Source organism: Sphaeramia orbicularis, chromosome 13 (assembly GCF_902148855.1).
Source record: "Sphaeramia orbicularis chromosome 13, fSphaOr1.1, whole genome shotgun sequence".
Taxonomy (NCBI): Eukaryota; Metazoa; Chordata; class Actinopteri; order Kurtiformes; family Apogonidae; genus Sphaeramia; species Sphaeramia orbicularis.
The window spans coordinates 23,298,321-23,426,423 of NC_043969.1; the positions used below are offsets into that span (position 1 = coordinate 23,298,321).

The 128,103-nt window shown below is 36.9% G+C and overlaps 5 protein-coding genes and 1 long non-coding RNA gene across 11 annotated transcripts in view; 4 read left to right on the top strand and 2 right to left on the bottom strand.

Moving 5' to 3' along the window:
- Nucleotides 1–21,914, top strand: part of LOC115431351 (uncharacterized protein C14orf132) — a 33,504-nt gene extending 11,590 nt beyond the window's left edge. The window contains exons 1-2 of one of the 2 annotated variants that reach the window (XR_003937085.1): nucleotides 9,543–9,754; nucleotides 17,883–18,006. Coding sequence is in view for 1 of the 2 variants with exons in the window: in XM_030151636.1 (XP_030007496.1) it covers nucleotides 17,883–18,101 (219 nt within the window). In the remaining variant the exon portion in view is untranslated. Of the gene's footprint in view, nucleotides 1–9,542; nucleotides 9,755–17,882 lie in introns of those variants that run through there. The other variant, XM_030151636.1, reaches the window with a different exon arrangement.
- A 12,458-nt stretch (nucleotides 21,915–34,372) lies between these two features.
- LOC115432257 (HHIP-like protein 1) lies at nucleotides 34,373–60,910 on the top strand. The gene is made up of 15 exons (XM_030153154.1): nucleotides 34,373–34,660; nucleotides 34,884–35,701; nucleotides 45,627–45,891; nucleotides 46,948–47,227; nucleotides 47,309–47,434; nucleotides 48,844–48,987; nucleotides 50,488–50,600; nucleotides 50,842–50,982; nucleotides 51,929–52,003; nucleotides 52,294–52,420; nucleotides 52,827–52,972; nucleotides 54,427–54,508; nucleotides 55,484–55,566; nucleotides 56,106–56,426; nucleotides 59,912–60,910. The coding sequence occupies exons 2-15, from the start codon at nucleotides 35,390–35,392 to the stop codon at nucleotides 60,646–60,648; spliced, it is 2,952 nt and encodes a 983-aa protein (XP_030009014.1). The 5' UTR covers nucleotides 34,373–34,660; nucleotides 34,884–35,389; the 3' UTR covers nucleotides 60,649–60,910.
- A 10,002-nt stretch (nucleotides 60,911–70,912) lies between these two features.
- On the top strand, nucleotides 70,913–86,798 carry LOC115431254 (uncharacterized). 2 transcript variants are annotated; one of them, XR_003937061.1, is made up of 4 exons: nucleotides 70,913–71,042; nucleotides 71,552–71,755; nucleotides 72,741–73,924; nucleotides 81,901–86,798. It is a non-coding gene; the product is annotated as an uncharacterized LOC115431254 (long non-coding RNA). The 2 variants fall into 2 exon arrangements; XR_003937060.1 differs by having other exon boundaries at nucleotides 71,552–73,924.
- A 9,011-nt stretch (nucleotides 86,799–95,809) lies between these two features.
- bloc1s3 (biogenesis of lysosomal organelles complex-1, subunit 3) lies at nucleotides 95,810–98,624 on the bottom strand. Of its 2 annotated transcripts, none has more exons than XM_030151494.1 (5): nucleotides 98,559–98,624; nucleotides 98,213–98,331; nucleotides 96,591–96,777; nucleotides 96,230–96,330; nucleotides 95,810–96,109 (listed from the first exon to the last, which is right to left on the bottom strand). In XM_030151494.1, the coding sequence occupies exons 2-5, from the start codon at nucleotides 98,327–98,329 to the stop codon at nucleotides 95,924–95,926; spliced, it is 591 nt and encodes a 196-aa protein (XP_030007354.1). In that variant the 5' UTR covers nucleotides 98,330–98,331; nucleotides 98,559–98,624; the 3' UTR covers nucleotides 95,810–95,923. The 2 variants fall into 2 exon arrangements, with proteins under 2 accessions (XP_030007354.1, XP_030007355.1); XM_030151495.1 differs by lacking the exon at nucleotides 98,559–98,624 and adding an exon at nucleotides 98,490–98,519.
- Nucleotides 98,625–98,840: 216 nt separating this feature from the next.
- Nucleotides 98,841–103,068, top strand: trappc6bl (trafficking protein particle complex subunit 6B, like). 2 transcript variants are annotated; one of them, XM_030151496.1, is made up of 7 exons: nucleotides 98,841–98,963; nucleotides 99,266–99,363; nucleotides 99,650–99,717; nucleotides 99,817–99,934; nucleotides 100,047–100,130; nucleotides 100,301–100,394; nucleotides 100,536–103,068. In XM_030151496.1, exons 2-7 carry the CDS (start codon nucleotides 99,268–99,270, stop codon nucleotides 100,565–100,567), a joined length of 492 nt encoding a protein of 163 aa, XP_030007356.1. In that variant the 5' UTR covers nucleotides 98,841–98,963; nucleotides 99,266–99,267; the 3' UTR covers nucleotides 100,568–103,068. The 2 variants fall into 2 exon arrangements, with proteins under 2 accessions (XP_030007356.1, XP_030007357.1); XM_030151497.1 differs by lacking the exon at nucleotides 98,841–98,963 and having other exon boundaries at nucleotides 98,982–99,363.
- Nucleotides 103,069–108,927: 5,859 nt separating this feature from the next.
- On the bottom strand, nucleotides 108,928–112,257 carry LOC115432161 (mRNA decay activator protein ZFP36L1). 2 transcript variants are annotated; one of them, XM_030153006.1, is made up of 2 exons: nucleotides 112,086–112,257; nucleotides 108,928–110,973 (listed from the first exon to the last, which is right to left on the bottom strand). In XM_030153006.1, exons 1-2 carry the CDS (start codon nucleotides 112,137–112,139, stop codon nucleotides 109,723–109,725), a joined length of 1,305 nt encoding a protein of 434 aa, XP_030008866.1. In that variant the 5' UTR covers nucleotides 112,140–112,257; the 3' UTR covers nucleotides 108,928–109,722. The 2 variants fall into 2 exon arrangements, with proteins under 2 accessions (XP_030008866.1, XP_030008865.1); XM_030153005.1 differs by having other exon boundaries at nucleotides 108,928–110,976.
- Nucleotides 112,258–128,103: the final 15,846 nt, after the last annotated feature.

Sequence of the window (128,103 nt, forward strand, 5' to 3'; positions counted from 1 at the left end):
GACGTTAATAAGACGGACGTTGTTTGGCCCCTAGGAACTACGGTAGTTCTAAAACACTTACACTAGCTCTGTCTGTCTGTCTGTCTGTCATGCACGCTGTATCATAGAGGAATAAATAGAACGTTGAACGTATGTAAAGTTTCACTTTCATTTCACGACAGCGTTCGTTATGTTAGTTATGGACCGCACCCCCAGGTATGTAACTGCACTCCCCCCTACCCCCCGGCCCCGACAAAAAAAAAAAATCCCCTGTGCACACAGGCACACACAAATACACTGTGTTCTAAACAGCTTGTTCTCTGTCCTAAAATTAATTATTTGGTTCATTGTGTTGTAAATGTTTCTCTTCAGTTTGTTTAAACAGAATACCAGTTTACCCTCTTGTTAATGTTGCACTTCATGTGGAATTTTTTTGTTATTTTTATGCAGAATGTGAACTGACAGAACTGTGATTAGATTTTTCTTGTTTGTTCAAAACTACCTTTCAGGGAAAAGTGTAATACTAATGTTTAAAATACATTTAGTAATATTAATAATTTATTTTATTTTCTATTTGACTTGTAGCAGCAGAATTATATTATTCCTGTTTTTCTATATTCTATTGTCTCCAAAAATTGGGGGAAAAATGTTAAAAAATTCATAAATGCATTAATAGACATTTTGAGGGGTTTTCTTTCTTCCGGTACCGAACGGAAAAAAAACAAACAAACCGTGGCTTTGAAAACCGAAAACGTACCGAACCGAAAATTTTGTATGTATATACATTTTGCAAAATATTTGTATTTATTTGGACATGAATCATGCAGGATGTTAGAACGTAAATTAACTGAATAGTAAAAGCAAAGGGCAGCTTCTCTGCAAGTACATACACCATCACACACTAACAGAGGGTCAGACCTGAAAACATTTCTTCAGAAGTGTAAAGATGATCAGTTTTTCTGTGTTTTTACAGTAATGTGTGACCAGATTCCAGTGACAACTTGCAACAGTTAATCTTTTGATAAGACTTGTGATGTTGTATCAGTTGGTTTGGTCTTATTTTTCAGAATCACCATAAATGAGTCAGTCTGTATGTGAATGCTACTAAGTATCTGCAAATCCATCTTTGCACCTTAGAGTATGTGTATTTATATTTCTGCATATGTGTGCTCATGAGGCGTGAAGGGTCTTACAAATGCTGGATAAGGTCGCTTAATGATGTCAGTGAAAGCTGTTCTTTGCTCGTCTGTCAGGCTTTGATGCCTCCAGCAGAAATAACTAAAGATCAACCAGCCATGGAGAACAGGCTTCACTCTGTGTCTGTCTCTTTTTCTTTTTCTTCTTCTTCTGTCTTTGCCACTTTCTCCCATGTAACCTCCAGCCTGGACACCACCGTCTTCTCCCACTCATCCTCTTTTCTCTCTTTCTTTTTTGCAGTTATTTCACTTCTTGTCATGAATTCAGTCATCCTAAGTTCCCTCAGGAGATTTTGCAGCAGCAGCAGTATTTTCTTTTCATCACACAGCTCAATAACTTGGAAATTATTGAAATTATTTTCAGCTGGTTTTATGTTTCCATTCACTGTAGTTGGTGTCTATTATTTCAGGCTAAAATCTTCGTCTCATGAGAGTCATTTGAGATGAAGTCAGTCAAACTTTCTTTTATTCAAAACCAAACCATACTGCTATGAGGAGACAGTGTCTGCAGATCTCACCATATTATAGTTTATAGATACAGTGAAATTATTTAAATGAATTCCCTGTTAAAACACTTTAATACTATGTAAATGTTTTTCAATTTAGTGTCACGCTCTTTTTAGGCTGTGTTCCATTTTAATGCTAATCTGAAAATAGAGGCAGTGACTGATAAATTAAACTTAGACATGAAAAAGTTTTTTAAAACTTATACATTTGATAAATTAAATCAAGAAAATATGATCCTTACATGAGCTGGTGACCTGCTGAGGGTGTACCGTCAGCCAGTGTCACCTGGGGGGTTTACTCCAGCTTCTCCACAGCCCTACAAAGTATTAACAGGTTATGGAAAAATGAATGAATGAACACATGATCTTTACATGACTGAAAATCACCAACAGTTTAACATATAGGCTACTTTAAACCACTAAAGATGGTCTTGTTTGACTGATTACCTCCGCCAAGGAGGTTATGTTTTTGCCGGCGTTGGTTTGTCTGTCTGTCTGTCCGTGTGCAAGATAACTCAAAAAGTTATGGACGGATTTGAATGAAAATTTCAGGAAATGTTGATACTGGCACCAGGAACAAATGATCAAATTTTGGTGGTGATCGGGGGGGGCACACTGATCTGCCTTGGCAGAGGTCTGCGCTCTCTGAGTGCTTTTCTAGTTATCACTGTCTTGGTTTTCCAAACACAAATAGGATGCCAGTTCATGAATGTGAGGTAAACTTTCAACAGCTGTATGTTGTATTTCTACTTTAAAATACTCAAAAAGTACTTAATAGTATCATTGGAGTCTTCAAAAAATGAATTGTCATGACTTTATCGAGATGTGTACTGAATTCATTAACAACCACTAGGAGTGTGTATTGGCAAGAATGTGGTGATACGATACAAATCACAATACCAGGATCACGATGCAATATATCACGATATATCATGATACTGTTAAAAAGGCAATTTTTTTGTTTGTTTCTTTTTTAAAAATTGATTATTTCCTTGAAGAATTGAATCACACCAGAAATATGCACAAATACTAAACTTTTTTTTTTTTATTTTTTTTTTTATCAGAACAGGATCTAATGCTATATCACAAAATTTTCCCGTGTTAAAACTTAAATTCTGTTTTACAGACATTACAGTTTAAGATCCTGTTCAAATGTTCATATTCTATTAGTTCAGAACTAACATCAGAACATTATTTTTGTGCAATCCCAACAAAGGAACTAACATTATTTAATAAAAGAGAAAAACAAAAAAAAATTAAAATGAACCTCCACAATAACTGCATTTTAATAAATGCCTAACACCTAAAAATATCAATACAGTACTTTATAATATCGATACAGTATTGTGAAATGAAATATCGCAATATTCTGCAGAAATTATATTTTCTTCCACCCGTAACAACCACTGGCCAACATTCATGTTACTGTGAATGTATGGGACCACTGGAGGGAGTAATAGCCCCCCCCCCCATCCCAATGGTGATGAAAACTAACATCAAGGCTGAGTTGGGGATAACTGATAATAAACAACTTTTATAATTAAGAAAGTGACACCGTGATAAAAGCTAGAAGTGCGGTAATTGGACAGAGCTTTAAATGAAAAACATGGAGTTTGATGCTGAAATCAAAGTGTTTAACTATGACATATTAACATATACATAAAGTTATGATGTGATATTATTACCTATAAGTTCAAACTAAACTGTGACAGTTCTGACCTTATTCTGAAAAGATCTTTAGTTCAGCTATTGATAACACAAACTTTACAGAAACTGAGGTGAATATGTAGTTTGACTGTCGTTGTTTTCTGCATGAACTTCAATGTAAACTATCAGCTGACACAGCACATGAAGATTATAATATTAAGAGGAAAATGTGATCATTCCACATTACAGCTGTGTGTAAATAATGAGTTTCAGATTTAGTCAGTGAGTGACACAATCTGTTCAGACGTAGCATTAATTCATTAATTCATTGGTGGTTTTGGTGGCTGTTCTGACCCACCCCCCCCCCCCCCCCCCGCTGTCGATAGCTGTAAATATTAACACTACATATAGCCACTTGAACTAACCCACATCAGGATACTCCTTTACTTTTGTTGACAACAGAATTGTATTTTCCATGGTTTAGTTCTTCATTAAATGGTTTTAGGTCCAATCCCAATTCACCCCTTGGCCCTCCCCCTCACCCCTACCCCTTGGCCCTTGCACTTGGCACTACCCCTTGAAACGGAGCTGCAATGGGTAGGGGTTGAAACATTCCCCTATGAAATGGGACAACCCTTTACGACCTGTTACGTCATCAGCAGTCATCGATGCCGCTATTAACAGATGCGACAACTTTGTTTCCGAAAGAATTCCCCATGCCATCAGCAGCTGTAATTGTCTCTGTTCCACGGGCTTTGGTCATGTTTTTGCGGCTATCAACTATAAACTGCAGAAATGCGATCTATAACACATTGAAATGGCTTTAAACTGTCGATCAAATGATTAAGTTGTTTACGAAGAAAATACATACATTTGTGTGTTTCTTTCATCACACTGCTGCACTTTTTTGGTGTGTTTACCTCCATCTTGCCAATGATTCAAACAGAATTATGGGAAATTTCTCCTAGCCCTCTGTTCATGGTGTGGTCCTGGGAAATCTCCATTTTGAGTGCTATTCAGTCCTCCGCCTTAGCCCTTCCCCTCCGTCTAATTGAGAATCAGGACAACACTACCCCTTCACGTGTACACGAAAAACGGAGGGGGAGGGGTAAGGGGGAGGGCCAAGGGGTGAGTTGGGGTTCAGCCTTAGTTTAATTGAAGTTGAATATGATCATAGTGAGGACATAGTTTATCTAAGTGGGTTAAAACAGAGGATAGTTTCTTCAGTAATCCTTCAGTTCTGCTGTTTGGGCTGGTGTAGGATAGATCATCGGACCCCCACAGCGCCCCACACTGCATATTGTGTTGAGGCAGGACCCCCTGGAGGAGGGATAAGAAAATATAAGATACTGCTCTGTATATGAGAGTGATGGGACGGATGTACATGTACATCTACATCATGTCAGATCATAAAGTCCACAGATGCATAGCTGGAGAGAAACTAGTCATTTTAATGCTATTTCCTTTTCTTCGTCTCCTTTTTATACTTTATTTCCATTCACCTTCTCTTTGTCTTCCTTCTGTCTCTTGCCATGACAGATGTTGCAGAAAAAAGCAGAACAGCTGGATGCTTTAGGGCTGTTTATTCACCCTTTCCTTCTCCTCTGTCACCCCCCTCTTTTCTTTCATCCTTGTTTTTCTGTTAAAGCGGTCACAGATGGAGACCCAAATTTCAAGCCTTGAATTTTTAATTCAAGTTCATATGCAGATATAATCCCCCTCACTCCCTCTGTTAAGTTTATATGTATATGTATTGTAGACAGGATGCATAAGGGTGAAATATTCCCAAAGCCCAGGAGGAAACTTCACGTCAAGATCTACACTAATAGCTTGTGAAACAAATGCATCATAAATCATAAGCGAGTTTTGGCCTTTTTTACCCCCGCCCCCCCATCCTTGGCTAATTATGAGGGAGTTATTTTTTCTTTGCCCCAAATCCCCTTATTCCACTCAAGTTCTCCTCATGTTAAATAACCCCAGGCCTCCAGTGTGTCATTGAGAGTGTGTTTGCGGTGATTGATAAATATGCTGCGTCTGTATACACATGTATTTGTTCCTTGTGTGTATGTGTGAGTGTGCGTGTTCACCAGAGGCAAGTTCCAAATCTCATCTGAACTTAGAAGACAATTATGTAACTTATTACACCACCACTTTCCTGGACACACACACACACACACACACACACACACACACACACACACACAGTTACATGAAAACTCAAGCCCTTCTCACACATACAGCAGGAAAACACAGAGAAATGAATGCAAACGCATACACACACTGATACCCAGACAAAGAGTGCACACTCATGCCTCGTCCCCACAGGACAGACACTCACAGATGGGCACAGGAAACAGTCGCATCTGCCAACTTATTTTACACAAAAGTGAAGTTGTGCTTTGGATATACGTCATGTAGCAACAGTTTCTCATTTTCTGAGATTTGGAGGATTGAAGCTATACATTAAATAGTTTTTAATCTCATAAATCCTACAGCACTGCACACTACACCAGGATGTCCTGTGGATCCAAACTGTAGTGGTGGTAGAGGGGGGAGCAAAGAGGCAATAACAGAAGGGTCCACAGAGGTAGAGAGTCAGAGGAGGTAGATTTTAGCTGATGATAGGAATATGTAGGAAAAATTAAAAAAAAAAAAAAAAAAAAGGAAAAAATTGACATAACCCTGATGCTCTAAGTCAGTGGTTCCCAACCTTTTTTGGCTCGTGACCTCATTTTAACATCACAAATTTCTGGTGACCTCAGACATTCAAAACAAATACTTTTTTTGCTAAAATTAATTTGTTTTTGATCATGTAATACTTTGCTATACTATGTTGCAAATAAACGTTAATTTTAGATGACATTTAGTCTATATAATGTATATTATTATGGACGAAGGCAGAAAAGCCAGGTGTAGATTACTGCACAAAGTGAGAATTTTATTTTCCTTCCAATCCAGCTTGAATTTATAAGGCTGCAAATTAATACTGAAAAAACAACTCAAACTATGAATTATGAAAGAGCTGCAGCATCTGAAACTGACCACAATGAACATTTGAAAGATAAACAGAACCACAGTGCTTCAGTTTCAGAGTTTGTCATGTCTTTTATGTAGTGTGATTGTCTCTCTCAACTCACCATGTATTATTTTTTATCAGTAAGTTTTTATTTTTATTTTATCAATTACTAGAAATTCCAGGCGACCCCACGTGGGGTCCCAACCCCAAGGTTGAAAAACACTGCTCTCAGTGCATTAGACCTCTTCTCTCTTTTTATTCCATTCTATAGACCACAGTAGTTCTTGAGGTCATGACTGGCAAATGTGTTCAATCCTAATGTCTTATTTTTTTCTAAACGTGTGACTTTTTTTATGCAGAAACAATTTGCCCAAATCCTATGATTTTTAGGGATTCCTTAACCAAACACAAACTGCCTCAAGAACAACATGAAACAGAGTAAAATCAGGTCTAAAAACGTCAGAATCTGAAAATACATCCTCCGTCTGTGGCTTCATCCTCTGGTCAAAATCACAAGACTAAATATGAATCTATGTAGATGACCTCAAGCATTTCTACACTGCTGTGGAAAAGAGAAGACACTTTTGCAACATTAGAGCAGTAAAGTCACGTTGAATTGCATCTGATTGGTGAAAGCTAATTACAGCTGCCAGTCATGTATTTAACCCCTTGTCTATCTGAAAATACCTGTCATCCGCCAAAATCTGCATCACAAAAAGAGTCTACAGAAGGGAGGAGAGTTCTTATTTACTCAACGATACAAAATAAAATATGCAAAGATGTAATTACTGAATTTGTGCTCAATAACACCAAAATATTATCAAGAGCTATGGTGTTAATAGAATAGAATGGAACAGAATAGACTTTACTGTCATTACACCAGTTGTGTAATGAAATTGCAGGTGGTCTCTGCCAGTGACAGTGCACTTACATCTAAATAACACAATAAGATACAGACACATATTAACAAATATAAGATATAATGTAGTGTGCAATCTGAATATGTGCAAATAAGAGATACACTGTATGAAAGGGTAGAGTTCAGAATATTAAAAGTAGAATAGTGTAAATTTAACAAAGTATTAAACATTAAACAGTGTAAATAGTGCAAAAATTATAAAGTATTAAACAGTGTAAATAGTGCAAAAATTATAAAGTATTAAACAGTGTAAATAGTGCAAATGTTACAAAGTATTAAACAGTGTCAATAGTGCAAATGTAACAAAGTATTAAACAGTGTAAATAGTGCAAATGTAACAAAGTATTAAACATTAAACAGTGTAAATAGTGCAAAAATTATAAAGTATTAAACAGTGTAAATAGTGCAAATGTTACAAAGTATTAAACAGTGTCAATAGTGCAAATGTAACAAAGTATTAAACATTAAACAGTGTAAATAGTGCAAATGTTACAAAGTATTAAACATTAAACAGTGTAAATAGTGCAAATGTAACAAAGTGTTAAACATTAAACAGTGTAAATAGTGCAAATGTAACAAAGTATTAAACAGTGTAAATAGTGCAAATGTAACAAAGTATTAAACAGTGTAAATAGTGCAAATGTAACAAAGTATTAAACATTAAACAGTGTAAATAGTGCAAATGTAACAAAGTATTAAACAGTGTAAATAGTGCAAATGTAACAAAGTATTAAACATTAAACAGTGTAAATAGTGCAAATGTAACAAAGTATTAAACATTAAACAGTGTAAATAGTGCAAATGTAACAAAGTATTAAACAGTGTAAATAGTGCAAATGTAACAAAGTATTAAACAGTGTAAATAGTGCAAATGTAACAGGATAGTGAACAGTGTGAATGCAGATGTAACAGAATATAAGTAAAAATGACATGTTAAAACAGCTTTTTCTGCAGTGATACAATCAAACATGAGGCACAAAACACGGAGACACATGTTCACACGTTAACCTGTGCATAGGCATTCATCCATACATACAGATGCATGCTATTAATATTTGTCCTGGCATACATGCGCACCAAGGGTCTTAACATACACGCATATACGCAGGTGCACCATCAAGTACACGTATAATTGCGTGTCAGAGCCACAAACACACTCGGGAAGCCTGGCTTTTGATTGTGTGACATGTGTGACATTACCTGCATACCCACAGTCCCCGGTGCAGATGCAGAAACACTGACTGTCCTGATGATTCAGCAGAATGAGTCAAACTCTATGTAAACAGGACTCACAGTGTTTTAAGTTCAAGGATTTTGGTTGTCTTTTTGGATTTCCAGTATCATTATTCCACAGTGTTTGCTTTGTTGGGTTTGTTGCGGAAAGATAAGCTTCAGAGAGGCATATTTTTATTAGATTTATGATGATTATTTTCCTGTTTGCTGGATTACCTTTTTCTCTGTCAGGCTTCATTTACCAAAATCTGTTTAACCCTTTCATGCACACTGGTCACTACAGTGGACAGCTATTCTACAGCTGTTCTCTTGTATACTCATGGATTTTGTTGTTCTTTTCGTTGTTGTTGTTGTTGTTTTTTACACATATCTTTATTAAAGTTTTAAGACACTACATATCTTTTCTGGCATGAATTGGTAACATTATGTAGATCTCTCCTGAGCATAAAGCCCGAGAATCACAAGCCCTCCCCATAGTTTTCACACAATTTATCAGTAAATACATATTTCTGTGCGTCAAAAATTAAATGTGTGGTGTCCAGCTGAGTGGACGTTTTTGCAACTTCATGAAAAATAGGTTCATAAGATTTTTTTTTTTCATTATTATTTTTTTTTATGTATTTTTATTTTTTATTTAATTATTATTGTTATTTTTTTAAATTATTATTATTTATTTTTCAGAAGAAAATTTTTAATTGCATTGTTTTTTTTTCATGCCTAAAGAGGAATAAAAATACTCAGGAAAAAATTTTGATCAAGGTTCTCATAATTCGTGCATGAAAGGGCTAAACAAGTTACATTTAGTGAGTGTTTTGTTCTTAAAAATTAATTGAAAACATGTCATTGCTGATACAAATTTGGTGTTTCTTTGACAAACTGGATTCATACGCAGTCTAACTGACTATAAACATCCTGCTCAGCTGTTACACAGATGAAAGCATTACCTTGACCCCCCCCCCCCCCCCTTTATCACACATTCACGAAGTACTCTTGTCATAGTCCAACACATGTCTATGCTGTGTTCTTTCAGTCTCACATATACACACTCAGCAGGATCTCTAAATCTGTCTCTCACATGCTCTCTCTCTCTCTCTCTCTCCCTCTCTCTCTCTCAGTACATCTCTGCTGTCTCTATCATTACGGTCTCAGTCTCTCTCCTTCTCTCTCTTTCTGGATGTGTTCAGTCTAAGTCAGAGTATAGGACGGGACAGACAGGCAAACCAAAACTGACTGTTTCTTCATCCACGGCCGGCTGTAGGTACTGTACACTTCTGTTTTTACTACTTTTTCTCCATGTTTCTCTTCATCCTTAGTTTACTCTGTTTCATATTATGTCTGAATATCAACACCTTTTCTCTGAGTTACACTAATGACAATGAGGCACTTAAGTGAAATGTTGAAATTATTTTATTTGGAAAAATAAAATAGAAATATAGGTAATGTTAGCATTTGATGTGAATACAATGTGGCATAAATGCTGACAAATCCTAAATGAGAGACTCATCCGATCTTTAACTATTCCGCACTTCCCATCTGTCCTGTCTGTTTTTTAGGGCAAAAATTAGATGCTTGTTTTTTTTTTCTTTTTGGGAATCATTGTACAGCTCTCCTTTTTGAGGTTTTATTACATGTGTGTTTTGATGTTGGTGATAATGGTTATTAAACTAGTCAAATTACTAGCCCACCATGAGCAACCTGAAGTGACTTATTGTTCAGTTCTTTATTTTTGTAATTTGTAAGTGTTTGGCTTGTTGTTGAAATAGAATCTGACCATTAATAGTATCTGACTACACTTTGATCTTCTTAATCATGTGCATGTATTCATCAAAAAACGTAAAATATTGCAAAGAAATGACTTATTACTTGGAATGTTTGTCATTCTACAAAGTTCATCGCATTAATTATAGGTCTTGAAAAACATTTTTAAAGTGAACAGAAACTGTAGATATAATAAATCTGAGAAGCTGTTGTAGGACTTACTCCAAGTTCTGTTTCTTTCTGAGTTCTGATGGACAGATTCTGTATGAACAGATTGCTGCTTTTCGTCCCAGCTTAGTGTGTGATAGTCAGTGCAGTGATTGCAAGTGCGTGCACATGTTTGAGTCTGGGAGAATAATCACTTGGAGACAGTTGGTGTGTAATCAGCGAACAGACGGGTGAAGTGATTTAAGAGGAACATCCGAGAAGTAGCCTAGTTAATGTAAAGTTAATAAGCAACAATATACAAGTGGTTTTTGATGACCTGTGAGTAGGGATGCAACGATATGAAAATTTCATATCACAGTTACTGTGACCAAAATTATCATGGTTATCATTATTATCGCGGTATTATTGAAATTGTGCTCAAAATGTTCAGGAAGTACTGATACACACACGGAAATAATTTAACTGAGTTGTATTAAAAACAAAAAAATAAAAAAATAAAAAAATAATTGGCACAATGTACCTTCTCTTGGCAGAAACGTTCAAGTATTAACCCTTAGTGGTCTGAGCCTATTTTGGCCATTTTCAGTACTTTTGATTTTGCCTTTATATATTATATAAACAAATGTTTACTATACCCATGTTTGGGATCTTTTTTTTCAGCACAACTTCATCTAGCTCATCTGTCTATTATTTTTTCACTTTAACCTACTATATGAACATAAAAGGCCAGAAAACACACACACACACAAAAATATTAAATCCGATTGGAAAAATGTATATAATATATTGCATAAATAACACAAAGATGTTTAACAAACCTTTTCAAAGACTTTAAAAGTGAATATTGGTTCCAAATATCAGGTATATAAAATTAAAATTGTAATAAATTAAAACTATACTCAAATATTTGACATAAAAGCATAGCTTTACATATGGTTTTTCCCCTTAAAAGTGTGATAATCAAACACGGTTATCATGATAATTAGAATTTTAACGGTAATACTAACCGTCTGCAATTTTACCGCGGTTTATCGTTGTACCGGTAATCGTTACATCCCCACCTGTGAGTTGTTTTTATGACTTAATTTCTCTTTTGTCGTCTGTGAATGGATCATAACCATGCTTGAAAAACTGATCTGCACAACTTCATCATCAAATGTTAAGAGTGAGTGAAATAAATGTGCTGTAATTATTAGGATAATGGATGACAGTATGTAAAAGTCACTCTTAGCCAGTGATGATCTGAGTAATTCTTAAATCATTTGGTTTAAATCTGATCGATAAATTGTAGGAAAATAATCTCTATGAATCAACTCTTGTGGGAGCCGCTGTACATGATTATATGATTAACATGTTTTTTGGTTATACTCACCAAACCTCATTATTACTTTTATTTAATTTAATCATTTTATGGTGTTGTTACATCATATTATTACTATTGTATTCCATGTCTGTTGCTCTGTCTTGCACCAGTTACCTTCAGCATAAAATTGTGTACATTTGTAAAAATTACTCGAGCATATAATGAAGATTAAGCCTCATCAGTCAGAATGCGACCTACACTTTATATCAGTTTCAGTTCCCACTTTCTGTCCAGTATCAAATCGTTGGCTTCCTGATAAAACCTGCTAAGTGACATTTTTGGTTGGGAATAAAAACCTGCTATCTCCCCTGTTATAAGCTTTAAATTTCAGTCTCCTGTGAAAGTTGTTGACATTCCATCAGAAGTACCAACATTAACCCTTTCATGCATAGGTCACTCCAGTGGACAGTTCCTCTCCAGCTGTTCTCTTGTATTTTAACGGGTTTTGATGTTTTAGTTCCATATCAGCCAACACAGTGAACACTTACGCACCATCCCATACACTGACATTCATACCATTACTGTAACTTTGCTGTTCTTGATAAACCTGATCTGCACTAACATGTTTGAGTGTAAATCAGTTGTTATTTGTTAGACAAGAAGGTTTTTTTTTGCATATTATCTCCATGAAGTGAGTAATTACTGGCATTAGAATATGTTAAAATATGAGAAGACATCAGATTAGCAGCATTAAAAATGTTTTTATTTCATTGTTTTCATATCACTTTCTGATATTTGGTTTTAAACACGTTTCTTTACTTCAAAAATTAAATGCATGGATATTTGTGTAACTCCATAGAAAAAAAAAAAACTCGATCGCATTGTTTTTTTCATGCCTAAGGAGGATTAAAAACACTGAAGAAAAAAATCTTGACTGAGGTTCTCACAATTCATACATGAGAGGGTTAAAGGAACAGATCTTTTTCGTCTTATTTCAGTTTCCTGTTATATAAACAGTTTTTTGTTTCTCCTGTAAAATTTGCCAAAAGTCACATAGCAGGTTTTATCAGGAAGCCGACGATATAGAATTTAACATTTTACTTCAGACAGTGTGGTTCTTAAAAACCAGCACATAAAAAGTACAAGTAAAAACTCATCTCATCTCTGAAGTTTTTTTTTTTTTTGTACCTCTCAGGCATGTGGCATAATAACTCTTACTCATACTAACTCATATGCTCACGCTCACTGCTGTTGTTGCTCATGACCTTTTGGTTGTGTTTTACTACACAGACACTGCTCAGAGGCAGGAACTTTTCAATGAGAAGGCAAACAAGTTGAGCTCTCTGAAGATTTTTTTTTTTTTATTCACTCTGTGGTTGTGTCATCTCTAAATGACTATAAAGTCAGTCACTTGAAAAAAAACCCTCAGAGGAAGATTGAATTAAATATAGATCTTAAATGGCTGATGCGCGAGCTCTTAAAGGTTTCTCATAAATTATGCCGCTGTATCTTAACAGTGGCGATGAGAAAAGGAACGAAAAGGCGCACACAAACAATAGTTGTCGGTGTTATGTGATGAGATGAGACGGCTGTGCATGAATAATGAAGCATAATGGAAATTATCATAGTACCATACATTAGCGGTATGTATTATCCTATATATCAATATGATGAACTGGGAGCTCAGGTTTACAGTACTGTTTTAGTATTACAGTATTTATCAGTAGTTCCTTTTTTACATTTTGTCTGTATTGATGTATTAACTGTTCTTAGCCCATTTTCCTGTAATGTACACTTGTGCACTTTTATTTCTCATTTGTAAATTATTAGACCACCCTTGTTTTCTTCAATTTCTTGTTCATTTTAATGCCTGGTACAACTAAAGGTACATTTGTTTGGACAAATATAATTATAACAAAAGTATCTCATGAGAGTTTAATTTCAGAGCTGTTATCTAGCTATTTTCGATATTTTCTTGATAATAACCAAAATCACTTAAGTTCTTACATCAATATCTATGGCATTGTACTGCCAAAAACAGTGCTTTTAGGCATTCCATGTTTTCTTTTCTGTCTGTTTTAGTCACATGATACACACAGGAGTTAGAACTTGATTGCATAACCATTGTTTTTGAGGACTTTTGATGGTCTAATCATTTTTTTTCCGTGACTGTATGTCCAGGTCATTGCTCTAGTACACAGGTGTCAAACATGCGGCCCAGGGGCCAAATCCGGCCCGCCAAAGGGTTCAATCCTGCCCCTTGGATGAATTTGTGAAATGCAAAAATTGCAGTGAAGATATTAACAATCAAGGATGTTAAAATCATTTTAGGTCAATTCAGTCTAAAGTGGATCAGACTGGTAAAATACTATCATAATAACCTTTAAATAATGAAAACTGTAAATTTGTCTCTTTGTTTTAGTGTAAAAAAAAGTAAAATTACATAAAAATATTGACATTTACAGACTAGCCTTTTACAAAAAATATGAATTACTTAAATGTCTTAAGAGAGGTATGTGGATTTTTAACAATATTCTCCCTGTTATTTAATGTTTTGTGTATTTGTAGATCCACTGTGATCTCTAAGTTGTGATTCACATGTATAAATGATAAACTAAGGCAAAATATTGTGAACATTGCACTTATTTTACTAAAGAATTTTCAGGTTGTTCATATTTGTTCATGTTATGTTCAAGTACAATTCGTAGATGTAAACATTTTCATTACGGAATTTACTTTTTTCACTCCAAAGTCCTTATCCTATTATTTATATTATTTTACTGGTCCGGCCCACTTAGACTGTATGTGGCCCCTGAACTAAAATGAGTCTGACACCCTTGCTCTAGTAGGAACTTACTTGAAGAGCCTTTTTAGGTCCAATAAAACATCTTTAGAGCTGTTTTCATAATGCAGCTTCTGTAAATGCTTTAAATACTGTAATAGATGGTAGGATTTGAAATTAATGAGTATAAAGATGCAGATTTTACTAAAACCAGTGAGTGGGGTTCTCCTTCTGTTTAAACTGTTGTCTAAACCAACATGTGAACTGCAGTTAATGAACCTTAATGAGGCCTATTTTGCTTTTTTACCCTAGAATGAGCAGAAATCACTGTTAAGGAGCTAACATGCTAAAACACCTCCAAGTGAAAAGGTCAAACTCAGCTGAACCTCTCAGCTGTCAGAGTAGAAGATGGAGTTATTAATGGGTGCTGAGCTGTTGGTTTATATCAGTGCACAGCGGATTAATTTTTTATCTAATTCAGGGGTGTCAAACTCATTTTGGTTCAGGGGCCATATTTAGCCCAATTTGATCTCAAGTGGGCCAGACCAGTAAAATAATGACTTAATAACCTATAAATAATGACAAATCCAAGTTTTTCATTTTTTTTTTTTAAGTACAAAAAAACCCCCAATTAAATGATGAAACTATTTACATTTTACAAAAAAGATGTGAATAACCTGAAAAAACAGAAATGTCATTTGAAAAAATAGTGCAATTTTAACAATATTATACCTCGACTTAGTATTTATACATGTACATTAAACACAATGTTACATAAAGATTTGGTAACAGGCAGAATATTGTTAAAATTTTGGAGTTTGGAACTAAATTTGAACAATTTCTACAATATTACGTCTCTTATTATTAACACAACTACAGATCACAGTGGATCCATAAATGCAGGAAACATTTAGTAACAGGCAGGATATTGTTCAAATTGCACATTTCGGGTTGTTCATATTTATTTATTTTTATGTATTTATTTGCATTTTATTGTGAAAAAAATAGTTTTGTAAATGTAAATATTTTCACAGTGTAATATTTTTTTCACTAAAAATTTTTCCACATAATTTTTCACAAAGAAAATTTGTTGTTGTTATTATTTATGGGTTATTGTGTTGTTATTTTTACTGGAGATCACATTGGTCTGTATGTGGAACCTGAACCAAAATGATTTGGACAACCTGGACTGTTCAGGTTAATTTTTGCACTTTCATCCAGTGGGCCGGAATGGAACCTTTGGCGGGCCAGATTTGGCCCCCGGGCCGCATGTTTGACACCTGTGATCTAATTGTAAGAGACATAGCCAGTCATACTTATGTTTTGTCTGTGTTTTGTTGTGAAAGTGTGAAAAGTGCAGTAGTTTATAAGTATCTCCAGTTTCTCCACCACACGTCTGTGAGTCTCTAACACAGGTGTCACACCTCGAGCACTGAAAACACGGGGCGGTTCATTTTCTGGAGGTGTAAAAATCTGTCTGTGTGAGAAAAAAACAGAGGTAGAGTGTGTTAGAGGCAGAGTTGTGTTATTAATTACCAGAAACAGCGTTGTCCCTATTGATGACATCTCTTTTCTGTCTCTGAAAACCCCCTGAGACACACTGATCCAGCTGAGACAGGAATTGGGATTCATTTCCCGCTTCACTAATTTTTTGTCCCTCACAAGCTCTATATGTGTAAGGTATCGTCTTCCTGCCGCTGTTTGTGTGGCATGTGTCAGACGCTGTGGGTCCACCTGGGAATAAACTCCTATGAGATGCTGATTTCTCCTCACTGTACAGTACAGCTGTCCTGATACCAGACACAGCTGTGCAGTTTAACCTCCTGAACAGAACATGTTATTGTTCACCCATGCCATTCCTTTTCATTGTAATATTCAGTCTTATGGGGTGTAACACTTCACAAGTAATCAGATTCAGATCAGCACTGTAATTACAGAGGGAAAACATATCTTATGTACAGTAACTTCTGTCCTTTCCAAACTGTCGGCAGCAAAGACATTGTTAAATCACTTGTAAAGTTCATGAGGTTGATTTGTTTTGTCATAACTGACCATATGGAGAAACGGTAGGCCGAACAGGAAAAGGACTGTTTAGTCTTTTACTAATTACTGATCTTAATCCACTCAGTGCTACTTTTAAGGTAGTTCCCAAATGAATTTTGTCAATATTTAACCTTTCTTAAGTGATTTATCACCATTTATTATAACATTATCCTCTGTATTTTGTATTTTTCACTCAAAATCAGGTATTTTCCATTAATTTACTGATCATGTAGATGTTCATTAAAGCTCAGATTGAAGTTGAGGGTTATTATATTAAAAACAGAGAAAACTGAAGAAAAAGTGACTTTTGCAGTAAAATGTACCATTAACTGAACATAAACCAAGTGTGTCCATCCACTGTCATTGATCCAACTCCACTTTTTACTGGTGAATCAATGCTGTAGAAGATGATGGTGTTTCCATGTTCACTACGGAGCCTCTGAACATCCAAACTGGTCACATCCTCTTGAGACCCAGCAGTGCATTTTTGTCCTCAGTAGTGGACTAGAGTTTCACAGCTTTACTTAAAAAAAAAAGACCACTGAAAAGGACATTATATATATAGAAAAAAAATTAATAAAAAATGTATCTGAAAAAACTGTTGCATCATCCTGTTTCCAATTAAGGCAATTATTTAATGTAAAATGGCAAAAATGTTTACTTACTGGGTCTCAGGAGGATATTTGATGACCATGAAAAGATGACAAACTGCATTTTACACTGAAGATATTAATAATCAAGGACACTGAAATCATTTTTGGTCAATTCAATCTAAAGTGGATCAGACTTGTAAAATATTATCATGATAACATATACATGCATGCATACATATATATATATTCTGCCTGTTACTAAATCTTTAAGCTGTGATGCATATATATAAATGATCAACTTAGGTGTAAAATTGTTAACATTGCACTTTTTTTCTCAAGAATTTTCAGGTTGTTCATATTTGTTCATGTTGTGTTCAAGTACAGTTGGTAGGTGTAAACACTTTCATCATGGAATTTTACTTTTTTCACTCAAAAACATACAGAAAACTTTAGAGTTGACATTATTTATCAGTTCTTATCCTATTATTTATATCATTTTACTGGTCCGGCCCACTTTAGCTCATATTAGGCTGTATGTGGCCCCTGAACTGAAATGACTTTGACACCCCTGGAATAATGGATCACCAGAGATTAAACATTTAAGATCAGTAGATGGTTTTGCTCAGTGGTGGTTGTTTGGGTCTTTATGGGTTAATTATCTGCCTTACTTCTTACGTCACATTAAGGAGAAAGGGTGTATTTTAATTAATTTCTTTATTCTTTTTCTCTCTTCTGACAGCATTTTCCGGTTGTGGGCGGGGCCTTCATGGATTCTCCATACAATGGCAACACGTCCCTGCAGACGTCCACCTCCAACCTCAACGCTGGCTACTCTCGACCCTCAGAAGCAGAGGATGATGGGAAAGTATCCAGTGATACCATTTGGCTGTGGATCGCTGTGCTCGCCACCATCGGCAACATTGTTGTGGTGGCGGTGGTTTGTGCCTGTGCCTTCTGACGACATCGAAGAGTGGAACAAAAATACTGCTGGTGCCGGATACTGGAGAACCATGTACATCCTAAACATATATATTTTTCTTCAGAAATTCTAAAAAAGAGCCTTATTTATAGACTGATGACCAAGGACTTGTAAAATGTCAGCAGTTGTTTTTAAAGGGAATTTGCATGGGATTCCTTTATCTACCATTTGACATTTTTAACAAAACTGACTTAGAAATAACTCTACTAGCAAAGCAGTATTAATTGCTATTCCAGATGCAGCTACATTAAAGGGTTTATGCATTATACATAAATAAAACAGATGGAGAACTGACCAAACTCAGATGTAAATTGCTTATTGCACATTATAACGTTTTACTAAAAAAGCAACACAAATATTCACCAGTTTAGAAGAACCAAATCCAACCTGCAAATTACCTTGAAACACATGACAATCCTGCTAGAAATACTGTATCATCGCATCTTGTGTGAGTTTAATTTACAGTGTGCTTCCCTTTTTCTTTAACCTGTCTGGAGATTTCATTAACAAACTTTTCCATCACACACAGACAGAAGCTGTAGAAGCCAGAGTAGTTTTTAGATAACTTATCAATAATTATTTTATAATTAAATGGATTAATAATTCAAGACAATTACATTTTTATTCAGCGTTTATTCTTTTTAAGCAGTAACACTCAGACCACAGGGGCTAATTTAAAATGAGCTTGTCCTCCGGTATGAACCCACTGCAGGTCTAAAATGGGTCACTGGAGAGTTTATTTTAGCCGTCGTATGAAAAGATTATTAAAATTGTTTCACTGGTCCCCCAGCAAAAATACAGAATTCATTCTTTTTGGACTCAAGGCAAAACAAAAAAACTCTGTGGCCTTGACATAGTAGTTCTATGCTTCCCAGTGGTCAGCTGATTATGCAAAAGCCAAGCTGGTATTACGTAAACCCCTTCAGCCCTGGTTACACCACAGGCTCCGCAGAGGTCAGCATCAGAGCTACAAGGATTAGGTAAGATCACAGCCTGATCTCTTTGTGGGATCAGAAGCCAGAAAGTGATCCTGTGTTGAATGACAGTAAGATTTAATGCAAAGTGGGGCCAGAGATTTGATCCCTGACAGCCAGAGTCCTAATGATCCTTGATCTATAGCAGTGAACTCCCATCTGTGTTCACTTTGAGATTATTTCTTCCCATGCTATTTTTTTTCTTGTTGGTTCTTTCATCTTAGAACCTACTTGAATTAAAAGGCCAAAAATACCCGTTAAAATGGTCCCTCATCATGACTATTCAACTTTTTTCTTTTTTTTTTCCCCATTTCTAACTTAGTTGATGCCTCAGCAAATTCTAGTCTTCCAGTGTCTGCAAATATAATAGGTAATTTAAAAACTCCACTTCATCTGACACGCATGTCTTGCCCTGGAAGAAATGTTTGCACCCTTGAAACGCCCAGAGGAAACAAACCCCATTTAAAAAAAAAAAAAAAAAGAAAAAAAAAAAGGCAAGGCTGGGCAAGGATTGAGCAGTGATTTGTTGAAATTTAACAAGCAGGGGAGGTCACGCAGGGGCATCACTTCCAGTCAGGGATACTTTTTCCACATTGTAAGAATAAATACCTCATTAAAAAGTGGAGTTCCATTTGCTTTCATCTTCCCTCAAATCACTGGGAGATTGTTATGACTTGGAGACCTCATGAAGCTGATAGGGAGGAGGCAAATGTGTTTAACAGGATAAGGACATACAGTGGTGTGTGACGGAAAAGAGGCTGTATGAGGTCAGAAGAGGAGAAGAAAGTAAAGAAAAGACTACAGACTCGAGGTGCTACATGTGTCGTTTCATTGCAGGAAAACAGAAATTAAACCTTTGTGGACATTCATAAAACCTTTAAGTGTATATAACATTTTACAACTCTATTAGTAGTCCTAGGATGCCGTTCTTTAAGCGTAGATGAACTTAATACATTTTTCTTCATTATGTGGATTCAGCTCAGTCTATTCAGAGTGGAACAGGAAGTCAGGTTCTCCTACTGCACATGTGCGTTTCTACACATGCATGCGTTTGCACATGCATGTGTCACTAACTCTCAGTTCATCTCATCTGTGTGAAATACGTCATCGTGCTGTCACTCCTCTGCAGAGTAATGAGCTGTAACACGCCTCTCATTTCCCATCCGGAGCTTCCGACCGTTTTTTTTTTTTTTTTTCCTTCTTTTACTAGATGTCCCAGAGGGAAGTGTATCCCCGTTGGCTACTGGAGCAGTCAGAGCGGATTGGATCTTTGTGGTTGACTTAGAATTAACTTTAGCCATCAAACACAAAGATAAATCCTAAAGGCATAGACAGAAAAAAAAAAGGAATTTACATCATTAGTCATCAGGGAAGAGGGGTAATGAGTGACACATATGAGGAAAAAATATAAAAGAGGAAGAGGAAGAGGCAGAGAGGAGATGAGTATCCTTAGTAGTACTGTTACTTAACACAATGACAGAGAAAACCAATGTACAGGAGATGACAAGAGAGATGGAACATGAGTTAGAGGGACCAGAGAGGAAAAGAATCACAAAACAGGAGGGAAATTTAAGACTACTGATGTAACATCAGGAATAGAGGATTAATTAGTCATCGCTTTTTCCACAGATGTCAGAAAGTTAAAATGTCTGGAGGAGATATGCTTAAACAGAACATAGAGATGGGGAAAAAAATGAGGTATTTGTAGGCAGATATTAAAAGACGTACATTCCTAAACCATAACAATGACTTGATTTCTTATTGTTGTTTGTTACAAGGGAGAATTAGGACCATGATAATAAATAAAAAATATAAAACTTCAAGAAGAAATCAGAGAAAAGAGAATATAGTTGTATATAACTTTTTTTTATGAGATCAATCTGTAAAAATCTTTCCAACTTTACCGAAGTACTTTGTTAGTTATAAAACATGAACCAACACTGAGGTATAATTTAAGTAGCTCCATTACATTTCTCATTTTAATGCAAGTAACAGACAGATCATCAAATGTTTACCCTTCTTTATGGGGCTTTTCTCATGAAATTATGACTTTTTCTTGAAATATTATGACTATTCTCAGATAATTATGTCTGTTTTCTCAAAAACCTATAATGTCATACTTGTAACACACTTGAAAAAACAAAGAAAGAAAAGAATATAACTTTATTCTCTTAAAATGATGTTTTTTTTTAATATGTGGCCCTGATTCTCCTTTGTAGTTCCTTGCAGTTACATTTGTTATACTTTGAACAATCTAAAATGCGATGTTATGGCTCAGAGACAATACTGCAATATAATTGTTATTTTTGATTATTTGTTGTGTACAACATATCAAAAATCCAACACTGATCACACATCATTCATGTGATGTAGTGTGTTTTTTGGATCTTCATGTGGTCAGTTGAGGCTCAGGTGTCCATTATTTAACAGGTGTCCCTCTCTGATGTCATTCCTACCATCCAATCAGCAGCCAGTTTCTGTCGGAGTGTGGACTTGTAAACCAATAGAACATCCTCACTGTGTTTGTGACTCTAAAACTCTATGGACTTCATGAAGAAGAAGGCATGTAAACTTTGGAGAGGACAATCTGTCCAAACCTCCTCCCAGATACTGTATAAAACCCTTTGTTCCACCAAAACCTGTCACATGGAGGTGAAGGATGACGCCTCCATCCGGCACCTGTTACAAAACCAACACCGTTCCAACAGGAGGTGAGACGTAAGGCAGGCTTTGCTGATGTGGAAAGACTTCATGTTTATCATTTTGGCTCTTCCATTAACTTATTGTTGTTACAAAAATAAAAGTGGAGGTTGAACTTGACTGTACTGTTGTCTATATTTCAATAATTAGAATTTACTTTATTTGGTTTTCCGTCAGGAAGATCATACATTATATATCTACCTTGTTCACTGATTTTTTTTTTTTCTCACATTATCTGGAATTAATTTATAACTAAGGCTGTCAAAATTAACACATTAGCACAGATTAATTCATCATTACGATTAATCTGATTAAAATTTTTAACACCATTAACCCATCCAGTAGTGACAGGCAGCAAAACCAACCCAGAAAGATGGAAGATGCTAAATAGCATGTTGGTCCTCTGGATGAAAATATGAGGACAAAAAAACCAATATGGAACAGACGACCAACATAAAGCATTATGGACACTCTGCAGGAAGTAGTTTTCTTTTCACTGAAGCACTTCCAGTTTAACCCTATAACGCCAAATGTATCATATTTGATGCATGAGTTTTGAAGCCCTCTACATGATCAGTGTGATTTTTTTTCTTGAAAAACCTGATGTATACAATTAGATACATGCAATACACAGATAATCCACCAGGGGGGAGGAATTCCAGTGACACTAAAAGATTATCATTAATAAGGAAGGAGGCAGAACTTTGCCAATTTTGAAAAGGAATTACCAATTTGTTAGACATGTTTGTGTTTATTATGTTTTTGTTTGTTTAAAAATAATAATATTCAAGCGTTGAGACCTGATGTATCAAATATAATACAAAATTGAAACTCATACATGAAAAGTGATATTTGAAAAAAATGTTTTGGTAGTTCAGAAGGACCAATAAAGGCTCCAGTTTCAAAGAACTGGATTTTCTGTCAATGCTTTAATGGTTTAGACTTTACAGGGTTAAAATACCACATTAACGCAAAGCATACATTAGTCTGGGATTCTGCTAGCACTTCGGCTAACGTGTTGCCCAGCTTTCAACAAACACGTTTAGTGCATCTATATTCACTTCTTTCTTGAGTCTGTTTGTTCAAGCAAAATGAAACGCAATTAATATAAATTAAAAATTAAAGATATTTAATTGTGACTAACCAAAATTAACCCACAGCAACCTTGTGATTAATCTGATTAAAAATTTTAATCACTTGACACCACTAATTATAACATGACTCACAGATCACATAAAAGGACCTGTTTGCTTCTGTTATTTTTAGTTACAATCGCACAGAGTTTAAGGAAATTAAACATTGGTAGACTACTCCAAAACACTACAAAAATAAGCCTCATTAGTGCAACAAGCCTCATTAGTGCAACTAAAAGTAAAGAATCTAAAACTGTAGAACTTCTAAATGCTTAAAGTCAGTAGTTTACACAAATTTAGAAAAAAAGTGGTCCACACTAGATGTGAACCCAAGATGGCAGTATAACAAACTAAATGATCCCGACAGAAAGGAGTTCATCACTGTTTTTCTCTGACTCTGAAGTTGCTCTAATCCTGGATCAGCTTGTTGGAGGTCAAGGTTTTTCAGGCGTGTACTTCTCTCTTTATGATTAAACACGATTCCTGTCCTCATCAGCTCCTTTGTCATATAAATAATATTCTTTATAATTAAAACATTGAGGTTCATTCACAGTGTAAAAGCTCTACAGTCTGAATCATCTTCTCTCACATGGGCTTCTGTCCTCATGTGAGGAAACAAAATCCACATTCTGAAACCCCACTGACCTCACAAGACCTACAACAAAGCATCTTTCCTCAGTCCTTTCTCCACTGATCTTGTTTATTCTTTTTGACTTCCCTTCATTCCGTTGAAACCATGAATATGAAGCGCAGAATATCTCAGCAAGTACAAAGAAACACATAAATTTCACCGGACAGAATAACCAAAGGAAGCAGGACCTCATCTTGTCATTCTCCACAGGACAGAGGACACAACAGCCTGAAGCAGAGACACTGCAACGCAACAGAATCAACTCCACTATTGTTTCTGCCTGGTTGGTTGTTGGGGATCATGCAGACACTATGTAGACAAAAGTATTGGGACACATTGTACTCAAGTGTTACACTGCAAACAAGGGGTTTAGATCCAAAGTAATACTGGCAAATGTCATACATGATATATTTAATTTGCAATAAATACTGTTGCAATCATATAATGGTTATTTTAACCCTTTCATGCACAGTGGTCACTACAGTGGACAGCTATTCTCCAGCTGTTCTCTTGTATATTCATGGGTTTGGTTGTTTTAGTTCCATATCAGCCAACACTGTGGACACTTATTCCATAAACTGCAATTCATACATTACTGTAACTTTGCTGTTCTTGATAAACCTGATCTGCAGTGACACGTTTTAGTGTAAATCAATTGTTAATTGTTATTAGACTGTAATTAATTGGTGTTTGGGTTTTTTTTAACAAAAGTTTTTTTTTTGTTTCTTTTTTGCATATCATCTTCATAAAGTGAAAAATAAAGTGAAAAAAAAAAGTGAAAACATCAGATTAGCAGCATTTAAAATGTTTTTATTGCATAGTTTTCCATATCGCTTTATGATATTTGGATTTAAATACATGCTTCTTTGCTTCAAAATTAAATGTATGGTGTCCGGTTGAGTGGACATTTTTGTAACTCCTTTAAAAAAAAAAAAGAAAAAACTTGATTGCATTGTTTTTTCATACTTTGAGAGAAATAAAAACACTCAGGAAAAATATCTTGACTAATGTTCTCATAATTTATGCATGAAAAGGTTAAATGTTCTACCTCTAGATTTCTGAAACATGTCAAATTTTGATCATTAATAGTCATTTTAAGCCAAAAGTAACCGCCTGGTTTCTTTAATTCTCACTCAGAAAGACAAATCAGTCTTTACACCTAAAAGAAGTATTGATTTGACATTTATCAAGATAATTAATAGACATGAATGGTTTTTATCATGTTAATATCTCAGATCAACATGAATGGGAAGTCCTATTAGCTGTGGGTTTGACGTGTCTTAGTATTTATGTCCATATAATGTATAAGGCGTACTGGAGGGGAAATATGAATTAGAATTAGACCGTCTTACCATGCGCTTATTCATAATTCTCCATGTGACGATCCCTTTCCTTCAATAGAAACATCCCTATTCAGAAATTGTGAGCAACACAAACTATATGGAGCTACAAATATCTGCATATGTGCACAAACCACCTACAATACAATGAGCGTGTGAAAAACAATGACAGTAAAGCTAAGAAATAAATGTAACAGTAATAAGACATGACATGATTTAATTTTCCCTTAAATTTCCTTCTTGATGGAGTATTTACATTTCAGTTATTTGCATTTTAGTAGGAAAATTACATACCTGGATTTATTACTTAATTATTTCAGGGAACTTTTTGTTTGTTTGGTATATGACTTTTTTTTCTTATGTCTTTTTAGGTTTTATTTTTGAATCGTTTTTATTGGATGTACTCATCTTTTACTACATTACATTCAAAGGGTGTAAATGTAGACCTTTCCTACTGTACAAAAGAGTTTCTGTATTATAAATAAATGAACTGACAATGTTATGGTTGTCTGTGCCCTTACTAAGCACCAAGTGTGCCTTTTTCGCACACTTGTGGAATGATGTCAAAAATATTTTCATAGTTTGTTTTTAATTCTTTTACACTTTTTTCTATTTCATCAACTTGAGTCATAAATAAAAATACCAAATACTAAATAACTGTCACATTTTTTAACCCTTTAAATGCTGTGTTTGTAATGTAAACAAACCATTTCTTTGGATGCAAAAAACAAAAAACAAATGTTTTTTTCAATATACTACATAAAAAGTGGATCACATATTATTTGATTTTTGCAGCCTGGCATATGTCAGTGATTAACAGCAACATTGGATAATTTGCATTATTATTTTTGGCGCCAGGTCAAATGAACAATAATACTAGCATCTGTCAGTAAGTGTGTGTAAAACGCACACCTATAAATCAAACTATTAAATATTATATATTGATTTATTTTTCTGCTCTAATTTGATTTGATTTTTGTAAATCCAGGTCAGCCCTAATCATACATATCAAATGGAAGAAATAGTGCATTTTAGGCACACTTGGGAGACAGATGCTAGTCTGGTAATTTTATTTAGTTTACAATGTGCAAATTTTAGTTGGTGGCCAGAATTTTAAAGATTATGCAAAAATGAAAAACTCTGAATTCTAACCTTTTTTAAATTGTGAAAAATAATATGAAGTTTTTTAAAACGAAGTGCAAAGTGTGCCTAAAAGGCGCACCCAGATACCGGAGGATTAAAAACATTTCTCTGCCTTTAGAGTATAGTGATTATAAAGCATCACTCACATGTTTTGCTATAAACTTTTATACCCGTGTCATTTTATGTAAGGTGATTCAGTTTTGCTGCTTGTGTTCCATTTTTTAATAGGTGCTGATTTTAAGTAAGAGATTGAACCATGTAAAATCCCTTTGGTGGAATCAGGGAAGACAATACATGTAGAGAAGACAGTGCAGTAAATCACAGATGACAATTACTGTCATATTATACAGATACATTCATATAATTGCTCTATTATTCTGACACTGACTAAATGTGAATTAATGGTAATGTGGCTTCATCTTCATTCAGAATAATAACACTGGTCTGCTTTGTTATAAAAAGAGCCCATTACTTAATAATGATAATTACATAATGAGAAATATTTCTGCCACCATATTATTTAAAGGTTTATTATGTAACCTCAAGGAAACCCTTGTTCCTACTGCCCCCGGTGGCTGTTAAGTGAACTGCAGCAGCGTCCTGTTCATTACAGTGACATGAGGTTTACACGAAAAACCAGAAGTGCAATACTTATAATGATGGCAAAAGAATATAGTAAAACACTGTGTTATGAAGTAGACTGGAACCTATAGATTAAAATGAAGTTTAACATTAGATTTTGTTTAAGGATGAGCTGTTACTAACTATAGTTTGGCTGATTCATAGACGTCAGTTGTGGTTTATATCAAGGTTATAATAGTTTTGGATTTTTCAATATAATTTAGTTTTATTTAGTTTTCACTTTTTTTTCTGTAATTCAGTTAGTTTTAATTTGTTTTTAGAGCAGGTTTGCTAGTTTTTATTAGGTTAGTTTTTTTTCTATATGCTTAGTTTTAGTATTAGTTTTAGTATTTTCGTATCTTTTATCTTCCTCGCTGTCATACTCATAGAAATCCCATATAAGACTCTGCTGTTTTCTCCGAACTTTAGTCTCCATGTTGCAGGTAGAGTGGGGATGAGAGGCCAACTCTGAACGACAAGTGACAAGAAGTGACGGACTGTGAAGTACCGTTTAGTGCCACCAGTTAAAATCGCTTGAGCAAAATAAATCAATTTCAGATCAATCCGACGCTGAAAAAGACGAAAACGAAGGGAATTTTATCCATCATTTTTGTACGTTTTAGTTAGTTTTATAAGCACACAATACAGTTTCAGGTATATTATTCAGTTATATTTTTTCTTTTAATAACTGTTTTCATTTATTTCAGTTCACAAAAATGTTTTTTCAGTTCTAGTTTTTGTCATTTCGTCAACAATAATAACCTTAGTTTATATCATCAGTCGCTGTTGTTTTTCTGGAGACATGTTGGAAAGTGAGTAGAGATAAACAAGATGAATCATAACAGTGTTGTTTAACCACATGGCATATTATTAAGTGTGCACAAATCATCACTGACATGATAATTTCAATGACAAGTCTCATTTTGCTCCAACTATGCACTAACATTTCAGCAAAAATAACACTTTCAGCCCAGTTTTCCCCCTGACACTGGTCACTTGACTTGTGTTTTTTTGTGCTTACTTGGGGTTTCTGTCAAAGCCTGTGTTGCACTGGAAGCTGGTTGTTGAGCAGATTACAGTACAGTAGCTGCTCTACACTGTGTTTGCCACTGGCATTTAGGCAAGATGTCACATCCTTTAGTTGATCCTGAGGAATGTGACCCAAGTTCACTGCATAGAAATCATCCCACAGGCTCAGAGGCGATGCAGCAAATAGGAGAGGGATAACTGTTTTAATTCATATTATGATCCATTCATTAATTGGAATTAGAAAAAGGGATTTAGGAAGTGACATTAAACACTTGTAACATGAAAAAAATATTGAAGTTACTGATTTTTTCTTTTTTTTAATGTGTGTCATTATTGTGCTATACGATAGCAATAAGAAAACACTCAGCATGTAAAGATGTTGATGTTCATCACTTACAGAATGGAAATATATACTTAATAATATAACAAAATAATAATTAATAAGGTGAGGCTTCATTTCCCTCATTTTAATTCATCATTTCTCCAATTTTTCCATCTTTTTTCAGTTCTATTTTGCTCCAAATGTTCCCTGTTTGATTCTAGTTGCCAGCTTCCTACTTCATGGAATATGCAGTGATGCAATCTTTGTGTGTATGTGTGAGTTTTGCATGTTAGTACTGCAGGCCACTCCAGACACCCCATCTGTAGTCCTGCCAGGCACGGCTGTCTGTGGGGAGATGACGGATCCGCAAACACACATTAATGCAAGCATGCAAACACAACTCGCACACATTTACACAAGAAGCATCTGATATTATTCAACATGTGATACCTTATTTTTATTTCAAATGTCAGTATGTAATAATGAAATAACACCAGGTTGTCATAATTGCTTATTCTGTTGCTGAAATCGAAGAACATTATCTTCACTATCTGGTTGAAACTAACAAACAGGGTTGATTCTTAGAGATGACATTAAATGAAAAGGAAAGAGATCATCCTCTGCATTTGCGCAAACAAAAGATAGCCACCCTCAGGAGGTCATCACAAACTGTACCGAATCTAATCTCCCAAATGGAAAAGTTATCACTGGAAAACACTGAAGATCGAATATCTTTTAGCAGGGGAAAAAATGTTGGCCAAAAGATAAAGTTAGAATGCCAAAATCTGCCTAAAAATTCATTCATCCAAGTTAATTTGCAGAAAGGAAAAGAAATCCAGACATTCTTTTGGAGGTACAGGCTGTCTCAGGCTGTTTAGAGATCAGACGAAAAGTGAAAAGTTGACATTTAACCTAGTTTAAGTCAGCACCAGGTCAAGGACGGGGAAGAGGATGATAGAGGAGCAAGCGAAAGATTAATACTGTTAATTAAGAATGATTCCAACAGATATTACGATGATCAGACTCTTAGAATTCAGTTTTATCTAAAAGGACGGCTTGACCCACCAGAGATAAACCAGCTGCTTCTAGAATCTGTTTGGTTTCCTAGTTTCATCACACACACAATGAAAATAAAGGCTTTTCTACTGTCTGACTGTTGTAAATATGCATATAGTCTGTATAATATTTTATTACTATTATTATTTTTTTTATTTATATGGTTTGCTTTTGCACTTTGGCATCTTGTTTTTGCACTATTCTTATACATGTACACTTTTTTCTTGCACTTTATTCTGTTGCTGCCTTGATCATTGAATTTCCCCATTGTGGGATCAATAAAGTCTATTCTATTCTATTCTATTCTATTCTATTCTGTTTGACATTTTTGGGAAACACAGCTGAGGATACTATGACTGTGAAGGGAAATACCTAATAAATGAATACAATATTAAGTCAATTTTAATTCAATAATTGTGCAGTAAATATTCTCTAATCAATTGAAATTAAGTACATGTATATTAGTATGGCTTCTATTAGCGTTATGAACTTTTAATAGTGCAATGTGACTATTTTTCAGAGCCTGTGCCTCATGTGTTTTGTCTATTTCACACACACACTCACTGTTTGTAAGCTGCAGTGGTCACAAAGCCACAAAGATGTCTATATATGGTGTGAAAAGGGAAGAAGAAAACAATGATGTAAACGTGGCTCTCTAAGCCTCAGTTTTCCTTGGCATCTGACTTTTTTGTTTTACCTTAAAGCGTGTGCTATTTGTGCACTGGTATATTTTACTGTTTTTTCCTTCAACTGTGCAAATTGGGGAAATTATGCAGTGAGCAGTCAAGGTAAACAGACCGAGCCCCTGTTCCACACCTACGGGTGTACAGGCACTGGAACAGCTCAGATTTGTAGGTAAAAGTGATTAAAAACAAACATTCACATTCACCAGGATTATTTGTTTGATTCTAACCATTTTCTTGTATTAACGTGAGATGGAGTTGCAGTGTTGTCCATTCAAGGCTTATTAAGCATTACATTTATTGACATTCATAATAGTGAAGTCTATGTCTAGTGGAAATTGCAATGCAGTGTTTGCAATGTTACTCACACAAAGCCAGTTGTTGTTTCTTAACCCATAAAGACCCAAACATCCATCACCGACCTAAACCATCTACTGATGTAACTGTTTAATACCTGTTAATCGATTAATCCTATCAGTCCATGTATTGATAAATATGCTGTAATTATTTATTTTAGAAAATTGTTGAACTGTTGATGTTTGTTTGTATGACTGTACTACCATGACCATATTGTTGTGCATAATTCAATTACTGCGTTATGTATTAGTTGTGGGTTGAATGCTAAATTAGGAAAAATTTATTGTTACCTCCGCCAAGGAGGTTATGTTTTTGCCAGGGTTTGTTTGTTTGTTTGTCTGTTTGTTTGTCTGTTTGTTTGTCTGTCCGTTAGTGTGCAACATAACTCAAAAAGTTATGGACAGATTTGGATGAAATTTTCAGGGTTTGTTGGAAATGGGATAAGGAAGAAATGATTAAATTTTGGTGGTGATCGGGGGTGGGGGGGGCCCACGGGGGGCGCCACTGATCAGCCTTGGCGGAGGTCTGCGCTCTCCGAGTGCTTCTAGTTTGATTCATGTATTAAGCTAGTGATTAAGATGTAAAAGCACTTGAGGGGTATGATTAAATAAGCTTATACTTCTTCCTACTCCTTTTTGACCATGCACATTCAAACACGTACTTGAAGATAGATTCTGTACATTTAAATGCTATTTTGTTTTTGTCTTATTTTGCTTTTTTTTTTGTTTTATTTAGTTTTTTTGCATGTTCTAAACTAGAAGCACTCGGAGAGCGCAGACCTCCGCCAAGGCTGATCAGTGGCGCCCCCCGTGGGCCCCCCCACCCCCGATCACCACCAAAATTTAATCATTTCTTCCTTATCCCATTTCCAACAAACTCTGAAAATTTCATCCAAATCTGTCCATAACTTTTTGAGTTATGTTGCACACTAACGGACAGACAAACAGACAAACAAACAAACAGACAAACAAACAAACAAACCCTGGCAAAAACATAACCTCCTTGGCGGAGGTAATAAATAGATAAATAAATGTAAATAACTGGTGTAAAATACAGTTTGTCATCTTTTCATGGTCATCAGATATGACCCATTTGGACGTTCAGAAGCTCCGTAGTGAACGTGGAAACACCGTCATCTTCTACAACATTGATTCACTAGTAAAACCCATGGAGTTTCATCAATGGCAGTGGATGGAGACACTTGGCTTATGTTCAGCTAATGTTAGATTTAACTGAAAAGTCACTTTTTCTGCAGTTTTTGATATAATAACCCTCAACTTTAACCTGAGCTTTTATGAACATCTACATGATCAGTAAATTAAATATAGCAAAATACTTGATTTATACTGAAAAAATACAAAATACAGAGGATAATACTGTAAGTAAATGGTGATAAATCACTTAAGAAAGGTTTAATATAGAGAAAATCTCTTTGGGAACTTATATAAAAGTAGCGCTGGGTCTTTATGGGTTAAATTAATAAGCTTCTATTTTATTTAAAAAATTTAAAAAGTCAAAACATTGAAAAAAGTGTGAAGCCACAGTATGAATATGACTTGATGCACAGAAATGATCATAAAAAAAAAAAAAAAAAAAAAAAAAAAAACGTGATCTCACAGCAAGAGATAAGAAAATAATACACTGGAATTGGCACAGAAATAAAAGTTCAGTTTCCAACATATGTGCTTGCGTGTCCCACTGTCCTTAGGATGAACTCAGTGTGGGACAAAGACTGAAAAGTGACCACTCACTTCCACTGTGTGTGTTTGTATGTGAATTCAACAAAAAAGAGACACGTAGTCTGTCTGTATGCTTAAGTTTTCTTTGTGTTTGAATGTGTGTGTTGTGTGTGAGCTTCTTTTCCAGTAAAGAATGACTCACCAACACAGTCATTTTAGTCATTCTAAAGATTAGCACATTTTACAAGCTAACAATAAACACTGAAGAAAATAGTTGTAGGTGTAACGTGGCACGGGTCTGATCTTGCCCACGCAGATCAAATCTTCTCAGAGCAGCAAGTTTCCAAGTAAACAACACCATAAAGCACAGGAGAGATTTCAATTTTGGTGAATAAACAAACTTGAATGAATGGATCATGAATGGTGTGTTGAGATTCTGAATCAGGATGATGTTAAATTATAATTTTAAAATGATTATATATTATTGCCAATGAAGTTGGAATAAAATATTTTTACCTCTTATGAAGTGACTGCGGTAATATGATTTATTTTTATTGGATAAAGTGTAACTAGGATTCAGTATATAATCATTGCACCTGTAGTCAAAGATGATTACTGATGTGTATAAGTAGGAATAAAGAGAGGAATGTGTGTAAAAACGAAATTATTCCAACTTTATGAGCAACAGTGGACATATCTGTGCATATACTGAAGTTTACAGGTTGGTTCTGCAAAAACTGTTATTTCCTTTGGCTCTTCCTTGTGACAATATGGCAAATACTGTCAGTCTTTCTCATTTTAAGCTTGATTAATAGGTATACAATTGCTTTTATGGACATACTGTACATACTGTAAATGGAAATGGAAAAGAAAACAGAAAAAAAAATTCAGAAAGGATGGACTCTTTGGGTTTTCTTTTATCCATTGTGTATATTCAAAAACTGTACTTAGACAGTCATTATAGATAACAAAAATGAGTAATTCATTTTGAAGTATTAACACTGTTCTCTAGTGGTTTTGTTTAAGCAGTAAAAGTCAACTTGCTGTGTTAAAATGCCAGGTTTTTGTGATGTAAAAAAATAAGACCAAGATGAATCATCCAAGAACCTTTTCCACCTTTAATATGACCTATAACCTGTAACTCAACTGACAAACTCAACTCTTTTAAATGGGACAGTCATTTCAAAATTTGTGTAAAAAATTGTGGCTGTTTTTACATTTTCTTTGTCATCGTTTCCTTGAACTGCAATGAATCATGGAGTTACATAACATGATAAAGTGCCCGTCTATCGATGCAAATCCGGGGACTGTCTGGGTGTAGATTATGTTTCAATCAGTGAGTGCAGAGTGATAAAGTGTCTGACAGTCAGCCAGCCAGATGGGAGTCACTCTTTGATTTGAAAGGTGGCTGGGCAATAATGAGAGACAGATGGTAGCAGCATGTTTCCACACACACAACCACACACAACCGCACACACAGTGCAAACACAAACCACATGCTCACACTGCTCATCATTTGGTTTATGGTATTCTCAACATACTGCAACATATAATAATACTTTGGCGAAATATTGCAGATAATAAGTGTTGTCTCAATTTAGATTATGCATGTCATATACATATACATATATATATACATATACATATATATATATATATACATATATATATATATATATATATATACATATATATATATATATATATATATGTAGGGAGAAAATGAGAGAGAGAGAGAGAGACAGAGAAAATTCATATGTCCATCTAGTAAAGTTAAAACTAACCCCTAAACTAACACTATAGACTATAAAATGTTACATAACTGATGATCCACTAATCTTATAAATGGATGTAAATAATTGGTATAAAATGCAGTTTGTCATCTTTTCATGGTCATCAAATATGAGCCATTTGGACGTTCAGAGGCTCCGTAGTGAACGCGAAAATACCATCATCTACTGCAATGTTGATTCACCAGTAAAACTAATGGAGTTTGATAAATCCCAGTGGATGGAGACACTTGATTTAAGCTCGGTTAATGATATACTGTGCACAAAAAGTCACTTTTTCTTCAGTTTTCTCTGTTTTTGATATAATAACCCCCAACTTTAATCTGAGCTTTAACGAACATCTATGTGATCAGTGAATTAAATAAAGGAAAATACATGATTTTCATTTAAAACTGCAAAATACAGAGGATAATAGTACAGTAAATGGTGATAAATCACTTAGGAAATGTTAAAAAATAAAGAAAAATTCATTTGGAACTGTCACAAAAGTAGCACTAGGTCTTTATGGGTTAATGTGACTATAGTGCAGCTACAAAGCCTGGAGCTCCAGTGTGCATTTAGTTGTAAATGTTGGCCAGTTTTACTCTTTAACATAATAAGATCTGGACTCATGCCTGGAGGATCCATTGGCCTCTCCTTCCAGCACACGTCCTGATTCATCTGACCACACATACACATACACACACACACACACACACACACACACACACACCAGTATGAGTGAGTGAGTCTGTCTGGAGAGGGTAGAGACAGAGAGGAGGTCTGGGAATGCTGATGGGGGCAGAGACAGGGAGGAGAGGTGGAAAGTTGCAACTTCAGGGCAATATAGACCACATGCTATGGGAAGGAATGCCTGTGTCTTTGTAGGAGGAGGAAAGAAACACGGAGGGAGGGATCTGAGAGAAGCTTGCAGCGTGGCTCTGTCTGAATGAAAGAACCTCTCTCTCCCTCTCTCCTGCCGTCTGCATGCATGGCTTACGTCCGCTGCAGCAAGTGAGCACATGTCCAGAGCAAACACAGCGAGACTCTCCAAGTAAAGTGAAGCTGGAAGTAAACATTTTCCAAAAACTGTGACAGAAGGTGCACTTTCAACTTTTTTTCTACTTTTCGTTCTTCTCTTCTCTATCTGTGAAGCCGGATTACTTTTTCTAGCAATGTTTCTGCCTTTTTAAAGTTTTTATTTTGATTTTTTAGGACTGCTTAGCTGCCACAAAGACTCTGTTTTTCGAAAATATTATGTGACAGATGTTATATTTTGCCTGAAAATTTTGAAACCTTCAAGAATGTATGTTGTGATCCACAGGTGGATAAGACAAGATAAAACTGAAGATCTTCACAGCAAAAGGATTTCTGGACACTAGATCTACAATCACCAACATACCACCTGGACAGCTGCGCTTCATATATCCTCATCGGACCAAGTTGAAATGAACCTTATTTTACCTTACTAACAGACACGAGGTCAACTTCACATATAAGTGTGATGTGAGGGTAGGTAAATCAAAGCGGTTCTGCACCATTTGTAGATCTCTGGCCAACTTGCAGACAGGTGTGATGCTGGGTCAGTGTGTTTGATACATTAACACACACACACACAAACAAACACAATACAGCCTGAAACTGGAGAGACCACACAGGGACTTTAAATCCTCATCAAATTGAACTTCCTGTCTCACACTGATACTCAACAGACACCAGTTAAGATGTAATGTTGCCTCTAAATCTTTACCACTAGTAAAGATTCTACTGCTGTACTGGAAGTACAGGCTGTCTTTGCTGAGCCAAAAGATAAACACTTTAACCTAAAACATGACCCTAGAGACCTGTAAATTGTTCCCCCGTCACCTTGTGCAGCTCAGCTTCTGCCCTCAGCACCTTCTGCTCTTCCTACTCTTGCTCCTCCATGCCTGGTGGGGGAGCTGTCACCCCCAGTGTTTGGACTACAAGCCTCCGTTTGAGCCCCGGCAGCCACTGGTCTTCTGCAAGGAGTACTCCAAGTTTGGGTGCTGTGACCTCGAAAGAGATGAAGAGATATCAGTCAGATTTTACTCCATCATGGACAACTTTGACCATTCGGGCTTTGTCACCTGTGGCAAATTTATACGAAGCATCCTCTGCCAGGTAAGAGACATGAAATATGTTTACATTAAAACTGAAAACTGGTTAAGGAACATGTACAACCACACACATCGCTGTCCAGAGAGAAAACTGGATACATACAGAAGAAGATGCTCATGTTTATCTTTTTTTTTTCCCCCATTATTTGTTGTTATTCATAGACAATTCTGCCTTGACAAATCTCAATATGACAAAAGTTTTGTTTTTTCTATATCATGTGTCACAACAACATGCGGTGTTGTTTTAATTTCAATAGTTTGTGTGCTATTTTTGTCAGAGCGCAAATAACATGAGAGTTGGAAAATACAGCTTCCTGTGGTGTGGACAAACTCATCTCTACAAATTACAGTGACCACCATGTGGTTTGATAAGCACATGGAAGAGACTGACATCTGTTAGACAGCAAAAAAGTATCCTATTTTGGAAAGAAAGAACTTTACAATTACAGTGAACGAACCCAATGGGGACATTTGATAAGACAAACAAGTTTTACAGCAGACCAAGTTACTAAAACACTGCAGCAAAACACACACAAAGTTTAAAGAAGACAACTCACGCTTGCAACATTTACAGGAAATCCACAAAATGTAAACTTTGATTCACCCTTTCCAAAAAACAGCTGTTTAGTGTGTTTCCACAGATGGGACAGATGTATTCAAAGAAGGATGCAGATTTTAATCCAATGCACCTCATTTAGTTTTCTTCTTTACTGTAACTCAATAAAATACATTAAGCCACTATAATTCATACAAGTATTTCATTATTTCTAGCTTATGAACTAAAGTCTAAAAGCAGCAACTGGATAAAATCAGATCATGCAGATATTTGAGAGAGTTTAGAAAAACAGCTCACTTTAGACAACACACTTATAAGAAACTGAATGTCATAGTTTATTACCCTGCCCCCCGAAGGGCAGGCAAGGGGGGGTATTGTTTTTGGTTTGATTTGTTTCTTTGTCTCTTTTTTTGTTTGTTAATACTCTAGCAGCAAAACTATTGGTTGGTTGGGAACACTAGATCAAAGTTAATTTTTTTTATGAATTTTTAAAATCCTTTTTTTCCCATTTACTTATAATGGGTGAAATTTCAAATGTCTGTAGCAGCAAAACTATTGGTTGAATTCTTACCCAATTGGGTTTATAGATTACCAGTGACCCCAAACAGTTCTGATTACATTTTGGGAAAAGTAGGTCAAAGCAAAATTTTTTAATGAATTTTTTAAATCGTTTTTTTTTCCCCATTTACTTATAATGGGTGAAATTTAAAATGTCTGTAGCAGCAAAACTCTTAGTTGAATTCATACCAAATGTGGTTATAGATAGCCAGTGACCCAGAATAGATGTGGTTACATTTTGGGAAAAGTGGGTCAAAATTTTAATTTTTTATGAATTTTTAAAATCTTTCTTCTTCTCCCATTTACTTATAATGGACAAAATTTCAAATATCTATGAAAACATCAATTTTTTTTCCAATTTACTTCAAACTTGGCACATATATAGATGCAACTGATATGTTGACATCACCACATGCATAGACGTGATGACATCAGCTGGATTGATGCCAAAATAAGCTACGTGTGAGGGGTGGGTTTTGTTGTGCCTGACACCACTTGTTAGTATTTCTTTTAAAAGCAGTGACTCATTGTAGTTTGTTTAATCTCATTAAACTTTCTGTTTTACTCAGATTTCCTTCGCCTGTGATACAGTTATAATGAGTGTTTCTATTTCAGCATCACTGTTGTTGCTTTCCAGTGTGTACTATTCTTACTCTGGCAGAATAAACCTGATCCCAGCCCAGTCAGTGATTACATAATGAGGTGCTGACTTCGCAAAGTAGACACTAACTACGTGCAGATTGTGAGTGCAAATTGAATGATAGCTGCAGCACACATTTGGCCTGGAACATACCCCTTAGATAAAATCTAAATTCTACAGAAGCTCAAAATAAAATAAACTAGCTTCTTAAATCATACTTTCATTTGAAGACCTTACTCAGAAAAATCCACAACACCCTGAAAAGGAATAGATCATGCACTATGTTAAGACACTGACAAATCCTTTGCCTCCTAAAATGTATGTTTTTATCATTGTGGTAATTACAGACTGCAGTGTGTTTTTTTAAAGTGGTGTAAGAGTAATGACAGTGCTGCAGTGAACGTACAACTGTGGGACAATGTAAAGAGTTTACAAGCCTTTTGGAAAAAAGACAAAAAACCCTCCCACTTTTACTCACTTATAATATAGAGCAGTTGTCTTAAGCATGATTAAACAAAGATACAGCATTTTGGTTCTTGGTGGGTTATGATTTTATTTTGCTGATCAAAGTTAACCTAGCCTTGGAATCTGTAGTTTGTCTTTCTTTCAATATCTGTGTAGGTTCTCATTTGCCTAGGTCATTCTTCTTGGCAGTTCTTCTCGGTTCAACTGGACTGGTTTAGCTCTTTTGAAAATGTTTCGTCTCTCATCCAAGAGACTTTGTCTTTCTTTCATTAACTTATGAATATGGACGTTGTCCTGAAACCCTTTGTTTAGCATCTTTTATCATGTTTGGGGTAACTTAAGACGACTCACTCAGTGTGCTCCCAGCTGGATGGCTCCAGTTTAAAGAGGCCCAGGACGTGGTCAGGGGTGTCCACTGCCAGGTACTTATCCTGGGTAAACCCACCACACTGAGGTCTACTGTTCTCCATGCCCTGCAGGAGCTTCCTGGCACTGATATCTGTGAGATAGAAAGAGTTTTGGACAGACGGACACGGGAGTTAAAAGACGGACTGAGTGTCTAAGTGTTGGGGAGGCAGGACGGAGATTTTCATCATCCCCTAGCTTAACTGACCAAACAAACAACCATTTCCTCCGCTGGCCAGAGGAAAGGATATATCAAGTTCCTGCCAGAGGGAATGAGTACGAGAAGGAAAGAGGTGAACGCAAGAAAGAAAGACGCATTAAATCAGAAAAAGAGATAAAGGTGTAATCACAGAAAACAGAGGTACATATAAGGGGGACTGACTTGAAGTACTCTATTTTTTTAATGTAATCTTTGAGTTTCACTGTACAGAATTATATCTGTACTGTGTTTGATGCTGATAGGATGTTTTAATAATCAGTTGTGGAAGGTACAAAGTAGTTTTTCCTTCATTTAAACCATCAACTATTCAGATGCTTCTCTTCTTTCATTTCTTTCTTTCTATTATTTATTATTCATATCTTACATTATGTTATTTTTTTAAACAATTACACAGCTTTGTTTTGCCAAGTTGCAAATAATATTAAAAAATCCCAGTAGTACTTGAAGGCACTGCACTGAGACCCATCTCAGACTTTTATTTAAAGTCATTTGCATCAAACCTATTCTGAAAAGCATTTGTAAAAACCTTTCTTTCTCCTCTGAAGATTTATACCTGTTTCAGGTGCAGATTTATGTTATTCAACATCTGCGTACCATAACTCTTCTCTATACTAAAACACTACCATGTGGACAAACCAGTGCAGCATTGAAAAGAGAGCCAACATAAGAAAGACTAAATAAAAATCTGTTATTTCTGCTTGAGTGACATTTTCAAGCTATTCTGGACGATGCAATGTAAACACCAAATTATAGTACTTTGAAAAGATTCCATTGTCAGGAACAGCTGTAGGCAGTTAACATGCATTTATCCTACTCTGTGATAGGAGCCAATTTAAGACAATAAGTTATCCACTCCAGAAGGTCACCATAGCTGCAGACCTTTTATTTTCCCATTTTCTCATTAAATAAAACCTGCTTTCCTTCGTGATACACGAGATAAATAAAAGCTTAGGAAGCTGTATAATTCAGTCAATTACGGCTCCATCTGCTCCCCATCCCAGTTTGATGCAAAGACTGCTTTCAGTCATATCTTGAGAAGCTCAGACTCAACGCAGCTTTTGTTTTGGTCTGTATACGTAGCTGAAGTTGTTTTCAGGGCAGGCTGTGATCTCTGCCCGGCAATGGGCTTTCATGTCATTTAACAAAGATTCTCTGTCTGAATATGCTCCTTCATCACTTTTTTTTTTTTTTTTTTCCCTATTATGACTTATTGTTTTCAGGTTTGGTTTGTTGTGGGGTTGTCTGAGGGGTTCCCTAAGTGGAGTACACATACCCCTAGGGGTACTTGGAAGAAGCCCAGGGGGTACTTTAATTTTTTTTTTTTTTTAGTAAAAATGCATTAAATAAGTCGTCATGTACTATATACAAAACAAATAATGAGAATTAATGCAGAAATATAAAACACAATAAATACATTAATATTGTATGTATTGTACATATTGTATGTTTATTGTCAATCATCTTGTTTAAGCTTTGATAACATTTTAAGAACATTCCTGTTTTATATTATTCAAAATTAGTTTATTTGAGTGGCTAAGTAATTATTTTTTGTTAATGAAAGGTTCATTTATTAATTAACGACCAAATTATTAATTTTTCTTATCAATGAAAGAGGGCACTTTTCAGTTTATGTTTTGCACACAAAATTTACTTTAAAAATTGTTATTGTTTATATATTACAGTTAAATACAGGGTGGGGAAGCAAAATTTACAATGAACATTCAGTTGTTTTTTCTCGGCAGGCACTACATCAATTGTTTTGAAACCAAACATATATTGATGTCATAATCATACCTAACACTATTATCCATACCTTTTCAGAAACTTTTGCCCATATGAGTAATCAGGAAAGCAAACGTCAAAGAGTGTGTGATTTGCTGAATGCACTGGTCACACCAAAGGAGATTTCAAAAATAGTTGGAGTGTCCATAAAGACTGTTTATAATGGAAAGAAGAGAATGACTATGAGCAAAACTATTACGAGAAAGTCTGGAAGATACTATTAAAGAAGAATGGGAGAAGTTGTCACCCGAATATTTGAGGAACACTTGCGCAAGTTTCAGGAAGTGTGTGAAGGCAGTTATTGAGAAAGAAGGAGGACACAGAATAAAAACATTTTCTATTATGTACATTTTCTTGTGGCAAATAAATTCTCATGACTTTCAATAAACTAATTGGTCATACACTGTCCTTCAATCCCTGGCTCAAATATTGTAAATTTTGCTTCCTCACCCTGTATACATATATATACACCTTTGGCAAAGGAACACATTTTACCTTATTTTTTTCAATCAAAAATGCTGAAGTGAGAGTTAGGGGTACTACAGGGGGTACTATACTATAAAAGTTTGAGAACCACTGATCTAACTGATTTCGTCCAGGGCAACACATTTTCTATACACTTCAATACTAAGTACATTCAGAATAAACACATACCTATTTATAGATAAGTATCTACAGCTATACTTTATAAACGGCCCAGTTGATGGTGATCCCATACAGAAGTCTCTTTAAACTGAGTCAAAACAGACCAAATAACTGCTCAGTGTAATATGGAGAAAAATAAATGCATATAACATCCATATGTCTGTGAGGTTTTACAATTAGAGTAACCCCTTCATGTACTCTGACTGCTGCACACATACAGTAACTGTCTTCCTTTTCCATTCCTGCATTGTATTGCATAATTAATGATATGTCATAGTTAATGGGACTTTTTGCAGTTGACATGCATAAAGAAACTGAAGTGGGAATTATTTAAAAGCCGATGGCAGAGTTCAGGTACACACACACACACACACACACACACACACACACGTGCATTCTCATATGTGTATAGTCAGTGCTGTTGCTGTTTGCACATATTCCTCCACCAGACTGCTCAGTTGGAATCACACTTGCAGTTGCAGTATAAAACTGACATGCAATTGGAATTAAATAGACTAACTCAGTAATGGTGAAAGTGAAAGTATTATTTTTTTTCCATTGTGTCATGACTTTTATAGTCACATTTAACCTATTGATGATCATAATAAGAGTCTTTGTCTTAAATGTAATAATCCTAAATAATAACATGAATTCAGTACCCAAATTAAAATGTCTGTAACTACATGAATACATGCATAAATGAGGTCTTATCTGTAAAAACACTCAGTAATCCAGTTAGGATTGGTGGGAAAACCTGGATGTCGGAACCAGATCTAGAGTAGCTTATTTTGGCATCGATGCAGCTGATGTCATCATGTGTATGCATGTGGTGATGTCAGCATATCAATTGCCTCTAAATATGTGGCAAGTTTGAAGTAAATGGAAACAAAATGTATGTTTTTATAGACAGCTGAAATTTCGCCCATTATAAGTAAATGGGAGAAAAAAAAAAGATGCAAAAAAGTCATAAAAAATTTGAACTTTGACCTACTTTTCCCAAAATGTGACCACATCTATTCTGGGTCACTAGCAATCTATAAACCCAATTTGGTATGAATTCAGCAAATAGTTTTGGTGCTATAGGCATGTGAAATTTCTCCCATTATAAGTAAATGGGGGGGAAAAAAAAGATTTTAAAAAATTTATAAAAAATTGAAACTTTGGCCTACATTTCCCAAAATGTCATTACATTTATTCTGGGTCACTGGCAATCTATAAAACCAGTTTGGTATGAATTCAACCAATAGTGAGTAAGTGAGTAAGTATGTATGTTGGTAGGTAGGTAAGTAAGTAAGTACCAGTAAAGCACTCAAGTAATCAAGTCTCCTGGAAAAATTAAAAACCTGGATGCAGAAACCAGATCCAGAGCAGTCTTTGAATTCAGAAAAAAGAACAGTAAGTAAGGAGGTAAGGAAGTAGGAGGTAGGGAAGGATGTGAAAAATTACTAAAAAATCAGTATAAATAACTAAACTAACCATTCAACAGTGTGTTTTTCATGAAAAAATCCAGACGAGGACCTAAAATGAACATTTGAGGAATTCAAATGGACACATGGAAACCAAATGTATTTTTAAAACAAAAGCTGTTTTTTTCCCTATGTCACCATAACTAACTCCAAGTGGAGAAGATTTATGATGAGAGACAGTAAAATATATTGCAGATGTATAAAAGTATCACAAATGTGACATTACTCAAGTGACTACTATTGTCTGAAAGTGAAATGCAGGCAAAGAACAACAAATCCACATTTCCAACACCTGTGGAGTACTTAAACATGTACTGAATCATTAAAACTTAAATATGAGTGTTACATTAGAAGCTTTAATAGAGTTAATTGCTACTTCAAGCATCATCACATCCTCTCATTGGTGTTTTCCTGAACTTGGGCTGATACCTAAATCTGACCGAGATCTAAATGAGTGAACTGAACTTTTGCAGTTTTTGTTTTCGGTTCTTCTTCTTCGGGTGATGATGACTGGTTAGGGTGACCTGGCACTGGGTTAAAGAGCACCAGTCAGACCACATGATGGTTTGGGTGTCGTGGCTCTCCGTGCCTAAAACTCACCATTCTGGGTGTGGACAGTGTGGTTGTGACTTAATAACTGACTGGACCTTCATGGGATCCATTTATACCAGGCTGCACTCACACACAAACTGCACAGAACTCAGGCCTGACCGGTCAGACTGAAGCAATGAGCAGCTGTGGTGGGAGAAGGACACATATCCTCTATTTATGTGATCTGTACATGTTCTCAACTCCACCTAGGACATAAACACACCTCCGTCATTGAAGTAGCAAAGTATGGAAGTCTTTAAATGCAGTAGCAGTGCAGTAACACAGAGTTTACACTGCACTAATGACCTGTTGAGTCACTGGTGGAAGATATAACCTTTAATGTGACGGGTTACTTTTCAATGAACCCACAGATCTACCACTTCTCATCAACCAAGACAGATGGTATTAGCAAGTAAGAGAATAAATAAATAAATAAATAAATAAATAAATAAATAAATAAATAAATGGGTAATCTACCTATTCAGCAACATCTACTTTATCATTGTTTATCATTGTTTAAAAAGCATCTGAAAAGGACTTTAATTCATGAAAAAATGTAAGGCTGTATATCATTTGATTTGTATTTGATGATTTGTAATGTGGATTACGTTGTTATTGTTTTTACTTTAGTTTATTATTTCAGTTATATTGTATTTTTAATTATTTTTTTGTGTATTGTTCATTTCGGGGGAGGTATTCATATAAGCCTTTTTTTTTGGCTTCTAACCTCTCCTGCACAATCTTGTTACTTGTTTGAATGTTGTCGTTTTTCTTTTGCTTTTTTTATTATGTGCAAATAAATAAATCACAAATCATACAGCCCAGTTAAGCCAACTTTCTAGGTAAAATGGAGAAATGGCCACTGAGGAAAAAATTTTTATCTGTGGATCAGTGAGGTCCAAATAAATCCATTTGATTTGGTATTCATTTATCTACATTAAAAGTTGATTAAAAGCCCAAATAGACAACAATGTGATGCTTTGAGAATAAAATAAAGCCCTGTGGTTCTAAACAGCTCTGAAGCTCTGAAATGAGAAATCATTGTTTCAGTGTGTTTCTTCACACAAACAAATATTAAATATATGATGCCAGGCACAACAAACCCCGCCCCTCGCATGTATTGTAGTTTATTTTGGCATCGATCCAGCTGATGTCATCATGTCTATGTGTGTGGTGATGTCAGCATATCACTTGCCTCTATATATGTGCCAAGTCAGAAGTAAATTGAAACAAAATTGATGTTTTTATAGACATGTGAAATCTCACCCATTATAAGTAAATAGGAGAAAAAAAAGATGTAAAAAGAATTCCAAAAACTTTTTAATTTTGATCTACTGTTCCCAAAATGTAATCACATCTATTCTGGGTTACTGGTAATCTATAAACCCAATTTGGTATGAATTCAAGCAGTAGTTTTTCTGCTAGAGTGTTAATAAACAAAAAAACAAACAAACCGAACCAAAAACGATACCCCTTGCCACCCCTTTGGGGGGCAGGGTAATTGAAGATAATATAATCCGAATAATAGCCTAAAACATTTACATCACTGACAACAGTAGAATGTAAGGATGTATTGTTTTACTGCACTATGAACAATTTGATTGATTTTGTCACTTTAACTACATTTGGTTGATTATTATACTATTATACTGTACATAACCTACTTTTAATGAATAAGATTTGAACACAGTCAGTGCCCTTGACCACAGTACTGATGAAAATCCAAAAGCTCATAATGCACCCTCATTGCCCTTAATGTGTACAATGTGCTATTGCTGTTGCTAGGTGCTGTATGATTGTATGCTGTGTATTAGGATGAGTAAAAGGCAGTGACTGAAGTTTTAACCTTTGTACTCCTAGTTGAGTATTTCCACAGTGTCTCACTACACTTGCTAAAATAATAATAAAACTAACAATGCTTCTTCCACCATTGCTGTCTTTACTATTGAATCAGACCATAAAAATGTTTACCAACTGTTCCAGTGGTTTTAGTGTCACTCTCAACATCTTTCTGAGTAGGACATCCTGTCAGGTCAAGTGCAGTCAGGTTAATACCAGTCTGAATCAAATTGAGTCCTCAATTAAGTCTGACTTAACCTCCTGAGACCCAGCAATGGACAAGTTTTGGCTTTTTTTACATTAAATAATTGTCTTGATTGCAAACAACATGATACAACAATTTTTTTCAGACAGATTTTTAATTTTTTTATGGAATGTCCTTTGCAGTGGACAGCATTCTTTGTTTTGTTTGTTTTAAATAAAGCTGTGACACTCTTCACCCCTACAGAGGACAAAAATGCATTGCTGGGTCTCAGGAGGCTAAGTCATATGACTCAAATCCTTCATCTGTGGTTATTATCTCCACCTCAACGGTTAGGTTTGTTTGTCTCTGTAATTTTTACGCAGACACTGCTGCACTGCGTTTAATAACACCTAGTGGAAGGGTTAAGATGCGTTAGGATAGAAGGATAGGAAGGGTGCATTTTTGCAGCAGATCCTGGATTACTTTGGACTTGTCCTAATATTGTGAGATAAGCCTTTGACAGAGAAATGCCGACTGTTCAACGCCTGTCTAGTTAAAATATTTTCTCTCCTGTGCAGGAATGTTCTCCTTATGCTGCCCACCTGTATGATGCAGAGGATGCAAACACTCCGATGAGGCTTCTCCCTGGACTGTGTGGTGATTACTGCACAGACTACTGGCATCAGTGTCGGTACACTCTCAGCCTCCTACTGGAGGACTTGGGAAACCCTCAGCAGTTTGCCAACATGACTGCTGGATTAGAGGAAGACAGCAGAAGGTTTTGTGACTTTCTGGAGCTGAAGGACAGACAGTACTGCTATCCCAATGTAATGACAAATGAAGGTATGATGTGAACATGGTGGATGGAAAACAATTCAGTGAATGTCAGTTTAATGACTGATATGATATGTTTAAGACCTTAACAGTCCCCAACTATCAAAACTGATCTGTTAAATAACTTCTAAACTACTGTTTTTGTGGCAACTTCCGAATGAATTTTAGCCCACATTTAATCTTTCCTAAGTAACCACCATTTATCACAATATTATCCTCTGTATTTTGCATTTTTCAGTAAAAATCTGGTATTTTTCTGCATTTAATTGACTCATAGTATGGATATTTATAAAAACTCAGAGTAAAATCAGAGCTTATTATATCAAAGCAGAAAAAACTGAAGAAAAAGTGACTTTTTCCAGCAAAACATATTAACTGAACATAAAAACATGTCTACAACCATGGTCATTTGTCAAACCAGATGGGTGAATCAATGTAGCAGAAGATGACAGGGTTTCCACAAATGGGTCATATCTGACGCTGCTGAAAAGCTAAGAAACTTTATTATCTATCTATCTATCTATCTATCTATCTATCTATCTATCTATCTATCTATCTATCTATCTATCTATCTATCTATCTATCTATCTATCCTGATATAATAATATTTGAATTTACTTTCTTCTATGAATATCTACATGGAATTAGTGAATAAAGTATAGGAAACTACCTATTTTTGTTGAAAAACACAAAATGCAGACGATATTGTTATAAAAATGTGGATAAGTCTCTCAGGATGTAGAGAAAAAATAATTGGGAGGTTAACAAGAGTAGCACTAGGTCTTTAAGGGTTTAAAGACAACAAATGTAATGACTGTTATCAATATCCTCTATAGATCAGGCCACATTTTTTATTTGGATTGGAGAAGCAAAATGCCTGATTTGGTCTAGAGTCCAGACTCACATTTCTATTAAGGTTTTTAGATAATATTAAGAAAACTTCAGAGCAGAAAGCTGTAGTGATCAAGGCTCAGACACATGTATGAATATAACTCATGTCTCCTTGAAATGGTCACACCCCCTTGTTTCCTTTCTCATCTGTCATATCATTTTTTCATCTTTCAGATCTTAATGCTAACCTGGGTTCGGTACGTGAGGACGCCACAGGCTGTTTGGAGTTGTGTCTGCAGGAGATCGCCAATGGACTCCGTAACCCTGTGGCCATGATCCACGCCGATGATGGAACTCATCGATTTTTTGTGGCAGAGCAGCTGGGATATGTGTGGGTGTATCTGTCCAACGGCTCCAGGATTGACAGGCCTTTCCTCAACCTGACCCATGCTGTCCTCACATCACCATGGGCTGGAGATGAGAGGGGATTCCTCTGCATAGCTCTGCATCCAAGGTCAATGCTGTAAATATCTGTGAAGGCCAGTATTAATCTTTAATGAGTGAGGCTGACGTTGAGCTCTTCACCTCTGCTTAGGTTCACCACTGTCAGAAAAGCCTACGTGTACTACTCTGTATCTGTCAAGAGGGAGGAGAGGATACGAATCAGCGAGTTCACACTGTCAACACATGATGAAAACCAACTGGACCACTCCTCTGAGAGGTGAGGAGTTCACAAAAACTCTATCTATCTATCTATCTATCTATCTATCTATCTATCTATCTATCTATCTATCTATCTATCTATCTATCTATCTATCTATCTATCTATCTACCTATCCATCCATCCATTTTTGATAATGCATACTGATGTTTAAAAATATGTTTGTTTTTTTATGTCTAAGTACATGTTTATGTAAATGTATAATTTAATGATAATTTAATGGAAAAAAAAAAAAAGAAAAAAAGATAGTAGTTTTTTTTTTTTACCCTGCAAGGCAAGGGGCATTGTTTTTGGTTCGGTTTGTTTGTTTAACATTCTAACAGCAAAACTATTGGTTGAATTCATACCAAATTTGGTTTATAGATTGCTAGTGATCCAGAATTGATCTCATAACATTTTGGGAAAAGTAGGTCAAAGTTCTTTTTTTTTTTTTTTTTTTTTAGGAATTTTTAAAATCTTTTTTTTCCCCATTTACTTATAATGGGCAAAATTTCAAATGTCTGTAGCAGCAAAAACTATTGGGTGAATTCATACCAAATTTGGTTTATAGATCGCCAGTGACCCAGAATAGATGTCATTACATTTTGGGAAAAGTAGGTCAAAGTTTCAATTTTTTACTAATTTTTTAAAGCTTTTTTTCCCCCTTTTACTTATAATGGGTAAAATTTCACATGTCTGTAGCAGCAAAACTATTGGTTGAAATCATACCAAATTAACTTTATAGATTACAAGTGACCCAGAATGGATCTAATGAAATTTTGGGAACAGTAGGTCAAAGTTAGAAAGTTTTTATGAATTTTAAACATCTTCCCATTTACTTGGACAAAATGTGTGCGAGGGCTAGGGTTTGTTGTTCCTGGCACCACTTGTTTTTATTGCAATCTTTCATGCTTGTACTGTAGGCACTAGGCATGATGGGTAATCACTTCATCTGCCTCTCTTCTCACCCTGATCCATCCATCACTCTGGAACAGGATCAATCTGGACTCATCAGACCACATGACTTTTTTCCATCGAAACACAGTTCAGTATTTATGCACACAATCGGATTCAAGGCTTAAGGAATGAGAAGCTACTCCCTGCATCACATATGCTTAAAGTATTTGTTGCAGCTGAAACATATTGACTGCAATAAATATCCAATGGAAGGACCTTACATAGTTGCATAGTTTAATCCAAACAACTTTTTTTGGCCAAACTTTGTATAAAATAGGTTAACTTAAGATCTTTCAGGTCTTTGTTACATTATCTTTGAATGAGCACAGAAAGGCAACAAACATTTACAACCGCAGCTGATACTGATATTCAGTCAATATATCAGTGCATTCTTAGTGAAAACATAAACAATGTAAACAGCTGATATGATGTGTAAACACCGTACTATTAACCCCTTATGTCTCTTGCTGTAGAACCATCCTTGAAGTGGTAGAACCAGCATCCAACCATAATGGAGGACAGCTTCTGTTCGGCCATGACGGCTACCTGTACATCTTCATCGGTGACGGAGGCCGAGCTGGAGACCCATTTGGAAAATTTGGCAATTCACAAAACAAGTAAGAGTAATTGGGTTCTTGAGGGAGTATATTATTATGTTGACTTCAGACAAATTCTTCAGTTATATTGAAACAAAGCCAGTATTCATGTGCAACAACCACCCTGAAATTAAAGTTTGTCTTAAAATTGTCATACTCATTTCAAGGTTTTGGCCTTATATGTAATTTAAACTGACAAACACGCCCTTGCCATTGCTCCAAGAAGGTGCTACATCTTTAAAATATAATCGCCTTCATGGTTTTGTGATGTCTGCTACGTAAACTCTCATTAACGAAATACCAATATGAAGAAAGAGGCGACTAGTCCTGCCATGAATCCTGCTAATTAAATTGAAGTAAAACAAAGAGTGATGAAAATGACAGAGAGGAGGACCTCAAATGCATGGAATGCCAAGGTGTAATTACAGATGATATCTGGGTAAATATTAGTTATATGTGAATAAATCTGAGCGCCAACAACCTGTTGTCACTATCAAAACTTTACTTGAAGGCTAGAAATGAGTAATCTGTCAACATAAATACCACAAACATTTATGTGTGATTCCTCCCTGTCACTGTAGAAGTAAATTCCAATCAGTCATTGAAAGATCAGTGTATATATATATATATTTGGTCTATATGGAACTGCAGGGAATTGTTAGCTCTCTAAATTGTCAGCAAACACTATTACTCAAAAAACTACATGACTTTCACATTATAATTACCCAGATAATTATCATGGCATATGATATCTCAAGGCAGTATGTGTTTGCGTCTACATATTCATTAAATCATAATATGCCAGTGCTACTTATGGTTTTATCTGCTTATGTGCCCATAAAGATTTCCCCTTCATTACACCCAACAAAAGCCTCGTCATCAGCTGTCACTCTTTATTCTGGTTTGATTAATTCTCAGTGACATAAATGTTAATTAATGCCAAAGGACAAACAGTATGCCTTTTTTTTAACTGTCACCCATTCACAGTTCAACGGTGAGGTATGAAAATAATAAATACTTCAATATTTGTTATGAATGAATGTTGAAAGATGAGTAAATATTATATCTCTGTGCCAAAATACATAATAGACATCCTATTTTCAGGCTAAAACTAAACTTGAATATTAATAGTATTGTTTGTCTGATGGTCAACTGATTTGTTTTTGTGTTTATTTTTACCAGACATTTATACTTTTGCCGTTTAGCTGTGTCTGACGGGTTTTTGTTGATGTGTGGTATTAGCTGTTCTGGGAATGAAGGAGGATACACCCTGCCAAGTCTAATATTGACTCTACACATTGCGGCCCACCACACACTGGTATGTGGAGCGGAGAGAAAGAGTCGCAACATTTGGGAGGCTTTTAAAGGTGGCTGGAGAGTCAATGTGAGGTTGAAATAGAAAGACAGGAGAAAAGGAACACAAAGCACAGCATTGTATGACAGCGTCAAAACAGTAGCTGGGTCCAAACTGACGCTTTTTCCTCCTCTGTTCGTCAACTGTGTTTGTTGTCTTCTCTCAAGGTCAACCCTACTTGGTAAAGTGTTACGTATTGATGTGGACAACAATGACGATGGCGCTCCGTACAGCATCCCCTCTGATAACCCGTTTCTTGGGGAGAAGGAGACAAAGCCAGGTAGATGCAAAACGAACCCACTGCTGTTATTTGTCTGCTCACATCAGGTTAAATCATCTGTAACTGCATTAAGGAAAAAGGGAAAAAAGGCCTAAAGGAAAAGACTCTTGATCTGCTTTTGGTTTCTATAAAAAGATTACATAAATTGATCATTCATCATAAAAGGACATAGCTATTTATACTATTAAACTTTCTGATTCTGAGCCCATCCCACTGTTTCTTTTTTTGCGTTCATTTGCAGAGATTTATGCATATGGTGTACGCAACATGTGGCGCTGCTCCATCGACCGCGGTGACCCGAGTACAGGCACCGGGCGAGGGAGGATGTTTTGTGGTGACGTAGGCCAGAATAAATACGAGGAGGTTGACCTCATTGTTAAAGGTACAGAGGCTTCATGTTTTATATGTTGAAGAACTGTCTATCTGTATATTTCCATTTAACACGAAACAGTTTCCTCAAACATCACACAGACACTGAGTCAGACGAAAAGACAAGAAAGTGAACGGTCACATAATTATTATTGTTATTATTATTATTAGTAGTAGTAGTAGAAGTATTAGTAGTAGTAGTAGTAGTAGTAGTAGTAGTAGTATTATGTAATGGTACTAAAGGCTGTTCACAGTAGAAACCTAACAACTACAGGTTAAAAGGAATTACACTGTTATTCTATGGTGATTAAAGCAAAAATAACAACAAAAGCAAATTCAGTAGAACAACAAAAGTACAGTTTCAGCATTCATTTGCACTGTTTTGGCCATTTTAGATCACAGTGCCAACATTTGGAATTTTATTCTGTAACCCTCATATTTATATATATTTCTTTTCTGATACTTTGTATTTTACATTTTGTATGATATCCTCACTTGTATCATACTTTTTTGTATGGTTTTCCATGCTACAAACTGACTGGGGATCAAAAGTTTTACATTATGTTATGCTTTGCTATGCTATGCTACATTATGTTATGCTATGCTATGTTATGTTATGTTATAATATACTATGTTATGTTATGTTAAAAGTTATTTAACTAAGTAAATATGTAAATACTTTAAAAACTTTATACTTAAACTTTTATACTTTAAGAGCATTTATTTCCCACCTGCCTTTTCTTTTGCACTGGTGTGTTGCATATTGCTGCTGTATACAGTTAAATTTCCCCATGGTGGGATCAATAAGATAAGACTGGATAAGATAAGATATACTTTACTGTCTCTGTGGGGAATTTTTTCTGGATCTTATCTTATCTTATCTTATTTATGATCATTTAAAACAAGAACAATTATTATTTGAATATACTTGTATTAATTTTGTGAATATATGTTTAAAGGGGGTAACTATGGATGGAGGGCTAAAGAAGGCTTTAGCTGCTACGATCGCAAACTCTGTCAAAACTCGTCACTTGGTGAGTCAACTTTTCCCATTGCTTCCACTGACGGGTTTTCAATTCTCTGATTTAAAGCCTCTTTAAACAGAGGATATCAAGTGGCCTCTTTAAAGTGATTACAGATGTGCACAGTGACATATGTGTTTAACTTTCACTTCTTTACAATCTCTACTGAGGAAAATTCAATTGATTTGTGCTTTTTAGCGTTCTGTGAAAAGACATTTTGGATTATTTTCATTCATGTTTCAGTCTTGATATTGTACTATACACTAAAGCTGGTGTGTTGTTGTGTGTGTCTGCTTGTGTAGATGACATCTTGCCCATCTATGCCTACCCCCACAAGATGGGAAAGTCAGTGACAGGAGGGTACATCTACAGAGGCTGCCAGATGCCCAACCTGAATGGACTCTACATCTTTGGGGATTTCATGAGTGGGTGTGTTAATGCTTTTTCTAAAACCTTTCCACATGGGCGGCGCAGGAGTCAAGTTAATATCTATATTATAAAAGCCAAACGGCCTCTGTGAGTGTGTATGTGTCCAGGGATTCACACAAAATCCAGAAAGAGCTGACTGCTGCAGTTTGGCATACTTATGTATTTCTGGTCAGTAATGAAAACGGCAAGTTGATAGGATGAATATTTTGGGAGATATTAGTAATTTTGGAATACAATAGCCTTACAATCACGTTGCTATGGCCAGAACGCCTTAGCGGTGACTGCTGGACAAATGCGGTACATCATACATGAATACACAACAGCATAAAAACTACCACATCTAGAACCAATCAATGCAGTAGTATATTATAGCTTTCTAACTCTTATATTGTTTGTCTGGTTTTAGGCGTTTGATGTCTCTGAAGGAAAATCCCCTGACAGGAGAATGGAAGTATACTGAAATCTGCATGGGACGAGATCAGACCTGTAGATTCCCAAAACTCATCAACAGTTACTATAAATACATCATCTCTTTTGCTGAGGATGAGGCAGGTAAAGACTGTAACTGGTTGTATGTACTTTGTAACTGCATTTTGATGACTAAAATGTATTACGGTCCAGTTACTGAATTTCTTCTCCAACAGTGACTCTTCCAGAATGAATATGGAAACTATTTAATTATTTTCAAATGTGTCTCCTATTAAGTTCAGTTTAGTCTAGTTGCAATAAGATGATAAAAAATTTTCTCTTAAAAAGTTATCTGATTTTGCATGAGAGGCTAGAAGCCAAAAATAGCTCACAGAAATGCTTTTTAATCTCAATATAGACATCAACATTTCTTAAGGCAAAAAAAAGCAATGCAGCTGATACAGATAGGACCTTATACTTAAAAGTTGAGTTGTGATACATTCAAAATATATGAAATTAAAAAAAAAAAAAAATTTAAAAAAATTAAAACTTTTTTTTAATAAACTGTCTTTGGAATAACTGGGAAGGTCTCAAAAAAAAACCTCAGATTTTCTGTAAAGCACAGGGAAAGTCATGACTTAAATGAACATATACATGGAAATACAGACCTGTTAAACATTCCTGTTAAAAACTGGAAGAAAAAACTTGAAGTTAGTGCTTTCTAAAAAACAGGAGCAGATTATAATCGCAAGCTCAAATAAGCTCAATCAATATCACAATACATAATATCAGGATAGATTACAAGGTGTAATAAAAAGTCAAGAAACAATTAATCAGAGAACAAACATTTCTTGAGATACTAACTGATTTTATAGTGTTTTTACTAGAAAAAAAAACAAAACTCAGATAATTTTAGTATGTATTCAATATTTCCAAGTTAATTTATTTATTATTTTACTTAAAAGCACTTAGAAAACCTCTTTGTTTACACTGAATCATGAAGTGGTTCTGCAGTAATTATCACAGAACATCACAAGCTCTACATAAAGATCTTAAACTCTTTGAAGTAAACTTGGAGAAAAGTTCCTCCTGCAGCAGATTGAGATGGAAACAGCTTTCTGGATGTGAACTTTGCACGTGTCATTCTATACAGTGGAGGTCAAAATCACTTCACAATAATTTACAGTATACGATTACTTCTTTACTTTAAAGATAGAGTAGGCTTCTGATTTATTAGTGTTGCACAAATGCTGTTGGCTTTGAGTTATACTTTCCTTCCTTAAAATATGTATTGGATTTCATTTTTATTTGCTGAAGGTTCAGACCAGAATCATATTCTCCTTTACAACTCTTTTATTTTTACAAAAACATATTAACTTGTCACTTTTCTTCTAAGTGTAAAGCTGCTATGTTTTTATTTTCATTTTATTGCCCTCTTCTCTAATTACCTGCTTTCTCTTGCACTGCATATAAATCTCTCCTTCTTTTCCTTCATTCCCTTTCTGTTTATCATTTTCCTTCACTCTTAAACATCATCTACCTCTTACAACTCAACCTTTCTCCTGTCTTTAACTCACTATGTCTCCATTTGTTTCTAGGTGAACTGTATTTTTTAGCAACAGGTTCACCAAGTGCCAAAGCCAGAGCAGGCGTCATATATAAGATAATCGACCCTTCCAGGTAAATAAGCATGGCACAGCACCCTAAAATACATTTAAATCTGTCTTTTGTGAATGTTGTGTACAATTTTTAATATTATCGACCAACCGAGACGTGAGCATTGGCACCACTGATTGTGAGTTATACACTTTGATCCATAAAGCTGGAATAATTTTATTTTCAGACACATTTCTCTTTTTATTCCTATTCATACACATCAGTAAACACCTTAGAGCAGGTACGATGATTACATACTGAGTCCCTGTTACACTTTATCTATCAAGAATACATGATTTCATGAGAAGAGGTAAAAATATTTTATTCCAACTTTATGGTCAACAGTAGTGGATTTTCCATTGGATATCTGTGTAAAACCTTACCGATATTTACTGAATGTCGAAAAAAAAGAAGCGCATAATGTCGGTTTTTCCACTAAATCACAAATGTGATGATTTGTTTATTTATGATTGCGAGATGACAATAGAAGTCATTCCATAAACATGGCAACGAACATAAATATCACGCTGATTTACAGATATATTCATTATTATTATTATTATTATTATTATTATTATAAACTATCCCTCTATACTGTGCTAAATTAAAAAAATATTCGGTTTCCTGGTGTATCCACACATACCGCACCATGTTTCTTTTAAAACTTGTCTTCTTCGCTTGTTGTAACATCCATCAACATCTGTTTTTTTTTTTTTGGTTTTTGGTTTTTTTTTATTCATGTGACTCCAGTTGTGGAAAAAAGTCTTTCCATTGCATTTTTTCGTGGTATACCAATTTTGCTACGCCTGCAAAACCACCTCTCGCCAGCGCAAAAACCTTTAATCGAAAATGAGAGTTTTGATGAAATTGTCGTTTTCCCATTAGGCAAATTTTTATGCACAAGTTATATTCGTGCAATATGAGGGTCAATGGAAAAGCAACTTGTGTGTCTAAAAGGCTGCAAATATGAGAAAAAAATATTGTTTTCTGATTCCACAGGCGGGCACCACCGGGAAGATGCAGTATCAAGCCTTCTCCAGTTAAGATAAAGGGAAAACTGGTTCATTTCTACCCCAAAGAAGGTAAAGAGGGCAAGTTTGCAATGATGTCTCTCACTTTTAGATTTTACATGGTTTACATGGTTGCAGTTTTTCCACTTTTTATGATGGTGTGTGCTACCTTTTTTCTTCTTTTTTTTTTTTTTTTACTTCTTTCATCAAGGATTTTTTACTTTTTTGTGAAAGTAATGCTATTAAAATCTATTATACTGATCTATTATACTGATAAAACACATAACTTCAAATGCATTTTTCATAAGAAATACATTTCCATATTTCCCTCGGGATTAATAAAGTATCTATCTATCTATCTATCTATCTATCTAGAAAATATACAGTTTATACAGTATCAGCTTGTAAAAGTGTTGACATGCTGTGTGTTTACTTGTTACACTCCTGTTAATGTGCAGCTGTTCTTTACCAGGATTATATTATTTTTTTTATCTTAACTGAATTGTAACTATTACATATTAAAATCCACAGTGTGAAGCTACATTATTACTGCACAGTTTTAATTCCTATGTGTCGATTGTGTCTTATTTAATTGTTTTCATTTTTTACAGAATTTGTAATCAATAAGAAACCAACCACTACACCCGTTCCCACGACAACCACAAGAAAAACAACCACAACAACAACAACAACAAGAAAACCCACAACAAGAAGAACCCCGACAAGAAAAACACCAACACCGAGAAAAACACCTCAACCGACAAGACCGACACCAACACTACCCACAGCGACTAAATCGCAAACAAGAAAAACAACAAGAAAAACTCAACCACCAACACCAACAATCAAAACAACAACATTACAACCAACAACCACACCTACAACTGTCCAGATGACCAGGGCAACAACTCCTGCCACAGCTACACCCACTGGTAGGCCCGCCGGTGCCCCTGTTTACCCCACCTTTAGGTCTAACATTACAGCCACAGGTAGACCAGTCCACACCCTGATACGTGGACCAGCCACCCGCATCAGACCAGCTCACCTGTTCCTCTGGGTTCTACTTTCACTTCACATTTTTTACTTTACTTTTTAATATCCTAATATATGATTTCTAAAGCTTTCAGCTGAAAAATCAATGACATAATTACATTTTCATGCAAACATCACACCATGTCTGAATAAAGAAATAGTATTTTTATCGCAGGGGCTTTGGGGTTAATGGCAATTTAGACAAATTACAGTTATTTATAAGTAAACTGCATTGTGAAATTAATAATTATTTTAATGTTTTGGCAGCTTAATCTAAGTTGGGTTACTGTAAGTATGGACGGGGTATTTTGTTTGAGATCATACTGACTTTCAGCTCACTTTGGTTATTGTAGATTTATTTGCAGTGCTATGAAAAAGTCTTAGGTCACCGTCAAAATGTGTTGTTTTACCAAGGTTATAATGGCCATATGCATGCATTTTTAATTCCCTGTAATCACATCAATAATAATGGATCATTTGGAATATACGAGAAATATGTACACAGCATAAACAAAAATGCAACAACAAATTTCAATTTGCTTTGGATCTTGACTAAATCAGGCATGATGATTCTGAATTTGGAAATAATATGTACTAAACTGGTGAAATTTACTTACAAACATGAACATCAAGCCCAAAGAAGAATAAATCAGAATAACCCATGGCTCAGAATTGACACTTGCGTTTGTTTTTGTTGGTTGTGACAGTTTCACGCCATAGGAATCCACAATACTCACCATCATGTTTGGGTTGAAAGCCCTTGGTACCTGGTTTCATTTCAATTACATTAATGAAACTGGGTGGAGAACATCAAAGGGCGAGTGAAGGAAATGAATTTTCATCCACATTCTTCAACCCATTCATTCATATGCTTTTAATGTCCTCAGCTAATCCATTTTAATGTGGGACACAATGGTTGGATAGAAAATTTTGCACTACTTATACAAATGAATCCCATACTGTTAATTCTAGAGAGCTGAACCAATGAGTTTTCCAATCTGGATCCAGTAAAGACTAGTTTAAACCTTGGCATGACTTTGAACTGCACCTAATCTACCTTTATAATATTGAGAACCATCTGAATTTTGATCACTTACAATTCATAAAAGCAAAACACAGGTGTGACCTGCAGCTAATGGTTATAAATTAACTTATTGACTTACGACTGACTAAATTCCTTATGTGCTGGAGAAATTCTGATTCCAGATTTGGAATCAGCATACCTGGTATAGGTCAAATCAGGTATTTTACTCAAAGTATAAAAATCGTTTTTTGATCAATGTTATAGAAGCTGTATGAGATCATCTGAATGCAGAAAAGACAAAACACAGCCAAACCAATTGTACAGAAAATCTCTGGGGATATTCTTCATTAGGCTTGGTAAAATATACCACAAAATTATTTAATAAAATTTCCAGTCAGTCAACCCAAGAGACTTCAAGATGTACTAAATCCAAATGAGGTCACACTAAATACTGACCTGTAGAATCCAGTTAGCTCTGACTTTTTGTTTTTAATATTCTGCAAGACTTCCTACATTTTTTTTCTTGTACCTTCATAAAGAGACTGTGAAATAAAAACAAAAAAAATGCATGCTCATTATCACCCTGCCAAGACAACACAGCTAAAGGTGGCCTCAGACTTTTGCACAGTACTGTAGGTATTGTGATGTTATTGTATCAGGAGGGAAACTTTCTATTGTATCTGGGAAAATAGATTAAGCATAAACTACCACTAAAATCTCCATACAGGTATTTCAGTCATGTTCTTCTTGTACCTTGGAATAAGGAGGTAAACAGACACTCAAAAAGGTAAGAACAAAATACATGTTAAAAGACCGAAGTGAAAAATATGATTATTTAACCATCCTGTATGGATACACAGGCTGGAGAGAGATGGGGATGACATGCAACGACTGTGATCAGGAGTGAATCCAGGTTACTATGATGAGCAGGGCTCTTAACCAATAAAGACCCAGTGCTAGTTTTGTGTCCATTCCCAAATGATTTTTTCTCAATTTTTAACTTTTCTTAACTGATTCATCATCCTTTATTCTGATATTATGCTCTATATTTTGCATTTTTAAGTATAAATAAGATATTTTCCTATATTTAATTCACAGAACATGCATGTGTTCATCAAAACTCAGATTAAAGTTGAGGGTTATTATATCAAAAACAGACAAATCAGTAAAATCTATCACTAATTGAGCATAAACCCAGTGTCTCCATCCACCGTCATTGATCCAACTCCATGGGTTTTACTGGTGATTCAATGTTGTAGAAGATGATGGTGTTTCCACATTCACTATGGAGCCTCTGAACGTCCAAATGGGTCATATCTAATGACCATGAAAAGATGACAAACTGTATTTTACACCAATTATTTACATGCATGGATAGGATTAGTGGATCAACAGGTATTAAACAGTTTAGATCAGTGGATGGTTTTGATCTGTGGTGGATGTTTGGGTCTTTATGGGTTAAACAGCCCATTCCAAAGTAAACTCTTATTTTTGCATACTTATACCCAGATAGAACATATTCTGTACAATCTTGCACATTGGACCTTTAATAATACTTAAAATCTTAATGAAAAGGGTCATTGTAGATAGTCCACTGTAAATACAGATCCAGGTCCGTACAGATCAACATGGAAAGATAATACTTTAAAATTGTTTCTCATCATCATCATGTTTTGCACTTAATTAGCAACACGTCTGCACTGGAAAAAGAAAATGAAAACAATGAATTCTTATTCTTACATATAATATATATTGTTTAATCTAAATTACCCATAGGTGTGAATGTGAGAGTGGTTGTTTGTCTCTATATGTCAGCCCTGCGATGAACTGGCGACATGTCCAGGGTGTACCCTGCCTTAATTCCCCAATAAGTAGCTGGGATGGGCTCCAGCGACCCTAGTGAGGCTAATGAATGAATGAATAATATACATTGTAAATGTAAATGATCACATCACTTTTTGAGCTGAAATCATGTTGAAATCCAGAGGGATATTTGCACAAACATGTCAGACTCAGGTACAGTGGACTTTTACTTGAGTGTCATTCATCCCCGACTTTACTTCCTGCTGATCTGTTATTCTTTGGCTGGTACAAGAGTCTCGAGCAGGAAAATGGTGCATGTTTATGTGTAAGTTGTTTGCACTAGTTAATTATTTAAATTAGGTAAATCGGCATTATTTTAAATAAATGTTTCTGCATCAGCTTCAGTTTGGACATTGATCTTTGTGTGTCTGTGTCTATGTCTTCACTTTGTCCTCACTTTGAGCCTCTCTGATTTGCTGTATGTGACACATTAAGTTCATAATCCACTTCATTCAAACATTTACTTAAATAAAGAGGGTGATTCTGTCTCTCCCTCAGGTTATCGCTCAGCTGTCATGACTGCAGCCTCATCTAGGACTGCTCAAACCCCTCTCATGACCACACCTTCAACAAGAAGACACGGCAGACCGCCCCAGTACCCGATCCCAGCCTCGCGACCTTTAACCCCACCACAGCCTCCTCTATTTCCATCAGTTCAAATAACTCTGCCACCCGAGCATCCTGGGGCTTTGACGACACCAAGGCCGCATTACTGGAATCAGAAACCTACTGCAGCTTTGTACAAACCTCAAAGACCAACAATGAACACCACTACGCCTAAAAGTCACGAAGAGAAGCTGCGGCTCGGTGAGAAGCTAGACGAGACTTTAGAGGGTAATCAAATTGATAAGAAGCCTCGAGGGAGGGACAGAAGTCTTGGTTATAAGAGAGGAAGAGGTAGAAGGCTGAGGGCGGGCTCAGTGCGACTTATAAGTGCTGATCATTTATCAGATCGAGGAAGAGTGGAGATTTTTATTCGTGGGGAGTGGGGGACTGTCTGCGATGACCTTTTTACAAAGAAAGCCGGTACCGTGGTGTGTCGACAGCTCGGCTTCACCACTGCCCTGGCCGTGATGAAGAGGGCTGCGTTTGGCGAGGCAGAAAGAGGCGTCAGGATCCTGTTGGATGACGTGGAGTGCCAGGGCGAGGAGAGGTCACTGCTGGAGTGTAAGAGATCTAAAGTTGGGAAACACAACTGCTCCCACGGGGAAGATGTAGGGGTCATCTGCGGATAACACACAGAGAGAGGAAGGGTATCTAATGAAGAAACATAGAAAGCATATGGGGAAACACTGGAGTGATTCACAATTTGGCAATGCAGATTCACTTCCACCTGAGGCATAGAGTTTTAACACAGCTGCCTCTTTTTCCCCACATTTCCATTTTAACCCATAAAGACCCGGTGCTACATTTGTGGCAGTTCGTAAATGAATTTTTCTCTATAGTTACCCTTTCTTAAGTGATTTATCATCATTTATCTTGCATTTCGTCAGTAAAAATCTGATATTTTTCTGTATTTAATTTACTGATCATGTAGATCGTCATAAAAGCTCAGAGTAAATTCAGAAACTATTCTATCAAAAACAGAGAAAACTGACTTTTTCAGCAAAATATATCATTAACTGAACATAAACCAAGTGTGTCCATCCACTGTCATTGAACCAACTTCATGGGTTTTTACTGTTGAATCAGTGTTGTAGGAGATGACAGTGTTTCCACGGTAACTACGGAGCCTCTGAACCAAATGGGTCATATCTGATGACCATGAAAAGATGACAAACTGCATTTTACACCAATTTACATGTATTGATTGGACTAGTGGATCACCAGGGATTAAACATTTACATCAGTAGATGGTTTTGGATGACGGTGGATATTTGGGTCTTTATGGGTTAAAATGACCGAAAAACTTACATTTACTGTACATTAAATTGATCTTCTTCCACAAAAGAGAGCAGTGTGGAGGTTGATAAAACAATGAATATTTTCATTTAGATCCAAAATTCTACTTTTATTTCCCTCAAAATCACTCAGTCTGATGCAAAATCCACCCCTTGCACAAATGAATGTAGTAAAATGAGCCGATTGTATTTGTTTCCTCACCACCTATACAACATTTTACATAATCAGGCAGTAGTGTCCAAACTCTAAAGCACATAATCACAATAATTGGTTTAATACAGTATTTGTGATTATTTCAAGCTATATAAAAATCCACAAATATAACCAGACTAGACTAACAGTGTTAAAGTGAATCTGGTTCTAATGTAATGTAAGAAAATATTGTTATATAAGTGGAAGGAACAGAGATGTATGACTGACCATCATATCCAGTACAAACAGATACTTGTATTTTAGAATTGCATCTCAGCAAATGTACTTTCCATACAAAGTTTTGCATCTTGATATGTTTATGAATGTAGTATTACAATGAAAAACTCCAAACGTTTTTTTTACAGATAAATGCTGGACATTCTGTACAATGAATGTAATAAAAAATCTTCCAATTTACATATGAAGATCTGAAGGCACAGAGTGTCTGTGATATGAATAAAGTTGACTGCAATGAATTTGTTGTTACTCTCTATTATTACAGCTCTTGTTCAGCAGCCTCAAACACATAAACATGTCTCTAGTCATCACTTTGCTGCTCTGGAACTTATTGTTTACTTTGCGGTGCTGTAAGTGAAGTCAGATGATGCTTTTATGTTTCTGTTGCAACATATTTTCTCCTGAAAACATCAATAGTTTTTTCGCGTTGAGGGCTCTGTGGAAAGTTAGTGTTTAATCTCTTTGTATCTCACTTTGTCACACTGTCTTTGTTCTTATTTTACTTAACAGGAAGTAAAATAAATCTTTGTGATTAAGCTGCCAGGCAACAGGAAATATGATGAAACACTTGGGATGTGTTAGACCAGCACTATATAAAACATGCATAATGAGGACAGTCAACATTAATACAATTACTTTACAGAAATGCAAGTTCTCTATTTAACTCATTTTATTTACTTAGGATCTCCTTTAGCTATCACAGCAGTAAAAACTGTTCTTAATTACAAAAACACTAAACACATTCAAGGATTTCATTAATGACAACAACCAATAATAAATGACTTAAAATAAGTGGAATAACCAGTTCTTACATTAGTTAGTATCACAAAAAACAAAAAAGGCAATACATTCCAACACTTCACTTTGACAACAACCAATAATACATGAAACAACATAATAAGAACAGCATTATTAGTATTGATAGTTACACTAATTCACAGTATTCACACTATAAAATGATGTTCCAATCTTAATCATATGCTGCCCAAACTGACTTCTTTCTGAATAATAGTTGATATATCATTCTTTTTGGGGCAGCTCGCACTATGAGTTAAACATTTGTGGTAGATTGTTCCAGCTTGGCACAACTCTGTTTGTGTAACTGTTTTGGGGAAAATATCTTATAGGCATTTAAAATACTCAAAAACAGCATGCAATGATAAACAGACTTTATTTTGTGGGGGTGAAACAGTTCACCTGTTCTGTTTTTTGTTTTTTTTTTTATGTAAAATGGTGTTCAGATTTATGAAGAAACAAAACAGATCCCTACACGTTTGAACAGAAATAGCTTTAATGTCTTACAGTCCATTGCCTGGTAAAATAATTCAGTTATGCCAAAAACACCAGCAAGCTGTCAGTGAACGTTTCACGACATGGTTAAATTATATGTTTTCTGATTGAGCTTGAGTTCATTCTATTTTCAATATTATGAATTCTCATCCTTCCTCTTCACTGTAATTCAAACGTATCTGTATCCAGATAACTGGACTGGTCTACTGCCATCTCAAATGTCTACAGAATTCATTCCACGTTGTATAAGAAGTCTGGATGGGATGGAAATTCTTTTCTGGGCCAGTTTAAAAAAAAAAACCAAACAAACAAAAAAACAGCCCTACAGGATGACTGAAAACATTACCATGCCAGAAAGACACTCCAAGAAGACAGACTCTCACCAAGGCCCTCACAGTCCTGCATTCAGTCAAACTATCCTGCAAATTAAAAAAAAAAAAAAAAACAAAAAAAAAACTCAGGATCTGTCTCTTTTACTGGATTTGTTCCAAAATGGGTTCGTCCTTGGCTAATGTCCTGCCCTTCCATCGAGTTTAATGAAAATTGGTGCATTCATTTTTGCATAATCCTGCAGACTGAGAGACACACTGACACACAGGATTGATCACACAACCTCTTCCACTAATATACAGCTTTTATTACAAACTAATAAGCAAAAAAGAAATACTACACTTCATGCAATTGCAGTTGTACAATAATGCTTCATGAGACTTTGAGAATAGTCCTGTATGCACACAGGACACATACTGATCAGTAAATTGCAGTTTTAGACAAAGCTGAAAATAATTTCCCCATGTGCTGCCTCAAAATAACCACGTCTTGTGTTTTGAACCTTTGATCTTTTCATTTAAGTGGCCTCTGTGGTGGAAGTAATCAGAGATTCGGTCTGGGGAGGCAGTTTGCTATGTAATGAGACATCCACACATGAGCTCACATTTAAATAGGTCCCCATAAATAAAACACAAACACACTTTTCCACTTCTGGAACACATACTCATTTAGTAAGTATGTGTAAAGGTGTTCTGCTTTGCTGCAACACAGTGTGAAAAGCATGTATGATCAGGTCTCAAAGGAAAGACGTCTCTATTGTCTCTGTTTAAGTATAAGCCTCAGAGGAAAGAATAAACAAATAAGGCATCAGATGCTGGGTTTCAGTTTGATTAAAAAAAAAAAAAAAAAATCTATTAATTTAGTGCCAAAGTGAAACTGTCCTGCAGGAACAGCCACTCATTTCAAAACGTCCTGCAGTTTCCAACATCAACACTGGAGGGCGCCATAACACTGTGCAGTTCTTTGCTGCTTACACTGTTGGGTGGATGTTGACCTAAATTATTGCTGAAAAAATGAATGCTCACACAGAAGTGGATGTTCACTTACATTTTTAAACATGCTTTGTTGCCATCGTGCTGTCACAGACATATGATGGTGTGTGTGAAATCTGTTAACCCAACCATTATTGGAGACTTACACATACTCTTGACAAAATGCAGAACTCATAATGTACATCATCCTATTTGATTGTTAAGGTTATAGGTTATAGTGTTTTTCAACCTTGGGGGTCGGGACCCCATGTGGGGTTTCCTGGAATTCAAATGGGGTCGCCTGAAATTTCTAGTAATTGATTTTAAAAAGAAAAAACTTACTAATAAAAATATATGGTGAGTTGAAAGAGACAATCCCAATCCATAAAAGACATGATAAACTGTGAGGCTGAAATTGAAGCACTGTGGTACTGTTCATCTTTCAAATGTTTTTTGTGGTCTGTTTAAGATGCTGCAGTTCTTTCACAATTCATAGTTTGAGTTATTGTTTGTTTAGTATTAATTGTCAGCCTTGTAAATACAAGCTGGACTGACTGTACATATCCTGACCAAGGAAAATCAAATTCTCACTTTGGGCAGTAATCTACACCTGGCTTTTCTGCCCCTGTCCATAATAATATACATTATATAGCCCAAATGTCATCTAAAATTAACATTTATTTGCAACATAGTATAGCAAACTATTACATGATCAAAAACAAATTAATTGTAGCAAAGAAATTTCTCCATTTTGAATGTCTGGGGTCGCCAGAAATTTGATGTTAAAATGGGGTCACAAGGCAAAAAAGGTTGGGAACCACTGTTATAGAGGAAAGGCATGTCTTTATAATGTGTAAAGTTAGGGGCAAATCAATGCACTGTCTGCTACATTATGGAAAAAAAACGTGTCTGCATTTTCTCCATTGTTACATTATTAGAATTTTATTAAAATATAGACAAAAAGAAACAGTGACAGGCAGAAAGTGAAAGAGTAAGAGAGAGAGCAGTAAAACACCCATGTGTGGCAATAATCTTTGCCAGCAGACAATGTAACTGTGACATTAATTACTTCTAATGGATCTATATCTGATTAAGGCGATGAATATCCCTGAACTGGATGAGTCTAAAAGGGAATGGATATAATGTCTTTATCGATCTACAGTAAAACACTTCAGCTCCAAGAGAGAAGAAGACAATACTATGAAAATCAGACGTGGACAATTTTGAAAATATTGGCTGCAGTGAGACTGTGTTATGGCCTCACCTCAAAAACAACCATAACTGACATATGATAGACAAGTTGAACTCATTTCACTTCATTAACAGATTGCTGTTCCCCAAAATGCAGAATTATACGCACTGTTTTATGCATGTCATTATTTTCTTCTCAGCTTCTTGCACCCCCTTTTCAAAGTACCCCTTTGTCTTTTTTGTTATGTAATTCTTGGCTCCATGCTTCCGCAAAATGTAAAAGTAACTTCATTTTGTTCTCAAGTTCCTAAAACAGCAAAAAACAAAACAATATAAAGTGAAAGAGAGACATGAGGGGACGGACTGAACTGGAAAAACTGAATTAAGTAGCCTGGGGTTTCATAAGAGGTTTGTAAAGATACTCACACACACAAGAACGTGCACATGCAATGCATGACTTAGCGCGCACACGCGCACACACACACACACACACACGCACACACACACAAAACCCTCTAGTGTCTTGTCCTTTATTCCTAATTTAGCTGCTTCTTCCTTTCCCACACTCTCTCAGTTCTTTCTTATTCACATTCTGCTAAAGTTAATATTTCCGTTTTATAAAGTGAGGAAGGGAAAAAAGGACAGGATTAGAGACAGATCAGACAGAGGACAGTCCAGCCTTCATCAGGGTAGTGACAGAGCAGAGTCTTAGACGAGTATTAGACCTGTGCTCTTGTTACTTTGCCTCCTCTGTCAATGTGACGGTCTGTTGCTGAGATGTATGTGTCAGTACCTATATTAATATTCTCTTCCTCCTGTCCTCTGTGTGTTTATCCTGTCGCTTCTGTTAGTCTTTACTCTTGTCTATTCAAGCTAAATGTAAAACATAAATGTCATGCCTTAAGTTGCCACATCAGTGAAGTGTCTACTTGGATACACCTGCATGTCTGATTTCCTAATCTGACATTAATCCTGCTAGACAAAATATAAGCAAACATATTAAGTATTAAGATAGTCGGCATGGTTCTAAGTCCGGGATCAGCACCCTGTACAACTGAAAGAATCATTTTTCAGACTCAGACTTAGCTTTATTCTCATTCAATCACAGACATGATCAGAATGAAATACAGTTTCCCCAGTCTCGGTGTGTAGCATGAATGAACAGGATAAAAAACACAGACAACAGGCAGGACAGATCAAAATAGGTAAAAACAATAGAATAGAATAAAAACTACTATAAAAAAAACCACTTAAATAAATATAGAAACATCTGAATCTGTACAATATTGCACAATACGCTTTAGCATGTTTTCACACAAAAGAGAAAGAAAAATCTATTTAGAGCAGTGAAGAAATATTTAACCCCCTTCATACAATGTAGCTACTCAATGGCAACATATTTATGAATATTTGGTGCTAATTCTTGTGAATTTATGAAATTATACAACTTTAATAAATATTATTTTAAGTGCAAGACTGTTTTACAAAAGAAAAAACTAATAACTAATTGAATGTGTAGTGAGAAAAAAATAAAGAAATTTGGCAGGTGAAAAAAAAAAGGCACCAGGTCCCAGTTTAGCATATGACATACATTGGCTGATGAAATGTTAAATATATTCAATTTCCTTGTGTTATTTATGTATTTTGGTCAAAGCCACAAAGAGCCACTGAAAATGGATAAAGGAAAGGATAAAGTCACATCTGGCTCAGGGTTGTGGACCGCTGTTCTAAATGATTAAACTGTTCCACCTTTTTATACAAATCCCGTAAGAATTTAATTTGTTACAATACTGATATATTTTTACTCACATCATCTGTAAATGTGATTTTGGTGATAATTTTGACATCAGTGCCACTATATTTCAAGCATACACTCAGCTGTTAGATGACCTCTTTATGGAAGTATTGTGATTATTTCAGCTTGAATAAATATTCACTGTAAAGCCATGAGACAGATCTTGGAACCAAAAGTAGATAAAGAGAACAAACAGGTGTTAATGTGACCAGAAAAATAAGCATTATGGAGCACATGCACCTTGTTTGTTGAGAAGGGTTCATATATTAATCAGATTTCATTCAATTTTCAGAAAAAAGTTGACTTGACAGGTTATTTGGTGTTAATATCTGATACTAGAAGCTGTATACGTACAGACCACAGAGGTGGAGGCTTCGCAGAAGACATGTTTAATCACTGAACATGTCTGATCTTGATTCGAGAAAACATTGTTGAGATATGGCCCACTTCCTGTTTATGACTTCATTGCCATCTTTGTCACAGGCAAATGGTCAGCAATGTATGATGTGAGTGTTTCTGACTGAACTGCACAAATGTCAACATTTCCCTTGGTACAACAATATATAAGAAATGGATCAACCTACTCAGCTCTGAGAAGAGCAGAATGTAAATATTGCATTCAGTCTCAGTTCAGAGTGGTTGATGTAGAACTTAACTGAGGGCTTAGCCTTATGTTCATTACATGCAGGGTTTTAAATGTTGCAAAGGATGAATGAGAGTAAGTTTAATCAGTGGGATGGACTTGAAAATAGAGAGATAATTAAGAGTCAGCAGAAAAGAAACGATATTCCTTCCACCTTAAACACATTCTGTGCAGTTTCTCACATGGGGGTTTTGTGTGTATCTATAGTTTGTTAAGCAGTGAGGGATCATGGGAGATGTTGTCACAAGTGATGTGATGTATTAGTAATGTATAGTGTTTTATTCACTTTTCATCTAGTGATGCACATTTCATCCTAATAAAATAGCTGCACCTCAGTGACACAGGCTGCACACCGGATTTCTTTGAACTGGAGCATTATGGGAAACATTTGATGGGACTTAAGTATAAACTACAACATACTGATGAAGGCAAATTCCTTTTCTAATGGAAATTTTTAGTATAAACTTTAGTATAAATCATCTTGGTTTCTTTCTCTTATTCATGGAAATTTAATCAGTGAAGTTGGAAAAATGCAAAACAGCAATTATCTCACCAGGAGGGTAAAGGCTGTTTGGTGTGAAACATTTCTGATGGTTACAAAAACATATGATTTCCCATGTGACTGCCCATTAAAACAGGATTAAGAATGTTTTTTCAGATGGTCTAGATATGTGCTGTATTTGCACTTTATACAAAAGAAATAGACACAAACAGCAGAGCAATTATATGCTCACTAGAAGTGTTTTAAGATTTACACTACAAAACAGATTATTTAACTTATGGTACTGCATGCTCAGTATTTTCTTAACTTTTTAATGGACACAATAAAATGCAACTAATAAAAAATCTGAAGATGTAGAGGCATTTAGGAACAAAAAATTGCAACCAAGGCTTGGCCTCCTAAATAAAACTAACAGTTTATTCCTGCACTTCTGCTCAAAGTTCAAGGCTCAAAGTTTTTGAGTCAAGGTTCATTTATTTGTCAACTGACATGTTAAACACATGAAAGAGCAGGCCCAGGATTTAAAATTAACAATAATCAACAGAAAATAGCAACCTAAAAATCATACAACAATCATCAAACATCTCAAGTCATATAATAATAGGGTAAAAAAAAAAAAGCATGTTACATTAGCAGCTATGTTAGCATGTTAATGCAGGCTAATAGTGCTGATAAAAATAAAGAAAAGAAAAGAATCGGATTTCACTTACACTACCATTTGACATGATACTATGTTTGCTTTTACTGCAGTGTTTTTCAACCTTGGGGTCGGGACCCCAAGTGGGATTGCCTGGAATTTCTAGTAATTGATAAAAATAAAAAACTTACTAATAAAACAAATATATGGTGAGTTGAGAGAGACAATCACAATACATAAAAGACATGACAAACTGAAGCTGAAACTGAAGCACTGTGGTACTGTTCATCTTTCAAATGTTCACTGTGGCCGGTTTAAGATGCTGCAGCTCTTCTACAGTTCATAGTTTGAATTCTTGTTTGTTCAGTATTAATTGTCAGCCTTGTAAATACAAGCTGGACTGACTGTACATATCCTGACCAAGGAAAATCAAATTCTCACTTTGTGCAGTAATCTACACCTGGCTTTTCTGCCCCCGTCCATAATAATATACATTATATAGACTAAACGTCATCTGAAATTAATGTTTATTTGCAACATAGTATAGCAAACTATTACATAATCAAAAACAAATTAATTTTAGCAAAAAAAAGTCTCTGTTTTGAATGTCTGCGGTTGCCAGAAATTTGTGATGTTAAAATGGGGTTAGGAGCCAAAAAATGATGGGAACCACTTTGTTACTGTATTTAGAAGATATAAAGTAACTGCAGAAGGTTTAGAGAAATTAAGGTTTGTTATGTGACCCCAATGAATCAGTCATCGAATGTATGAATCATGTGAATGTAACAGCCAGTAAAACATGATGATCTTTAATCACTTCACCCAAACAAATAAGTGTTACCTCACTAAGGCACACATACTCACATATATAGTCTTCCCATATGGCTGGCTACACAGATGGTGGCACTGGGTGATGCTAGAGGCCAAAAGGACAGTTTGAACCAGCTACACACACACACATACAAACACATGCACACACTCACACACCCTGTCTCTCTCTGTTCACACATCCATAATGGGGCTGATGTTTCATTTATTTGTTCAATGATTCAAGTCACTGTTTGTCAAACAGTATTTCTGTTTCAACCCAGAGCGCCCTCCCATCGGCATGTGTGCAGTGTGTGTGTGTGTGTGTGTGTGTGTGTGTTCATACAAATGCATGTTCACGGCTGTAGTGGTGTGAACATGCAGAACGCAGAGTCTGTGTTCAATGTTTCATTGATTTGTAGCTGTGGTCTCACACTGTGAAAACACCTCTTTCATTATCGATGTGTGTGCTGAGGTTTAGCTCAGGTGTGTAAAACCTCACTCTGCTCACTTTTCAGTTCAGTGTTTTTCTCAGGCACATGGAGGGAAAGAGAAAGAGTTTGTGTTTCCCACATGTGCTTGCATATGCGAAAATATGAATGTATTGTGTCTGTATTATTCATGTGGCAGTGAGGTTATGAATGGTGCTCAAATGTCTTGAGAGCTTCACCCTGCCAGAGCCAGTCCAATGTGTTCTAGAAGCTTCTTTCAGCGACGTAGGGGGTGAAAAAAGCAAAAGAGGAGAAGTGGTGATGGAATATGGGTGGAAAGCAGAGACAGAGTGTGTGTAGAGAGAGGGTGGGGTGGTAAAGAGTGAAACGAAGAGTGAACGAAGAAACTGGGAAGGAGATGGAGGAAGAGAGTGGAAGACAGAGGCAGAGAAGGACAAATATAGAGAGAACAAGAGTGGAGGGGTGAGAGGGAGGAAAATGAGGGGAAACAGAGTGGGAGAGACAGAGGAGGAGGAGGAAGAGGAGGAGGAGGAGGGGAGAGGGATGCTGCAGTTTAGTGATAGCACAGACAGAGGCTGCAGGAGCAGACAGAAGGATGGAGAGAACTGATGACAGATGTAAAAATTGAAGGAGAGGAAATGAGGAGTGTTGTTAGAGAGAACGCCAGGATTCCCATACAGGTAAAACCTTAAACAGCTGCAGATGAATGAGGAATGATTTGGCATGATTTAGGCCTTTTCGTCATGATGACATATGCATCAAAGATTTCCTAGACGTCGTAGAGGAGCTGTCAACCTGTCAGCCTGTCAGCTCACTCCTCCATCTCTCCATCAAACCCTTCATCCATCCATCTCCATATGTGCATCCTTTCATTCTATTCATCCTTCCTTCACTCCTCCCTGTAAGCTCCTCCTCTCACTTCACTCCATATCCATCTTACAATCATCTCTCGATTCCACCCACACACAAGCTTTTCTCAACAGCCCCCTACCCCCTCTCCATCCTCCTCCTCCATATCTCCTCTACTGTCACTTCCACACAACCTGGGGGCATCTTTTTTTTTCTCTTTTTTTTTATTCATCTTCACAGCCATCTCCAATCCCTCTCTTTCGCTCTAAGTGAGTCTCTTTGTTGTTCTTGTATGAGCATTTACAACTGCTTTATCTTTTTATTTCCCTTTTATCTCCAGACTCTGACACTTGAGGCAGCAGCAGTGGATAGAGGGAGGAAAAAGGGGAGTTACTGACCACAACAGAAGAAGATATCTCATCTCAGCAAGTGGACAGACAGTATTCCGGTTAGACAAGGACAGAGGAAGCCACCTGTAATCAAACTCAGATGCGATTAAGAGGAGCAAACATTGCAAGGCAGACTGCTTAGTCTGTTGGGGAAAGTATGCCTGTGTTTCCTTTTTGTCTCTCTGCTTGACTGTCTATCCACAGGCTGTCCTTCCATCTGTCTAGGCAGCATGCAGATGCGTCTTTTTGGTGCTGGTGACAAAGGGAAATGCTGAACAGATCATGACATGTTGTTAGAGAGTGAGGACAAAAAAAGGAGAGGAACATTTGCAAGCTTCTGGGAGGGAAAGGGAGGAGAGAGGAGAGAGCAGTATGACTCAGAGCACTGCAACTAGAATACTGTGCATTCTGCATACAAGAGGAGAGGTAGAGGGAGATAGAGAAGCAAAGAGACAGATATAGGGGAAAAATAGAGAGCACTGACCAGAATTGAACAGTCATTAAACAGAGGAAGGACGAGATGAAGACAGAAGCCACGCTGACAGGCTGTGAGTGAGATATAGGCCAAGTGAATCAGCTCGCTAGAGGGAGGGAAAGGCGAGAAGAAAGTAGAGAAAGTAGAGGGTTTGGTATGACTGAGGCTGGCTGAGGGGAGGTTGAAGTAAGGTTTGCTGCAGGGTGGACAGAAGACACAGACCAGTGAAGGACAGAAGGACAGGCTTCATGAAAAACTACTTAAAGGGCAGAAAATGTGGTGTGACTACGTCTTGCTACAGGGAGAGAAAATGACTGAGGTTCACATATGGGAACACAAGCCTCAAGACAGGAGGAGTTAGCGGAAAGAAAGTGGAAGGTAAAGAGGTATAGAGGTTAAGAGAAAATCGAGTCAGACTAGAAGACTACTGAGAGGGGAAAAAGCAGAAAGAGGGCTAAACAGACAACACGGCAGACCAGAGAACATGTCATCTAACGTACAACATCGGAGACTTGACGGGGACTCAACACTGCGAGAGGTTCCTCTTAAATATTGATGCTGACAGGCCACTCTGGAAAGAGTCTGCTCCTTGCACCACAGAGGGAAGAAACACAGCTGATTTTTTTTCTTTTTCTTTTTTTTTTTTTTTTTTTTTTAATTCTAAGGGATTTTACACCAGAAGAAACAGGCTGTGTAAGTGTGTCATAAGACAGCCGGCTGGGATGAAGTCGAGACATTGCCGCAAATTAAGACAAGACCTACAAATTAGCAGGGACTCAGTTTCCGGGAGGTTGTTTGGCCAGCTGTGCAATTTTTCTTGGAGAAAGGGGAATGACCACAGAAGCAGCAGTGAACTGGACTTTTATCTGGTGCGGGAACAACAGGAATAAAGAAAAATCAATATTTGACTTTTCACTGAGACCATAGCGAGACTAGAACGACTCATCTTTTGTAGAAGAGTAAGCACAAGCTGTGGTTGATGGAACTCATGTTGAACTGACGTCCTGTACTTGCTTCGACAGCCAATCACACTACTGCCAGAAAATAAGTCAAAGATTCCTGATGGTTTCATTCATGTGCCCTTTTTGTGTTTGGTTGTGGACTTAAAACTCTTCCTGAAAATGACCTCATCACAGAGCTCCTGCCACTGAAGTCCTGTCATGGCTTAAGGAGATATAAGCACTGATTGGCTTCCATGTACATTAACACAAAGGATCCTTTAATAAGAGGCAGGATCTTTAATTGATTTTTGTCTCCATGACTTAACAAGTCACAATGGATGATTCTGAAACTCACAACCCCTTAATGTCATCCAGGCACTGAGATAGAGACTTTATTTCGTCTGATGTGAACCACCCTTTCCTAAAAACACCACAACAGTAACGCAGGAGAACACAACGCCACAGCAGCCTCCATCCAGCTGCAGCCAGACCAGCTGTGCATTTATATGTGTGTGTGTGTGTGTGTGTATAGCTGCATGGGGGTGTAAGGACTGTCGAGGAGATCAGCTGTGTTTGTGCGAAGGCTTGTGTGGACGTGGGTGTAGGTGTGTGTTCGCGTCGAGCTTTGAACCCAGCTGTGTCTGAGTGTATTGTCAAAGCATTGCCAGGAGCTGTGTGTATGTGCCTCGTCGTGTATGTGTGTGTGTGTCGCCTGGATTCTCCCCACCAGCGACAGAGCTGGACCTGAACAGCAGTGCTGAGAGGGGGGACAGGGAGGGGGAGGAAGAGGAAGAAAAGAGGGAGGTGAAGGAAATCAGTAGGACGGAGGACAAGAAAAAACTGACAACATGCTCGAATAAAGAGAAGAAGGAAAGGAGTTTCTGGCTGCCCCCCTGGTGCAATGTGTGGTGAGTACACATTCCTGTGCTCCACTTCATTGGCTGCCATGTGTGTCAGTATCTGTGCATATGAGTGATTGTGTGGACTTGTATACCCCCAACAGGGCATCATAGTCCCTCAGGAGTTTGATCAAGGTTGAAGGTGAAAGGTCAATTAGAGGACTTTGACATCAGGAGTATTATGACTGATCCCATTATTGGATGCAGGTCATGTGATCTGACAAAGTCCACATGATGTATACTTCCTTTAGGTCACATTATTTTTCTTTTCAGTGATTCACACTATTTAATGTAGGTCACATGATACGGGTGCCCAGTGGGTCAAACGGCAACCCAGTCTGGCACATGAATAAAAATTGAAGCATTACTACAGTACCGTCCACATTTAACTGTAAAAGACACCAGCACAGATACGTAAATAAATATTAGATGACAGGTTGCACCGTGTGTGTTTTAGTCATTGTATGGAGTAACAAACTGTCTCAGATACATTCTTGTGAAATATGTTTGTGGTCATTTTTGTGAAACCAGGGTAGGTACTGTGTATTACTATTGATTAGTAACTACTGATGACACCTGCCAATCCAGAAGCACAACATATAAGATGATACGTACAAGGTTTTAGTTGTATTTATATGTTTGAAGGCTGAAACTGAATAGAACAGGTCTGTCTCAAGAGGTTTTGACTTGTGATGTCATGGAAAATGTGTTTCCATTTTTTTTGTAATATAACAGCAAATGCATCACATGCTGCATGATTTAATAAATGTGGTTGATTTCATTATAAAGCAACATTATTTGTGCACTATTTTAATAAAAAAACAACTTGTATTCAAAATAGTTGTTTATATAACCCTGTGAACTTTCTCAGTTTTAAATTTTTATTCAACCACAAGCAAGTTTCCTGATTTTATGATGTGAATACTTTTGTGCTCTTAATGGAGCACTTAGGTTTCCATTCTTAGACTCAAATGGGTTGACATACTGGAAGAAAGGGACCTCTTTCAAAAAAACACAACCACTCAAACACACAAACAGTGTTTTTTTAGCCTACACAGATGAATTTACCCTTGTCTCATGTGTTCATGCATGCACACATATGCAACCACTCTGTCCTAAACACACATTCATTCTCTCCAGTTCTGTCTCTCTTACATATACACAAAACACACAAACGTATGGAGAAAGCAGGGCTGCAGCTGACAAGAAGTGACAGTCGCTTCATGGCCGCTGGCCTCGTATTCTAGCCGTGCTGGCCAACAGAGCTCATAATGAGGTTGTGGAACGTTCGAGTGTCATACGGATCTGGTTCCCACGCCATCGCTCTGTGCCTCAAATCACCGTACGATCGTGTGTGTGTGTGTGTGTGTGTGTGTGTGTGGGTGTGTGGGTGTGTCGGTGTGTCGGTGTGTGTGTGTGTGTGTGTGAGGCAGTAACAATAACAGACTTTCCAAATATAGGTGAAATGCATGATTTTAGGTGCAGGCTCAGTGACAAATAAACATCTTTTTATAATCTGAATATCTTAAGAACCTAGTGGTTAAGACATTACATCCAGGCTCTCTTTATGCACTTTATGTGACATTGATCTCTTTGCAAAGACTGAACAAAGTCTCTTTATCAAGTAGAAAACACAGAAGCTGTAAAACCATTGATCGAGACTTTCTGTAGAGTCAATACCACTGCCGATCAATGATGCCAGTCAGTGTGAGCAATTTTTCACCCTGATCACTACAGCTGATAGACACTTTACACCACACCACAGGACAACTCAATTTGTTTATAATGCATTTGACATTATTAGTGTTTATCTGTCTCACTAACCAATAATCAAATGCAAGGAGAAAGATAAGGATTAAGAAGGTCAGACTGTCTCATCATGAGATGATACAAAGATCAAATTAGATGCTGTTCTAGTGTTACACTCCCAAATTCTACTTTGTGGCAAATAACCCGAAGCTTTGGCTTTAATTATCATAACGTAATCTATCATCTGACTTTTTGTTGTAAGTTACATCATACACTGCCAGTATAAACTACTGGATTGTCGTTCCTGTAATAAAATGAAGACATTGTGAATGTAATGTGAATGATGTAATATTTTGTTATCTGTGGACCATTATCAGCAAAGTAAATAGTACCATCAGGTAAAGTAAAAACAATGGGGACATTAGCTAAATCTGCTTTACCCACTCACCAGACCCTTATTTAACCACATATTTCATACAAGATTATTTTTTATTACTGAATATAGTATGTTCATTCAGGAAAATATGCAAAATTGTGAAGATGAGAAAGGACAAAAAGTATAAATAGGGTATAATTGTCTACTGTAAAATGCATGAATTCAACAGGCACATTAGTAGAGGTGTAAATTAGAGCGCCCATGGAAGGAAGCTCATCCATGAATACATGAATGTTTATATGTGTGTAATTGGGGAATGGGAGACAGTGTGGTCTGACTTTTCCTAATGTTTTAGACCATGGATTGCCAACCTTTACTATCAAAAGAGCCATTTTTGGGGAAAAAAAAAGTCTGGAAACAAAAAAATCCTACTATGTTTTACCTTAAAGTGGTGGCTGTGAGAAGTTCTTTAGGATGAGCTGGTAAAGACTGGCAACATTTCAGTGCATTTTCAGAATTACAAAGAAATTACAGAACTACACTAAAGAAAACGGTGACATTTATCATTATTGGGATGTGCAGCAAAAACCGACTGGTATGTGAAGGCTGTTTTTGCAGTGGAGTATACAGATGGATACCTTCAATGTCATAAAATAAAAAGTACTTTACATTTACTACTACTAGTACTTCTGCTTTTGCATTAATTTGGAGTGTAGTCTACATTTTTACAATTGCATAACATCAGAATCACTTAATGGTTGTGACAATAACAGCAAAATGGCAACATGATATCAAGAACTTCATAGATATACACGCCATTTTTCATTGGCGTGTTATCTATATGCATTGTAAGCTTTTGACGTGTACGTTCATACTGCGTCAAATACCACACGATTAGCAATTAGGGTTAGGGTAAGGGTCAGCGGCTACAAATATGTAAACCGGTGATCTTGGCGTAAATTGACAAGCAATCAAATGGCATTGAATAACACGTGAAAGGATGAAAATGCGTACGTACAGCAAGGTAAACGCCATAAGAACTGGCATGACATCAAACGCAATTTCATGAGATCAGTCTGAAAATGGCTAAAAAAATTATTATTCATTTCCATGTTTTTTGACAAAGCCACAGGGAACCACTGGAGAAAAGCTCAGGAGCCAAATAAGGCCCCGGAGCCACAAGTTGCCCACCCCTGTTTTGGACTAACATGAGACCATTACAGCATCCTGCAGGGAAACATTGCTCATATTTGAGACCTAACTATCTATCTATTAAAAAAAGGCAACGCTTACCCTGAATCTGCGCTTCATGCTTCAACAGTTCCCCTCACGTGAAATTATTTCAGCCAAAATAATACTGAATACTTCATATTGTCAGTTAGTTAGAATCTCAGACAAAGCCCAACCTGCTAAATGACTAAAACAAAATGCATCTTCAAATCTCATTTTAGAAGTTAATTCAGGAATGAAAACTGCTGCTCATAAAGGCGTCTGCACCAAAACCTTTGGAAATAATTACACTGGACTAATGATTTAATCTGGTAGAGTAATCACACTTTTGTCCTCCTAAAATTCATGTGTCTTGCAGGCACATAAATTATAACTTACTAGATTTTTCCCAAAGATAACCTGGTGGATTTCAAGTAACCTCAGACTCCCATAAGAAAGCATGCTGCACTGCAGATAGACCCTCCATGGGGAGTTTTAGATCACACCATATATAAATTAATTTGATGGGGAAATAGGCAGAACAGCTATCTGAGCCAATTATGATGAATATTATGCATGAGTTTTATAGGGCAGACTGCCTCAGAGGGAGAGCCACTGGTGAATCCCCCTGTGCTGCTGTGTATTTGCACACTGCTGCATATACGGTTCTGGTTGTTTGTTTATTTGGTTGATTCACTTTGTAAAATACTGTGTATCTGGTATCTATTTATGTTTGCACTAACTTTTGAGATTACTGTGAAGCTTTACATAAATATGTTAACACAGAGATGGATTTTGAGCCTTAGAGATGTATTTTATATTTCATTTGATGTGCCTAAAGTCTGCATATACTCTCATGTAAGATAACATCCAGTCTTTAAGATCAACAAACAAAAGTGGGATATTAACCCATAAAGACCCAAAGCTGCTTTCGTGGTAGTTCCGAAATTTGTTTTCTCTGTATTTAACCTTTCTTAAGTGATCTATCACCATTTATTATAATATTACCCTCTGTATTTTGAGTTTCTTCAATAAAAATCTGGTATTTTCCCATATTTAATTTACTGATCATGTACATGTTCATAAACGCTCAGATTAAAGTTAATTGTCATAATATTAGGAACAGAGAAAAATGAAGAAAATGTGACTTTTTCAGTAAAATCTGTCATTAACTGAACATAAACCCAGTGTCTCCATCCACTGTCATTGATCCAACTCATCAATGTTGTAGAAGATGACGGTGTTTCCACGGTAACTACAGAGCCTCTGAATGTCCAAATGGGTCATATCTGATGACCATGAAAACGTGAATAACTGTATTTTACACCAATTATGTACATGGATTGATAGGATTAGTGGATCAACAGGTATTTAACAGTTGATATTGGTGGATGATTTTGGTCACCAGTGGTTGAGTCTTTATGGGTTAACAATGATAATACATTCTACACAAATGCAACAATAGACATTTGACAGAGGCATTAAGTGAAAATCAAGTACATGAAGAATGAAAAATACTGGAATTTATCAGCATCTCTGTTCAATGTTTTCTCACATTTCAGTGAAATATGTCAAAACCTTGAAAAAATTAATCCATGAAATGCTACGTATTAATAAAAACCCCAAATTACACTGGAAATACTGCTAAACCAGTGAGAAATGTAACTTGTTAGACTGTATACATAATCATTTGGTTTTTATCTTTTGATAACATTTAATTATTACAGATTCTTCCTCCTCTTCCTGTTCCTCTTTTGTTAATGAGATAGTAGATGTCAGAATGAAATACAGTGACTGTGTTGAAATATTAATTTCAAGTGACTAAATGGTTGCGCTGATGATGTTCATTAGGGTGTGTGTTGGAGAGAAGGGAAGACAAAGAGAGTAGAACTGAGGCTTGTTGAAATATCTCCTGATAAGAGTATTAAAACTAGGTTTAATCTGATGTATGTATAAGGCTGTGATGGAAAGAAAAGCAGAAACTGCAGCAGTTTGGAACAATAACATGTATAGTCTACATATGTAAAGAGTATATTCAGTATTTAAATATGTGGAAAACATGCTTGTTCTGTATATACAATAGGAGCTGCAAGGCAAGGCACTGACTCATACCTCTATGTGAGTTAAACAGTATATATGCACACATATATTTACAATTTAAATACACAAATGGAAAACACACATTGAGATGTAAATACAGTAAATGCCTGGAAGAGTTCATACAATTTCATGGTGATAAAAAAAAAGCAACAACGACAAGTTAGAAGCAAATGACATGACAGTCAGGCAGCAGTGATCTTAATAACCCCAGATGTGAAAATCAGCTTTCTTCAACTTCACATAAGGATAAAATTTAGATTAGAATCTGTTGAAACATTGTGATGTTTTAGTTGAATATAAGACGGATGAACAGTGACTCAAATTCATTTATGTCAAACTTGAGCTACAGATGTTAAGGCATTGTCATGTGATGATTTCTGTAAGAAAATGCAATGAGAGGCACCATTCCCTTGAGTTATTGTAAATTCATGATCATAATTCAGGAAAATGATTACAACACCCAGTCAAGGATTATAACTGATTATAAAAAATAGCAGATATGCATATGTAGGTGTAGCAACAAAATATCTATGATACAATGGTACTAAAAATGGTTATACTGTTTGCCTCTTTTGCTATTTGATTCCCCCATTTTCAGTCTTTTCTCTCTCTATAAAAATATATATATATATATATATATATATATATATATATATATATATATATATATATTATTTTGTGAGTGTCATTTCCTGTCTTAACTTTTGAGGTGTGCAATGGAATCCCTCTAATTGGGTTGGAAATAATCGTGTTACACCGTTGAATGGCTGAGCTGCATCAAAAGATAGTGTGTTATGTCCCCATCCTTACTCACTCACACTCACAGACACTTATACACACACTCACACACACATCCCTGAGCGGCCACAACAGCTGCTGGATGTTAAAATGTTTACCCAGCACACCAACAAAAAGAAAAGCTACAAGTGGAGCAAAGATACAGGACACAAAGTGACAAGATGTTAGTGTCAGTGAGATTATGTGTGTCTGTATAATGATCCGGATGTCTAATCCCATAGACGTGCATTATAATGCTGACTGGACCTCACTGTCCAGTAGACCTAATTATAGACTGTTCAGTGTAGTGGAAATCTCCATGGAGTCATACCCAGGTCACACACACTTTCCTCCTGGTGCTTCCAAACTGTCTCAGAGGACTGTTTATAATTTCCTCATCAGCATCAGACCTCCACCACTGATCCCAGATCAGTATTAATGCTCTGAGACACAGGAAATGAGAAACTAAGGCAGGAGTGCCCAACCCTGGTCCTTGAGAGCTACTGTCCTGCATGTTTTAGATGTTTCCCTCTTCCAACACACCTGATGGTCATTTTCAGGCTTCTGCAGAGCTTGATGATAGGCTTATCATTTGAATCAGGTGTGTTGGAAGAGGGATACATCTAAAACATGCAGGATAGTAGCTCTCGAGGACCAGGATTGGGCACCCGTGAACTAAGGGATGAAGAAAATGGAGAACTCAAAACTGTAAGAGATGCTTAGACTTAAAGGGGTCATATTTTGCTAAACCCACTTTTATTAGTCTTTGGTACATTTATTTGTGTATTAGGACCCCAATAGTTCAAAAAGTTTGAATTTGAACCCTCCAGGTGCTGTAAAGCTATCTTAATATTAATTTTGGCAAAAATCAAGTGGATTTCTACAACCTGTTTTAATTCCTGCATAATTTGTTATGTCTATAACTAGTTACATCACAACATTTGCTCATATAAGGTCAAGACTTCCGACGAACATTTCTCCGAGTACGACATAACTGTTTGTCAGCAGCAGCAGTTGTAGTCCATACTGAAAATACGTCCAAACTTCAAGCCAGTTATCTAAAATGTTCAGTTGTTGGTTGAGCAGGACAGAGCAGCACATCCAACAACCTGGAGGGGGTGGGGTGTGAAGTGGCTCATATGTATTTAAAGGGCCAGCGCTCAAAATGACCTTTCTGGTGTCATTACTCAGAAATAGGGTTGATGATGGACCTGTGGAGTTTAATTAATTAAAAATTCAGACCCAAGCATAGCATTTACAGTTTATGTAGACCACAGGGAAATGTTTTAAAATGCATAATTCCATTTAAAAAAAGCTAAATATTACTCATTTAAGACTTTTAAGATTTGTGAAAAATGTCAGAAAATATCAAAGATCTAAGAGTAGTATGTAGAAGAGAAATGTTTTGGAGGTGACAGAGGGAAGAATGAATGAAAAAAAAGGAAAAAAAAACAAAACATGACAAATATAGGAGCAAATGAAAGAAACAGAAGCCACAACAGGTGGTAAAGTGTGCTAGCAAAATTACATTTAAGTCTCCACTAATATTAGGTTTCTGTGATTACTCTGGAATGTCCAGATGTATGAATGCAGACATTTGTGTGTCCATGTGTGCAGGAAACACAGAAAGACTCTCATGTACTTTGTGTCAGGAATAATTAACCTGTTTTCTCTCCTTTCCTCATTTCCATTTGTCCTTTTACCCCCATTAATTCAACCTGATCCTCCCTTTCACCTCTGTCTTCAACCTCTCCATCACTGTCTCCATATCCAGGCGTCACGCCCTATGGGGGTGGGGTTCTGTGATGGTAACCATGGTCCCTGGCAGCCGCTATGTCTGCAGCGCTCACGCAAGAGAGGATGACAACACAAATGACCGTGAGGAACGAATTTTAGCCGTGCTGGGCATCATCGGAACAATTCTCAATCTTTTGGTGGTCATATTTGTTTACATCTACACTTCTGTCACCTAAAGCTTTATACGAGACTCGAACAAGAAACATTGGCTCAAACTTTTGTACCGCTATCTCTGCACTGCCACTTCCACTGAGTATTTACATATTTGGAGGGTTTGATGATTTAGAGTGAAGATGGGGATATGAGAATCACTGACAGTGTTCTCAGCTGGATAGTAGCCATTTTTGTCTATATCTACATCACTGCAAATCCCTAAAGACAGCTCCACTCTGAAACTAAAAGACTGCTGCCAATCACAATAGGAGCTACTTGTGAAAACAACTGCACTTGCTCTACTTTTCATATCGAAACGCATGTTCGTATTTTTTAGATAAACACTGCGAGACAGCTTCAGATGCCAAATGACTGCTGACAGTGTGTCCAGTCCTGTAACTGTCACATGTGTTTGCATTCATCTTGATCTATGACTGCACGGTCATATGTCTGTGCTGATGGCTGGAAATGAGCTCAGTATGTGTTTGGTCTAATGCCAGTCATATATAACTGTGCTACATCTGCCATTTTGTAACTTAATTCTGTTCTTTACCATCTGCTAAGCACCCTTAGTTGAATTGACCGTATTAGTTGGAAGAGCAGGACCAAAACTACCTATGTACCCACTTGAACTTTTATACCGACAATTAACTACTCGTTCCCAGAAACTTATTCTTGGTTTCTGCTTTTAGCGTCTCTGAAAAAAGCGTTTACATGGACCTAACGTGTCCATACCTGAGCACACCAGAGGAGAGATTCCTGGCTGTGCTGGGAGTCATCGGCATTGTGCTCAACCTCCTGCTGCTGGTCTTTGTCTATATATACACCACCATCTGACATAGTGCTACACACAGCAGTACCGTCACCTTCAGTATCCGATATGAGATAACCTGCCACATTTAACTGCACTTGTGCTTAATAATCAGGGTTCCTGCTGTTATACTATATATGGAGTATGTTCTTCAACCACACCTTTATACGTTATTAACTGTGGTGTGCTGAAAAAATGTGGTGAAAAGCAGGAGAAAATTAGGGGCAAAGCAGAATAACCGCAGCTCACATTATACTATGGATTAGAAATACTTTATATGAAGTACTCTTTCACATGTACGTTATTAAATGTAAGCTTGTGTTGCTATGATTTTTGTTATGCTTTGACCAAAATAACTAAATATCAGATTCTTTACAGTAGTCGTGTTTGTTCTACATGCTTATCGATGTTGAAAGACATGGAACTAGATGGTACTGATGTTTCATTTTGTGTAACGACTCAGCACAACAGAAAAGATCTCTCTGTGGAGTGTTCGTGCCACAGAATAATGGTCTGTTTTCTAGTGTCGTGTTTTTGTGATTGGATCTGTAAGCCAGACAGTGAGCTGCATCGGAAAGTCCAGCGCACGGAACAGAAACAGTGTCACAAAAATCAAGACGGCGTACCAATGCGAGATGATGCAGAAGGACAGAAACGAAGGAAAGAAATCTGGCTGAACCAGTGTGGACTGTCTGGAAAAAGTGGATATAAAACCTCTGTTCAAGGCCTCGCCAGCTGTCTCGAAACCCATAAAGGCACAAAAGTCTTCCAGGGATTGGGTGTATTCACTGGAGCAGCATGTCACTATGGATATGGTTTTAAGTTTAAGCACCATGCCCGTAATGGAGGAGCATCCCTAAACTCAGCTGACAAGCGAACAGGAAGGACTGGCCTGAATCTCCACTTCATCCTTGTCATTCTCTTCTCCACCAACAAGTTAACACCAGAAAAGACATAGTGCAGAATGGATCCACAAATTTCCACAATAGATTTCCACATGGAGATTCAACATGTGCACATAGATGAAAAGATTACAGATTTACACAAGGGGTTGTGGGAAAGACAGAACCAAAAACTTGACTTGTTTTCCCAAATGAGTGACCAGTAACTCTGGTGATTTACAGCGACCTACTGCAGTTTTACAGTAGGTTCGCGAGAGTAAGTGTTGAAATTTTGATCATCATTGCAACGTAAGAGTCCTAGTCATTCTGTTGTTGTATGTTCTTAGTTTTAGTATGAATTTATCATTGAGTGTTTTGGGATCTGACTGGTTTGCAACATATATTTATGTCAAAAGCACTACATTTGGAATTATGTGGGACAAAACAAACATCTACAGACTAGTGATAGTGGTCTATTTTCTTAAACTGAAGTTTTTTTTGGGAAAAAGTCTTGTTCCAATACAGATATGCTTTGAAAACAACTCAACCATTTGCCTGCTAGAACAATTTTCTTAATCATATTTAAAACATATTTAAATAATACTGTTATGTGAAGAACTTGCCTTAGGGTTTAACCATTCGTCATAATCATAATTCATTACATTTACCAGCTCCTATTCTCTTTATGCTTGATCCAGAGCCCTCATGTTTCTGTATCCTAAACTCAAGTTTCAACAGTTACAGTTTATTTTTGTAACTCAGGACATTAGTTCTGTTGCTGATGTTACTGCTCTACTTGTGCACACCCAAGGTTGTCCTATATACAGTAGTAGGAGATTTTTAGTCACATTATGGAGCATTTACTTTCACTTTATGTCTTCAAAGGAAGTGGCTGCAAATCCAAGCTTCATACAACCTCACAGCTACTACAGCTGTTTGGTACTTTTGGTTTGAAAAGAAGAAAAAGACTCCATGATGTAATGAACTTTTCTTAAACTCTCGAGTCTCCCCTATGCTGAGATCAAACCAGGATAAATGGCATCATTTTGCCCAGATCTCCTCAGCCTGAAGACATAAAGCATACATCTGTCCTCACATAGATAGCAGAAGAGCACACACAAACCACTTGCATCTCTTTTCATAAGTTTAATTTTGCACCATCTCTCAACATTCATCCAGATATTCCACTGTTAGCATGCTGAGATCGATGTGACTTGCACATTTACTATCTGTCACATCTTGTAACTGTATAGTAGAGTTTGTTGAGCTAAATCCATTTTAAGTGTGCTCCAAAGCGCAGTAAAAGCCATGTTTGGTTTCCCAGACATATGCTGTCAGACTGTCACAGCTGAAGCCACAGCTCTGCGGAGACACATTTGAATATACTTTGAAATACCCAAAGTACTGGAGTTATTTTTGGTCCGTGTTGCAATCTCTAAAAAAGGGTCACTTGAACTATTATGAAAATGATAAGCTCAGGTTTACTTTGATAAAGGAAATGGTTAAAGGCCAGCAATAATGTTAATATTTTTAGACTGAAACTCCTAAAATTAATGTATTTTGTTTCAATATTTAATCTTTCTAACTTGACCAGATTAACAGTGCTTCTCAGAGTAATTGTGTTAATAAATGGAAAAAACACTAAATCAGCAAGAATGTTTATGAGCAGTTTAATATTTTGCCAAACATTTTGGGTGAGTCAGTTCATCCCCATGGCTCCTGTACCTGGGGTAAACGTCAGTGGTTATTCTGCATGCCGTTCAACTTTTGAGCCATGGCCATTTTTAACAAAACAGACTCACTGCCGAGCAGACCAACCAGAGGAAAAAGCCTAAAGGGGGAGTCCTGGCCATCTGGTGTCCTCACAGACGCCTAGATATCCCCTCAATGTACTCACAGACGTACAACACACACATACACACACACACACACTGAGCATGGAATTTATTTAAACAGTTCCACATAAATGTCTCGTCTGTGAAATGCAGTTTTTTTTTAATGATTTACTTTAATGCATGTTTTTTCATTCTCCAAGGTAAAAAGCTAATATGTGCACACACGTTATGTTATGGAAAGAAACTTTATTGCCACAGGAAAAACAGGTGCACCAGAGTCCACCTGGGACCGCACTCCTAACCACTGCCCCGAGCACAGGTGGTTAACACGCAACACCGAAAACAATAGGACAAAGTTTAAGGCGACATAGTGTTGATTCTGGCTCCGGAGCAGATGAACTCTTACTATGAGTCAGTAATGCTGTTATGCTCATCTGAAACAAAATGAGACTTTTTTCATGATGAGCTGCATTTATTTTTGTCTTGAGGGGGTGAATTTGACACAGATGGTCTGAGGGAGATTCAGAGAAAATTAAGTGGACAAGAGGATCCGAGACATTCTTTAATTAGATTTTTGAGCAACAAAGATGAAGAATATTTTTGAAAAAGAGAGAAAAAAAATAAATGCGTTTGAATTTTGGCTACCGAGGTTTTCTGGAAATTTGGATAAAAATTAGGCTAGGTTTTATGTTTTCTGCATGATGACTGCAGTACAACTCCATCCAATGGAAAAAAGTTAGGTATATTATCGTGCCTTTTGCAAGATATAATGTAGAAAGGCATTTCTTTATAACTTGAATTTTCGTGTAACTGCAGATTATTTTCTGACTCTGTGGTATGAGTGATGCAGGTATAGAGGACCTGACAAATGGTCCATTACTGAAACTTTGAGTGACATGCTGATTTAGATATACTGACTAACATTCCAGGTAGCTGCTACACTACTAATAAAGCAAACTGTAGATGTTAGAGATGGGAAATGATGACATCTACTGTGTCAGCAAGTTAAATGTGAAATATAGAAAAGTGTCACAATATCATGTCTATATGTGATGAAAATGGTGAAGACACAGTTTGTTACAAACCTTGAGAGTAACCATTGAACAAACGCTGTGAGATCTGGTGTACTTTCATGTAATGCTTATATATGAATATATAATGTAAAGTTGTAATGCAAATAAAAGTGAAAACACCACTCTCAAAGCATTTCATTGACTTTTGATGTACATTAAAAACTTTTTCACATATCGGCATCATTACTCTAAGTCTTTATGCAGTTTGTACTATGAGATCTGTTATTACCCCACCCCCTGAAGAGGAAGCAAGGGGTATTGTTTTTGGTTCGGTTTGTTTGTTTGTTAACAATTTAGCAGAAAAACTTTTGGTTCAATTCATTACCAAATTGGGTTTATAGATTGCCAGTGACACAGAATAGATGTCATTACATTTAGGGAAAGGCAGTTCAAAGTTCAAATTTTTTAGGATTTTTAAAAATATTTCTATTTATTTATAATGGTTGAAATATGGGCGAGGGGTGGAGTTTGTTATGCCTGGCATCACTGGTTGTTCTACAGTTTTGGCATGAAGATTTAATTTTGAGCTGGAAACTGCTGATATTTTTTTAGATGTATGTGTAGATGGAGGAGACAAAAAAGAGGTTTAAAACAGACTTTTTTGGTAGCTTGGAAGGGAAGGATCCAGGGATGTAGAAGCTCAGTTAAGGGCCATAGAGGGAGGACTGACCAGGTAAGGAGAACAATATATGTAAAATCAGGCCAGTGCAGGGGTTATAAATGAACTGTTGGAGTGCACTGGTGGTTGACTGAGCAGACAGGAGGTCAGTGAGCAGGTAAGTCGAGCAGTGAAACAAACACACCAGGTAGGAAGCAAAGCAGTGGAGTGAAAGCAGGTCGATTTGGCAGAAGATCAAGAACCGGGAATCAGCGATGCAGAAAAGCTGGGCCTGACGAAAGCATGTGGATCTCATCCTCTAAAATACTATCTAGGTTTAATTTCAGTAGAAAAAATGAGGTGCTCTACAGATTTTGTGAATTATAAATTACCATAAAAGGATGGGGTGGAGGGATCATTACTTCCACTGAGGAGGTTATGTAATCACTCCCATTTATCTGTCTGTCAGCAAGGATACGCTAAAAACTACAGCACAGATTTTTATATAAGTTGGTGGGAGGCTGGAACAGACAAATAATTAAGGACAAATAAATAAAGTAGGGACATGTCAGTACTTTTCTTTATCACTTGACTCAAGCTAACTTATAACAGTACCAGAAAAAAAGCTGCCCCCAAAAAGCTGTACCACACAAGATATGCCATATTTAATATATTTTTGTTGGAGTACACAAAAGCATGTAGTTTCCAGGATACGGTTCAGAATGTAAAATCACATCTCTTCTATCCAGAGCCTCCTCAGTAGTTTGAGGTATGTAACCACGGTAACAAATCCAACGGTCACAAGTGACAACAGAAATAACATCTAGCATCTCTTTTATTCAGTATCACTATGCATGCAACTATTCTTGTCATAAGAACTGCAATGAATCGTGGGATATTTAAGGCTTAAATAATATGTAGTTTGAATAAGACTGGTTGAATATAAGGTTTAAGCCATAATAACAAGACTCACATGCTGTTTAGTGTATTTGCAGATATAACTATGAACTAGTGGCACCAATTGATGAATTTTGACTAACTTTGGTCACTATGGTAACAGTGACAACTGACAAAAAGGAGAAACACTTTTTGTGGTTTAATTACAATGAGCGATATTAACAGATGTGAACTCTTGACCTCTGCAGAAGTCTGTATACTCCCTGTGCTCTTCTAGTTCAACTCTGTGATCTGTAAGTATCTTTTCTAAACTTACACTTTCAATTTTGTATTAGTATGCTTAAAGTCCCTTTGGCCTGTTGTCTCTTATTTTCACGTGTACAGAGGGGTGTGGAGATTGGGCCTTTTATGAGGCATGATAGTAAAGTTGCAAAACCATCTTAACAACTCCAAAGTCTGTTGGTTTAAAGAGGATCTTTGAAATGAGTTGGAATAACTAAATCAAGACCAAAATGGGCTTCATTATGTGTTCACAGTCACGTTTGATTAGCCCAGCTCAGCTTTAGAGCTTGGTGCTGTTGTTCCCTTGGCTCCTCAGGGGTTTTTACTCTTGTTTATTATTCCAGCTTGTCAGTGGGATACATCCTAATTCCTTGCTGTCTAGCATGCACTAGTAGTATGAGAACAAGGTTATCACCCACAGAGTAGATCTGTTTGAAGTGCTATAGTCGCTTTGGCAGACCTGTGCTGTTGTGTGCAGCCATGTTCAGCCAGCCAGATAAACTAACAGTGTGTCCTCAGGCGCCCCATGAGACAGGCACTGACCTGGCTAATATGGGTGGCTGCCCTCTGTGCACACGCTCACACACAAACACAAATGCACACATGCATGCACACACAGCCTCGTGCACACCAGCCTGTGGTCCTCAGCACATATCAAGCTATTGCTCAAATGTATAACCTGGTATGATTCAATAATCCAGTATTGTTGTTGTCTCTTGCTGTCTCTTTTACCCTCTGCACTCTGTACCACAAGCATTTATGCTCTCTTCTCAGGGTTTTGGTCCGTTGTTTGCTGCATTCCTATTTTAGTCTTTAGTTAGTTTGCCAGCTCAAGCATGAACCTCATCCCTTGCTTCAAGCCTCAAGCCACTGTCACTGGAACAAGGAAAGATGTTTTATGTAAACACTAATATAATGTCCTACTTGCCTGTTGAGTGTAACAATTCCCTCAGAAATTCACCCAGCCTTGAAGGAAAATACCCATTGAGTCACATAGTTTGGTTCATGTTTACTGTTTCTGAGCTACTTCAGATGTACCTATGATCTCTGTTAAAGGCACAAGCTATGGTGTCTGGACAGATCTGTGTCAATGACATTACATTTAACTGTGAAAATTAAGCAAATTTACTCTGGGAAAATTGTTAATTTGTTGGAAATTGCTAGAATCACCAAGAATTTCATCATTAACTCCACATTAAGAATGCAATAAATACAACATCAAGTACTGCAGGGCAATTTATTGTTGACGGCAACAATAAATAAATAAATGAATGAAATCCATACTTCTTTTGGCATGTGATAAGTCAGCATCATTACCATCATTATTACTTGGATATTGATATTTTTATGGCATTGACTTTTTCATCTTTTTTTTTTATCTGACTGCACCTATTCCAAATTGCCAACGTGATATCATGACTCTGTGTAAATATAAACGCCACTTTCAACTGGCATGTTATCTGTACACATTATAAGCTTTCCGTGTGTATGTTCAGGTGGTGATGCGTCAAATACCATGCAGGAAGGTTAGGGGTTAGGGTTATGTGAACCGGAGATCTTGGCATAAATGGAACCGCGATTGCTAGTTAATGTAAGCCAATGGAGGCCAAATGGCACTGAATAACACACGAAAGGTCTAAAAATATGTAAGTATAGCACGCCAAATGCCATAAGAACTGGCATGACAAACAACGCCATTTATTGACATCAGTCTGCAAATGACTTACCACCAGTGCAGCTCCACAAGTCTGGAGCTCAGTAAGTGCATGTGGGATCAGGGGATGATTACATATACAAACACACACATTCCAAGCAAGACAATGGATATCAAGGGATGGAAGATATGCTTCCTTAGCTGAAAAGCTGGTTCTTTAAATAAAGACAATTGATTTTGGTGTCCCTGGGGTCTCATTATAAATGGTCTCCGAATCTCATGAGACTAGAACAATTGATCAATCACATTCGAAGTTTTTTGTTTTTACAGTGATTAAAAGATGTGATGGGTAAAAGATGATCAGTTTACTCATACGGAAAAAGCACAAGAGTCTAAATATAGATGTTTGTTCTTCTATCTTAGTCAATATTACAAACATAACAGAAAGATTGATATGTCGACAAGAAGCTAAATGATTAAACAGAAGTTGTTAAGAAACACTGATGCAAAAATAAATATGTATTTTGTTTTGGAGTTGTTGTGCTGTTTGCACCTTCTACTGTATGTGCACATACTGACCACAAATAAAATAAATCCCCTATACCTGTGTTTTTGGCCTATGTTTTCTTTGTTTTACTAAATATTTTTTTTTGCAATTTTGTCTTACCTCAAGCAGTTTTTAATCAGCATTTCACACATTAATTAGGTAAAATCACTCGCATGGCACTGAACTAGAGGTGTTATGTAACAAACATGCTGATGGAGATCCGCTATGACCTGAACTAACACCTAACCTCTGGCCTCAAGCCTTTCATGTAATGAAGCCTCATTGGGTCTACTTTCACTGAAAACATAGAAAACATTCTGCTCTTTGACAGGTGACAGAGAACCTTATGAGACTTTAACACACCCTTTTTTTTTTTTTTTTTTTTTTTTTACTTTTAGTTGAACAGTTATATTCTGCCCCTGCTTAAGTGTGTGTGTGTGTGTGTGTGTGTGTGTGTGTGTGTAGCAACTAGCCTACCTGGACAGACAGATAACAGGTTTCCCAAGAAAAGTCGGACGACAAACTTCTCTCCAAAGCTTTACTTCAGACCCACTGAAAAACTGCAAAACATACAGAATATGTCCGTTATGTTCGTTGCCCTACTACATTTACATGAAATTAATAGAAATTAAATCGCTAGCTCAAGGCTATCTTGAATGGGAAATCACGTAGATATGCTAACGATTAGCATTTACAAATTCACTTAAGATTTACGATGTCCCTTTCTCCAACAACGAAGGTTTACATCAGAAATATTTTTAGTATACATTCATACAGTAACTGAACGTAAAAATACTCACAGACAAACGTTTTCCTGGCAATACAAACAGAGAAAAACGTACAACTCCTGTGTCTCAACTGACTACGGCAACACCGGAAGTACAAAATATACGTTACTGCAAATTATTGTGACCACTAGAATGTTCCCTTTGCATGCATTTAACAACAGAACATCACAAATAAAAGATTATTTTTACACACCAATGGCTATTTGTACAATCACACTGAGGGTGACTTATTCTCTGTGAAAGGCTTTCAAACTGTCTGGACACACATGCACACCTCCCCAGAAAGAGTGGAAAATCCTGTCTGTCAGACTTGAGAACAGCAACAGTCAGAATGAATACATTTTTTCCCCCGAACTTTGTTTAAATATCAATTTACAAACTGTCAAACATTTAACATATAATACAATACATACAATACAAGAGAATACAGATATAAAAACGAAATACAATCATAAAATCAACATATGCACGAAATACATTTTCAATAATTCATATACAAAAAATAATAAATAAATACATACATGCATACATACATACATACATACATACATGCATACATACATACATACATACATACATACATACATACATACATACATACATACATAATTTCTCACCTAAAATTTCTTTAAATGTCAGAGGAAACATTAAATAACTTATCAAAACTATCAAGGAATGTCTTTTTATTATTATTATTATTATTATTATTATTATTATTATTATTATTATTAACAAGGGTTAATGATTTATGAAGTGAATTAAATTCAATTAAAAAATGAGGAAAGGTTGGTTTGGAAGCTGAAAATTTTTGTTTATGAATAAAATATTTACCCAATAAAATAAATTAAAAAAATAACTAAATATTGGAGACATTTGTTCTTATTTTCATAATAACATATAACCTCTTTCAGGGAAAAACAGTATGACATGTTAACTTGGGTGAAGATATAAGAACACAGGTTAGACCAAAATTGCTGTGTGATATTACATTCAAAAAACAAATGGTTTAAAATTTCATCAGCATGTCTACAAAAAACACAGGAGTTATCCACATCCTTGAATTTTGAAATGAAAAAGTTGACAGGATATAGTCAGAATGAATACATGCATACAAACAAGGAGGTACTAGTGACGTCACCAAAAAGTATTTGAGGCCTCTTTACTCACTCTCAAACATTGTCCACAGGAGACACAGAAACACACACGGAGGCAGCTACGAGCCAATGACCTGACACAGAAACAGTGGCTGGGCAGCGGAGCAGCTTCTTGGCCTTGTGTGACAGTCTCAGTCTGTCCCTCTAGACACACTGCATCCCTTTATTCTGTCATTTATTATAGACCTGTGAGTGCCTGGGGCTTTGGGAGATGAGGAAGACGAAGGCTTAAAATTTCAAGTGCTTCTGCTCGTGAACACAGTTCTGTCAGACATCATTCTTGTGAAAAATTGTATATATCTTTTTCAACATTTAAAAAAAGAAGAAAATTATTTTTGCTTTGGGATGTAGCGACACTGCAGTCGAAGGGAGTTTGGAACCTGAAAAATGGACTCTGCAGTGGACCTGAGGAATGACAAAGGAAAGAGAAACAACTTTGAGGTAATTTTTTGAATTAACAATAAACAGAAAATTTTCTTCAAACCAGTCTCTCACTATTTTTAACATTTGCAAATAAATATTCTTATTGTAATTAAAAATATGTTGATTTATCCTCATTTTGTTACCATTTTCCCTGGCAAGAGGTAATGTAGTCTACTAAAATCAAGTAATAATTATTGTAGTCTTTTTTTTTTGTTTTGCTTTGTTTTGTTTGCTTTGTATACTGTAAAATGTGTATATAAAAATAAAGTATTAAAAATATATAAAATAAAGCTATAATAGCATAACAGAATAATAAAATAGTGTTTATTTTACTTTTGGTCTCATGATGAAATATCATTAATTTAATTGCACTAATATTTATGTAGGGAATTAGATTTTTACAGATATGGATTCAACCACTGAATAGAATAGAATAGAATAGAATAGAATAGAATAGAATAGAATAGAATAGAATAGAATAGAATAGAAGGTAAGCAGATAAGATAGAAGCACACTGCCGTTACCCAATATGTGTATCAAGGGCGCCATCAGGTGGCAAAAAATGTGATGACATTAGTTATTGTCATTTTTGGTGAGTGCATATGAGCTGGACACGTTAAAAAAAAACCTGAGCATCTCTGTCTGTCCCAGGTGGTCGACTCAGTCAACAGTCGTCTCAGGTGGACCTGCTGTGAGGTGGACCCAGACCACTTGTTTGATCTTGTGGGTATCGTAGCCACAGTCCTCAACCTGCTGCTGGTGGTGTTCATCTACCTCTACACACCTGTCTGACATGCCCACACACAGACTATATGTGTGGATCCATGGAGGAGCCTTTGGATAAAGTGGGCTTGTTTAAAGGGACACTATCAAAAAGAAAAGAAGACTATGATGGTCATGCATTTTACCTGGAGTTTTCTCTGATATTGTTGGTGTTGAGGTCAGTTTACTGGTATTCAGTCAGGTTAATCTATCTTTGTATCACTACTTGAGACTGTGGTCAGGTTACCTCAAAGAGGCCCTTTTGCACAATATGTTCTTAAAATGACCCTTTAATCAAAGCCTGGCAAATCTATTTTACAATTTTTATTAACAATTATTTGCTTTTTTTGCAAAAAGTTTACAGTACTGTTAAAATTTACATAAAAAAAACTGTGGACAATCAATTTGGCAAATCAGACACTGTAATTTCTGTGTGTTTGCCACCGCATTTTTCATACCGTTCTGTGAAAATAAAGTGATGTTTATTATAGTAAATGTCAGTGAACAACTTCTTCAGTAATGATGACATCTAAGCCCCCTGAAAGCAAACCACAGTATGTATCTGTCACGATTGTATCTGATAGAACTCTAGACTACTAAAAGTACTTTAAAAATAGGACCAATGGACCTGGAGCTCCCCGGCATGTTCTATCAAGAATCAATAAAAAGTTGAATTTGTGAGGTTGTCAGGTTCTGCCGCTGTGTTAGATTCCTGTGGTCTTGATGCAGTAGATCAATCTCCCAGTAGAAGTCAGTGGTACTTTCACTGGAGGGCTTGAGCTCAACAAATTATATGAAAGTCCATATATGGCTTCCTATCAATAACTAACTAGTAAGTAGCTAAATAGTAACTATACTGATATCTCTAACCATTTCCATGTTATAAGCCATCAAAATCCAGCCCATTATAAGTAATGGCAAATTTTTAATATTTCAGAGATTTGTAAAAAAATTCTAAATTTTAACCCACAAAGACCCAATGCTACTTTTGTGACAGTTCCTAAATGAATGTTTCTCTCTATTTAACTTTTCTGAAGTGATTTATCACCACTTATTTTGATATTGTCCTTTATTTTTGGCATTTTTTTCCCTAGTGAAAATCAGGTATTTTCCTATACTTAATTTTCTGATCATGTAAATGTTCATAAAAGCTCAGATTAAAGTTGAGGGTTATATCAAAAACAGAGAAAACAGAAAAAAAAGTGACTTTTTCAGCAAAGATATCAATAACTGAATGCAAAACAAGTGTCTCCATCCCGCTATTTATCAAACTCCATGGATTTTACGTATGAATCAATGATGTAGAAGATGATGATTTTTCCACGTTCATTACAGAGCCCCTGAACATCCAAATGGGTCATATCTGATGACTATGAAAAAATGACAAGCTGAATTTTACATCAAATATTTGCATGTATTGATAGGATTAGTGGATCAACAGGTATTAAACACTTTACATCAATACATGTTTTTGGTCACCAGTGGCGGTTTGGGTCTTTACCGGTTAATTTCTCAAAACTGTGAACAACCTTTGTAGACGTTGTCCCAAAGAAGCTACATATAAAATTTGAAATGAATCCGACCAGTAGTTTTGTCAGAGATGTCTGAAGAAAGTGCTAACAAAGATGACGATGATGGACACAGTGCCTTCACAATAGTTCATGACCTATCGGCTGGTGAGCTAATAATGAAAGGAAAAGGAGAACGTAGAAGTAAAACAACACAGTATTGCAATTTAGGAGAACTGCAATATTGCATATTTTTTATTTTATATTACATGTTGTATAATAGTGGCACAGACCTGCAGGTAAAAATGGATCCTAACAAAGTATGTAAATAACAGAAATACTCTAAATTCAAGTATTAACATAAGCTGACAAATACTGATAAATACACTCATATTGTGTTGCTAAGTTAATGTGTTTTTTTTTTTTTTATACATACATATACATATATATATACATATACATATATATATATATATATATACATATACATATATATATATATATATATATATATATATATATAAAGGCACGATTTGTAAACATATTACAACATAATATTTATTTACAGCCCACCCTCCTGTGCTCAGAGAAAATGTACACAGTGATATTATGATATTAAATATTTTAGATTTCATTATGGTACAGGAGTATTAACACATTCATGGTTTTGCATATTAATATCTGGCAGTATTTGACAGCTGGTGATAATGTCAATCTTCTCAGACACCGCCTTCAGGTCGTCCAGGATTAATCTAATGCTGTGAGAAGCGTTGATGATGGCACTCTGCGAAGCATTGAGCTGAGCTGTTGCAATGCGCACCTTCCAGACAAACAATATGACAAAAATTACTGCTACAGAACTTGCAGCACTACAGTAGGAAATCTGATACACAAGCAAAAACTAGTGTCTACACTGGACAATCAAAATAAATTAGTTTACCTCTTTGCTGGCGCTGCTGTACACATGTTTTAGCGTTTGTCCCACGTCAGAATACAGTCGGCTGTTAGACTCTAGAAGCTTCTGCTGTAAGAGGGTGTCACCTAAAAAATCATAACAAATCAGAAAACTATTAAGTTTTATTTACAGCAGATTTTACACATTTTTATTTATTAATACAATCTTAACAGATGTATTAACAAATGCTATTAAAGTCTATTGTAATTAAGAACAACAATAATGAGTTTCATCTGTAGCTTTCATGAATCAATATATAATCTTTAAAGTTTACTATGAATACACAGGGTTAGTTGTCTCTAACACAGAGATCTGAACAGGTTTAGTCAGAAGCTGCTCTGCTCACCGTGTGGTCTGTGTGTGGGGCTTGGCCTGTCCTCCACTACTGACTGTATATCAGGGTGGTCTCTGAGGACAATAAGCGGAGGCAGATCTCTCCTGAATATCTGAGTGCTCTCCTGGTTTACTGCACTTCCTTGGTCTGTCTGCTCCAGCTCACCCTCACTGTCTGTTTCAGATGCCTCCCCAGCGACCTGCAAGATCACAGACAAAAGAAGACATACATTGAGATTCATGACAGGAAAATGAAAATGCTTTGCCGGGTGGATGACAAACTAAATTCCTCTCTTTGTCTCTATCTCTGCAAGAAGCTAAAATTCATGTTGTACTTCCTTTGTCAGTGGCTGGCAAAATTTACAAATAAAAAAATATGACTGAAGTTGTGAGTATGCAAACTCATCTTTAGACTCACATTAACCAACAGGCAACAGCAGATTTCTAGTTTTATTATACCTTCTCTGTTTTTTCCCATGTTTCCCTTGTGCCTCGATAATATAAAAGTATTAAATACTAGTAAGTGGCTTTGATTTGATAAGGTAATGTGACAGTGGGTATGGTGGATAGTTAGGATCACATTCTTTGATGGTGATTTTATTTACCAACCATGCAGCCTGTTACTTCAGTTTAATTATCTATCAAACTCAATAGTTGCACATACAGGGTGGGGAAGCAAAATTTACAATGAACATTTAGTTGTTTTTTCTCAGCAAGCACTACATCAATTGTTTTGAAACCAAACATATATTGATGTCATAATCATACCTAACACTATTATCCATACCTTTTCAGAAACTTTTGCCCATATGAGTAATCAGGAAAGCAAACGTCAAAGAGTGTGTGATTTGCTGAATGCACTCGTCACACCAAAGGAGATTTCAAAAATAGTTGGAGTGTCCATAAAGACTGTTTATAATGGAAAGAAGAGAATGACTATGAGCAAAACTATTACGAGAAAGTCTGGAAGATACTATTAAAGAAGAATGGGAAAAGTTGTCACCCGAATATTTGAGGAACACTTGCGCAAGTTTCAGGAAGCGTGTGAAGACAGTTATTGAGAAAGGAGGACACATAGAATAAAAACATTTTCTATTATGTCAATTTTCTTGTGGCAAATAAATTCTCATGACTTTCAATAAACTAATTGGTCATACACTGTCTTTCAATCCCTGCCTAAAAATATTGTAAATTTTGCTTCCCCACCCTGTATGTGGCACTTACATGGAGCTGTGGTTATTAATTCCTTTCTTCCTGTTATTAATTCAACTATTATTCATAAGTGTCTTCAATGTTTTGTGGGTGGATTATTGACTGTTGCCAATATTCATGACGTTGGAGAATCTTTTTTGGGTTGAGTGTTTTCTAATTTTGTATACATTCTATGTTAAAGAAGAAGAAGGACAAGATTCTGCTCTTGAATTTTACCCCAAGCAGAGGTACGATGGCCAGTCATCCGAGAAGAAAATAGAAAGTTCAGAGAATTCTACAAGCTGATGCCTTTTCTGACAACGTTGTAGGCCTGTTTTTTAATTAACCTTAGCTATTATATTCATTAAAGATTTTCCAGCCTATTACAAAAATCTATTTTGAGTCTTATAAACATGACAATTTTTAATTCCTGTAAAAATGAACCTTGGCTCCAGCTGGGGCAGTTTGAGGAGGAGGAGGCAGGGACGTGATGTAGACTTCATCATCAGAGTCGGTCTCAGACGCTTCGCCCTGCACCACAATCTGGTACTTGCTGGACATGACTGCACAAACACACGAAACATCACATTTAATCACAAAATACACCATTAGCCGTAGCTAGGGTAAGGAAAGGCAACAGAACAACACAAAATAGGATGTACAGTTTGACTACTTAGCTGACATTACAAGTTTAATCAACGTAAAACAAATAAAAACAAACTGAAAGTAAAGATTCACTGTGTACTCCCAAATGTTTTATAAAACTAAATAAATCCATAAAGTGTCAAACCTTTAGTATACTGGCGAAAACAAAAATCACATGAGCAACCAGGAACTGTCTTGTTTCCGGGGACCAATCCGAGCTGGATATCGAGATCACGTGACTGTCAAATTTAAATGCAGGCGTTTGTTTGAAATTGAAACCGGCGCACACAGAAACAGTGCCTGGCAGTTACATTTTGCGGGCTTTGAGATTATTATGTACAAAATAAAAATTGACCGTACGTAATTACAGTGTAACAAATTACCATGATCACTGTGTAGCACGCAATCCATCTGGCTGCTTGTTTATATCACTGACGGGATGACTATGGGTGACACCGCTTTCGAGAAGCTGAAGGAGCGCCCCCATATTATTAACGAGTGCACCCCTAGAAGCAGCCCTGTATTTACTTCTTGTAAAGACATTTGACAGGTATGTGTAGCGATAAAATTCCTTCAACTCATTTATATAGCTTGAAAAGAATACTCATGCACATGCGAATTGTTTTGTATAATCGCTATCTCGTTTTTATTTTCTTTACGCCGCAGAAAAACGTTTTGTCATCTCTGGGACAAGCTAACAACACCAGTTAGCATTTGCTAACTAGCAATTTTGCATTAAACTGCTGCAACGACATTCCACGTCTGCAGTTGATCTAGTGATTAGAAACACGATAAGCCAACTGAAATTGTGTTTAAGACTGGTCTGTTTGATAACTTTGTGTGTTTTGTCAGGAATGGCAGACGAGGTTCTGTTTGAATTTCTCCATATGGAGATCGTGTCACATGTATACAAAGAACAGCAATCCAGTAAAGGGGAGATGGACAGTAAGGTATGTCTATATTTATTTATTTATTTTATTATGAACCTTATCAGTGTTAGATTTGCTGCAAGAGCTGCAATGATGCGAGAATACAAGCATTTCACTGAGTACCAGAAAGTACCCCTATACCACCAGTATGACCAGAGGGTAGCAATCTGTGGTATTATTATTAAATATTGTAGCATGTTGTCTGTCTTATAGAACACATATTTCTAGTAATTATACATAGCTGCTTAATTTTCATTGAACCTATAAATACATTTGAACCTACACCTTGGATTGCTTTTCTTATTAGGAAAGGACTATGTGTGTTTCTGTCCTGGAAAGTATGGGCTTCAGGGTGGGACAAGGACTCATTGAGAGGTAGATGGGAATGCACACATTAAATCTGCAACAGTACATGTTCTCTGAAATGCTTCCCCAAGTATGTTAAGTGTCTAAAATAATTTTTCTCATGCGTAGATTGACGAGGGACTCTCCCAGCTTTAAAGATGAATTGGATATAATGAAGTTCATTTGTAAAGACTTCTGGACAAAAGTGTTCAGGAGGCAGGTTGACAACCTCAGGACCAACCATCAGGTAAATATGATCTTCAATCCTCAGTGCAGCAAATAACATTGTCCTTTGTAAAAAATAATTTGTAAATAAAGTCCCTTTTAAGTAAAACACACGTGTTCACTCGGTGCAATAGGGTACATACGTTCTTCAGGACAACAAGTTTGTTTTGCTGACTCAGCTTTCCAGTGGAAAACAGTATCTGGACCAGGCTCCGAAGGTTAGAATACACACTCTCTCAAACAAAAATACATTTCTCCAGCCTTCACATTTTCAGACACTGACTATAAATAGTCACTAGAGGCTATAGTGTTTATTTTTACTTACAGCCAAACACACATGCTTTAATCTCATTATCTCCAATAATTATTTCTGTATGTGTTGTGTCAGTATCTGGCCTTTTCGTGTGGTGTAGTGAGAGGAGCTCTGTCTAATCTCGGTCTAGAGAGTGTGGTGACAGCAGAGGTCTCAGTCATGCCATCATGTAAGTACAACCAGCATACTGACGCAGTCATGTCTATTCAGTAAAAGCACTAACTAATGTATATGTTGTACTTTCATCCTTTTTGGATTTTAAGACACCACTTGTGTATTAAAACAGTACTTTAATGTGTCTCGTAATTAGGTAAGTTCCAGGTGGTGATCCAGAAGCTGTGACCTGTTTTCATTGTGCCAATGAGAAAGATAATCCCATGCAGCTCCTGTCATTTCTGCCAAGCTGTGTGATCACAGTGGAAGTCAAACACCTCAATGATTTTTTTTTTTTTTTCCCCTACTGGGACAAACTGGACTAGCTCAGTTCTGCTGACAACCAGACAGGACTAAACCAGATTAGCCAGGGATACTACAGAACAAGATGTTTTATTGTTTCTATTGTTTTATAGTCTAGGCTTTGTTCCAAAAAACAATTTTACAATGACGTTTTCAAACTTAGTTTAATGTAAGTTGACTCTAGCTTTGAATGACCCCACTTAGCCAAGCTGTGAACAACAATGCTGACTGTCAATGGCTGTGAATGTGTTGTGTATTACAAGGTATCTTAATGTTCTTTGTGATGTATTGCAGTGTTTTGTGATTCAGAGTGATGAGTAGAATCAAATAGAAACAAGATGCTGTTTGTGAGAGCTGATAGAAACCTTTGGCCTTATCAGCTCTCGTACCACAATTAGCATCTTCAATAATAACCTAATAGCTGTTATTCAGCAGCCACAAAGAGGAGGTTCAACAACAGTGTGTTGATCTTCCTCGTTTCAGACTGCCTTTGGAGCTGAATGGCTCCTGTGCGGCACTGGTAGTTTTAATTTGAGTCGATTTTATAATATGATGCAAATCTAGGTCATTTGACTTGTTTGTTTTTTGTTTAACAACTGATGATAAGTCATGGTGGACATCATCTTTTTCCCTAAAGTGATGCCACACTTCAGAGTTAACCACTAAAACTAGTTTTACAGGTCATTGTTATTAATATTATTTTTTATTAGAAATGATGTACATTTGTGTCCTTTGTATAGGATTAGCTGTGTAAATATACCATATTGTGAGATTCTTTAGACCAACTTTAAATTTCCTGATAAGCTGCAAATATATTAGTTTGTGTGAGTTAGTAGGTCTTTTGACTTGCTTTGGACAACAATCACCTCAGATTCAGATCTGTTCCTGAATGTGTGAGGCTTTTTTTTTTTTTTTTTTTTTATTAAACCTTTATTTAACCAGATAGAGTTCCACTGAGATTGAGATCGAGATCTCTTTTACAAGGGTGACCTGGCCAAGAGGTCAGCAGCTCACGCCATGAAAGAAAACAGGTTTTACATACAGGTAATAAGAATAAATAATAATAATTAAAAAAAAAACAAAACAGTAATATAGTAATAACAGAAAAGTTAGACAGTTTTTTTAAAGTGCAAAATTTAGTTGAGGTCACAGCAATTTAAAAACTCAGGCACTGTCCAGTTGATTCGCTGTTTTGTCCGTAAGACGGAGCAAAAAGCTTGGAATGACATGAGGTCTGGTATTTTCAGCTCCATAAGTGTGTTCCAGGCAGAGGGGGCAGCAGTTCAGTCCTAACTGTGGGTACATTCAAATAACACAGATCACAAGACCATAAAGAATATTGACTAGTTGATCTTTCTACATATGAAATGGTACTTGTTATGTATTTATTTAATGTTTCTTAACAAAGCAGATGAAAGACTAAACTTTTGACAAAAATAGCATGAAAATAAGGAAAAGTCAAAGAAATCAAAATGGAAGGTTAGACAAAAATGTATGGGGTTGCTGCAAAGTATGTCATCCTGTCTGTGTCTTATTCACACCTTTTGTAGATGCTGTTGCCTATTTGTGCCACTAGAGGGAACCATGAATCTGTCATTAATGTCTGATCTGTCTTCAACAAATACCATTTGCCAAATTATTCTCTGTTTGGCTTTGCCATTTCAGTTTTGCTTTCTCTATTTTTATTGTATGACTTTGTATGGGAGAAAGGTTAACCCATCATTGAGAATACCTGTATGTACAGTGCCACGAAAAGTTTGGAAAATTGCATTTTCAGGAGGATTTTTTCCTTCTAAGTACAACCTCACCTTTTCACATTACTAGCATGACTTACCTGATTTCCATGATGATGTAAACATCAAAGTGCACACTGAAGAGACTGTTTTTGTGTAAATGGATGTGCCACCTTTCTTATTTGTTACCATTATTCCTTGCAAGTGCAGCACATTTAACAGTGCGCACTAACAGTCATCTCCCGTCATCCCTGCTTAAGTTATTAATATTTCTTTCATGTTTTTGATCCATATCATGAGATTGGTATTAAGAGCTTGTACTGTATGTGACTGTACTAAAGTATAAAGTTCTGTCCTTTCAGGTTAAACTGATATTTACTTCATTTTTAAAAGAACATCTGTTATTTTAGTTTCTTCTACAGTTTAAATGTTCAAGAACTGACATAGACTTACACAGCCAGCTCTATCTCTACGCTTTAAAGTCCTCACTCCTAGTTTTGCTAAGTCACTGTTGACAGTTAAGGAAATATGGTGCTTACCTGTTTTTTTTGTTTTTTTTGTTTTTTTTTTAATCTTTTGTAAAATGGCATCCCATATTCATTTCAGCATTTCACTGCCTTCCATTTTACAGAATAAACTTCTTGACATATCTTCTCTACTGTGGTGTCCCACTCATTACTGTCTATAAGGAATATTGAAGAAAATTCACCAGTGTATTGTCAGTATTCCACTATATTTTGACATTATCACTGTTAACATAAATTGTAGCTTGAGGGTAAAATTGCAATGGAGCACTCAGTGTAATACAGTATTGCACTTTTCTAGCAATTTGCAGCATTTCTGACATACTGCACTTATAAGAAAATTGAAGCCTTGAGATAAGAGTGCAGTGAATTGAGACATTTTCAGAATACGTAGGCAGATACAGATCAGATCGGCTTGGTTGACAATTGATAGTAGCAATCAAAACCCATGGTATTTTAGTGTTCTTTTTCATGTTGAAATGAGTTATTCCTGGAGTAAATTCCTCATAAAGCATCACATTTACATTACTTGTGTAAATGTATATACTGTTCTTTTTAACCCATAAAGACCCAAACAGCCGCCATCGACCAAAACCATCTTCTGATCTATAATGTCTAATACCTGTTGAACCACTAATCCTTTTTCATCTTTTCATGGTCATCAGATATGACCCATTTGGACGTTCAGAAGTTCCGTAGTTACCGTGGAAACACAGTTATCTTCTACAACATTGATTCACCAGTAAAATCCATGGAGTCTGATCAATGACGGTGGATGAAGACACTCATTTTTTTGTTTAGTTAATGATATTTTTGGAGAAAAAAAATAATTTTTCCCTCATTTTTTTCTGTTTAGATGTAATAACCTTTAAATTTACTCTGAGTTATTGTAGGAAAATACATGATTTATGCTGAAAAACTTTAAATAAAAAGGATAATATTACAATAAATGGTGATATATCACTTAAGAAAGGTTAAAAATAGAGAAAAATTCCTTTAGGAACTGACAAAAAAGTAGCGCTGGGTCTTTAAGGAGTACACTTTCCACATCAGTATTTGATAGAAGATAGAATGAGGAGAACCTGCACATCGTATGTTGTCTTATGTCATTGGAAAAATGGGACCCTCAAGACAAGAGTACTCGAATGAGCTTGAGGAGTTCAAGAAAGTTAAATAAGACCCCCTGGTTTAAGTAGACGCCCACTCTACCTCTGCAGATGAACAGTTCATAAGGGGTAATAACAATGTGATTAAAAAAAAAAATGTACAGGTAGATGAATCAAGTAGTAAAAGAAAAATTGAGTTACAAGTCTACATAATGTATTGCACCTGACTGTAGCTCACACTTTTGCCTGTTTGTTGCAGTCCATTAAACACTTATCCCAAATCCTCTCTGGAGAGAAGAAAAAATCAGAAGGAGGGATTAGAGGGGAAGCCTGGGAGGGGGCAGAACTGTAGAAGCCTATTGGAAGAGAAGCCAGATTGAAAGAGTGGACAAGAGTAAAATGAGATGGAAAGAATGAAGAGCCTCTACAGGAGGCTGGAGGGAAATGAAAGAAGTTTATTAGAGGAGGGGGGGTAGTGGGGACCGGAGAGGAAGCATCACGGGAAAAGAGAAAAATGACAAGCTCGTGAGATAGTGTTGAGAGGAAAAGGGGGAGGATGTGAGTTATTGTATTGTATGTGTCTGTGGTGTTTTGTCTCAGAAACATAACGTGAGGGAAAGAAGAAACTGTGGCGGCGTTCTGGAAATGAAGGGACGGGCGGTTCAGAAACAGCTGTTTAACGCTGCTCTGCACTATTTCACTCCCATTCCTCTGGCTTTACCCTGCATCACAATGTCACCAATAGACTCACAAAGAAGACTGGTGAATGGAGGGAAGGAGGAGAGGAGGAGGAGGAGGAGGAGGAGGGGATAGGGTGGGATCGGGTGGGGGGTGGTGGGGTTCCAGGACTAGAATAAAGAAAGGAGGTGTAGAAAGAGCGGGGGGGTTGAGTAAAACCAGCATTCATTCTCCCAAATTGATGACTTGCTACAATTCAGTAACACTCTCCACATAGACTGGCTGAAGCCTTTTGTACTGTAGGTCTGAGAGGCTGACATGGTTCCCAAAGGCAGTTTACTTCAGCTGAGTTTGGTTGGTAATACGCAATTTATTCTCTCCAAACGAATGATTACATATTACTTTTTGTTCCATTTGTCTGTACAGAACTGGGTCAAAGGGCTTTTGTTTACTCTGCACCTTATACATGGAATCAGCTACAGAAATGTAATTTCTTTGAGTGCTTTTAAGTCCAAAGTGAGAAATCCTGAGGCTGACTCCATAACTTGGACTTGTTTTTCTTAATCTGCTTGTAAATGAAAAAATCCGATATACATTACGTGGATCTAACGGATGTTTCATAAAGTGTGGAAATCTTTTTTTAATCTTTTTTGACAATTCTATGACACATGTACAAGGCCCTTAACAAGTTAAGATGTATATGTATATGTATATGTATGTAACACTCTGATATGTGCCTTTATTTATATTTACAGTGCCATATTGTATATGCATACAGATCTGGTGACAGCAAGGGGTTTGGGAGGGTTCAACGGGTTTTGTTTGATTTTTTTTTAATATATATTTTATGTATTTGAATACCTGTGTGCATTCTGTATTTGAAATTTAATAAACATATCTAAACAGAAATCTGCTTGTAAATGTTATTTTTACTGTTTACTGTTGAATGTGTCTGTTACATGTGTTTTAACTGTGTGTTGTATTTGCTGCTTCCTATACTTCCTTGTAAAAGAGGTTCTTAATCTCAATGGGATACTTCCTGGCTAAACAAAGGTTAAATAAAAATAAATAAGTGTGTGAGTGACAGTAAATGAAAATCAAATACTCATTTAGGGACAAATCAACAGTAACAGTCAACTAATCAGTAGCTCTGTTAACATGCACATTAAATTATGTGTCATTCCAAAAATGAGATGCAGTCTATAGGATTTAACCACAGGAAATAATTAAAAGTACTGATTAATTAAAAACAACCAGTTGTGTTCCTCTCAGTCTGCAGTGCAGCTTTAACTACCCGTATGATCCCACAGATTGACACCCACTTCTTTATCTCACGCTTTCTTTGCGGCTGTTTTCTTCTACCCCCACCATTACCTTTTTTCCCCCTCGCCCACTCATTTAACTTCCACCACTCATGCATAGTAAAAGTGAGATTCCCTCTCGCGTGCACACAACACAAACTTTGTCTCTTGGGGCCATATGTTGACCCGTGGTGGACCTGAATACAGCCATCTGCCTGCCTTTCCTATGTCCCACAGGGCAAGAGTGTGGGAGAATGCCTATCAGACACAATAAAGCGCGCACACACACACACACACACACACACACACACAGAGGACACATATAGGACACACATACCTTTAACCCCTTCACAGCCACTAATCACTCCCAGACAGCCAACCCATCTCATGTTAACAGTGACAAGATAATACCTGTTGTGTGTGCATGTGTTTGAGAAATCGCCCCAGGGAACTCGAGTAGGTAACCTCAGCTCTGCCTTTTTTTTTTTTTTACTTGTTTTTTTTGAGTAAAAGGAGTGAATGGAGCTAGGATGACAGTATAATGTACTTTCAGATCAAAGGTTTGTATTATTTTAAGCATGTTTACTGAATCCGGTTCTCATATCTTTCACCAAATGTGTGTATACTTTGATTTACAGTGTTACTAATGCATCGACTTCCAAATCTAACTTGCTCATTCCACTTTTAATAGATTAAACCATGACTCAGCGCCGAGTGAACCAAGTGAGGGAGAGGTGAGGGGATGTAATTGGAGGAAAGGGATAAAACCAACGAAGGGAGGGAGAGAGAGATGGTCGGATGGAGGAAGGGAGGTGAAATAAGGGAAATGGGTGGGAGCTCAAGAGTTGCTAAGATTAAATCCCAAACAAAAGACTTCTTATCTCCACATGAAATCTCAGTGGCATGACTGCACACACGCATTTAAAGCGGTGTGCTCCCATCCTGCACTGCAGTCGCTGGAGCGTTCATGATTAAACAAATGTTTAAATCAACTTTTGATACTGAAACTTTCACTAAAATACATTTCAAGGCATCAAGCAGCCCCAGGCCTCTAAAACAAGTGGTGTGTTGTAACCTCTGAGGCCTTACTTGGCTGACTGTAGAACATCACTGGGCTTTGGCAAGAGTTTTATTGACTGAGCAGAATCTTCCAAGGTGGAGAGGCATTCTAGTGTGATGTGTTATTGATTTTCAGCACCCAGGAATGGATGAGACAAAGTATTTAAGCAAAACTAAAGCTATTTGGTAGAGCTGCATTCGAGTAATACAAAGCAGACTTCAGCTCTTTCCTCTAAGTACAGCTGTCTGATTCAACTGGATCTGATTAATTCAGTTAAATCACCTCGGTTATGTTTCCTTTCTGTCTTAAAACTAAACATTCAGGAAATACACGGTTTTGAACAGATATCTATTTGCTCCCAATACTCATCTGTGGGTTTCACACCAACAGAGTATCTCTTGTGCTTTTTATCTTTTGTACTTTGTGCCGATTGTGGTAAAATTTGCTCCAACAGACATTTCTTATCCTTGCCAACATTACAGAAAACAGTCTTATCCTAACCTCACTTGGCATTGTGTTGAATTCACCTTCCCTCTTTTTGTACTGTTAACGTAAATGACTCAATAATTACCACAGGGGGAGTATGAAAAAAAAAAAAAAAAAACAAATGACAGTTCACTGGTTTCCTGCTTGCTTCCTCTCTTCCCTGCACCTTGTATCTGAAACTTCAACATGTCAAGTAGTGGCTGATACCACAATGAACATTTACACACTCAACAGCTCTTACAACTTTGTCTTGTGATAAGATGAATACAGTGCTGGTGTGAAACATGCTGAATAAATATGACCCCCATAATGAACATGGAAAAGGTGATTACAAAAAACACCAAATAAAACGTGTATTAAAAAAGAAAACAAAAACTTTATTCCAGTACAAAAGAGCAAAAGAAACCCAAATATATTAAACTTGATACAAGCATTAACAACTCAAAGTCCTCTATAAATACGTTAAAATAAATTAAACAAATTAATTTACTAAAGATTATCACCTTTAACACTAAACAGGCTTCAAACAAGTTGATGAAAGGCAATTTTAAATAGAGCAGAAACAGCACAGTGCCTGTTCTTCTAACCAGCTACATCATAAACACACAAAACAGCCAAGTAACATTTCTAAAACACTACGCATACAGACGCTAACCCTACAGTATGCTGGACCTAGCTTGGTAAGGCAACAGACCTAGTCATGTGGATGTAACCAGGACGCTACACATTCAAAAACAGTACAAAGCATAACAGGAAAAAAAAGAATACATACAAAAGAGATTGAATATGATGGGGCGAGTCACAAAAACACGAATATTTACCAAGGGAAAAAAAAACATACCACCACTGTTGTGCCCATGCCTGTCTGAGGAGAAGGGGGTAATAAACTCCCAATCCAGGGAATGTCTGTGTTTAACCTCACCTTAAATACACGTTAGCACCACAATTTTAGAAAAACATGACAGAGGTAAACCTTTTAATAAATATTCACTTGACTTTTGATTAAACTTCTGAGTGACGTGCCCTGTGACATAAGTTATAATAAAGAATCTGACTACACAAAATAAGATGCTAAATAATCTTAGGGCATCTGACTTGCGTTCGTCTATCTGCAGTTCAGACTCAAATTCCATTTTGTCATGTTTTTCCTCCATTACCAACTTTGCAATGATCTCTTCTTTTGCTACTTTAAATAAGCGTTTCCATCTTTCAAGTCAGTAATTTGGTCATTTGGCATTTAACAAGTGGCAGTTTGTCAATAATGCACAAAACAGCAATATTCGAAGCAGTCTTGACAATAGAGATAGCTTAACATGAGCTTGACTCAATAGACTCACTCCCCACTTCACATCGATCTCGACAAATCAGCAACTTTTAGTTCAACACTGTAACAGAACCTGTTAAAGAACCTACAGGCACTTCAGTTGTAAAAACAAAAAACATTCAGGCTTATGGCCTTCCATCTCATGTCTGGAATCTTAACAGAACCTCAGACTATATTAAGAGGCATCAATCTCACCAGCTTATAAACACAATACTGTGTGTAGATAATGGAAAAACATTTCCTATATGTAGGTCACACTGTGCATTTGTCCCACCATAATCAAAATGCTTGAACAACAAACAGATGTCTTTGGCTTTGTCACATTCTTCAGATCATTTAGATGCCGAAGTAAAAAAAAAAAAAAATTACTCATGGTGGTGTGGACTCAACAACAGGCGGCACTGTGGCCAATCACACTGTGATTACAATATCTTAGTTGCAATTTGCCATCTCAGCACACTGCTTTGATAAAGCATCTAACAATTCCAGCAGTAAAAAACCTCTGCCCTGATATGTTTACTCTTTTTGGTGGCAACACACATTATATTTTCAGCGTAACTGTGGCTTGCCACATGTTAACAGTGACATTTTAACCACAATAATTCAACAGGCAAATGTCCTGAGTGAGTCAGGTCTTTATCACCTTTGACCCCGCAGATACAGATTACATACGTCTACTTGTCAGTCCAGTGAGTGAATGTGTGCATTTATAGGGACTAATGTAGGAGCACTGTCTATTCTGTATGTCGGTCTGGACCAAGTAACAAATGTCTACGTCCATATGAAAATATATACTGTTAATATGCTTGTGTGTGTCCCACTGTGGTGCTTAAAGGCAGAACCCCGCAGCATCCTCTGGAACAGAGAGCTGACTGAAAACAGCCAAACGCCTGCCATTTCCTTCGTTAATACCTGAATAGGATTCAGTGCCACTAAGTGAGCTAGTAGAGCTACTTCCATCCTGATCCTGGTCTGACAGTGAGGTGGAGGACAGAGACCGGGTGCCCAGTGGTCCTGCTAAGAGCCCTGAAACACCCGGACTCTGCCTCAGGGAAGGGGACGCCGTTGGAGACAACCCACATGGAGAGCAGCCCGAGTCAGGGGAAGGCAGGAATGGAGAGCGTGGATCACCTGCAGACGCCTGGGCATTCAGGGGTTGGTACTGGTGACCAGGGGAGGCCTCAAAGGCAGAGTCCATCTCCAGAAAGGCATGAGAGAGAAGGTCGGTGATGTCAGCGCATGAAGGAGGCGAAGGGTCACGAGTGAGAGAGGAGGCAGCAGGAGGAGGATGAGCTGGAAAGGCAGGCTGAAGGGCTTGGCTTGGAACAGTTGGAAACCCAGCAAAGCTGAAACTGTGTTTGATAAGTGGGGGTCTGTTTGGGCGGGATGAAGGGGCCTGGGACGGAATGCCTGAAGAGGAGGACGACGAGGAGGAGCGAGAAAAGGATTGTTTCTTTTCTTCCTCGCCATTGTGCACAAAGTGGCAGCGGATCCCATAGGGGCAGAAACCAATTGTATGAAACGTGCGACATGGCTCTGTTTTGTATTTTGGGTGTCTGCTGAGATCCCGCAGCTCATCAGGCCCGTGGGCAAACTGGCACTTCCCACCGTACTTGCATAACCCATTTTCAGTGAAAGATCGGCACAGTTCAGTCTTGTAACGTGAAGAAGAGGAGGAGGAGGTGGACACTGATGAGCCAGACATGGAGGAGGAGCTAGTGCTCAGTGCAGTAGGACTGATGTCACACTGGGAGTGCTTTATGTCATTCCCCAGCCAGCCTAGACTTGCAGCTGCGGTGCTGTTGGTCTCTACCATGCTGATAGAACGCTGGGCCAGGAAACCTGCCTTTCCCCACTGCACGGAATTAGAGAGCTGAGAGGGAAAAGGGCTTTCTGCTGGCTGCCTCCATTGGCTGGAGGACACAAATATATTATCTGAAGGCTCAGTGGGGAGGCAGGACAGTGATGAGAGGGAAAATGATGAGCTACTGCGTGGCTGGCTGATGTAGCCTGGTGTTCTCATTGCCAGACTGAGGGATGTCAGCGGCATGTTCTGTTCCCTCAGGTCCAGGTTGAGTAACTGCTGTAAGAACAGACAATACAGCAAAATAAGCTGATGTATTTTACAATTAATATGAAGCATAAATTAACATCCATAATAGCATGGATGATGATAGTGTTTCCCAACTCTTAACTTTGTTTACAGGCTTTAATTGATATTATTGTGTTAGGCCTTTGGGGGCTGAATATGTTTAATATAAACAACTACAAGACAAAAAAAGTAAACAAACTCTGACACAGATAACAATGCAAGCCAGTGTATAAAAGAGACACAAGTAATCACATTAGTTTACATACTGGGGGCCTTATTATGGTACAGCATCAACATGTTGAAACTTTTAAGGTCAAATTGTTGTCTTTCAATACAGCCTGTGTATTAAATAGGACTGTAATTAAAGTCATTGAAGCTGAAAGTGGAAGGAAAACTTGCCAAAGGATCTAATACAAAGAGTCAGCCAGGACATCTTGTTAGCAGATAAAGTAACACCAAACACTCTCGCCCCTGTTTAAATACGCAACGAGACAAACAACTACACTTGATGTAAACCAGTAAACAAGCTTTAATAAGAGGGAACTGCATTAACACTCGGAGTCTCCGAAGTAAATAAAACAGTTCAAACCTTAACATTCCGATACTCGTGTAATGGTTCTTCTCCTTGACCAAGCTACTACTAGTTACTGCTAACCAACTCCATAACCCTCCGCGGTTTCCACCACAATAGCTCCGGCCTCCACAGTGGAGTTTAGACTAAATTCGCAGACATTTTCTTTCTATTTCAGCCGTTTGCGAGCTCTATTTCTCCATATGTGGCGATGAACAAATAAGAAAACACTACTTGGGCCCGAACTGAGTTTAACTACAAACGGGCGCCCACACCACTGACAACTTGACAAGTTAGCTTAACTTCACATCAAAGCCGAATAAAGTCAAGTAAAAGTAAATAAGAGTTACATAAAGTTATAGCCAGTAACTGTTTGGACGTTAACACTATCTGCTTCATAACACTCGAGTAGAAAGAAGTTGACTGTTCAGGACTTGTCCAAAGTTAGCAGTGTAGCTAGCTAGGCTAACGGTAACTGTGACCTAGCCAAGCCGCTCCACCAAAAACTTTCTTGGCGAGTTTCACTTACTTTGCACATCATTTCTTCCAAGTCAGCAAACTGATTGAGGGGATAAGATGGCATTCTGTTGAGTTGCTGAAGTTTTCGTCTGATCCCGTCTGCCACCGTAGTGATAGACGTGGTCAACCCGTAGGCATGGGTCGATCAGAAGTTTCTGGTAGTGTATGTGGTGCTAAACAAGCCCCAGAGCCTGACCACGTGTGGATTTAAAACCTAACACTGCTGTTAGCCACGCCCACGCCTCTGTGAGTCAGCCGAAAGTTGTTTTCACTCAAATCCACTGCATGCATAATGGAGGGTCGTCCACTCAATGAAAATTAGTTTTATCTGGCAACTGTTTCCATTCTTTACCACCAAAAACAAACATACCTTCACATTATATGCTATCACTGGGTTTAAAGTTGTGCATGCATTGTATTTTTGCATTTACTGTTTCATAAAGTCCTCATGTATTTAGTGAAAGTGGATGTATCTTGTATGCAAGGCTGTTGTTTTCCATATTTCCACACCTCTGCAGAAACATTTTTGATTGAAGGCTGTACTCTGTTAACCTCAGCCTTTGCCTATGTTGCACTCACTGATATCTTTTCTTTTTTAATTTAAAAAATAATATTTTTAATTGGTTTATCAGGTTTTATGAACATGAACAATAGAAAAAGCAACAAGTGACAAAACATACAAAAAGCGAAACAAAATCCCACCCCAAACTAAAAAGCACTGCCACGATTTCAAAAAGATAGATAAGACAGAAAATAGATAAATAGATAAATAAAAAATAAAATAAAAGCAATGGATAATTAAAAAAATAAATAAATAAAAAGGGGAAGAGAATAATAATGAAAAAACAAACAAAACAAAACAAAAACACAATAATAACAGGAATACAAGCTGATATTGGTCTAATCCACATATATACTGTACGGACCTGGGGAGCAGACCACCGTAACAGGATAAATTTTTTGGCCAGAAATAAGGGAACTGTTCATAAAGATTTGGAATCTGTGTCGGAAAGAGAGTCTGGAGTGAGGTTTAGAAGACAAAAAGAAGGAGTCAGTGAGAACTATTTACCTGTGACCTCCTGAATTACAAAATAAACCCCCTTCCAAAAAGTCTGGATGTGGTCACATGACCAAAACAAGTGGAGCTGTCAGGAAACATTCTCTGGAGGTGAGCAGGTGTATAATAAGTTCAGTAAAAAAAAAAACTGAAGTTTTGTTCATGTACAGAGATAGAGGTACGTTTTGGGAAAATCCCACACTGGTTTCATTTTAATGCTCCACTGACATGCAGTATACAGTAGTGGGGAAAAAAAAGTTTTCATACACCCTTAATATTGAATATTTTTTGTGTTTCAAAAGGTGTGGCTGCATCAAACTGACAGAAACAAATGCAAATGATTTTTTTGGTTATTGTTAACAAAAAAAAAAAAAACTAAATTCTTGACAGGTTCAACATGTCATGTCCTGGATGTGTTTCAAGAAACATTATCTTTTTGAAACAGCCAGTTTTGATCTCGTCAGAACTGTGCATGTGCAGAAGGGAGCATGTGAGTTTGGAGAATGACTTTAGTGTAATTTTTAATGCAATGTATCAGAAATGCATTTAGTGTCAGAAAACTTTTTTTCCACTAATGTATTGCTCTATATAGTTTGGTACAGCAGCTGAATTTTAACATTTAAGGACATAGAACTATTTTTGTTTGGAGCTCCAAATGAAATTCTGTACTTTTCTGAACTTTGACTGTATTTGTGTTGATATGAATTGTTTTATTGTTAGTAACCTGCCAAGGGACTACAGATGCAATTCAGCTTATGCTAACTCTGGTATATTTACATTAGTATTATATACTACGTTCATTAATGCTTAAAAAAAATGTCCTTTACAAATAAATACATAAAATTTATGCTTGTAACCTTTCCCAAGTAATTTATCATCATTTATTACAAAATTATCCTCTGCATTTTGCATTTTACAGTGTAAATCAGTTATTTTCCTATATTTAATTTACCAATTATGCAAATGTTCATAAAATCTCAGAATCAATTAAAAAGTTATTGTATCAAAAAGTGGCTTTTTCATCAAAATATATCATTGACTGAACAATAATTGGCCTCTAAAACCACTTTAATTTGTCAAACTACGTGGGTTTTACAGGTGAATCAGTGTTGCAGAGGATAGGTGTGTTTCCATGTTCACTACAGAGCCTCTAAAAGCTGAGAAACTGCATTTTGCTTGAATTATTTAAATGCATCGATAGGATTCGTGGTTCAAAAGTTATCAAATATTTTAGATAAGTAGATGCTTTTGGTGGCTGGTGGCTGTTTGGGTCTTTAAGTGTTAAGGATGAGAGGACATGCTGCAGGAAAACGGAACTGAAACACCCTGGTAGGAAGGCCTGCATGGAGACAGTCAACCCCTATGAGACAGACGAGGAGGAGTGAGGTCTTTGATTTCAAAGGTGAAGGTAAGGATGTGTGAAAAATCCCCCTGCAGAGCCATAAGAATATTCCCCTATCTCTGTCGTTACTTGATTTCCCTACAATCCAAGTCTTGCATGGACCTAAACCTAATCACAATAGTAATGCATCACTAAGGCTTGGACCTCACCCTGTTACTATCACTGCTAAGACATTTGGTCACAACAAAAATAGAACTTCAAGAAAGGTCTCATAACAACACAGGTCTGCAAGGAGTGAAGTGGTGGCACCTCTTTGATTGTAATTAGGTTTGTGACAGCATGAACAGTAGCCAGACAAGCCAGACGACAGTTGGCTGCAGCTACATAGAAAGAAACACATTTTAGTTTGTTCTGCAGAGTTATTTTGGGTTAAAGCAACAATAGAATTAAAGGAGATTAAAGAAGAGTAGTTGTTTACTTTCTGAAAATATGTCAAGTGAAATATTCCCAGATGATTCTTTGTAGCTCTGGAAAGCAAGCGCAGATATAATTATTGCACACTTGTTTTAGTTTGACAAGTGAAACATTTTAATGAGCTGCTAAAAGTTCAGAAAGTAAGAAACTTAGAAGCTTGGAACATTGCACAGACCGTGTGATAGCTCTAAAAAATTAAGGTAGATTTTTTCCACAGGGTTTGTTTTATGCAAATAACAAACACATTATAGCAGCTCATCCCCCACTCTGACTGAAAGAAAAAGTGCCTGAAAAAGTGCCTGAAACCAGCTCATAGCTAAGAAGGATGAGTTCAGCTGAGAACAAAGCCAGCCTAAAAGCTTTGTTTTGGTCCAGCCAAGTGGTCACCGTTAAGTGTGTGTGTGTGTTTGTGTGTATACATACATGTCTGTGCTTGTGCGTTTGACAGAGGGTCTCACCCATCCCCTCCCTTCTTCAAAGTCTTGTGATGATGTAATACTATAATATGAAGAGTTTTGCATTTTCTCAGCCCAGGTCAGCCATGTTTTGTTTGATATACAGCTCTGGAAAAAATTAAGAGACCACTGCAATTTCCTCTGAAATCAGCATGTCTGCATGTATGACAGCCATTCTATTCTTGTGTCTGTTGAATTCCAACACAAGCACACTTGGTTCTCCTTAATAAACACCTGATCCATGTCTTATTTAAGAAGGAGAGGAATAAAAAACACTACTGTGGCCATCACTGTGTTCTTACAATTGGCAAAAACAGTGCTATTAGTTCTGCAAAAGTAATTGGAATCCAAAAATAACTATTGAAAACTGCTGGACTTCTGCTCTGACAATGTTCCCAAAGTCTGGGGACTGGTTTTTCTATCAGGACAATGCTCCTGGCCTCAGCTAGGTCAATAAAAGTGTGGATGAAGGACCACCAGATGAAGACCCTGTCATGGCCAGCCCAATCTGCAGACCTGAACCCACTTTGAAAACTTCTGGAGGAAGATGGATGGTCAGAAGCCATGGAACATTGCTGAGCTTCTTGAATTTCTCTGCCAGGAGAGTCAAGACACATGAAAGCTGTCATTGAAAATCAGGGTTATTCCACCAAATATTGATGTCTGAACTTTTTCCAAGTTACAACATTAGTATTGTGTTGTTTAGAAATCAGTATGAACTTGTTTTCTTTGAATTATTTGAGGTCTGAAAACACTGCATCTTTTTATTATTTTGATCACGTGTCGTGTTCTGCAAATACATGCTCTAAATAACTCTATTTTTTTTTTTTTTAGGAATTTGGGAGAAATGTTGTCAGTAGTTTAGAGAATTAAACAAAAATGTTCTTTTAACTCAAACACATACATATAAATGGTAAAATCAGAGAAAGTGATAATTTTGCTGTGGTCTCTTTTCTTTTTTCCAGAACTGTATATGAAAGTGAATTAGAGTTCTGTTCATATAGTCGTAGTAGCCAGTGGTTTAGGATGTGCACTATTTCAGCAACTTTCTTTCCTGTTTAAGAAAAATCCTTTGCTACTGCTTCCAAAACTGACAAATGAAGTTGCCTTAGCCCATAAAGGTCCAGTGCTCCTTTGGTAGCAGTTCCCAAATGAATTTTTCTCTATAATTAACCTTTCTTAAATTTTTTCTCACCATTTATTATAGCATTATCCTCTGTATTTTGCATTTTTTCAGTGCAAATTGGGTATTTTCCTGTATTTAATTCACTGATCATGTAGATGTTCATAAAAGCACAAATCAAGTTGAGTGTTATTATATCAAAAACAGAGAAAACTGAAAAAAAGTGACTTATTCAGTAAAATATATCAGTAACTGAACATAAACCCAGCATCTCCATCCACTGTCATTGATCCGTCTCCATGTGTTTTACTGGTGAGTCAATGTTATAGAAGATGACTGTGTTTTCATGTTCACTATGGAGCCTCTGAACGTCCAAATGGGTCATATCTGATGACCATGAAAAGATCATAAACTGCATTTTACACCAACTATTTACATGTATTGATAGGATTAGTGGATCAACAGGTATTAAACAGTTTAGATCAGTACATGAATTTGGTTGCCAGTAGCTGTTTGGGTCTTTATGGGTTAAGTTGAAATATTTGTGGTTGGTGGCAAGTATCCAAGAACCACAATGTTTCCTTACATGTTACATGCAATTCCTGCTCTCCATCTTTGTACCTGGTGTATTTTTTGCTGTCAATTTTGATCATTTAGCGTAGATCTAAGTGAAATTTACAGTACCACTTCCCAATATGCAATGGGACAGTGTGTTTTCCTCATGCACACACCTGGATCTAAAGCTACCACGGCTAAGCGTATCACCGAAATGCCCCTCTTGCCAAGTGTGAACTGGGCATGGCATTCTTGTGACTGACCTTTGGATGCCAACCCAGACATGAAACACTGCCCCAATTAGTACATCGTCTTAAAGGGTCGGTTCTCTGTGTTTGTTTTTTTACCCCTAGATGAAGACCACCACTGTGAACAACAAGCCATTAGCACGATGTCAACAACGTAAGAGCCTTGAGGTAAGCACTCCCTTCTGTTAATTTGCTTAGGTAAACAAATGCTATCTGTAAACAAGCTATTTGGTCAGAGAGTTAAGTTTACTCCTATAAACAAATCTCTTTAGGGGAGCTGGGGATTACTGAAAGTGGAGAGGCAGAGGGGGGATTTCAGAAGGAAAAGGGGGAGGGGAGAAAGGAGGAGAGAGCAGGAGAGAGACTGAAAGGGAGTTCTTGCTTCTTGTTGAGTCCAGCTGGGCCAGAGGGCCTTTGGAGCACAATGAGCTCAATGAGCTGCAGAACCAACTAACAAACTAATGGCCTGCCCTCAGTGAGTCCACCCCCCCTTCCCCCTCCATCGCCACCACCTCCCCCCTCAACACACAGCACACACACACACAGTGAAAATAACAGAGGGTGGTGAATGGGTGGGATAGAAGAGCTTGTTAGGAGGATAGAGCTGAGGGTGAGGAGAGTGGAGAGAGGGATGAAGGGGCAGGATTGGGGGCTGTTTAGAAGAAACAGGGGAAATAAGAGAGAAAGAAGTGAAGGCATGGCCAAGGCTGAAGGAGTACAGACCAGAAAAGGTTTTAGAACTCACGACAAACTTCATCCACTGATTTCAGATGAATTGAGCAGAAGCGTACAAAATGTCATGGGACACATTCTTCTGGTTTTGTCACATAAACATCCTGCAGTGAAATAATTAGCCGAATCATTAGTAAAGCATTTGCTAATTCAACATCTGTTTTGTATTAGAAGAGATTTGCAGAGGTGATTTCGCACTGCAGGGTGATGTAAGCCATCTGACACCAGGGAGCCACTGTGATAAAGATGATTAGATTGTTGTTAAATATTAGACGCTAAAAGGAATCAGCTGAAAATTAGGTTTTGAAATGTGTGCAAGAACAAGCATTAGTGTTTTTCTGTGCATAGGAAAAATAACAAATATCTGAGAGCTATAGAGAAGTTATAGGGAATATCCACAGTTCTGTAATCGGTAGACAATTTGCAGAGGGAAGCTGTTGTATTGTAGAACCACTCAAGGCAAACAGGTTAGTTCTCGTGCTATTTGTTGTGTGCGTGTGTGTGTGTGTGTTGCACACTCAGCCTATTGAAACTCTTATGATTAAGTGAAGTCATTCCTCTACAGGCTCTACACAGGCTTCTTCAGATAAGAGGCTACTATTACAAGTGAAATAAAAAAGCAGAGGAGGAGGGGTCCGCAGACCTGATGAACATCTGCTCCTCTTTTCCTCCCCTTTCTTCTATGCCCCCCCTCCCCCTGAACAACACCCCTCCTCACCGCCTTCCTTCTTTCACAATGTACCCCCTGCCCCATTTGCCTGCATGTGTATGTGTGTGTGTGTGCATTGTGTGTTTGTGCTTACAGAGCTTGAGGTTTGTGTGGGATTCGAGAAAGTACTTTGTCTAAATATGGATATGTAGTTACAGTATATTCAGAAGATTTTTTTTTTTTTTTTTAACAAAATTCTCATTGTCTTATGTGAGGAAATCAATCAACAAACACCATGTTATACTGCCAAAAAATGTTTAAAAAATGAGGAACAAGAAAATACAGTATCACCCTGAAACTGTTTCTGTAAAGCATTGTTAGATCAAACCAAAAACCAAATATGCAGCAATACACAAAGTATATACAAAGTCCAACTCTGTATATAACATACCAACACATTATCATAAAAACATGGCGGCCTCCTCATCAATAGACATGATAACCAGAGTGACTACACTGGAATGTTCATTTATGCATAAATACATAACAACTCTCTGGATCTCATATACAGATGCAAAACCTACACACACATGCTCATACATCCAAAAGTGGTGCACAGTAGGGTTTTACTTACAGGGCAAAGGCCATAACCTAACCTTTGACCTCTGACTCCACCCCCCTCCCTTTCCTGCAGCCTCGCTCACTGGAATTCGCTCCTGTGGATTCAATTAGAAAGCAAGAGGCAAAGACAGACGGAGGAGAGCTGGAGAGAAAGACTTAGAAGGTTAAAAAACAAGATAACAGTGACAAATGTCTGAGGGCAGAGCTGACTTGAGGTAGAAGGAGTGTGAAAGAGGGATGGATGATGGCATCAGGTCTTTTGAAGATCACTCATCTGTGTTAGAAACAAGTGGCAAACAGGGAGTGGGCTGTGTTTGTGTACACCAGTGGAGGAGTCCAATCACAGCCACATCAGAGCCAATGTTATTGTAGAGTTATAGAAAAGAACATGGCCTCTTAATGTGGGCTTTAACATGCAAATTTATTGGAACGATGTAAGGGAACGCTGCTGACTTTGCCGTGCACTTTTTATGTTTGATGGGACATGGCACAGGATAAGACAGGAGGGAAGCTGTCCATCCTTGAAGATTGTGCACAGATTTCTGCTGTTATACTGCCCACTGCTGGACAAAAATGTAATCACCAAGATCCAGTATTAGCATTATTATGTTGTCATCCATCCCACAGAAAGAACTCATTACATCATTAAACTGGATTACATGGGCTCAGACCTGACTGTGTCACAGGACTGGTTTTGGTGCATTAGAATCACAAGACCACTTGTGTGTGCTCATAAGCCTGGAGTCTGGAACATTTAACCTTTAACATTATTGATTTACTATTGGTGTATTGTTCAGCTTTACTTAGATGTTTAGAAATTCTGTCTTCTGGAGGAAAAGAAATAATGAAATGTTTATGATGAATTATGAAGAGAAAGAGTAAAAAGACATAAGCGTGTGTGTTACAGCATTACAGTATGATGTACTTGCCATTGCTTACTTTTCATTCAAATACATTGTAAATAATGCATTTGTTAGTTGAGATGCATCTATTTGACAGCAAAGTCTGGCACTACTTCCATTCAAACTCATTTCCTCAGTTCAGACCAATGATAATCTGCATATACAGCAGGTGCGATGCAATTGGCTGTGATGACAGGATACCCACCGTGACTGCCACCTGTTCAGCGTTGGCTTTAATCTGTGTCCGAAACTCACCAGTCCTCCACTGGAAAGGACCCCTGAACACAACATGAACCAATCACTGAAGACAAAAAAAACAGTAGTAGGCAATTCACTATTTGTTTGTCACATGGTCAGCCGTACTTGAAAGCACTTGTTGACAAATGTGCAAATTAGCATTGTGATTACCCATGGTGCACTGAGGTTTTTAAAATGAACACATGTTTTTTGTGTTATGCCCTAACGAAGACTCTGTGTTGTTGAAATGTGTTGGCAATAGTACCCCTATAAATAATAAAGGACTTTTACTGGCTGTTGTATCTACTTCTAGCATTTATTATCGACTCTTTACAACAGACTTTTGTATATTTTGTTTTTCATCTACCAGTGTTTCTTTTTGCCCTGTAGTTGAGGCACAATATTACTATTTAGCCAACTATATAAGCACATGATGGGATTGTCAAGGATGTACATGAAACTCAAATGTTCTGAATATTATTTCTTATGCTTTTTTCAGACCACACATTCATGGCTTGCAGATTTAGTTTATTGTTCCTAAATTGACTGGGGACCAACAGCTTCAGCACATGTATCATATGCTGATGTCTATTACATTGAATAAATTTGATCATCACCAAAACATGTGAAAATGGATCTTGCCAGAAAGTAAAAAAAAAAAAAAGCTAACCTTCATGGAAGGTCGAATCTGATTTGACTGACAGCATTTTGATTTTGAACCAGGTACAGCTGCAGTATTTTTCATATAAAAAATACAAACAACTTTACTTAAATTTTTAATTTAAAAGACAGGTGATTAGTTTTGGTCTAGTCAGTTGCATCCAGAAGCATTTTTGTCTGCAACTATTTTAATTCCACTTCGAAATAAAAAAATTAACAGAACCCAGGTCATTTATGAGTATGAGCACTTGAAGTTACTGTTTTTCTGTTTCACAAGTAGGGGGAGCTGTTGCGCCATTTTCATACTGATGTCACTGAGTAGAGAGATACATTTGGCTTACTCTCTTTATGTATAAATGTAGATGAAACCCTTTAGGTGTCTTTTACAGGCAGTAGTGTTAATGCCATATATCTGTATGCACACACAACTGCATTTAATTAAGAAACAGAGAAAAAAGAGAAACCAGTGTATTTAGGTGAACACAGACTGTGTAGATACAGGAACTTACACAACCTTAGTCCCCTGGAAGCACGCCATTCAACAATGTGTGTTAAGCAACAGTTCCTGGAGATCCTCGTGAACCCAAAACAAAACAAACAGCCAAGTCTTTGTTTCAATAACAAAGACACGGCTTATCCCTGTGAGTTTCTGTTAGCTCCCTGTGTGATCAGAACAGCTACAAACATTTTTTCATTTAGGCAACAGAAAAAAAATAAATATATAAATAAAAGCTTCAAGAAATCTGATCTGTCTCGTCCTCCAGTTTTTGTGTCTGTGATGAGATCCAAGTAAAAGCTGTATTTCATGAGAAATTCATTTTGATGAAATGGAAAATTCAGTCTTGATGTTCTAAATCAATAACAGGATCATGCTGAGCCAGACTGAAAGGGGAGGAAAGAAAGGGAGAAGAACCAGAAAGAATGTAGCAAAAACAGAAGGGCTCTGGAATGGGTTTTACAGAGTAATTCTGATTTTTAACTTATTTTAAGTTTTGGGTAAGGTTAGAGTCAAGTTTCCAGGACGATCTACTGGGAATGCAATACAATACAAACAACTGAGTAAATGTGCTCAGACAGAGACAGTGAATGGACTGTATGCATTTAATATTTTACATGGGAGAAAGTGGAGCAGACTAAAATGTAGCTGTACAGTCTGTGCTGGGGATCTCAAGAAAATCTTGCCTGAGGGAAAGTAATGAGCTGAAACATTAAAGATAATTCAAAGTAATCAGTGGAAATCTACTTAAGTACAATCTAAGAATGGGATTTTTCACAATTACCAAACACAGCTGACATTAGGAGGAGAGTGGAACCAGCCTCCTTAACATAAAAAGACATACTGCATGATTTCAGGGCTTATGTTGTAACATTCCCAAATGTAGAATGAAAAAAACACAACTACTGAACATACTGGACTTTACTGCTGCATGATGAGATCCTTGATGGGATGCGGGCAATAACTTAGCATTAAATAACCTGAACATAAGGATAAAAAACTTTTTGGCTTGAACTTTGATTTTTTAAATGGAATTATGCATTTTAAAACATTTCTCTGTGGTGTATATAAACTGTAAATGCTATGCTTGGGTCTGAATTCTTCATTAATTCAACTCCACAGGTCCATCTTCAGCCCTATTTCTGAGTAATGACACCAGAAAGGTCATTTTGAGCGCTGGCCCTTTAAATGTAAATGAGCAACTTCATGCCCCACCCCCTCCAGGTTGTTGGCTGTGCTGCTCTGTCCTGTTCAACCAACAGCTGAACATTTTAGGTAATCGGCTCAAAGTTTGGACATATTTTCAGTATTTTCAAACAATTATGGCTTACTCAGAGAAATGTTCGTCGGAAGTCTTGACCTTATATGTGCAAATGTTGTGACGTAACTAGTTATAGACGTAACAAATTGAGCAGGAATTAAAACAGGTTTTAGAAATTCACTCGATTTCTGACAAAATGAATATAAAGATAGCTTTGCAGCACCTGGAGGGTTCAAATTCGGCCTTTTTGAACTACTAGGGTCCAAATGAACAAATAAATGTACCAAAGACTAATAAAAGTGAATACATGAGCCCTTTTAGTGCTTTATTTGAAATTTGCATTGTATTGGGTTTTGCATATGATTTAAAGCAATATTAATAAGTTGTGGGTGATATTTTGGCAGATATGCGATATCTCTGTATGTCTTTGGGTGTGTTTTTGTCTGCATATTTGTGTGCACATGTAATCTTAAGTACTTGACGTTATTCCTACCCAGACAGAAGTAAACCCGCAGGATTAACACTATATGTTTTCAGTTGAAATGTATATTGAGGTTAGGGTTAACCTGAAGTCCATTAAAGCAAAGTGTTCTTTACATTCCAACTTCTGTTTATGTCACATGGAAGCCTGCACGTCATTTACTCCTTCTGGGTGGATTTTGTAGATCATTTGTGGGAATTCATTGTCCATATATCATAGTGTTTTATTTTGTAGTATATTTTATGACGATAATGATGATGTCCTCCAAGACGGATTCTTGAAACAGGTTCAAAACCAGTTAAAACAGTCGCACAAATATGGATATCGTCGCTAATATGTGTGTGTCACCATGCAACTGTGTGCGGATGATTCCCAGTCTGTGTATTCTCATGTTGCTTTCATCCTTCAGTATCCAGGCAACAGCTCAAAATATTGATCAGCATGTTTGACCAGTGTGATATTGATGGATGTGGAGCCTCATATGAAATGACGTCTTACTTTCTCTTTTATTTACATAATGTTACTCAGGAAGTTTGTAATAAAACTATTCCTGTGTGTGTGTATCTGTGTGTTGTGTCTCCATGTGTTTTTTTTTTTTTTTTTCAGTTTGCCAAGAAGGGATGTGTATGTATGTGGATCATTGTATGACCCATGTGTGTGCATGTGTGTGTGACCTAACAGAGCACATGGGTTTTGGTGTGTGATGGGAAGCGTCTGTGCCAGTGTTTCCTGTGCTGACTTCCCCTCAGTAGTTTCCATGTTTTGTACTAGTCTATATGTCTGTTGTCTGTGAATCATGGGAGTAAGACTCTGCTAAAAGAAACCGAACTTATGACCGATGAATTATGTGAAGACCAAAGTGAAATATTCAAAGTCTATATGATTATTGGGACATTCTTTTTATTTTTTTAACATTAAATGACTTGTGTGACGGATTACACATACTGTATATACTACCACATCCTGGTATTGTCTGGAACACACCGCCCAAAGCTGACTCCATACAAAACACTTCTACTTTTTTTTTTTTTAAAACAAAGGAGAAAAGCACAACAACTATTAGACCATTTTCTAAAGCACTTAAATGATTGGTTTCGCCCTGAAAAGCATTTTATATTCATTCCAACCATGTCCCCAATACAAGAGATAGCCAAAAAATTAGATTGTCTGATAAAGTTATACAGCACATTATTTCAATGTTTCTGAGTTACTTACAAATCACTCACGTTTTATTTTGATGTATTCTATATAATGATTTTTAAATTCTTGTCATTCTTACACAATCTGCTATATTTAAAGTATTTGCTGTGTTTTATCTTGTATAAAAAATATAACCCTGCCCCAGACCCTTGTCCTGTAAATGCTTTAATGAGGTGTCTCTGTGGCAATGACCACAGACAGACTTAACTAACCACTGATAAAGCCTCACTAACACTAAACATGCCGATCCACAACCAAATATACTGTATCACATCACTGTGGGATGTTTATATTTAGTTAAAATATAAAGTGTGGAAATATTTCAACATATCGTCTTTATTTTGCAGGAACTGAAGGTGTTGACAGGCACAAATGTCTCCAGGTGACGTGATCCTCTGTCTCCTGAGGAGCCTAAGGGTAATGTAAACATTATGTCATGGTGAACGGTACGTGTGTTTGTGTCTAAAAGCATACCCAGAGACTTTACATACTCCTGAGGACAAATAGTGGTGAGATCACACGCCTCTGGTAACAACTGGTATGAAAATCCCCAAACAATTTATTCCCATCATTAACCAGTACTCTTAGGTGTACAGCCAAACACTGGGCGTCATTGGATTCTTTTCTTCCCTTTTTAACAGTTGTTTGTACCAAACCACCCAACTAAACAAGTCACTTCCCCAAACCTCAGCGTGCATACGTACATGAACCTTACCCAACTGTAGGTTCTCCAACTTTCCATGTAGTATCAGCTTCATACCACATGTGGTTGACTGCAGCACTAGAATGTTTTACTTGTGATTAACAGTATACCTTCACATTTATCAACACATACTGTATGCTATGGTGATATGCTACTATAGAGAAAAAGACTTAGCTGAAAGAAATCAACACTTTTAAGTTAAACTTGTTTTCAACAGAACATTTATCTCCTCTCCTCGTTTCTCCTCTCCTCGTTTCTCCTCTCCTCTCCTCGTTTCTCCTCTCCTCTCCTCGTTTCTCCTCGTTTCTCCTCGTTTCTCCTCTCCTCTCCTCTCCTCTCCTCTCCTCTCCTCTCCTCTCCTCTCCTCTCCTCTCCTCTCCTCTCCTCTCCTCTCCTCTCCTCTCCTCTCCTCTCCTCTCCTCTCCTCTCCTCTCCTCTCCTCTCCTCTCCCTCTTTTTTCCATGATGCTTATTTTTATAAGCTGAAATTCTGCTGGTCTTTGCACTGTGCTAGTGTCACTGTGGTATGTATTCCTGGGAGGGCAGCCAAGGCTAAACACACATACTCCATATCCATTCCTTTCCTTTCAATAACCAACCACACCATACACACACACCTCGCTAACCACTTCATTTTCTGCCCACCTGTTTAAACATAGCAGTGTGTATACTGTATGTGCATATGTGTGTGAGTGCTTCCTCACAGAGAGGCCTATTGTCCTCCAGACTCCGATATGTGTGCTGTGTCATGAATTGATTCTGCCGCCACAAGCCAACTGCTGATTTTAGCCCGAAACTAAACCACTGGACCTGAAATAACACATCATCTGACTGGAGTAACAGCCGAGCTACATTATTGCCACTCAGCATTGAAGCTTTTGTGCTTCGAGGATCAGTGTGTATTTCATGGTGTCTTGAAGGATTCATGCATGAAAACACTAGTTGGGCCTCATACAGTACATAGTATGTGTTGAAGATGGCAATTTTTTGCATAATACATTTATAAAGGGGGGATATGTTATTACATGACTATCTGTGAAAGGGTTTAAGGTCTTAAAAAACTAACTAGCAAAGCTGATTCAGTCTGATGAAAACACCATATTCAGTTAGTTTTAGGATACATTTAAAAGTTCTTTGCAGATCACTCTATCAACCTGCTATAAACCAGTCTTTTATTTTGTGTAGTGACGCTTCTACATATCCAGTGGTTGAAAGGTTTTAATAGATAGTGAGCCTTTGACACAGAGAGTTGTTTTCATTCTCCAGCGACAGGTCACACATCTGCCCTTAATAAATACACGTACGCAGTGCTAATTTTTTTTAATACCAAAAAGGACATAAAAACAGGAAGTGTGAAGTCTAAAAGGAGAAGCATGTACTGAGTGTGAGCATGAACAGGAAGCGTGCAAGCAACATGTATAGGCCAGCCTGTTGTGAAAGATCTGCTTTAATAACACAAACAGATGTGAAACTGTCTGAAGGGATTTTCTTCTGCTGCCCAACGCCCGGATGCACCCATACCATATGTAGACCAAGGCTGAACAGACCATTCAAATGCCTGACAAAACCACCTAGGATTACTTTAGTAAACTTAGACAAACATCTGCCATTATGTGAGCTTGGGGTTCTTGGTAAGTACCCCATGCAGCCCATATGTCACGTCCTCCTTCAAGAACAATGATTGTTTCCATAATCTGCTTATTTCAGCACAAAGGTACATCCAGGTGTCTAGTGATATCTAACAGTTGACCCCAAATTGTCATCATGTTTGAAGGGGTTATATTACGTAATACTACTATTCCAAATGATCAACAACAAGAGGAAGCTGAGAGTCAGAGCACCCCCACAGCTACCAAAACCACCAACGGATTAATACTACACCTGCGTCACTCGCAGAGTAAAGTCTGGAGCTCTGAGTTTATTAGTGTTGTACAAGTTACTTCCAAACTGTGATACATTACAGATGACTTATTACTGTTATTTAAAAGTAATTCCTTACCTTACAATATTACTATCTCAGAAATGTAATGCATTACATGACTCCTGTATTACTTTTGAGTTATACACTCTTGTCATAAATAGCGTGTGTGTGATAGTACCCCCCCCCCCCCCCCCAATACAAGAGATAGGAGAGCCTTGGGATGCGTAAATTTGCACCCAGAAGTGGACGGATCGCTAACCCTAACCTGGTAACGCTACAGTCTACGATGTTTGAATCAGAGCAGGAACGCTTGCATTTTTTTTCAACATTTTACATGTTCAATCAGACGCCAAGGACACTGGTAGATAAATATACAACTGATAAAGAATTCTAACTGGTCATAGAAACGTTAGCTTACGTTGTCATTGCTGATCACAGGGATCATGCTAATGCTAACTAGCTTCTGTAAAGCAGGGTTAGGGTTAGTAATGAGCATTCATCCATGTGGATAATGTACAATCATCTGCCATCTTCACCCACTGACTGAACACAAACAGGAAATAGAACTTTATTGATGCATTTTGATTCCATAAGGTCTGACGGTCTTGCTTTTTTTTTTTTTCCTTATAAGCAATTACATTATAGGAGAAAAGTATGTTGTAACACAAGCGCTATTGAATATGTACTGAGTAAAATATTAATGAAAATTGATTAGTAATGCCTTATACTACTGTGTTACAGCAAAAAGTAATCCATTACTGTAATGCTTTACTTTTGTAACACATTACTCCCAACACTGGTGTTTATACATGCCTTACAACATGTCTCAGCATTCTGCATCAGGTGATATACCTCTGTTTAGCTTTGTTTCTTAGCTTGAACAGCCAAAGTAAAAACCACAAATCAACGTTG

What these genes read in the sequence shown, in the direction of transcription:
- LOC115432257 (XM_030153154.1), top strand. Translation starts at nt 35,390, where the DNA reads ATGACCCTAGAGACCTGTAAATTGTTCCCCCGTCACCTTGTGCAGCTC. An exon ending in CTGGACCACTCCTCTGAGAG is followed by an intron (nt 47,435 to 48,843) that starts GTGAGGAGTTCA and finishes CTCTTGCTGTAG; the next exon opens with AACCATCCTTGAAGTGGTAG. An exon ending in TTTTGCTGAGGATGAGGCAG is followed by an intron (nt 52,973 to 54,426) that starts GTAAAGACTGTA and finishes ATTTGTTTCTAG; the next exon opens with GTGAACTGTATTTTTTAGCA.
- bloc1s3 (XM_030151494.1), bottom strand. Translation starts at nt 98,329, where the DNA reads ATGTCCAGCAAGTACCAGATTGTGGTGCAGGGCGAAGCGTCTGAGACC. An exon ending in CTGCCCCAGCTGGAGCCAAG is followed by an intron (nt 96,778 to 98,212) that starts GTTCATTTTTAC and finishes GTGATCTTGCAG; the next exon opens with GTCGCTGGGGAGGCATCTGA. An exon ending in ACAGCAGCGCCAGCAAAGAG is followed by an intron (nt 96,110 to 96,229) that starts GTAAACTAATTT and finishes TTTGTCTGGAAG; the next exon opens with GTGCGCATTGCAACAGCTCA.
- trappc6bl (XM_030151496.1), top strand. Translation starts at nt 99,268, where the DNA reads ATGGCAGACGAGGTTCTGTTTGAATTTCTCCATATGGAGATCGTGTCA. An exon ending in GGACAAGGACTCATTGAGAG is followed by an intron (nt 99,718 to 99,816) that starts GTAGATGGGAAT and finishes TCTCATGCGTAG; the next exon opens with ATTGACGAGGGACTCTCCCA. An exon ending in ACCTCAGGACCAACCATCAG is followed by an intron (nt 99,935 to 100,046) that starts GTAAATATGATC and finishes TCGGTGCAATAG; the next exon opens with GGTACATACGTTCTTCAGGA.
- LOC115432161 (XM_030153005.1), bottom strand. Translation starts at nt 112,139, where the DNA reads ATGCCATCTTATCCCCTCAATCAGTTTGCTGACTTGGAAGAAATGATG. An exon ending in TGGAAGAAATGATGTGCAAA is followed by an intron (nt 110,977 to 112,085) that starts GTAAGTGAAACT and finishes CTGTTCTTACAG; the next exon opens with CAGTTACTCAACCTGGACCT.